The sequence below is a fragment of the Mytilus californianus genome, unplaced genomic scaffold, assembly GCF_021869535.1.
Source record: "Mytilus californianus isolate M0D057914Y unplaced genomic scaffold, xbMytCali1.0.p SCAF_3, whole genome shotgun sequence".
Lineage (NCBI taxonomy): Eukaryota > Metazoa > Mollusca > Bivalvia > Mytilida > Mytilidae > Mytilus > Mytilus californianus.
The window spans coordinates 13,325,963-13,470,141 of NW_026262679.1; the positions used below are offsets into that span (position 1 = coordinate 13,325,963).

At 32.7% G+C, this 144,179-nt stretch overlaps 4 protein-coding genes, 2 long non-coding RNA genes and 1 pseudogene across 9 annotated transcripts; 2 read left to right on the top strand and 5 right to left on the bottom strand.

Annotated features, from left to right (window-relative positions):
• The first annotated feature begins 1,361 nt into the window (after window positions 1–1,361).
• Window positions 1,362–89,688, top strand: LOC127732951 (furin-like protease kpc-1). 4 transcript variants are annotated; one of them, XM_052242174.1, is made up of 16 exons: window positions 1,362–1,839; window positions 9,629–9,727; window positions 19,491–19,598; window positions 33,338–33,466; window positions 58,591–58,667; window positions 65,990–66,014; window positions 66,090–66,153; window positions 68,269–68,441; window positions 69,097–69,309; window positions 77,101–77,201; window positions 78,040–78,143; window positions 78,485–78,602; window positions 79,089–79,390; window positions 80,734–81,255; window positions 83,703–83,840; window positions 84,607–89,688. In XM_052242174.1, exons 1-16 carry the CDS (start codon window positions 1,681–1,683, stop codon window positions 85,167–85,169), a joined length of 2,895 nt encoding a protein of 964 aa, XP_052098134.1. In that variant the 5' UTR covers window positions 1,362–1,680; the 3' UTR covers window positions 85,170–89,688. The 4 variants fall into 4 exon arrangements, with proteins under 4 accessions (XP_052098134.1, XP_052098135.1, XP_052098133.1 ...); XM_052242175.1 differs by lacking the exon at window positions 66,090–66,153 and adding an exon at window positions 66,165–66,228; XM_052242173.1 differs by lacking the exon at window positions 66,090–66,153 and having other exon boundaries at window positions 65,990–66,078.
• LOC127733004 (uncharacterized) lies at window positions 9,734–11,494 on the top strand. Its single transcript, XR_007996560.1, has 2 exons — window positions 9,734–10,618; window positions 10,747–11,494. It is a non-coding gene; the product is annotated as an uncharacterized LOC127733004 (long non-coding RNA).
• Window positions 89,689–98,730: 9,042 nt separating the features above from the next.
• Window positions 98,731–102,460, bottom strand: LOC127732949 (sacsin-like). The gene has a single exon (XM_052242169.1). It carries the CDS (start codon window positions 102,458–102,460, stop codon window positions 99,215–99,217), a length of 3,246 nt encoding a protein of 1,081 aa, XP_052098129.1. The 3' UTR covers window positions 98,731–99,214.
• Window positions 102,461–103,712: 1,252 nt separating this feature from the next.
• LOC127732975 (sacsin-like) lies at window positions 103,713–105,574 on the bottom strand (annotated as a pseudogene).
• Window positions 105,574–107,805, bottom strand: LOC127733380 (sacsin-like). Its single transcript, XM_052242751.1, has 3 exons — window positions 107,787–107,805; window positions 107,044–107,457; window positions 105,574–106,679 (listed from the first exon to the last, which is right to left on the bottom strand). The coding sequence occupies exons 1-3, from the start codon at window positions 107,803–107,805 to the stop codon at window positions 105,574–105,576; spliced, it is 1,539 nt and encodes a 512-aa protein (XP_052098711.1).
• A 130-nt stretch (window positions 107,806–107,935) lies between these two features.
• LOC127732981 (sacsin-like) lies at window positions 107,936–110,199 on the bottom strand. Its single transcript, XM_052242236.1, has 2 exons — window positions 110,147–110,199; window positions 107,936–109,247 (listed from the first exon to the last, which is right to left on the bottom strand). The coding sequence occupies exon 2, from the start codon at window positions 109,127–109,129 to the stop codon at window positions 108,104–108,106; it is 1,026 nt and encodes a 341-aa protein (XP_052098196.1). The 5' UTR covers window positions 109,130–109,247; window positions 110,147–110,199; the 3' UTR covers window positions 107,936–108,103.
• A 453-nt stretch (window positions 110,200–110,652) lies between these two features.
• Window positions 110,653–119,669, bottom strand: LOC127733007 (uncharacterized). Its single transcript, XR_007996562.1, has 3 exons — window positions 119,642–119,669; window positions 111,802–111,959; window positions 110,653–110,792 (listed from the first exon to the last, which is right to left on the bottom strand). It is a non-coding gene; the product is annotated as an uncharacterized LOC127733007 (long non-coding RNA).
• Between the last annotated feature and the right edge of the window lie 24,510 nt (window positions 119,670–144,179).

The window sequence follows — 144,179 nt, forward strand, 5'->3', positions numbered from 1 at the left end:
TGGTATTCTCTAAATAAATACATATGGATCCGCAGACATACTCTCCGTATTATAATATTACGATAAACGTGGAACTCATAAGAGGAAGTATGTAAAGATAAACTGTAAACGCAGAATTGAGTTCACATGCAGATGTGCAATCTCTTATTTAGTATAAAACTGTAACTAAGGACATATAGACCATCGCACATCGGCGAAGAACATCGCACTTCAGCATGACTATCGCATTTCAGAATTCCACTCGCACCTCCGAACCCGTTTATTTCTTGCTCTCGTTCTCAGTAGACGAATAGATTTTGATTTTCGCTTATTTTGTACCGTTCAGGCTCATTACGTAGTATTTGCATTACAAACAACTATCACGTTTTTCAGTTATTGCAATTATCACTGTTTTAAGAGTCTTTTAATGGAAATTAACCGTTGTTAGTAGCGTCTATAGCAACTTTGGTCAATTTCTGAATTATTGTATGAACGACTGCTTATTTTTGTTGAAGCTTTTAAAGCTGTGTACAAAATTAGGACTTGAAATACAAAGACTATTTATCACGACTGTTTTAAATGAAACGGGTAATGATCTCGATGATTTACTTAAAAAAACTGAAAAGCTACTTCTTAAAAAAATTGACTCGTTCATGATAACATGAAAAACAATGAAAGTATAACGTATGTACTCGTTTTCACTTCAACTTTACCATAAACGCATTTCGGCGTAGCTATCAACAAAATAACGTTACAATGCCATCGAAAAACACAAGTTCAGCGTCAAACCATCGCACTTCAGCGTGACCATAGCGGTTCGGAGTACCATCGCACTTCAGCGTGACCATAGCGGTTCGGAGTACCATCGCACTTCAGCGTGACCATAGCGGTTCGGAGTACCATCGCACTTCAGCGTGACCATAGCGGTTCGGAGTACCATCGCACTTCAGCGTGACCATAGCGGTTCGGAGTACCATCGCAGTTCAGAGTCCTACATATATCTGTATAAAATGGAAAAAAAATAATGTGATACTCTTAAAAAGCAGCTCACCGTCACGAAGTATATTTTAAATATAATATTTTTTTATCATTATTGGCCATCTTGGTCCTCTAATTTTTGAATTTTGTTAGTGGTCATTAGGGAAATTGTCTATAAGGGTTTTTCTCAAAGTTGTTATTCAAAATCACACAAGTATGATTACTTTGCTAAAGCATGTGCATTCGGTATTTAATTGAAGTAGACAATAATATTAAATTGATAAGCTAAGACATTGACGAGAAATAAAAAAATATTCGTGACCCTTTTTTTTTTAATTCTGTGTTAGTTACATTTTTGTACTTTGATACTGTTCTGATAGAAGGTCACATCCGGTACATACTTACGCCACCTGGAGGCCAAACAAACGTTCATAAGCATTATCTTGAATGCTCACAGCATCTAAGCACACGATTTCTCCAAGGAAAACATAAATTGATACTAAAAGCAGTTGATATTGAAAGATGGAATACGGTTGAATGTTCGTACAATTGACTGGAATGGGTCTGTTTACTCAGAGTCCGCTTTTGTTAACAGACAATTCATTTCTAGTGACCGGCTCATAACCATTCCAGTGATTCTTTGAAGTCTTTCAACTGTTCAACATTGATTTCCATTTTTCGATTTTTAATATTGAAGTGGCGTTACTGTTAGTCTAATCTGTCATGAAAATGCACTGCACCACATTCATTTTTGGAGTTATTTTATTTAAAGTTTCTTGCGGAATACAACATTACACAGATCAGTGGGCCATTCATTTGACAGGGGGTGAGAGAGCTGCAAAAGATCTTGCTCTAAGACATGGCTTTGCTTATGTTTCTGAGGTGAGTTAGGTTCAAATAGACTCATTATAATGAGTCTGTGAACTTGTATATTATATAAATGTGTTGTATTAAAAATGTACTGTAGATGTTTTGTGTTCTGTATTTTTTTTACATTTGCTCTTTTTATTCAGTTTACTAAAAGTTGAAATGTGTATGCTTTCAATTAATTTTGGAGTAACAAGTAAAATTTTATTACTTTTAGTAAATTATTAGAAAAGTCATCATGGTCATGATGGTTAATGGAAACTATGAGCTGTTAATAAATGTTATTTTTTTGTAACTGCTTAATTTGTTCATTTACATAATTAATTGTACAATAACAACTATGGGCAAGTACAAAAATGTAATACTCGTTTAATTTAACTATGTGCAGTCTTCACGCTGAACCACAGGCCCAGCAGCCCAGGCTTGTAAAATTCCTTTCGGGCCTGTAAAAATCATCTGCACAGGTCAACAGAGTCTAACTAAAATTTTCCAAAATTTGAGCTCCGGGCCTGTAGATTAAAAAGTTTATCGTGAAGACTGTATGTGCAAAATTTATTAAAGGATGCAGTATATTCCAAATTATTTTACCATATAATATAATTTTCAATATAAGATTTTCCATTAATAAATCAGATCTACATGTATTTTTTTATACGGCATATTTTAGAAATATGTATTTTTTCCTGTTTTTGTTCCTTTTACTTTTAGTATTTTAATTAAATATAAGAATTAATTTTCTTCATAAGAATGGATTGGATTTCTAAATTGTTCAGACTTATTGTCAATGCTTTTAGATATTTGTACAGTTGTACACACACTTTCTAATTGAATGATGTAAGAATACTACAAACATTTGTACATGTTATAAATATATACATATTACTAAATAATTTATTGTATACATTTTACTTGTATACATTGTACATAAAATGCATACATGTTTTACCTTATCATTGGAAATTATTAAAGAAATATATGCAAATGTGTGGAAAGTAAAAAAAATAATTTAATTGATATAAAACTAATAGCCAAATGGAATAAATAAAGTGAGATTTAAAAAAATAATATTTGTACATTCTTTTTATGTCATTTTTAACTGACATGCATGTGTATTGTATAAGAGATGATTACATGAATACCATCAGAAATGAACACATAAATGTTTACTCTAAGGATTTTGATGATAAAGCTGAGAATCACATTTCTATGTTTATGTTTCTATCTGAAGCAGCTTTGATCAAGAATATTGTCTGTTTGGAACCTTTCTTATTTCTATGGAAACCAATTCCAAGATAAGGAAAGATATATGTGATGCATATTTTCAAAACTTTATTAAGAATCGAAAGCTTGGAGAATTTAGTCTGAAGGAATTTTTTAATTAATCACAAGATTCATGATCAGTTTTGATGTACATTTAACAATGTGATAATATTCACAGTAAATTACATTGAACATAATGCTACATTTGTATGTGTGTATTAGTATAATACTTCCATGATAAAACCAATAAATCCTGTTCCCCTAAAATATAGAAAATACATGAGATTGAAATGTACATGTACATTGTACTTGTGGAGAACTGCAAACAATTTTGACTAAACTAATTATCATACAAATGTATATATGTTATATGAAATGAAATATGAAGATTACAAATGACTTGTATTTTTCCTCAATTATAAGAAGAACTATTTAATTTTATCAAGGTGGTTATATTATAATATATTTTAACCTCCTTGATTGGATTCACAAATTTTGGTAAATCATTACAATGTTTACATGTACTTTAATATATATTAACATTGTCTGGACAAACCACAAAATTTGCAGAAGTATATATATATACATGTGTATATGTACATGTATATTGAAAGGAAAAAAAGTATAACTTCATTAATAGTCCCTGAACATTACATTTTTGTATGTCAGTCTATTCTCTTCAGTTTATTTTCGCATTTTGCACCTCCTGTAGTCCATACCACTTCATATGCATGTCCATGTACAAAAATGTACATGCAGCTTTTGTTACCTCAACGACCTTAATCTGGAGTCTTAATGTTATTTCACATGTAACAATCTTAAACCAAAAGTTGCTTTCTATTTTGATATTTTTTACAAAAATGTATTGATGTTCAAGGGTTACAGAACTTCTGTGTGAATAAATCCTGTGTAATTCATATTAATTTCATGAAGTTTTTAGGAAGAATATGATGATTTGTGTTAGTACATGTACTATACTTAAAGTTAATTATTCACCTTTTACATTTTTATTTTGTTGTTCCTGGACTTAGAAACTTTATAGACTAAACACTTAGTTTGACAATTCATATACATGTATTAACTCAAGTTTGCTTTGAACAACCAAATCTCATGAAATTATTGCACAATTTAAACTTTGAGTACCAATAATTTGAGTTCTATTTTGTTGATTGTCCGTTTTGTCATTCTTTGTTTGGAGGAAGTTACATGTTTGTGTTTTGACTGAATCTCCTCATATGTTAAGACCTTGGTAACCCCAGCTACATGTAGGTCAAACCATTGAAATTAAAATCCTTTTTTGCTGCTTCTGAATCTATCCAAAGCACACACTGAATTTAGTTGTAAGAGCAAGGAATAGGTGGCTGGAAGTCAGAATAACGTGTTTGGATACTATAGTATGGCATGTACATTTGTATTTCTGCAGAGTGTTACATTATGAGCTAGCATGTTAAAAATTTTGACTCAGCATGTAGGCTTAGTGTATGTACACAGCAGGAATCTCATTCATACATTTATCATATCAACATTTCATTAATCATCCTGAATATACATGTACATTTTGTACATGTATATGTAATATTTGCCACAGTACATTGAGCAGCCTTCAATTAAAAAATTTCTGCACAATATTAACTTTGAAAAATTTGATTATATTCATTGTAATTACATGTATCTTTTCCACATTTATTTATAATGATAACTCAAGAATGTAAAATAAGATGTGATATGAATAATGATTGCTGATGAGGCAAATTATCCACCAGAGACCAAAGGATGTAAACACAAATTTTGCTCCATTACTATTTTAACAATGGTTAGTAAAGATGTACATGTAGTGCAAGTAATATGAAGTTATGTCTTTCAAGGAAGTTATGCGAGTCAATGTTTAGTTTGTTAAATCGCTTGAAATTATCTGAAAATCAGTTGGTTAATAGAATTCTCAGAAGTGATTTATTGTATTCTTCAACATTGTTAAGAGTATGGTACAATGAGTAATATCTGAATTTTTAATTATAGTTAATACTGTAAATTTTTTAACATTGTATTCTGTTTAAACAGAATATTTTGTTTAATGTATGTACATGTATATATATCATGTATATAATTACTCTAAATATCAGCACAACAATGTTAAATCCTCCGCAAATTTTTGTTCTTCCCTAGCCATTCGAATTCAATTCATGCTATTGGGTAATCGAGACAACACCGCCTGCACCCTGTCCAGCACTCTAGACCACTCTAGACTGAACTGAATATATATATATGGACCTTTTGAGTCTGAAATAAAGATTATCTTATCTTATCTTAGTGTTACTGTGTATATTGACATATTCCCACTTTTCCAGAGTAAGAGATAGATGTCCAATAAAACATACATGGTAGCAAGGGAAAGTACTTTGAAATCTGAACTATGGATCATTGTCAAGTTTAGGGAAATTGTTTTTATTTGCCTCCATAGATGGTAACCCAAATTTTGAAAGTGCCTTCCCTGGGTACCATGTACAAAAACATGCTTAAATGAAGCATCTTTAAGGGGAAAGGACATTTTTTTTCTTCAGTTTTATAACATAACTTGTGCATTTTTATCTATTTAGTATTACAGACCAGTGTAGTTCAAGAAAGGTTACTTTAAGCGAGTTGAAGTCTTGCTAATTTACGAATTTTAAGCACAAATTCTGCTAGCTGAGTCTAAGCTGACTGACAAACTTTGCTTTTTTGATTTCTGCAATTTTCATTGTTACGGGAGATATGATAATTTTTTCTGGCTTTATTTAGTGGACTGTGGTCTTATCTTGTCTCCATTATCTGTTACCAGTAATTATATAATGAGATGAAACTTATTTAAAATGTAGGTATTTTCACATTTACACCAAGATGTCGTTAAAAAAAATTGGATGCCTGCATTTATCATGCTTTTCAATAGCATATGGTCAAATCTCTGAAAGACCCCCTCCTAAATTATGGAAAACTGTCATTCTGCATTGACAATAATATCTTGGTGTAAATTAGATACACCCAATGGGCTAACACCCTCATAGGTGTATCTAATACTAACAAATGTATCTATAAATATGCTATTTATTTTGAAATTACCACCTCATAAAATTCACAGGTGTTAAATCCATATATACATTGTATATGCATGTGTGGTCTACAATGTAATGTATAGATGACTTGACAGTGACAAATTACTAACAAAGAAAAACTAGGAAAAAAATAGTCAACTGCTTGCACTTTCCACATTTCAAATTCTTTTAAAGAACAAAATTTAATGGTACATTTAAATGTACAAACATGTTTGTGTTTATGTAAATTATAATGTTTACCTAGGCAATACATAATACATGTATCTCATGACACAAAGGTCATACAATGTATAATAATATTATGGTCTGACATATTTTAGTATTAATCTTTGATTAGATGAACCAGGAGTATACATTTTGATATTTAATCTACATTTTTACCATGTTTACTGGGGTACATTTCATGGTCAACAGATTCTTCCAAGTAGTAGAGTTCTGCAAAGTGCACACTTCACAAACCCTTATTTGAAATTAAATAGTTTAAAATGTAACTAAGTAACTACTGAAAACCATCAACCCTGCATAAACTTATTTCTAGTAAGATCAGTTAATTTATAATTTCTTATCCATAGTTTTCTGTTTGGTGTGGTTAAAAAGGAGAGATGCCACTAAGTCTACAAGAGTGTCTCAACCCATTGATATAGTTAAATACATACATGTACATGTATATATATAAATAAATAATGAATGAAATGTATAGTTAAGAATGTTCATTCAAAGTAAATACATTTGTTTATAATTTTAATGAATATTCATGTTACTTCCATATTATGATAATGATACAACTGTTTTTGAATATGGAACATTTGTAATATGTACTTTGAATTCAGTAGTGTGTGCTGCAATTTGATTGTTGGCCAAATTGAAAATAACGAAATTGCCTTTTGCAGTTTTTTGTTCATTTATGTGTAAAATATATATATATATGTAATGCACAAATTTAAATCATGAATAAATAAAGATAAGTCTTCTGTCATTATAATACAACAATAAAATTGAGAATGGAAATGGGGAATGTGTCAAAGAGACAACAACCCGACCATAGAGCAGACAACAGCCGAAGGCCACCAATGGGTCTTCAATGCATCGAGAAACGCCCGCACCCAGAGGCGTCCTTCAGCTGGCCCCTAAACAAATATGTATACTAGTTCAGTGATAATGGACGTCATACTAAACTCCAAATTATACACAAGAAACTAAAATTAAAAATGATACAAGACTAACAAAGGCCAGAGGCTCCTGACTTGGGACAGGCGCCAAAAATGCGGCGGGGTTAAACATGTTTTTTGAGATCTCAACCCTCCCCCTATACCTCTAGCCAATGTCAAAAAAACAAACGCATAACAGTACGCACAGTAAAACTCAGTTTAAGAGAAGTCCTAGTCAGATGTCAGAATAGGAAACAAAAGAAAATAAACAAAATGACAATAATACATAAATAACAACAGACTACTAGCAGTAGTATTTAAATTTGGAGGGATCAATTAACCGTGTTATTTTTTTATGTCCCCACTGTGGCGGAGGGGGCATTAAGTTTTACCCTTGTCCGTCCGTACAAACTTATTTCCTGCTACATTTTGTATATATATGTATCTATGAATTGATCTTTATTATTTATTTTTTTAGTGGCTCTTTTGTAAATGATGGTCTCCAATTGTTTTGGATATCCATGTTATTTTTTTGTATGAAATAAATTATAATTTAACCGAAGTTACAAAACATTCTTACTAAACACTAAATATGGCTAATATATTTTATTATAATAGGAGTAATTACAAGATATAAATAAACAAATTTCTCATGTTCAGTACCAAGACAAAAAAAATAATGTTAAAAGCTTTTTGTAAGCAAGTCTGACAGTTCAATTTTTCTCTGACAAATGTTGGTCCCTTTGTCCTAAGATGAAAACATTAATACAGACACTGAACAATTGTAGCCTTCCCAGGAATCAATTTTGTTATAGCCAGATGTTGGCATATAAATTATCGATTACTCTGTTAGTCTTTGTGTAATTTGATTTGTGATATGGAAATAAGGGGAAAATATATTGGTTACAGTATTTGACAGCATTTTATACAGGATAGTTGGTACATTTATAGTATTGATTGGAGAAAATGCTGATTCTACAATTCTACACACAAATTTAAATACTCTTGGAGGAATCAATTCACCGTGTTATATTTTTATGTCCCCGCTGTGGCGGAGGGGGCATTAAGTTTTACCCTTGTCCGTCCATACGTACATACATTCGTACATCTGTCCGTACGTCCCAAAGTTAGTTTCCGTTCTCCAACTTTAATTTGCCTCAACCAAATGTTATCAAACTTATACACAATGCTTATTACCACAAAACACAGATCAAGTTTGAATTTTGGTGGCGTCATTTAAACCATTGTAGAGTTATGCCCCTTTACAAATGGAAAAATTGCTGAATTTTTCGTTTCCCTTCTGTAATTTAAGTTTGCCTCAACCAAATGTTATGAAACTTATACACAATGCTTATTACCAAAAAACACAGATCAAGTTCGAATTTTGGTGGCGTCACTTTTACTGTTCTAGAGTTATGCCCCTTTACAAATGGAAAAATTGCTAAATTATTCGTTTCCATTCTATAACTTTAGTTTACCTCAACCAAATGTTATGAAACTTATACACAATGCTTATTACCACAAAACTCAGATCAAGTTTGAATTTTGGTGGCGTCACTTTTACTGTTCTAGAGTTATGCCCCTTTACAAAAGGAAAAATTTCTGAATTTTTTGTTTCCATTCTCCAACTTTAGTTTGCTTCAACCAAATGTTATGAAACTTAAACACAATGCTTATTACCACAAAACACAGATCAAGTTTGATTTTTGTTGGTGTCACCTATACTGTTCTAGAGTTATACCCATTTATAAATGGAAAAATTGCTGGATTTTTTGTTCCCGTTCTCTAACTTAAGTTTGCCTCAACTAAATGTTATGAAACATATACACAATACTTATTACCACAAAATCAGATCAAGTACAAATTTAGGTAGCATCACTTTTACAGTTCCTGAGTTATGTCCCTTTACAGCTTTATATGCAAGCAGGGGCATCATCTGTGTCCCATGGACACATTCCCCATTTATTTATTTAAAGTATAAAGGTTCATAGGTATAGTGTAATATTACAAGAAAATAAGTGATTTTTTTTGGGATGCTGTAATTGTCTCTCCTGTTTCGATGGCATTATTGTCATCATCAACATGCTACAGTTATCTTTAATTTTCAAATACAACTTTGTTATTTGTTATACAATTGCATCAGTATCCATGCTTCCATGCATGCAATTGCGTATGAGTATTAATTTACAGGTAACAAGACTGTTAATTTTTTTGGTAAGAAAAGTTTAAAAAGATGGACTGAAGAAATTAATTTAAACATTACGAAACCTATTCTATAAATCTTAATAAATATGTTTTCTCTTTTTACAGATAATGCCAGACTACTATGTTTTCCAACACAGAAAAGTTGCCAAACGATCAGTGTATTCCAGTTCTTCCTACCATAGAACCCTAGCACAAGAATCAAATGTAAGTTCTCAGATTTGTTCTTTTTTGATGGAATAAAAGGTGGACTGTCGTCATTTTATTTCTTTATACAGATATGCATGTATTGAAGAATTAAGAAATTACCATCTTCCATCATTATCTAAACTTAAAAAAAAACCAACTCTGTATAACTGATCATGAGGTGCAAAAGTGAGTTCACCGTATATTTTTCAGTTAAGCCATTCCCAGCTGAAAATCATTTAGAAATTTTCTTGAGTGATTGAAAGACAAAAAGTAACATGTGTACCCATATGTTGGCAAGGATACTAAGAACCCAGGCTACAGTGAACATGGCAGGTCCTTCATTGTATCCTTATGTTGGCAAGGATACTAAGAACCCAGGCTACAGTGAACATGGCAGGTCCTTCATTGTATCCTTATGTTGGCAAGGATACTAAGAACCCAGGCTACAGTGAACATGGCAGGTCCTTCATTGTATCCTTATGTTGGCAAGGATACTAAGAACCCAGGCTACAGTGAACATGGCAGGTCCTTCATTGTATCCTTATGTTGGCAAGGATACTAAGAACCCAGGCTACAGTGAACATGGCAGGTCCTTCATTGTATCCTTATGTTGGCAAGGATACTAAGAACCCAGGCTACAGTGAACATGGCAGGTCCTTCATTGTATCCTTATGTTGGCAAGGATACTAAGAACCCAGGCTACAGTGAACATGGCAGGTCCTTCATTGTATCCTTATGTTGGCAAGGATACTAAGAACCCAGGCTACAGTGAACATGGCAGGTCCTTCATTGTATCCTTATGTTGGCAAGGATACTAAGAACCCAGGCTACAGTGAACATGGCAGGTCCTTCATTGTATCCTTATGTTGGCAAGGATACTAAGAACCCAGGCTACAGTGAACATGGCAGGTCCTTCATTGTATCCATATGTTGGCAAGGATACTAAGAACCCAGGCTACAGTGAACATGGCAGGTCCTTCATTGTACCCATATGTTGGCAAGGATACTAAGAACCCAGGCTACAGTGAACATGGCAGGTCCTTCATTGTATCCTTATGTTGATCTATATGATTTGTACAATTATAGGAATTCAGGCTACGGTGTACATGTATATGACAGGTCCTTCCTTTATACCCATATGTTGGCAAGGATAAAGGACCCCTTCCTACAATGTACATGTATAAGGAGGTCCTTTGTGTACACCCATATGTTCATTGTCAAAGATAGGAACCCTTGCTACAATGTACATGTATAAGGCAAGTCCTTTGTGTAAGTACACCAATATAGTGCCAAAGATAGGAACCCAAGCTACATTTTACATGTATTAGGCAGGTCCTTTGTTTATATCCATATGCTGCCCAAGATAGGATTATGAAATCAGATTATATTGTAAGTCTGTCCCTGAACTAAATACTTATTGCCAAGGAAGGAAATTCAAACTACATTTCAAAGTGATTAAAGAAGAGGTTCCTTTTACCAGTGTTTTTCCCAGTCTGCCTTTTAGCGTCATGTTAATGTCTGAAAGGATTTTCTTATAGATTGTGTAGTATGTGTGATGCTATAGTTCTAGAAGAAAGATAGATGGTATTTCAGAATTCCCTGTTTACCAAGATGCTATATTAAATTTGTGAGAAGAACACTGGTTTTACAAATTTAATGGATTTACAATTTTCAATGGATTTACACCTTTCAATGGATTTACACCTTTCAATGGATTTATGTCTATGCAACAGCAATCCTCTTAACAACACCATAGAAAATAAAAAAAAAAAAACCAAAAAAAAACATTTACAGGTTAAAAAATGGTTAAGGGGGGCTAGTATGTGGTTCATGTAAAATAACAAATAAATTGCTTGTGTAGAAAAGATGCCATGTACTACAAACATTTTGGATTTGGGAAAAATATTTATGTTTTCGACTAAGGATGGTGAATTTGAAAAATTCATGTAAATAAAACCATATGGTCAATCCGAATAGATTAAAGGCATTTAGTGTATTTGCATGGTGAAATTCAGTTCATTAATAGTTCAATAATTGTTAATCTACTCTTCAAATGTTGGCAACTAGAGTAAAAGCTGAAATAAAATATTCTATAGAAATTGTATTTGAAGTCTTTATTGGAAAATTAACTGAATCCCAATGAAAACAAATTCTGATATTAAAACAAATGTAGTTCTGCCATGCTTTTACACTTAGAAACTGCCAATCGATTGGTTGTGAACAAAGATCATGGAATTGTAACGAGAACAAAATTCATTTTGTTAATTGACTTAAAGGATGAAAGTTAGCTCAACAAATTTAAGCTTTGACATTGACGTCTGTTGATTAGCGCTGTTCTACAGAGTGTGTGTTGGTGCCAGAATCTGTCATGGATCGGCTGTAGTTTTGTGTTCCTGTTGATTATTGATGTCAGACTGTTCATAATAAAACCCTGGCCTGTAATGGTTAAACTAATTTCCTAATGTATCAATGATTAGGGCAGCTTTTGATATTTAATTTAAATTTTGTCAGAAGGGTGCATGTTTCATAATAGTATGGGTGTTAGGGTACAATTCTAAATCAGTTGAGCATGGCTGCCACACGCTAAGCTCATCCTACACTTCTAAAATTAATCTAACTCCATTGTTAAAAACCTTTACTTGTAATAAAAGTTCAGTAAATAAGAGATGATTTATTCATAGCCTTTATTATATTAATTTGTTAAGTATTGAATGAGGATGATATATTTTATAGGATTATTGGTAATTAAATATTTAAAGCATGAGAAGATCAAATAAACAGATTTATTTATATTTTCTATTGCCTGTGAGATATATTGTTCAGTTCTATATGGCATATTTAAATAAAAAAAAATATCAGATAAGAATGTGAGGGAAAATCTGTAAATAGCTTGAATGTATGGGGATACATGTATTATGCAATAATTGCTGATTTTTTTTTCACGACAAAATTTGGTTTAGTATAAAATATTTAGTCATTACTGGATCAAACAGTTTGTACTTTATGTTCCTCATGTATCATCTGATTATCCTATTTTTTCTGTTGTAAATTTTGTCCAGTGAAAAGTTACTTTTTACTGAACCAAGCACAATAGTTTGTAAGTCTAATAGTACATAATACATCATAAGATGTACATGGTAAGTCTACACCAAGTCAGGATATCTGGACCATGTTATTTTCTGTCCAATACTTTAAGTAATTCCTTTTTATGTGTAATACATTGTAACTTGAATGTATTTCTTCACAATTCATAACAGGTCTGGTGACTTTATGGTTGATGACCTCAACAAGACTAAATTGTTTATCATTATTAATATATTTAAATATAAAAAAGCAGAAAAAAATGACCCAAAGAAAATAGTTTTTTGCTACAAAAATACAGGATACATGACAAGGACATTCTTTCAAATGCTTTTTCTTTATTTTTTAGATTTGAAAGATAAACTTTGGTGTTTCCATTTCATTTTTTGTGCCTGAACTTTGGTTTCTTATAAATTTATAAGTTACTTGAATGTATTTCTATATTAAGCCATTTATTCTATCTTATGAATGATCTAAATTTTCATCAATTAATTTGTCAATGTCAGATTAATAATTAAATTAAAATTTACTTTTTATTTGAATGAAAATATCCTTAAAAATTGCTTTCTGAAATTCTCATACAGTAATAAAATACACTTGTTAAACAATTACTGTCATTTTGTATTTTAATGAATGAAATGTATGAAGCACAGATGATTTAAATTTTAATTTTATAGCATCCTACAAAGGCCAGTATTAAGTTTTAATTTTATAGCATCCAACCAAGGCCAGTAAGATTTGATTTTATAGCATCCGACCAAGGCCAGTAAGATATAATTTTATAGCATCCTACAAAGGCCAGTAAGATTTAATTTTATAGCATCTGACCAAGGCCAGTAAGATTTAATTTAATAGCATCCTACAAAGGCCAGTAAGATTTAATTTTATAGCATCCGACAAAGGCCAGTAAGTTTTAATTTTATAGCATCTTACAAAGGCCAGTAAGATTTAATTTTATAGCATCCGACCAAGGCCAGTAAGATTTAATTTTATAGCATCTGACCAAGGCCAGTTAGATTTAATTTTATAGCATCTGACCAAAGCCAGTAAGATTTAATTTTATAGCATCCTACAAACTAACAAAGGCCAGTAAGATTTAATTTTATAGCATCCTACAAAGGCCCAGTAAGATTTAATTTTATAGGAATCTTCCAAAGGCCAGTAAGATTTAATTTTATAGCATCTGACCAAGGCCAGTAAGATTTAATTTTATAGCATCCTACAAACTAACAAAGGCCAGTAAGATTTAATTTTATAGCATCCTACAAAGGCCAGTAAGTTTTAATTTTATAGCATCTGACCAAGGCCAGTAAGATTTAATTTTATAGCATCTGACCAAGGCCAGTAAGATTTAATTTTATAGCATCCTACAAACTAACAAAGGCCAGTAAGATTTAATTTTATAGCATCCTACAAGTGCCAGTAAGTTTTAATTTTATAGCATCCTACAAGTGCCAGTAAGTTTTAATTTTATAGCTTCTGACCAAGGCCAGTAAGATTTAATTTTATAGCATCTGACCAAGACCAGTAAGATTTAATTTTATAGCATCCTACAAAGGCCAGTAAGATTTAATTTTATAGCACCTGACCAAGGCCAGTAAGTTTTAATTTTATAGCATCTGACCAATGCCAGTAAGATTTAATTTTATAGCATCTGACCAAGACCAGTAAGATTTAATTTTATAGCATCCTACAAAGGCCAGTAAGATTTAATTTATAGCATCTGACCAAGGCCAGTAAGATTTAATTTTATAGCATCTGACCAAGGCTAGTAAGATTTAATTTTATTAATAAAAATTAAACGAAAAATAATGTTTTACAGTTTACAAGTTTGCAAAAGAATAAGGTGAATGCTTATGATTAATTTGTTAGTGATGGCAATATGCATGTGTTTTTTGTGTGAATATCACAATTTTTTTACCAGACTAACAGCCCTTACTAACTTAAAAAATGTGCATATGAGCCAAAATGCTCCTTAGTTAATTGGACAGTTTAAGTGAGTAGCTGTTTGGCCCAGTTCTGTGAAGAGGAAGCATAAACTAGAATTTTTGTGGTTGTTTGACAGCTGTATCATTGCTGTTAATGATTCTTTATTTTGGCACAATTAGTAGAGATGATCATTTACAAGTACATATTACATCAACCTTAGTAAAATACAAACAGAACCATCTGTTGATTGTCAACATTCTTATATAACTCAATGTTATCTTATTAATTCAGGCATTCCTTTGGCTTCCCACTGTTTATTCCCGCTGATTGAAGAAGTAATACCATTAATGCTTTCATAGAAGTTAAAGAGGAGACAAAAATAACAAATAGTAGAAAGTTAATTTGTAGCTCTCAAATTAAATTTGTACTCATATTTGGCATTTAAATCAAAGTAAAGTCTTTCAGCATTTGCTTCATTATATAATGACCTATTTAGGTTTTGTCGGGCACAAGCAAGTCCTTAAAAGGCTGCAGATGCTGCAATTTTTATGTATTACATGTTTTCATTAGATTCTGTTTGTCATCAAATTCATAGTTCACATGTAATAACTTGAGGTTTTGCTTAGAGCAATCCCATCATAATGAAATCATTGTCGATGACTTTGCATCAAAGTAATCACATTGCATCAAAGCGAATTTGGAATGCGTAGAAAAAGATATAGTTCCATGTATTTTCTACTTTATTTCCATTAAAAAGCCTACGGTCAATGAAATAAAATGAATAGCTAATCAAAGTATTCAAATGTTGAAAATGTTCAACTAGTGACTAAACAACACATAAAGTAAATAAAGAGCTGCTGAACCAACGCCTCCTATGTTTTGTGCTGGTAGAGTTCCCTTAAGTGGATACCAGATAGTATGCAGGGTTGTCAAATAGCGGTATTTAACGCTGATACATGTAATAAACTCATGTGCTACATGCATAATAATGCAGCATTTGTGAATTAATTTGTTGTTCAGTCACTCATTGAATATTTTTAGATATTTGAATTCTTCAATTAGTTATTCTATAATTCTCAGTCAGTTGCCTTGAAACTTGAAATTTCAGTCACTAAGGAAATCTTTAGGGTTAATTTTATGGTTATCTGTGCAAAAACCTGTATTTGGTTGAGTCCACGTCAGTCTACAGAATCGAGCACCTGTTTCTTTAGTTTTTCCCATGCGCTCCTAATTCTTCAAATGACTTTATCAAACAGAGTATCTTATCTTCCGTAAAACAGTATGTTTCTTATTTATACATGTACTGATGAGCCCTATGTCACAATGAACCTACAAGCATCTGTTCTCCTTCACACTTTACATGATGCCCTTGTTCCTCTTGTCAAATCTAGAAAATTGCAAGTTTTACATTGATTTATTTCTTCTTTGGACCACACTTTTCTTGTATGTAAAAAGTATGTCCAATAACAACAAAATTTCATTGCAAAGTCTTTGTGTATCTTTGTTTAACTGATAACTAGACTAAAATGAGAAAAGTTTTTTTTTCAATACTCCATTAATTTGTACCAGTAAGTCACTTCTATAATACTGTAGGTAAACAAAAATCAATTACATATTAATCTATTTCACTCTTATACAATATGTATATTTCAGAAGTAGTATCTGATACAAGCAGAACTGACTTAGATATAATTATCAATTTCCTCTTCAATCTTATCAATTCTCAAAATTATGATCATTTTATTTTCAACAGGATGCGCATCTTCAGACTTCATTAGAAAATAGGAAGCTGGAAAGTAGAGTTTTGTCTTGTGATAAGAATTTCTATAGATCTGATTCCATTTACCTAATCATGTTTATAGGTGCAATATCAAATAAAAATGAAAACAAAACAAAAAACCAAACCAAATCAAAAAGAGAAAATGCCTGATAAAATAACTTTGAATTGTAAATATACTATGTATTTGATGATTTTGTATGGTATACACCTCATGCATAATAAGAAGTCCCCCCCCCCCCCCACCAGCCCTTGTCCACTCATAAGTATGGTAGGTACATATATACCAAACTGTGTGTCTTAAAGTTTATTCTTGTTACAGTCTTCTTAGCCTAAGGTGGATACCCTTGAAAAATTATATTTTGCATATATCGTGACCTACTCATCGACTGATGGTATGGGCACATAATGGTGGGAGGTACAGTTTTTTGTGTTCTGTGCAGAGAGTATGCTATTTTACAGATTTTTTAGATCAATACTATTTTATTACAACATTATTATGTGCGTGTAGGTCTTGCTGTTCTCAGATGATATCATCTCTACATTATACTTTTATCTTGACTGTATTATTCATACTATAACATTATTGTTTGATATATAAATTGTAACACTGTTTAACACATACTTGAACATTGTTTGCAAGATTGGTAAGATATTATTCACTGTGAAATAATGTATGGTATTTTAATTTAACAGTCCATTAAGAGTTCTATTCTTGTTTTTATTTGACATGATAGTGTATAGGGAAAGTTGGTTGATTTTTGATGATCTACATTAATGGCAGAGTTTTTGTTTGAACTTGTGTGTAAATGTCAGCCATGTTTAGATAGATGATGGGGTAATCCCTCATCACACCAAGGTAATCATTTTACTATAAACTGAATACCTGGCATTTTATCTCTGTATCCCACAGAATCTATTGTTTTTTTCTTGTATAGTTACAAATGTATTAGATTAAAAGATGGGGAAAAAGAAATAAGATTCACCTGCAGGCTTCTGGAGATCAGACAATTACATGATGAGACAAAGTGGTGTTTCATGTCTTGAAGAAGTCTGTTGTATATGAATCAGAATTTCCTTTCAGTCCATTGGATATTTTTTGAAACAGGTGCTTAGGAAACTGACTTGGTGAACTTATGTTAATGTGCTCACCTTCAGTGTGGGAGGTTGTGGGTTTTATCCCCAGCCAGGTCAAACCAATTATTAAACTGCCTTAGTGGGCATGTGGCAATATGCTCAGCTCCAGTGTGGGAGGTTGTGGGTTTTATCCCCAGCCAGGTCAAACCAATCATGAAACTGCCTTAGTGGGCATGTGGCAATATGCTCAGCTCCAGTGTGGGAGGTTGTGGGTTTTATCCCCAGCCAGGTCAAACCAATCATGAAACTGCCTTAGTGGGCATGTGGCAATATGCCCAGCTCCAGTGTGGGAGGTTGTAGGTTCAATCCCTATAGCCAGGTCAAACCAATGAATAAAGTGTTTAAGGGAAATTTTCAAGCCAGTTATAATCCTTTGTTTTATATTTGTAACTAAATAAAGCACATATTTTATATTGTGATTACATCTGAACATCAGGGCTCCAAAATTTTATTTGTGCAACTTCATTTAGAACTTATTGGACTGAGTCATGGATTATGAGGAAAGCATTATGTGTAAACATATTTTGATTTTTGAAAAAAATATTTGAATCTCTCTACATGCTTACTGTAAGCAGCAGTTCTAATTAAATTATTTTGGAATTTCCTATTTATTTATAAAAGTGCTGTTGACTCTAAAAGAAATTTAAGTCTGGTATATGGTATAACCCTAACCCTAAGAAAAATTATTGTTTTTGCTTGTTGTGATGTTGTGTTGCCATCTCATTGATATTTGCAAAAAATCTCTTTCTATTCAAATAAGTAAGAAATACAAGAAATTAAAACTTGTGTCAGTCATGTCAAAGACATAAAACCTTTAAGAACATATCATTTTCTAACATGTTTTGCACATGTATGTCAGATTCTAAAATATAAATCTGAACAAATTTGATGAGGGCATGACTTTTCTATATTGTTTTTACCTATTTTAGAAAAGATTACTAAACATTAGTCATTTTATTTGATACTTTAAGTAGACCTTTTGACAGCTATTTTAGTAAGTGTATGCATTTTGTTTATCAATTTAAAAAATAATACACCCATTGTTTAAACAGTCATGAAACTTCTTCATTTTGCACTTTAAAATCAAGTTTGACTCAGTGAAAAAATTGTGCAAAATTGTCAAACAATTTCTGTACAAATTTTGCTTAAATTTTGTCATTTTGAATTGATATGAAGAAAGTTATTGTAAATTTGATTTGCAATTGTATTCTGGATTAAAGTTTTCATTCTATTATATTTGCAAATATTTAAAAGTTGTACATGCAGTAGTTTTTTTCCCGCTCAGTTCTTTTCACAAGTCCAAAATCAAATACAATTTAAACATTTATAAATTTGATTCTTTGAGAAAGTGATTATCCACACTTGGGTATATAAACACACATGGGTGTAATCCTTTGCATAAACACTTATATGTTTAATAGTTTTCTTGGTGATAAACATATAGGATGCAAACATTCCAAAACATTACACTGGCCATTGAGCAACAACAATCATTCAATAGAAAAAAAAACATACTTGTAATATAGATTAGGTGTTATTGACATAGTTAAATTTACTGGTACCTTTAACATTTAAATGGAGACCAGATCAGCTTCAATCACTTTAATACCTCATGAATCTGAATATTCCTCTTTTTCGAGATTAGCTTTCTTGAGAATGAGCTACATGAAATGTTCTCAGCTTAAACACCAAATATACTGTCTGAAAAACTTTCATGTAAAAAAATGTTGTATATTGTATATGTAGATTTATTTAGACAGCAAGTTCTATATTGTATATGTAGATTTATTTAGACAGCAAGTTATCATTGTTATGTAGAAGATATATAAAGTATGTCTGGTTTTATATTTTTTGTAGGTACATTGGTTAGAACAGCAAGTTGTAAAGAAGAGGGTAAAAAGAGACATTTATTTTCCACATAACTATGAGTTCAATGATCCAAAGTGGTCCAGAATGTGGTACTTGGTAGGTATAGTTGTTATAAACATTTTGGTTGGTTTTTGGGGGTGGAGGCTTGTATTTAAATACCAATAGTATACTTATGTTTTAGTATGATGATGTCAATCAGGCAGGCAGGCTGTTTTGAAAATTAAAAAAATGTATAACTTAAAATAGGTGGTAATTCTTCTGATTTCATTTTACAATGCACAAGTTTTTTTTAAACCTTTCCCTTGTATACCATACTAGCAAATTAGGTAATTTTGAACATTCTGCTGCTAAAAATCAAGATCAATGACATATATATACATTTTATTATAATATTTTAAAAGGCTTAATAAAACTACTTTTTGGGGAAAATATGAAGAAAAAAAAATGATCAAAGTTAGCTTAAGAGCCCAGAATTACCTTAATGGGATTGTGTTAGATGATCTTGCATCATTTGACATTTAAGTAAGTAACACACAAATTACAATTCATTGTTTGTCAATGCAATCAGTTCATTATGTTATGACAGAATAGTCAAAACCAGTAACAAATGTATTGGCCATAATTCCTGTCTTATGACACTTTCTGATTTGATCAAACCCTTGCCCTCAGAAACATGTCTTACAGGTGGTAGATTGTGTCTAAACCAAGAATGGACCTTTCAGACACACAATTTGTATCTGATAATTTCTTCTTAAACCAAGAATGACCTTTGAGACACACAGTCTATGCGTAGTTGATTATGCTGACAAGTGTAGAATAAAGCTGAGAATGGTAGACAGTTTACATCATAACATTTAGCATGTTATAGTCCTCAGTAGAGTTCATACAAAGATTAAGGTCCTAGTCAGCTATAACTGTCTCAATTATTCAGTCTTAATGAAGTTCTTTTTTCTAATTAGCAGGTTTACCATATGTTAATACATGTATTGAATAAGTTTATGGTGTCATGTGTTGATATTTATAGATTGGTACTGTCTTATCTTGTCAGTTGGTACTTAGTCAGATTTCTACTACCAGGTACTTTCTAGTACTGATAAGTATCCTTATAAATTTGGTTACAACAAGCATAAATGAACTCCACTTCATTGATGTTTAGATCTGTCACAAAAAGTCAAATTCTGGCCTTAGGCAGGCAATTAAATGGCTTTTTTCATGTTATTTTCAGAAGGATATAAATGTTTGATATGCCAATAATGATTACAGTAGCTAGATATATAGGGGAAATTTTCTTTTGGATTTTAAAAGAAACCAGCAACTTTTAATTATAGCAATTAATTCTGATTCATAATAGCAAAGAAACAAATCTGCCGTAAGAAGTGCATATCTGTGGTGTTTTCTCTATTTCATTGATAAAAGATCATTATGAAATGAACATTATTATGAAAATATTGCGTAAAACACCTGTATCTCAGCAGCTGATAGCTGATAGTTCTTTACACTCAGAACTTTATCAGAAGAGCCAATATTACTGACTCTGATAACGATTCAACTTTGAAATCATTTGAACCAGATTAAATCATTTGAACTGTGGTAATAAGAATCTGACAGCCAGGGTTCATATGGTGCCTGACGTCATAATGTTCAGTCAAATTACAACTTTTAACAAGTTAATATTTTTTATGAAGGATAATGGATAAGATAAAATATAACTTCCTTTTTATAAAGATCAATATAAAACAAATGAATCTGACCTTAGATATTCAGGTTCTAAAGACATATTTATGAAGAAACTAAAATCAAGGTTTCATCGACTTGAAAAACATCTCTGAAATGAAATTTTATTTAAGAAACATGAAGTTGAAAGCGTAAAGTACACATCTGGCTGTTAGTTAATTACATGTGTATTTTTACTGAGTTGGAGGTTAATGAACACTTAACCTGAAGCAGTATATAAACTATAGATAATTTGTATCTTATACATAGGTATTGATTAGGGAAAACAGCTCCATAGCAGCTTGACAAATTACATCTCAACAATTGTTCCCAGTCACTATTTACTATTTTCTTTGGCTTTGGTCTGGCCATGTTTTATCTACTGTTGAGATTGTAAGGTGCACATGTCCAACTGGCAGGTGTCATTTGACCTTGACCTCATTTTTATGGTTCAGTGGTTAAAGTAAAGTTTTTGTGTTTTGGTCCGTTTTTCTAATACTGTATTCAATAGGTCAACTATATTTGGTGTATGAAAATATTTATAGATGTACATGTCAGTCTGGCAAGTTTTATTTGACCTTGACCTCATTTTTACGGTTCATTGTTCAATGTTAAGTTTTTGTTTTTTGGTCTGTTTTTTTAATACTATAAGCAATAGGTCAACTATATTTGGTGTATTGAATGATTGTAAGGTGTATATGTCTGTCTGGCAATTATCATCTGACCTTGACCTCATTTTCATGGTTCATTTGTCAATCTTAAGTTTTCCTGGTGAAGTTTGTTTCTTAGATTCTATATGCAATAGGTCAACTATATTTAATTCATAGATTGACTGTAAGGTGTACATGTCTGTCTGGCATGGTTCATCTGACCTTGAACCTATTTCATATAGAATCTAAGACCATTGATAATGGTTCATTGATCAATGTCAAGTTTTCCTGATTAATTTTGTTTCTCAGATACTATGTGTAATAGGTCAACTATATTTAAAGCATATTTGGTGGATGGAATGATTGTAAGGTCTACATGTATTTGCAGTTTGGTTTATCTGACCTTGGCCTCATTTTCTTGGATCATGTTAAGTTTATGTGATAGTTGTAGTAAAGCTTTATATTTAGGATTATCAACAAAAAATCAATGGTCAGTAAAGAAGGCGAGACATTTCAGTGTGTGCACTCTTGTTGTACTCATTGATGGTTACTGGTAAATGTTGATGATTTTTCATGGTTTCTGGTTATTGTTGATGATTTCTCCTAGTTTCAGGTTATTGTTGATGATTTCTCATGTTTTGTTGGTCATTATTAATGGTTTCTGGTCATTGTTGATGATTTCTCATGGTTTTATGTTCATGTGGAAGATTTCTCATAGTTTCTGACTAATGTTGATTTCTCATGGTTTCAGGTTATGGTTGATGATTTCTCATGATTTTTGGGTCATTATTGATGGTTTCATGTCATTGTTGATGATTTCTCATGGATTGTGGTTCATGTTGATGATTCTCAAGGTTTCTGATTAACTTCTCATGGTTTCTGATTCTTGTTGATTTCTCATGGTTTCAGGTTGATGTTAATGATTTCTCATGGTTTCTTGCTAATGTTGATTTCTCATGGTTTCTTGCTAATGTTGATTTCTCATGGTTTCAGGTAAGTGTTGATGATTTCTCATGTTTTCAGGATAAAGTTGATGATTTTTCATGGTTTCAAGTTATTGTTCATGATATCTCATGGTTTCAGGTTAATGTTGATAGTTTCTGATTTATGTTGATTTCCCATGGTTTTGGGTTATGGTTGGTGATTTCTCATGTTTTCAGGTTATTGGTGATTTCTCATGGTTTATTGGTCATTATTGATGGTTTCTGGTCATTGTTGATGATGTTCATGGTTTCTGGTTTATGTTGATGATTTTTCTTGGTTTCGGGATAATGTTGATGATTTCTCATGTTTTTCTGTTCAATGTTGCTGAATTCTCCAGGTTCCTGATTACTGTTGATTTCTCATGTTTTCTTATTTATGTTTGATTTCTCATGGTTTCTAATTTATGTTGATTTTTCATGTTTTCTAGTCGTTGATGATTTCTCATGGTTTTTAGTTTATGTTGATGATTTCTCTAGGTTCTGATTAATGTTCATTTCTCATGATATTTGATTAATGTTGATTTCTCATGATTTCTGATTAATGTTGATTTCTCATGGTTTCTGATTAATGTTGATTTCCCATGGTTCCTGATTAATGTTGATTTATTATGGTTTCTAATTTATGTTTGATTTCTCTTGGTTTCTGATTTATGTAGATTTCTAATGTTTTCTAGTCATTGTTGATGATTTCTCATGCTTTCTAGTCTTTGTTGATGATTTTCATTGTTTCTTGTTCATGTTGATGTTTTCTCATGGTTTCAGGATAATTTTGATGATTTCTCATGTTTTCTGATTACTGTTGATATCTCATGTTTTCTGATCAATGTTTCTGATTTCTCCTGGTTCATGATTACTGTTGACTTCTCATGGTTTCTGATTTATGTTTGATTTCTCACTGTTTCTAAATTATGTTGATTTCTCATGTTTTCTAGTCATTGTTGATGATTTCTCATGTTTTCTAGTCTTTGTTGATGATTTTCATTGTTTCTTGCTCATGTTGATGATTTCTCATGTTTTCTGATTACTGTTGATTTCTCATGTTTTCTGATCAATGTTTCTGATTTCTCCTGGTTCATGATTACTGTTGACTTCTCATGGTTTCTGATTTATGTTAGATTTCTCACGGTTTCTGACTTATGTTGATTTCTCATGTTTTCAGTCGTTGTTGATGATTTCTCATGTTTTTTGGTTTATGTGGATGATTTCTCTAGGTTCTGATTAATGTTGATTTCTCATGGTTTATGATTAATGTTGATTTCCCATTGTTCCTGATTAATGTTGATTTCTCATGGTTTTTGATTTATGTTTGATTTCTAATGGTTTCTGATTTATGTTGATTTCTCATGTTTTCTAGTCATTGTTGATGATTTCTCATGTTTTTTAGTCTTTGCTGATGATTTCTCATGATTTCTTGTTAATGTTCATTTCTCATAGTGTCTGATTAATGTTGATTTCTCATGGTTTCTGATTGATGTGATTTCTCATGGTTTCTGATTTATGTTGATTTCTCATGGTTTCTGATTATTGTTCATTTCTCATGGTTTCTGATTAATGTCGATTTCTCATGGTTTCTGATTAATGTTGAATTCTTATGGTTTCTGATTAATGTTGATTCCTCATGGTTTCTGGTAAAATTTTATGATTTCTCAAGAGTTGCTGACAGCTTCTCATAATGTTATTCTTTGTACTGATTTTTGTCTACTTGTCAGAAATCAGTGTATAGTATTGTCAGAAAATTATGTATAATATTGTCAGAAATCAGTGTATAGTATTGTCAGAAAACTGTATAATATTGTCAGAAAACTATGCATAATATTGTCAGAAATCAGTGTATAGTATTGTCAGAAAACTATATATAATATTGTCAGAAAACTATGTATAATATTGTCAGAAATCAGTGTATAGTATTGTCAGGAAACGTTGAACTGTATTGTCTGAAAAGTTAAATAGTATTGACACTTTCCAGAAGATGAACTCTAATTGAAACAGTTTCCTTAGCAATTTGAATTATTTTATAATGTTCTCTGGCTAATAAAAATTTCATTATGTCTGTTTACAGCATAGAAAGAGAATAGAAAAAAACTAGTTTCATAGATTGTTGAAATATGTATCATTATGTTGAAAAAAAATACTAAACCATCCAGCATTTTCTAAGTAGCTTCTGATTTTTTGTGTAATTCTTGTCATTTTGAATAATCATAAAGCTTTCATTAATAGTTAATGTCTAAAATATAAAGTTTTGTAGCTAATGAATTACAATTATTAAATTTCTATATATCGGTACAAAAATATCATGAAACTGCTTTGTTTAGTTTAGTTTTGTTTCTTTTTTTTTTTTAAAGATTTTAACATTAATATTTAAATAATGACAAATAAGTTCTGTTTCATGTCAGTCAGTTCATTTCAATGTTATGTAGAGCTGTAAAAGCAATGGTTGTAAGGTATTCAATATAGATATACTTGAAAAAGTTGTCACAGACAGATTTACATAATCATATAGTTATCTGCCAGTATATATTTGCGTATTTACAGGGAAAAAAGCCATATAAAGAAGTAGTGAGATCAATATATATATAACTTTGTACAGAGTACCCTGTAGTCTGCTGGGATTACAAATCAATATTCTACTTTATATCAAACCATTGATGCTGTTAGCTTTCATACCATTTTTGTTACAGAGTCTTAGTGGACATTAAAATCATTAATGGAAAAACCCAGAATCAAAATAATTAGATAATATATGTAGACATATATAAAGTACAGGGTTAATTGAAACTTGGCATACTCTAACCCATATATTAGGCACTATACAAATGATACAGAATTAGAATGTACTTCTAACACAGCCATCATTCAATATTTGGTAAAAATAACATTTCAGACAGTAATTAATGACAATTAGACTATAATGGAGAAATGTGATACAAAAATTGTAACTTCTTTATCCTTTCTCTTGCTCTTCTTACTAAGGAACTGATAAAGTTCATCTCTTTTTTTCTTTTAAATGTCAAATATATGAATAACAATATAACTTAATAAAATTTCTGAAGAACAAGACTATTGCTTAATCTCTCTTTTCTATTTCTGATAAAAAGAATTCATTTTGATGTTGAAAATATCTACTTCTTTGAAATTTTTTAAGTCTCTTTCTACAGCGAGTATTACATGCAAATTAATATTTGAAGTTTATACCAGAGAAGTTATTGCTGTGAAGTTTCTATAAATAAACAATATTATCAGCATTCTGTCTAGCATTAGATTTTAATTTAAAAATGAAATATAGAAAATGTTTAACTTTGAGAAATATAATGTGAAAAGAATATCAGAATATATAATTATTTATATTAAACTGTTGATACAAAAAATCCTTGAAAATAATCTCTGATGTATTTAGAACTTGTTATGTATATTATATAAACTTATCTTTCAAATCAAACATTCTTACAGTTGGGATACAAGATGCAAAAACATCTTAAAAATGCACTCACTAAAACACTTTCTCATATAACTAATGATAATATCTCAGTGATACTTGTCAATTCTTTCAAATATCTCAGTGATGCTTTCAATTCTTTCAAATATTTCAGTGATGTATGTCAGTTTCTTTCAAATATCTCTTGAGAGTAATACTTGTCATTTCTTTCAAATATTCTTGTCAATTTTTTCAAATATCCCAGTGATATTTGTCTATGTTTTCAAATATCTCAGTGATGCTTGTCAGTTTTTTGACAAATTTTTCAGTGACACCTGTCCATTCTTTCAAATATCTCAGTGATGCATGTCTATTCTTTCTAACATTTCAGTGATGCTTGTTAATTCTTTCAAATATCTCAGTGACACCTGTCAATTCTTTCAAATATCTCAGTGGTACTTGTCTATTCTTTCAAATATCTCAGTGGTACTTGTCTATTCTTTCAAATATCTCAGTGATGCTTGTCTCTTCTTTCAAACATTTCAGTGATGCTTGTAAATTCTTTCAAATATCTCAGTGACACCTGTCAATTCTTTCAAATATCTCAGTGACACCTGTCAATTCTTTCAAATATCTCAGTGACACCTGTCAATTCTTTCAAATATCTCAGTGATGCTTGTCTATTCTTTCAAATATCTCAGTGATGCTTGTCTATTCTTTCAAATATCTTATAATGATGCTTGTAAATTCTTTCAAATATTTCAGTGATATTTGTCATTTCTTTCAAATATTGAGGCAAAGTTCATTGTGGTAAAAATCTCAATGGTAGTGTTTAATTTATTTAAACACCTCATTGACAATAGTCGGTTCCTGCATATATCTCAGTGATACTTAATACTTCATGTAAATATCTCATTGACAATTGTCAATTCCTGCATATATCTCAGTGATACTTAATACTTCATGCATGTAAATATCTCATTGACAATTGTCAATTCCTGCATATATCTCAGTGATACTTAATACTTCATGTAAATATCTCATTGACAATTGTCAATTCCTGCATATATCTCAGTGATACTTAATACTTCATGTAAATATCTCATTGACAATTGTCAATTCCTGCATATATCTCAGTGATACTTAATACTTCATGTAAATATCTCATTGACAATTGTCAATTCCTGCATATATCTCAGTGATACTTTTACTTCATGAAAATATCTTATTGACAATTTTCAGTTCCTGTTTTATATTTGGATGATACTTTATAATTCATTTCAATATTTCATTGACAATTGTTAGTTCCTGTTTTATATTTGGATGATACTTTATAATTCATTTCAATATTTCATTGACAATTGTTAGTTCCTGTTTTATATTTGGATGATACTTTATAATTCATTTCAATATCTCATTGACAATTGTTAGTTCCTGTTTTATATTTGGATGATACTTTATAATTCATTTCAATATCTCATTGACAATTGTTAGTTCCTGCCTATATCTCAGTGATACTTTTTATTTCATGTACACATGCACCCACATCCTTTGTTTTTCTACTATATATTTTAATGAAGTTCATTACAATAGTGAGAATTAAAATAAATTACATTTTATATGTAATGGTAATCAGTTTATTAATGCTTAAGAGATCAGTGTTATATATATGTGTTTGCTAAAGCTTTTGATTTTACAACTGTTTGGTTAAAAAGTGGCAATGATTTATATGGTTAATCAATGGCATAGATAAAACCTGAAAAGTTGTATCAAGTAACAAAATATTTTGATTGTTTTCTTGAATCCTCAGGTCATTTTTCTTCTGGTAAAACCATTCTGTTAGCTTTAACAGCTGGATAAATGATCTAACTTTTCACATGAGTTAACTCCCCTTATCTCAGTATGGTAAACACAACATATACATGTTTTTTTTTTCTTAACATCTATTCAGTTGCAGCTCTGTGATATTCCCTTGATTGTGAATGTTATGGATAATGCAGCTTTCTATATTTGCATATGATTGAAAATGTGGGAAATGGCTTATGTAAACGGAGTTATGTTGATTAAAAACAGGTTTTTTTTCAAAGGAAGATTGGTTTAAGTATAAAGCTTTCCTCGTCCCCATTTGTTGAATAAAAAGACTTATTTAAAATTTCGGTTATTTTGTTATTTTATAATTATTTCCTTTACACATGTATCTTCTTATTAATCTATATTTGAAATGTTAAAGTTCTTTATAGAAAACTTAAAACCATACCAGGCATATAATGGCTCCCATCCATTCATCTTTGTGGAGGAAGTCAGAGTGAAATCTCTGTTGCTTATTTATATACTGCAATCTTTTTCCATTTTAAAACTTTAAAATTTTGACATTTATGTTGTATGTGAAAGATTTTGAGTGAAAAACAAAACGATTTGTGTTGAGAAGATAGATGTTATAAAGATCTCCATACTGTTACCACAACACAATACTTAGAACTTCAATTTACTATATATGGGAAAAGAAAATTGATGGAAAAAGTATCAATGTTGACATTTCTATATGTTGATTTTTACATTTTCCAGACACTATTGGGTAAAAGATGTTATTCTTTAATGTTGGCAATGTGATTTCTTTTGACATGACTGACATGGAGTTCATTTTTTACCCTAATAAGTCAGGAGGCAGTGTATTATTGTAAAAAGACAATTTTCTTAAATATGAAGGGTTACCATAACAACAGCATTGATCACTTGTGAAAATAAAGATGCAGCAAAAATCATTTGTATTTAATCTTTATTCCAAGATTTATTGGTAGCTGCAGAGTTTTTAGATGAAGTTCCATTGGGAATTTCCATTTAGAATGAATTTATCTGGATAAAATACTGTCTTATATAAGCATGATGCAAGAAAGTGCATTAAAATTTCCATTTTAATTGGTTTATTTTCTATTTTAATTGGCTTATCAGAGTTTGCAAAGAAACATATGATTACTTTGGAGAAACTTAAGCACATCTTCTTTGAAATCTCTTCTGAATATAAGAGGAAATCTAATCATTTGGAAAATCCATGAAATTTAACTACTTTTTTAATATGCCAAATGTCCTAAACATTTTCATTTTTGTCAAAGTATTATTTTTGTGACCAAATGGTTAAAAAGCTGAAAGAAGTAAAACAAAATGGAGTTGAATTCAGCATGTACTGAAGTTACTAACCTTGTTGAATTCATGGATTGCCCAGACTGATTTAAGAGTATAGCAGATGTATTGCCTTTGAAACCTTATTATTTTTGTTGATGTTGTGTCTGAAGAGACAGAGGATGAATTTAAGTACCCGTACTTATATTCTGTTGGTCAGAGGAATAATTAACACCATGAAACCAGCTTAACCAAGTAGCTTTGATGCAGCACTTTTTCAAACAGCGACATTTAGAAGCCATGACAAAAGTCCATTCATAGCACATATATGTACATAAACCCAAAGAAAATAAATGTGTATTCTCTACTGTAAAGTTTCCCTCTGAATGAAGAGAGACATGGGTAGTGTCCATGTAATCATGAATCGGAGGACATGGGTTTCTACTTTTCATGTTGTTTATTAATAATTTTTTTTTAAAGTCAAAAGTTGTGTAAGTAACATATATACACAATAGTTTCCAAGAATAAAAAAGAAATGACTTGTCCTGTTTACATAAATTTTTTTAATTGAATATTGACCTAACATGCAGACATGACAGTAATGAAGTTTTATGGCTATTCATTAGACCTTTGCCAGCTTTGGGATCTGGAATAATTAAGCAGAAGTATCCAGAAAACATGGACTATAGTGTACTTATGGGTATTGTTAGTTTAACAGAGTTTATTAATCACCTATAATACCATTGAACTAATTGTTTCTTTACATGATCCTCAGTGGATCATTGAGACTTCACAGTTTACTGTATGTTAGTCCCCAGAAGTCCACCATTTCCCTCTGTAGGACTGGCATGTTATAAGGAAGTGGTGTATTGATTAGCATACAATCAACATGGGACCTTTTGAATAGGACGGTGGTTAATTCTTACATACCATGTCTTGGTCATGCACGCTTATTAGTTCTTAGATCATTTCTGTAAAAATAATTACTATAGGTTGTTCACACTTGTATCTTTATTTTGTTAAATAATGTATATGATTGTGCATCATAAAGCAACAGTTTGTGTAATTGAAGCAACTTAATGCTATAAATCCATTAGGAAAGAACTCTTATGGGTATCATTCTGTTAGTATTTTATTTAAGATTCATGACATACATTTGGCATTATAGTAAATTAGTTCTAATTAGGAATTCTGACTTTGTCAATGTTTCTGTGAGGGAATTTTTTTCTCAGTATATCAGAATTCCAAACTGCAAATGAGGTTCTAAAATAATTGGAATTTCTATCTTTAGTTTTCCCAAAGGTATTTTGATTTCTTATTAAAGCTGATACTATTAATTAGGAGATACTCTTAATTTCCATACATATATATACTTAATTATTTTATCCCTGTAATTTCATATATCTATTTTAAATCAAAGCTAAAGACTGGAAATTATACTGAAGTATTCATGACCTACTGTACAATTATTTTCTATCTGAAGTAATATTTTTTTGCGAAAAGAGTTGCAGATACTTTTATGGTAATTTTGAATTAAGAAAAAACAATTAAGTGGCTGAACTACTGCTTTTTAGCTCACCTGGCCCGAAGGGCCAAGTGAACTTTTCTCATCACTTGGCATCCGTCGTCCGTCATCGTTAACTTTTTCAAAAATCTTCTCCTCTGAAACTTAACTGGGCCAAATTTAACCACAATCATCATTGGGATATCTAGTTTAAAAATTGTGTCCGATGATCCCGCCGGCCAACCAAGATGGCCGACATGGTTAAAAATAGAACAAAGGGGTAAAATGCAAGTTTTGTCTATTATTTTGAAAACTATTGTAAATAGAGAAAATCTGACTAGAGCAGAAATGTTCAGAAGCAAAAAATAAAGAAGATAGAGAGAAACTAAACAGACTAAATGATCAGCATTACAAGATCAACAAAACAGAGATTTTTGTCATGAATTCTATTCTCATCTACAATGTTGGAGAGTCCTTTGTTGAATATGCACATAGACCAAGGTGAGCAACACTGGCACTTTAGAGCCTCTAGTTTATCAAGAAAGTCAATAAATGGTCAGTTCACAGTGCTGTGAGAGTGTCTATACTCTTTAAAATTCAATATGATATTGCATATATAGGGGAGAAGGCTTTAACTGCTGAAATTCTAGAAGAATTCAGACATAGGAAGACTTCACTCCTAATAAAACAAAATCATTGAATCCTTTGTATCAACTGACATAATTAATTGTAATTCCAAATATTGTTCTGATGATCATGAAGATGATTGAATAGAGTTTGAACTATTCAATACACATTAATATTTGCACAAGTCTTAGAATTATTAATATTTTTTAACACGTCACTGCACATTAACATGGGCACAAGCCTTAAGACCGCAGAGATGTTTGAACACTTCACTACACATTACCATAGTCACAAGTCTTAGGATCACAGAGATGTTTGAAAACATTCACTACACATTAACATAGTCACAGGTCTTAGGATCACAAAGATGTTTGAAGACATTCACTACACATTATTATAACATAGTCACAAGTCTTAGGATCACAGAGATGTTTGAACACTTCACTACACATTAGCATAGTCACTAGTCTTACTCTAAGGACCCAAGATATGTTTGAACACATCACTATACATTAACATAGTCACTAGTCTTACTCTAAGGACCCAAGCGATGTTTGAACAATTCACTACACATTAACATAGTCACAAGTCAAACTCTTAGAGTCACAGAGATGTTTGAACACTTCACTACACATTAACATAGTCACAAGTCTTAGAATTATTAATATTTTTTAACACGTCACTGCACATTAACATGGGCACAAGCCTTAAGACCGCAGAGATGTTTGAACACTTCACTACACATTACCATAGTCACAAGTCTTAGGATCACAGAGATGTTTGAAAACATTCACTACACATTAACATAGTCACAAGTCTTACTCTTAGGATCACAGAGATGTTTGAACACTTCACTACACATTAACAAAGTCACAAGTCTTAGGATCACAGATCTAGAGATGTTTGAACAATTCACTACACATTAACATAGTCACAAGTCTTACTCTTAGGATCACAGAGATGTTTGAACACTTCACTACACATTAACATAGTCACAAGTTTTAAGATCACAGAGATGTTTGAACAATTCACTACACATTAACATAGTCACAAGTCTTACTCTTAGGATCACAGAGATGTTTGAACAATTCACTACACATTAACATAGTCACAAGTTTTAAGATCACAGAGATGTTTGAACAATTGACTACACATTAACATAGTCATTAGTCTTACTCCTAGTATCACAGAGATGTTTGAACACTTCCCTACACATTAACATAGGCACAAGTTTTAAGATCACAGAGATGTTTGAACACTTCTCTACACATTAACATAGTCACAAGTTTTACTTTTAAGACCCCAGTGATGTTTGAACACTTCACTACACATTAATATAGTCACAAGTCTTAGGATCACAAAGATGTATGAAAACATTCACTACACAATAACATAGTCACAAGATTTAGGATCACAGAGATGTTTGAACACTTCACTACACATTAACATAGTCACAAGTCTTAGGATCACAGAGATGTTTGAACACTTCACTGCACATTAACATAGTCACAAGTCTTACTCTTAGGATCACAGAGAATTTTGAACACTTCACTTCACATTAGCATAGTCACTAGTCTTACTCTAAGGACCCAAGAGATGTTTGAACACTTCACTATACATTAACATAGTCACTAGTCTTACTCTAAGGACCCAAGTAATGTTTGAACACTTCACTACACATTAACATAGTCACAAGTCTTAGGTTGAACACTCCACTACATATTAACATAGTCACAAGTCTTAGGTTGAATATTTCACTAGACATTATCTATAAGATAATGCAAATGTTTGAACAGTGCTAGTACTGATAATTTTCCATTAATTTTCAGAGTCGAGGAGGAGGTTTGGACATGAATGTAAGAAGTGCTTGGGAGCAGGGTGTGACTGGTAAAGGGGTGGTGGTTACCATTCTAGATGATGGAATAGAGAAAGATCACCCAGACTTACAAACTAACTATGTAAGTTTACTTAAAGTGTATAATTAATTTGATATACATGAAGTTAAGTGATGTCAGAAATGTCAGACCAAGTATAGACAGAAATCTTGTCAGATTCTCTCGTTCTGTCAGTTTTCAAGCAGAATAATTGCTGTCAAAAATTTGGAATGGAAGTCTTGGATGCCATAGAGAAGATGTTGAGATGTACAGTTGTTTTGCTGTACAGATGTGCATGTTATTTGTCTACACCTGTTTAAATCTAAGTCATATATGAGATTTTAACAGGTGTTGGTTTGTTAACATAGACTGGGATAATAGAAAGATTCAGTGCTTAGAAGCACCAGTTTTAAGATATGCTTTATCATATTATGGTTTGTGTTTCATATTGTTTTGTAAATTTCATGTTATAATGCAGACAGACAAATCCTTTTTTATTGTTTTTTGTTGTTGTTGTAAAATTGAATTTGAGATTAGCTTACAATAGCTAGCTTACAGTAACACAAGCTTCTACAGTATACAGTCAATAAGAATGAGAAAGTATTATATTATTGTTTTCTGTTTCTGAACTGTAACAGCTAGGTCACACAAATAAGTGACTGATAAGTTCCAGGTTGAGCTGAATGATGTGCCCAAGTTATGATACAGTTGAAGTTCAATTTTCCATAGAAGGGTCATAGCTTATTTTTGTTTTCAATTTTGTCTGTCTTTTTGGCTCGTCGTCTGAAACAAAAGCTTTCCAGATAAAATCTTGAGTTTGCCTTGCTTTAGTAAAATGAAACTTGTATCAATTGAAAATAAAGGACAGGGGAAGAAGCCTATTGATTTTGGGGTCAATAGATAAATGTTCAATGTTGCTGGTACTAAAAATACAATATTTTTAGGGGAAAAAAATTTCTAAATGATAGCTCAAGTTTTCTTTGTTGGTTTACGATTGAGAAAGTTGCAGGGAAGGGTAAAAACCTTATTGAATTTTAGGTCATAGGTCAGGGTCACAGATGCTAAATTAAAGTCTAAAAAGACTGAAAATAAAGAGGTATGAGTTGCAATTTGTTGTTTCTTGGTTAATACTTGAGGTACACTTGATTTAAACTGATACAAGTGGTAGATTATAGGAAAGGGACAAAGCCTGTTTATTTTGAGGTCTTATGGTCAAAAGTTAATGTTACAGTTATATAAAACTTTCAACTATGAATTTTTATTTTTTAGTATTATCGATATACGGAATGTGTCCCCAGATTTGGTTAGTAAGCAAGGGTCAAGGAAAACCTTGCTCATATTTTTTTAAGAGGGTGCTTCTGATGGTTTTTCTGTTAAGTTTGGTTCTGGAGACGGTATAAATAACAATGTTGGTTTCTTTTTTACCATGATGTATAAATCTGAGACCATTCATTAGAGTGCAGTTCAGGGAGCATAGGTTGGTATAATACTTACATTTGATTTGTTGACAGTCAATACCCACCATTTCTTTAAGATTCCATTGAAAATATTGTTAAAAATTATTTAAAATTCAATCAAGGATGATATCATTATACTGTGGATAGAATTTCTTTATGGCTATCAATTTTTTCGTAGTTTGTCAAACAATTATTGGGTTGTGGTTTTTATACGATGGCAAAAAAATTTTTGTGGTCGTATATTGGTATGACGTTGGCGTCGTCGTCGTCGTCTGGCGTCGTCCGGCGTTGTCCGAAGACACATTGGTTTTCGCACTCTAACTTTAGTTTAAGTGAATGGATCTCTATGAAATTTTACCACAAGGTTCAATACAACAAAAGGAAGGTTGGGATTGATTTTGAGGGTTATGGTACCAACAGTAAAGGAATTAGGGGCCAAAAAGGGGCCAAAAATAAGCATTTTTGTAACTTCCAGACATAACTTGTGTGTTAGTGTATGGATCTCTCTGACATTGTACCACAAGGTTCCATATCACAAAAGGAATGCTGGGATTGATTTTGGGGGTAATTGCCTCTAATTTTAGGAATTAGGGGCCAAAAAAGGGGCAAAAAACAAGCATTTTTCTAGTTTCATGACAATAACTTGTGTGTAAGTGTATGGATCTTTCTGAAATTGTACTACAAGGTTCCATATCACAAAGGGAAAGCTGGAATTGAGTTTGGGGGTAATTGCCGAAACGTTTAGGAATTGGGGGCCAAAAAGGGGCCAAAAATAAGCATTTTTCTTGTTTCCAGACAATAACTTGTGTTCAAGTATATGGATCTCTCTGAAATTGTACTGCAAGGTACCATACCACACAGGGAAGGCTGGGATTGATGATGGGGGTAATTGCCTCAATATTTTAGGAATTAGGGGCCAAAAAGGGGCAAAAAACAAGCATTTTTCTAGTTTCAGGACAATAACTTGTGTGTAAGTGTATTGATCTTTCTGAAATTGTACTACAAGGTTCCATATCGCAAAGGGAAAGCTGGGTTTGAGTTTGGGGGTAATTGCCTTAAATGTTTAGGAATTTGGGGCCAAAAAGGGGCCAAAAAACACATTTTTCTAGTTTCCAGACAATAACTTGTGTTCAAGTGTATGGATCTCTCTGAAATTGTACTGCAAGGTACCATACCACAAAGGGAAGGCTGGGATTGAGTTTGGGGGTGATGAATCATAAGGGGGTTCAAAAAATTTGGGGGGGGATTTTTTTTTTTTCCTTTTTTTTCTTTTTTTCCTTTTTTTTTCTTGTTATTTCTGATTTATATTTAAAAGCAAATAATAATGATATGGTAGGAGATGAGATACACACCAAACAGGATGTTTAAATTATTATATAATAAGTATTGTGCAATAGCAAGAAATTTTCAATTGCACAGTATTGCACAATACCAAGAAATCTTCAATTGCACAGTATTGCGCAATAGCAAGAAATCTTCAATTGCACAGTATTGCGCAATAGCAAGAAATATCCAATAGCACAATATTGCGCAATAGCAAGAAATTGTCAATTGTACAGTATTGCGCAATAGCAAGAAATATTTAATTGCACAGTATTGTGCAAAAGAAGATACTTCATATAAATTGCTTATTTCTTGACCAATTTCAATGGGGTTTTATTCTTGAATTCTTGGGGTTCTTTAATATGCTGAATCTAACCTTGTATTTAGTTTTTTGATTTTGGGCCCCGTTTTTAAATTGGTCCACATTGAGGTCCAAAGGGTCCAAAATTAAACTTTGTTTGATTTCATCAAAAATTGAATTATTGGGGTTCTTTGATATGCCGAATCTAACCGTGTATTTAGATTCTTAATTTTTGGTTCCGTTTTCAAATTGGTCTACATTAAGGTCCAAAGGGTCCAAAATTAAACTTAGTTTGATTTTAACAAAAATTGAATTCTTAGGGTTCTTTGATATGCTGAATCTAAACATGTATTTAGATTTTTGATTATGGGCCCAGTTTTCAAGTTGGTCAAAATCGGGGTCCAAAATTAAACTTGTTTGATTTCAACAAAAATTGAATATATGGGGTTCTTTGATATGCTGAATCTAACCATGTATTTATATTTTTGATTTTTGGGCCCCGTTATCAACTTTGTCCACATTGAGGTCAAAAGGGTCCAAAATTAAACTTTGTTTGATTTCATCAAAAATTGAATTCTTGGGGTTCTTTGATATGCTGAATCTAACCATGTATTTAGATTTTGGATATTGGACCATAATAGGTGAATATCCAATTTAAAATTTTTATGTTCTTAGACCACATTCATTCTGTGTCAGAAACCTATGCTGTGTCAAATATTTAATCACAATCCAAATGCAAAGCTGTATCAAGCTTGAATGTTGTGTCCATACTTGCCCCAACTGTTCAGGGTTCGACCTCTGCGGTCGTATCAAGCTGCGCCCTGCGGAGCATTTTATTAGATTTAAGTTTTAAGATTAACAAATTCAGAGTCAGTCAATGGAAAATGTGTAGGATATTTCATTTGATATGAAATAATGTGGCTCGAAACCTGAAAATCCACTACCTCCAAAACAATATTACTTTCATAGCAGATAAAAACCAATAATCTTAGAAATGTATGTGAGTTCCTATCAGTCACATCGTAGAAAATTTTTGCTGAAATTGATTTATTGCAAACATGCCAATGATAAACCAATTTGGTATAGTTTAAGAAGTTTAGAAAAATGCATTTTTTGCTCATTCTATAGAAATATAATATCATTCAACACAACAAAAAGCAGCAACAGGATTGTTATTTCCTTATCATGGTCTACAGACACTATCTTGACACACCTTTAGAATTGTATAGATAGTAATGGTTCCTATTGATATGTTTGATGTATTTACAACTCCAGTGGATACTTACCAATTTACTGTGTTGATAAATCTTCCAATAAACCATATGGACATGTATCATTTTTAATCATTGGGGATCAAGATGGAATCTTTTAGCCTAAGTGTCTTTCTTGCCCTTTACCTGTATTAACTGAATGGAAAAGTAGAAACAGAACAGCCATTTGTTCAGATTAGATCACAAGAATTGTACTTAAACTGTTGAAATCAGGTGTTCCAGAAAGGTAAGCAGGTCCTTCTTCATATTAAGCATATATACTGAATCATGGCCCTGCACAACAATCACTGGATGTCAATTCATGGCATGCACATCAATCACTGGAGGTTTATTCATGGCACTGCACAACAATCACTGGTGCACAACAATCACTGGAGGTTGATTCATGGCACTGCACAACAATCACTGGTGCACAACAATCACTGGAGGTTGATTCATGGCACTGCACACCAATCACTGGTGCACAACAATCACTGGAGGTTGATTCATGGCACTGCACACCAATCACTGGTGCACAACAATCACTGGAGTTTGATTCATGGCACTGCACACCAATCACTGGTGCACAACAATCACTGGAGGTTGATTCATGAAACTGTACTCCAATCACTGGTGCACAACAATCACTGGAGTTTGATTCATGGCACTGCACACCAATCACTGGTGCACAACAATCACTGGAGGTTGATTCATGGCACTGCCCACCAATCACTGGTGCACAACAATCACTGGTGCACAACAATCACTGGAGGTTGATTCATGGCACTGCACAACAAATACTGGTGCACAACAATCACTGGAGGTTGATTCATGGTACTGCACACCAATCACTGGAGATTGATTCACAGCACTGCACAACAATCACTGGAGGTTGATTCATGACACTGCACAACAGTCACTGGAGGTTGATTCATGACACTGCACAACAGTCACTGGAGGTCGATTCATGACACTGCACAACAGTCACTGGAGGTTAATTCATGACACTGCACAACAATCACTGGAGGTTGATTCATGGCACTACACAACAATCACTGGAGGTTGATTCATGGCACTGCACAACAATCACTGGGGATTGATTCATGGCACTGCACAACAGTCACTGGAGGTTGATTCATGACACTGCACAACAATCACTGGAGTTTGATTCATGGCACTGCACAACAATCACTAGGGATTGATTCATGGTGCTGGACAACAATCACTGGAGGTTGAAGACCAAATAGTAATGCCATACTTAATTTTCACAGAAAATTATATACTTTAACAACCTGTAGTTTTCTGAAAAATTGTACAAAATTTAAAACCTGATATTGTGCACTCTAATGACACCATTGGAACTACAAAACTGCAAGAGGAATAGGTCAGTTATGTAGAATATGCAAATCTTCACAAGAAAGAGACAAATCTTTTAACTTTTATTGAATGCCAAGGTCAGACATAGACATTAATACACATATGATAAAACTTTTGAATGGAAGAAGATAGGTGTCTGACCTTTAAGTGCATTTCTTTCTAAAAAATCAATGCAAAAGGCTTAGAACTCTTAATATATGAATTTTACCAGTTTTGGCATTTTTTGCTAAAATTGAGAAAACTGTAGCAGTATGATGAGATAAGTTGTTATCAGAAAAAATTACCAGTAGGTCCAAATCTACAAATAAGTCAAATGGCCAAAAGTGTCAGTCAACTCCTAAAAGGAGTTATTGCCCTTTTAAGACAGTTTTTCCCATTTTTTGCATTTTCATGTAAACAGCAAAATAAGATTTACAAATAAGTCATATTGACAATAATTGTCAGTTGTTGCCTTAAAGTAGTTGTTAAAATTACTTTTTTTAATCTTTTTTTGGCATTTGGGATATAATCTTGAGAACTAAAATAGATAGAGAAACATTAACAGCAAAAATGATCAGCTATAGCAGATCTACAAATAAGTTAATATGGCCACAATCATCAGTTGACCCTTTATATGAGTTATTTCACTTCAGTGAAAATATTGACTCATTTTTAGTGTGTTTTTGGTGAAAACTATAGTAGAGACAGAGAAACTTTAAACAGCAAACAAGACCTACAAATGAGTCAAATGGTTGAAATCTTCAGTCCACTCTTTATAAGAGTTATCTCCCTTGAATGATGTTTTTTGACAAATTATAGTGCATTTACCTATTATCTTGAAAACTACAGTATTGAAACCTTTTTGGTGGGGTTTGTGGTGCTCAGTCTTTAGTTTTCTATGTTGTGTTTTGTGTACTGAATGTTTGTCTGTTTGTCTTCCTCTTTTTTAGCCATGGCGTTGTCAGTTTTATTTTTGACTTATGAGTTTGAATGTCCCTTTGGTATCTTTGCCTCACCTTTAACAGCAAAATTTACCAGCTAATCTTTTTAGTCCCTTTTGAGCATGTGGCATCTCATGTATTCCGTAAGTTATATGTCCTATGCTGTCATGTCACCTCATGTATTCCGTAAGTTATACGTCCTATGCTGTCATGTCACCTCATGTATTCCGTAAGTTATACGTCCTATGCTGTCATGTCACCTCATGTATTCCGTAAGTTATACGTCCTATGCTGTCATGTCACCTCATGTATTCCGTAAGTTATACGTCCTATGCTGTCATGTCACCTCATGTATTCCGTAAGTTATAGTCCTATGCTGTCATGTCACCTCATGTATTCCGTAAGTTATACATCCTATGCTGTCAAATTTTTGGACTTGAGCATTCGTATTGAAGGTTAATAAAGAAATGCACTGCAGACACACTTTACAAAGTTGAATTTTTATTCTTACAAGTTAACTTCTCTAAAGATAGTTCCCATGGAAAAGGTTTTATTAAGTGGAGCCCTTCATACAAATTTAAAGTGGATCTCATAAAAAATAATGGTTCTTTCCCTGCAACAAGAATTAATATGGGATGTATGTCTCCCATTGTCTCCCATTTCAGATTTTTTTGTGATTATCAACCTCATCCAAACTATTGATGAGTGGAAAAGAGAGGCTTTCTCGATACCAAAGGGATATTCAAACTCGTAAGTCAAAAACAAACTGACAATGCCATGGCAAAAAAAGAAAAACGATGAAAATACAAACAACAGTACACACAACATAACAAAAAAACAACTATAGACTGAGCAAAACTGGGGGTGATCTCAGGTGCCATCATGGCTATGGAAGGGTAACCAGAAATGTTCATACAAATTTGAAGAGGATTGGATAAAAAATGTTGGTCCTACCCCAGTGACAAGATTTAATATAAGAATTTTTCCAGGCTATTTTTAAAATATACTAGAGGTATTTACTATTGTTATATAGTTTATTTGTCCAGTTACTGTTAAAGTCGTGATTTCAATGGGTAGAATATAGTAATGTCCAGTATTAAGAACCTGACTATTTATTTGTTGAAGATAGATACCCGTTGATTTTGCTGGGTCAGGTACAGTTTATATATTGTATAAATTGTATAAATCAACTATTTACAAGGTATTATCTGATAAAATTCCAAAAATTCAAACTGTTCAAATATTTGTTTATCTGTAGGTTAGTCTCAACAGGATATTGTTAAATGTTGTTTTCTATTACTAATTATAGAAGCAGAATTGAGTAATAATCATTAATTACTTTTTTCATCAGTTTCATCAGGATTTCACTCCAGATTTTAATCACTGTTGTTGAAAGCTATTTCCATTTAGTTAAATTCATCTGCATGTTTAACTAGCATAGCCTCCTACTTTTGTAGAATCTTTTGTGAATCATTAGAATGCTTGTATCATTTACAGGTCTTTGACTTGTATTTGTAAGTGATGAATCTTGTACTGACTTGGAGATACTGTTTAACGAAAAGTTTATGTGGTAAATACAGACTCTTATGTACATACATGGAACTGTAATGACCAAGATTTCCGTCTGTGATAACACACTTGGGCTTGATATTAATGTTGAACAGGAAATAGCCCAAATGCATGTAATAAAACTTATAAAGTACTGCCTCAAGATAGAAGGATAGATGACTTAACATTGCAGAAACAGTATCTTGAGAATAAACTTTAAATTCCTCTCATTATGCTGCTACGGTACTTCGGTACTTTGAGTGATATATTGATCCATATATGATTCTATATCCGGAAAAAACTTTATCAATCATAAGAAAGAAAAAGGATATTGAAAGCATTGTTTTATAATGACCTGTTAGAATTAATTAAATCTTTAACTTTTTATCAGCTTATACATAGTGGGAAATATAAATCCATATTTTGTATCCAGTTCTACTAAACATTCTAAACATGTAAGAATGTTCTGTCCATGAATAAGATAACTTCATCAGTGACATACAAGTACCTAATGCTCTATAGCACTTACATGATAAAGTATCATTAAGATATTGGCAATGACCTTCTCTTAATGTGATGTTTAAATTTTTTATGGATTTATTTCTCAGATATGCGAATGTCAATGACATTAAAAAATGAAAACAGCACGTAATTTAGTAAACAAATAGACACAATTCCCAAAATACAGAACTGGGTTTGCACAATATATTCATCTGAAGAATGAAGATTTGAGGTTTATGCCAATGAGGCAGCATTCCAACAACACAAATAACCAAAGACACCTAAGACTTCTACATATAGTCTTTGAAAGTAGAAATGTTAGATTTGTCTAAGGTGAATACTATAGGGTTATTGCACTAAATATTGAGGAATATTGTCCTCTGCAGTATTTACTTATATGGTACTAGCTTACTCTTGACTCATCTGAGGGATATTTTAGTGCATTAACCCTTTTATAATATACTATGTACCAAATATTTCAGCAACATGGATGATACTACTTTCCAAACTAGTACTGCAGCTCTAATGCATGCAGTGTTACAGGACACAATGCCCATTTCGGCCATTTCTGTATCTCTTTTCTGCTTTCTTGCAAATGTTGTTTTACTCAGATCCTCTCTAGTGCATACCAAACTTATGGGAAAAGGTGGAATACAATACCAGTCAAGATGTACAGAAGGAACCTTACTAGAGAGAGTCCAAGGCTCTCAGCACATTTAAGAATCCTTTTAAGAACTTTTCATAGGGATTCATTTGTGGTCTGCTACAAGTGAAATTTAAGACTCTGGCCAATCTCCCAATTGATTCTCTTCATAGATAAAACCAATAGTCATATCTTTTGGGAAATTCTTAACTTAAATTCCCAAAACTGTTAATTCAAGCATGAATATGCTTAAAATATTTGTGACTGCACATTAAATATGGTTTCAACTCCCTCAGGCAAAGTTGACCTAGGATGGATTTGGCTATTATTTTTAGGCCCTTTTTTGGTCATATAACTCTTCAACTGTGTCGGTTCTTATACATTCTTGGCTTTCAAATATTTGGCTTTGAGCGTTCCAGATGAAGGTAAATCCAGAAAAGCGCCTCAGAATCAATCAACCAAATTTTCAAACACCAGGATCCATACATTGTTAAGTGTTTTCTACCTTTCTCTAAGCCTATTTTCCTTTCTAAATTGTTTCATTATTTTGTTGAAAGAAAATTTGTTTGTAGCACATGATAATCTGGTATGATAGAAGAGGTGAAAGGGGGTCCTATCTATCAACCTGTCAGATCTAATTAGCTGCAGTTTGTTTTTATATAATTACAGCAAACATCACTGCATAGTATACTTAGTGACCTCTTGCCTAACCAAAAGATACAATCACAATCTGTCATGTTAAACTACAGAAGTACATGTTCTTTGTTGGTAGCTACAGCAGCTAGAACAAATGACTGATCATTTTTGGTTTACAGGTGATGAACAAATTATTTGATATATGTATAACTTGAATCTCCCCTGAAGCAAATTAGAATTAATTTGACACGTTTAGCATTGATATATCAACAAATGGAGCTGAGTTAGGAACCTCAAAAGTTATATGTTATGTATTTTTTATCAGGTTAATAATTAAGAGGGCTTGATGACCCGTTCTGATGCACAATAATAACAATTGGCACCTATTGTATAAATAAACATTGGCTTCTGGGATTGTAATTATTACTGTTAAATCTACAAACTCTAGTGTATTCACTATGACTAGTACAGTAGATGTAAACAAATAAGTATCAATAGTTTGGTAATGAGCAGGAACACAGATCATTGCTGCTTCTATTTACAATAACAGGAATGTTACCAAATTTAAGCAAGATCTATTTTTTTTTCTTGTTAAATCACACACAAGTCACACAAGTACACATTTTTATAATGCAATGAATGTTACTGTATGTTTTATATTTATAAGCAAAATTGAAATATATATATATATATATATAAGATAATAATTTTAAAAATATTAATGGACATTTGTATTTTGTAAGTTTCTTATCTAGTGTATGGCAGAAAATTAGTTTCTTGAACCAAAACTCTGATTGATTGTCTTGCCTGTGCAGAAAGTCACAGAATGCAAGACATAGGGATGCTAATATGGCAGCTGGGGGTGATAAAGACTGCTTAAACTATTAGTATAAAACTTCATATATCAGAAGGTGACCTGGATGCTTCATACCTTATTTACAGATGCATTATGTTACTAAGTTTCTATCTGTCATATGTCCATTGTCCTTGACTTCATTTACGTGGTTCAGCAACTGCTTCTTGTCATGTTAATTTGTCACTTATTAGGAGTAACTGGGTATCTATATTTGGTATATGGGATCCTTGTAAGGTCTACATGTAAGTCAGACAGGATTCACCTAACCTCCCCCTCATTTTATGGATCAGTGATCAAGAAGTCTTCATGGTCAGGATACTTAAAGCTGTAGGTCCATATTTGGTGTATGGAATGAATGTAGGGTGTACATGTCCGTATGGTAGGTTCAGTTGAAGTTCTGTTTCTAAGATACTATAAGCAATAGGTTATTTCCTGTATGGGATGATTGCATGATGTACATGTCTATTTGACAGAGCTCATCTGACCTTACCCTCATTTACATGGATCATTGATAATGTTAATCTTATGTAGTACTACTGTATATTTGTTTTGTAAAAATGTCTATTTCAGCAGTGCTATGTTCATTAGCCGTAAAATATTCATACCACTGACGGCATGTTTTCAGTGCAAGTACTAAACTTTTTCCATTTGTTTCAAACCTAAACCAATTATTCAATGTAGCTTTGCACTTTTAACCATTTTCACCCTTTTGTAAACAGTCATTAGTTGATATTGAACTTTGAACTAGCGATTATTCTTAGATCAGTACTTTTTGTTATTTGTTTTTTTCATTGTTAGTAGCATTCTGACGAGTTGCTCATAGGACGTATCAGGTTAAAGTTTACTGTAGATACATCAAACTTAGTGCACATGTTTATTATGATTTTGACTTTTTAAAATGTATGTCAAAAAGGTTTTGACTTAGATTTTATGGTTCACTGAGTATAGAAATGTGATATATATAGTGTTAGTGGAGCATGGTGTCCAGTTGACACTTATATTCTTGTTTCTTTGTTGTTACACCACTGCATCCCTGGTGGAGGTTTGAGTGCTCACAAACATGTTTAACTCCACCTCATTCTATATGTGCCTGTTCCTTAACCCGAATAATTCAGTCGTTATATTCCACTGCTCTATGATGGCTACATTAACGCCTGAAGGCCTTGTCAATAAAAAATCGTCAAATAATCATTCGGAATTAGCTCGGGATTTACCTATCTCGATAACATTGAGCTATTAGCTGATTGGCTCTCTCTCACAGAGAGCACCAATCAAAATCCTGGATTCGTGACACGTTTTTATTGTATAAAGAATTCAGGCCCTCGCGAGTGGGAGAGTCGATCACGGGGAGGGACTGAATTATTCGGGTTACCTGTTCCTAGGTAATCCAGTAGCTGTCTTTGGTTAATATCTTTGTTCTTCTTTTATTGTTGTAGTATAAATCAGGTGATTTGTAGTCTCTTCTGAATTAAATCACTTTTGTCATCATGGTGCCCTTTATAGCTTACTATAAGGTATTGGTTTTGCTCATTGTTGAAGGCTGTTCAGTGACCTGTAATTGCTTACATATTTATGGATAATTGTCTCATTGGCAATCATACCACACATCTCCTGATTTTTATATTGAAAGGTTTATTGTTTTGTTTTTAGCATAGTTTGATAAGGACAACTTAGTGACAAAATGAAATTCTCATTCTGTAATCAATCTTTATTTGACGATATATTTGTCAACTTGGCATCTTTTGTACTTTCTTTGGAAACTATTGGTATTGATTTGATGTCCAAAGTTCAATGTTAACCTTCATTCCTCAATGTGACAGTTACAGCTGCAGGGAGTACTGTCCTATTTTTTATGTTTTATTTTTATGACCTTTTTTTCATAGTCAAGGCTGGATTCCATAATGGCTTAACAGGAAATATTGGAAAAAGATTGTAATTTTCTGTTTGATCCTGTCCTAAGCTGGGAGGAATTATTGATTTGTACTTATATAAAAGATGTTCAAAGTTTTATTTACATATAAAATCTATTTTGTATTTAATCATTTATTACCATGCGGAAAGCACTTCAAGAAGAACCATTGGTTGAGAGCTTGAGAGGTTTTATTTTCTATGTTGGCATTATATTTGCTTTATGTCTGTATATTGTTTTCTTAAGGCTTTTTGTTTCTGATATCAATGCTTTTATGTTTCATATTGAGTGTCTATCAGCATGTTGTATAATGTTAGAAGACTTTGACTGTGATTATTATTGAATACTGGTACATTTTTTATTTAAATTTGATTAATCGTCCACAGTTTTTCTGTCTCCTTTGGTACATTTAATTATAAAATTACAATACAAAACTTGCTTTTTTCATTGACCAGTATTGTTCTTGTACTATGCTTCAAATGAGGATGTAAAGCATTGTTCATTTAGATTAAAGCATATTCCCCAGTCTTGTGCTACAAATTTAATGTCAGAAGTTTAAAATAAACATTCCCATTGTTGTACAGATTGGTCTTAAATTATCAATAATTGTGAAGTACATTGAAATTAGTGTAATATGTGAATGTAAAAAAATATGTATTCATTTCTTACATGTGAAGACTTTTCTATGTTTACCTTAATCAGAACGCTCAAACCAAACAGTAGGTGAAGGTGTGAAGCAAACAAATGTTTTGTAGTGTATTGTACAGTGGAAGTTATTTCAAGGGTGGGAAACTCTTAATGACCAACTGGTCTTGCTGAAAGTGGATTCAAGGCTGGTGTTCATGCAAGTCTCACTGCCAGTTTGACTTTTTCTTTGTGAAGGAAAATGATATGAATGCCTTTTTGAAAAGGGGGAGAAGATACCAAGGACCTTCAGGGGGCAATAAGAAAACATAAGAATTAAAGACAAACAAACAACAGTCCCCAAAAGCACTAAACAGAGAATGAACCCTTCAAAAAACACAAGTGCTTGGACAGGAAAATTTCAATCCTTGCTTGTAAAAATGAAGGAGTGTCATCAAATTAAACTGTAAATTAAAACATTTGCTTTGTTTTGAAGCCATGTCAGACGATTAGGATTTAAAAACAATCGTGTACTTTTATTTGTTAGTTAATGTTAAAGAACAGTATTTTATACAAATAGCTGAGGGTGTGATACAAACAGAAGAACTGATTTGTAGATTATAATAGATGTAATGGTATTAATTAGAATCTAAAGGTGTGAACTAAACATAGCCACTTGTTGGTTGGTACAGTTGAAGTAGATGGATTTACTAAAGGTGTGAACTATAAGCATGCACACTGATGTGTTGCATGAAGACGTTTGAAGTGGATGGATTTACTGAAGGTGTGAATTATAAACATGTACACTGATGTGTTGCATGGAGACATTGAAGTAGATTGAGTTACTAAAGGTCTGAGCTATAAACATTCACACTGCTGACTGGTGTGTTGGGTACATTTGAAATAGATAGATTTACTGAAGGTGTGAACTATAAACGTTCACATTGGTGTGTTGGGGACATTTTGAGTAGATTGATTTACTTAAGGTGTGAACTATAAACATTCACACTGATGTGTTGGGAACATTTTGAATAGATTTATTTACTTAAGGTGTGAACTTTAAACATTCACACTGGTGTGTTGGGGACATTTTGAGTAGATTGATTTACTTAAGGTGTGAACTATAAACATTCACACCGGTGTTTTGGGAGACAGTTGAAAATTATTTTGATTTACTAAAGGTGTAAACAATATTTACACTGCTGTGTTGTGCACAGTTGATGCTGTGTAATTTTCAGACAATATCAATATATCAAACAATCATGGTCATATGTGAGGTACATTTGGAGAAAAAACCTAAAACTACTCATTTCTGGAAGGGAACTCTTGACAAAATAATGAGATTTCTGGAAATCTAAGCAAATATAACATTCAGAGGTATAGATAACAAAGATTTATTCCATTTGAAAGTTTTATCATGCCTTGTTGTAAAAGCAGGAGGTACATCTTCCTTAAGGAATTCTATTTATTGGATCTAAGTGGGTGATATCAGTATATCTTACTGGGTAGTATCTTTACAAGATATTCCACACAGTGATTTTAGTACCTTGACTCAAACTACTAGCTAAGTACTATGTACTTATATCTGTAAAATGATAATTCAACAGACATCTATATCATCTCTGAAAGATAAGGAATCTTTTTTATGAGCAAAGATGAGAGATAATAACAAATTTAATTGGTTTAACTAAATGGTTTGCTTTTATTGCAATTTATGTAGATTTGTGTACAGTTTTATTGTTCCAGATGCTATTCTCAGCATGACATAAATTGGAACCACCATTTAAGATTTGAAGGTTACTTTGATAGTGGGCGATTCACATACAGAGTGGTACTTGTTGGTCAGTGTGAAGCTAGACTATTTTGATATCATTTCTGTGTGGTTACTATTTCAGTTAAGCTACATAGTTGGTATTGTTTTTATCGAGAAAAACTTATTACACCTGCAATATGATATTATGCTTAATACATAAGGACACAAGTTCATACAAAACACACAGTTAACAATATGGTCTAGTGGAACACTAAAAAAAAGAAAGAAGAAATAACATCCCCCCCCCACTCAAAAAAAAAAATTAATTAGAATCCTTAAGCAAAACCCAAACCAAAGAAAATGAGATACTTTGATTGAGCTGATAGACTGGTATCAATCCTACACACCATATTAATGTATTGATAGGAAATACTTGTGTATATTTTGTTAATCTGCTTTATTCTTATCTTCATACATGGTACTTAACCCTTCTTATGAAATTTCATAGAAATCCATCTGACAGATTTTGAGGGGGTTGAACTTACAAGATTCATTAACAAATGAACAGTTGTGAGGAATACATGTATATAAAAAGATCAGTTCAATATGGTTAACCAAAATATCTGTATATATCTACTAAGCGAGCCTTCAGAAGGTGCAGTTGTACATCCTCCTATCTTTGTTCCAGATCTTTTTATTGATAGCAGTACACCATGAAATCACATTCACACTTTGGTAGGGAACAGAGCCAACATAGATAATGTCTTGTCATAACAAAATCTCCAAATTTTCTACATTTATCTTTTCACTTTTATTGTGGCTTTTATTTTGCTTTGATAATTGATAATGAATATAATATCAACTGCATAATATAGCATGTCTGCAGGTAGTATTCACAGCTTAAAGATTGATTCCTTTGTTTAAATAAGATATCCTTCCCAGAAATTGCAAAAAGTATACATGTGAAACTGTCTGGACAGATTTTAGGTCAATCTTTTCATAATCTTCTGTAAAATATTTTTAAAATTTACTTTAAAGTTTTATAATGGCAGGTGTTACAATTTAAAAACAATGATTATTCATTCAGGATGTTAAATTTTAATAATTAAGCTTCCTGATCTAATCTTTAAACCTATCTGGTCTTGTAAACAAGGCAGATATATCACTTGTTTGATCTTATAAACAAGTTACAAATATTATATAACATTGAATAAGATTATATTGATTCTGAAGATGTCCAGACTTTGGCATACATAAATTATACATATGAATATTAGTATTCATTAAAAGACCCAGACGAGGTTGATTCTTATAAGTTATAAGGAATGAAATAATTGATATTAATGAAATCAATTTAGCAATCAGTTTGAGTAAGGTCAATAAAACAATATTAGTTAGTTTGATCATGGAAGTATAATACTTCCATGGTTTGATGATCACCACCCAATGACTAGATCTATAGCATACAATTCTGAATCACACTTTTTTCTCCATCCCTTATGGAAATAAATAATATATAGATTACTGATTCTTAATGATTCAGTATTGACCATTGTCATCTTATGTTTAAGTGAATGTATCATGTTAGTGAAATGCCTTTTTGAATCAGCAATAAAGATTTTCAAGGTTAAATCAATTCCCTTACCATTAAACTCATCTTAGTAAGAGGATGATATAGTGATGTTAATAAAAAATTCTAATGGTTTTTTTTTTGGTTTTTTTTATGCTGTATTTTGTTGGGTTTTATATATCTTCTATCATAACAGAGGTTAACAGGGATCTCAGTTAATCTATAGGAAAATAGTTTTGGAGACAGATTAGATACACAATGTTGTTTTTTTCTGGATTCTATTGTTTATAATGTATTATCTTATATATATCATGATTTGATTTATTGAATAAAATATTTTTTAAACCAAAATTATTCATATGAGTGAACACAAGAGGAATTGACAATGTTTGATTCTTTGACTTCCTCAGAATACTGGGATTTATATACTTTCTCATACACTCCTATTGTGGCATTGACTTCCTCAGAATACTAGGATTTGTATACTCTCTCATACCCTCCTATTGTGGCATTGACTTCCTCAGAATACTAGGATTTGTATACTTTCTCATACCCTCCTATTGTGGCATTCACTTCCTCAGAATACTGGGATTTGTATACTTTCTCATAACCTCCTATTGTGGCATTGACTTCCTCAGAATACTGGGATTTGTATACTTTCTCATAGCCTCCTATTGTGGCATTGACTTCCTCAAAATACTAGGATTTGTATACTTTCTTATACCCTCCTATTGTGGCATTGACTTCCTCAGAATACTAGGATTTGTATACTTTCTCATACCCTCCTATTGTGGCATTGACTTCCTCAGAATACTAGGATTTGTATACTTTCTCATACCCTCCTATTGTGGCATTGACTTCCTCAGAATACTAGGATTTGTATACTTTCTCATACCCTCCTATTGTGGCATTTTTAGCAGAATCTGGTTTTCCTTCTTGAGTGATGTCTGCATAGCATGAGAGGATATAAGAGTTGATTGACCCATTCTATATTTGGAGTTTATGTACTGTGTAGAAAATATCATTTATTAAAATTATTCAGACATTTATGTTGTATATGTATAGTCCAGGAGAACTTGATAGAGAATGACTACCAATGCCATTCTTTCTAAACCTATTTTCTATTTGCCTCCTGTGTACTTGATAGAGAATAACTACCAATGCCATTCTTTCTAAACCTATTTTCTTTTTGCCTCCTGTGTACTTGATAGAGAATGACTACCAATGCCATTCTTTCTAAACCTATTTTCTATTTGCCTCCTGTGTACTTGACAGAGAATGACTACCAATGCCATTCTTTCTAAACCTATTTTCTATTTGCCTCCTGTGTACTTGATAGAGAATGACTACCAATGCCATTCTTTCTAAACCTATTTTCTTTTTGCCTCCTGTGTACTTGATAGAGAATGACTACCAATGCCATTCTTTCTAAACCTATTTTCTATTTGCCTCCTGTGTACTTGACAGAGAATGACTACCAATGCCATTCTTTCTAAACCTATTTTCTATTTGCCTCCTGTGTACTTGATAGAGAATGACTACCAATGCCATTCTTTCTAAACCTATTTTCTATTTGCCTCCTGTGTACTTGATAGAGAATGACTACCAATGCCATTCTTTCTAAACCTATTTTCTGTTTGTCTTCTCTGAACTTAACTTTCTAATTACATAAGGACCTAATGCCTACATTATTCTGTTTTATTTTATTTGACCTTTTAAGCTTTCAGTCTCCACAGGATTGATTATAAATCTGTATCTCCTCTGTCTCCAGAATCTATCTAATTGGTCATTACTTAATATTAAAATTGTCCATTACAGATTGTTTGTCTAGGAGATAAGCATCACACTTTTCCTGGAATCATTCCTGTTGTTTGTTCACCTGTGTTATCCTGACCTATTGTCATCATTCTAAAAACACATGTGAACCCAGTATAACAATAATAATGCAATATTTATGATAATTACACTGGATGACAATAGCTATTTTATTGCCCCTTGTAGACTTTGATTTTCTCATTATTGCTTTTCAAGTTGACTATGTATTTTAGTGAGTGTGATTTGTTTCGACTGACATATAGACCTCATATTTAAAATATATTCTTATGTCCTATTTTCCATTTCTATTTTGATCATATTTCACCTCAGTAAATCTACATTAATCCTTACTTAGGTTTTCCATTTTGACCTTCATTGTCCTGTGTTGCCATGGTACAGAATTGATACTTGAGAGATCAGAGATATAATGCTAGAATTAGACTTCTGTCCATGGAATTAATAATGGTAGAAATAAATTGAAAATGAAGCAAGGGTGTAGCTAGGAAATACTGATCAAGAAGACCAACCAAAATTAACAAGGCAGAATAAACATCAAAGTATCACTAACCCACTTGATTATCTGCATGAAACAAGTATGCTTTTCTTTGACTACAAGATAAACTTCATGTTAATCTGCTAGGAACAATTATCATCACACTTACTGCCAAAATCAACACAGGAGCATCATCACTGCTCAAAGTAAATGTTGAAGGACTTCTCAAGAACAGAATCTTACTATCAACATGACCTAGCAGATTATACGATTCATAGTAGTGACTTTTCTCAGACAACAAAGCAAATATTTGGCAAGCTGTTAAGAAAAATACTATCATCACTTAATATATACTATCCTGACACTTTTTTTCTGTGTAAATTTGAATTTTAAATATTAAGGGTTATTTTATATTCTCTTACAGCCAAAAAGTTACAGGACTTCTACTCTTCTCTGTGGAATAAGTTTGCAAAAAAAATATTTATTAGTATGTTCATGACCACAAAGTCAGATGGTGAAAAACTTTCACTGTTTAAACAGCAAAGATGTGTGATGTAATAATTATGTCTGTTGTTACCAACAAGTTATTCTAGTAAATATTTAGACCCCTCAAGGTCTTTTCTGTTTTAAATCATGTAAGCAGATTATACTAATATAGATTATTACTTTGATATGGAACCTTATCAGCCCAGTCAGCTAATGAAAACAGGCCAATCTTAGAAAAGTATCATCTTTAAAGTTGTCTTATCACCTTTTGACAACCTTCTCTTTTTTATATCTTAATTCAAATTTAAATTAACCTGGAGAGAAAGAACTGTCTGGATGTGAACCAAGAGTTGTTGATAGAGAATGATAAGATAAAAGGATCAGTAATACAAGTATCAGTATATTTACTTGATGGTTGTATATCTTATCCAATACATAAACAACCAAAGAACTTGTTGTATGTAATAACATGTTACATAAGCAAATATGAAAGTGTGTTTTATGTGAGGAGCTACAAAGTATTACTGTTTGTATTATCTTTTGGCTTTCTCTAGTAATTGCTATTTCAGCATTTGTAGCACAATTAAAAATTAATGATGTAAATAATTGATCATTATGTAGTCATTGGTGATAATTGCGAAAACATCTTATAACATTGGTAAGTGACGAACTCTTGGCGATATATAACCGCTTTCACGGAAATATTGCTTTGAGCTGAAAGGGAAAAAGTAGTTTCTCTCTGTATGTGGTTTTTAATGTAATTACAAAGTAATTTACCTGAAACTCTTGTTTTTCCAGTGAAAACAATGGTTGGTTAATCATAGCTTTAATAATGAAATAGATAAGTCATTACAGACTTTTTGCTTCTGGAAGTATATGAATAGTTAAAAGATACAGAAGGTAGATTTGTATAAACTATTTGAAGAGTACAAAAATATTTCAGTAAGATGAGGATGCAACTGGGGTGTTGAAACAATGCCTAGATTTTGTACTGCTCAAGAACATGTAACAGATTATGATCAATAAATTTGTTTTTGAAGAGTTGAAAAGCAGAAAGGTTATTACATATTATCTATAGATATTCTTTATTCAGTCATTACAAACAGTTTAATTATTGTTTCACTTTGAAGAGAAGAGGGACACTTAAGATTTAATATAAAGATTTTAAGATCTACAATAGAAGGCAATAATCATTTTTAAAAGATTTTTATGATTTTTTTTTTACTTCATATTGACAAGTTAATAGCTTATAAGATCTATAATTTATGATTTCAACCTTACAAAAGAATGCAATTGAATACTAAAGGTAACCTAATGTACCATATTTTTATTTTCTGTTGTGAAATTAATTTCCATTTTTAACACAATTTTAGTTATTGATCCATGGTATCTTCCAGCTTTAACCATATAATTTCTTGCCTTGGAGATGGGGCAATTTATCATGTTTGACAGAAAAATCTATAGGAGTACATCAGACATGATGGGTACAGAATATTGATGATATGTTATATGTTGGTTAAAATGTCTTCTTCATTTTCTTATAGACATGTCAGGTCTTATATAACTGAATCTTGATGGGAATATTTGATGTAGAATCATAGAAATTTTAAGGATAGAGCTAAGTGCTTGTTAATAAAAAAAAAACGCTTGGTGTAAATAGTTGAATTTGTTTTTATACGACCGCAAAAAAATGCGGTCGTATATTTGTATGACATTGGCGTTGTCGTCGTCATCGTCATCGTCCGAAGACACATTGGTTTTCGCACTCTAACTTTAGTTTAAGTGAATGGATCTCTATGAAATTTTACCATAAGGTTCAATACCACAAAAGGAAGGTTGGGGGTTATGGTTAAGGAATTAGGGGCCAAAAAGAGGCCAAAAATAAGCATTTTTGTAACTTCCAGACATAACTTGTGTGTTAGTGTATGGATCTCTCTGACATTGTACCACAAGGTTCCATATCACAAATGGAATGCTGGGATTCATTTTGGGGGTAATTGCCTCAAAATTGTAGGAATTAGGGGCCAAAAAAGGGCAAAAAAAACAAGCATTTTTCTAGTTTCATGACAATTACTTGTGTGTAAGTGTATGGATCTTTCTGAAATTGTACTACAAGGTTCCATATCACAAAGGGAAAGCTGGAATTGATTTTGGGGGTAATTGCCCAAAATGTTTAGGAATAAGGGGCCAAGAAGGGGCCAAAAATAAGCATTTTTCTAGTTTCCAGACAATAACTTGTGTTCAAGTGTATGGATCTCTCTGAAATTGTACTGCATGGTACCATACCACAAAGGGAAGGCTGGGATTAATTTTGGGGGTAATTGCCTCAAAATTTTAGGAATTAGGGGCCAAAAAGGGGCAAAAAACAGGCATTTTTCTAGTTTCAGGACAATTACTTGTGTGTAAGTGTATGGATCTTTATGAAATTGTACTACAAGGTTCCATATCACAAAGGGAAAGCTGGGATTGAGTTTGGGGGTAATTGCCCAAAACGTTTAGGAATTTGGGGCCAAAAAGGGGCAAAAAACAAGCATTTTTCTAGTTTCAGGACAATAACTTGTTTGTAAGTGTATGGATTTTTATGAAATTGTACTACAAGGTTCCATTTCACAAAGGGAAAGCTGGGTTTGAGTTTGGGGGTAATTGCCCAAAACGTTTAGGAATTAGGGGCCAAAAAGGGGCCTAAAAACAAGCATTTTTTCTAGTTTCCAGACAATAACTTGTGTTCAAGTGTATGGATCTCTCTGAAATTGTACTGCAAGGTACCATACCACAAAGGGAAGGCTGGTATTGAGTTTGGGGGTGATGAATCATAAGAGGGTTCAAAAAATTGGGGGGGGGGGGGGGGATTTTTTTTCCCTTTTTTTTCTTTAAAATTTTCCATTTAAAATTGGTTATTTCTGATTTATATATTAAAGCAAATAATAATGATATGGTTTGAATAGGTAAATTAAATTTTTTTAAGTTCTAAGACCACATTCATTCTGTGTAAGAAACCTATGCTGTGTCAAATATTTAATCACAATCCAAATTCAGTGCTGTATCAAGCTTGAATGTTGTGTCCATACTTGCCCCAACTGTTCAGGGTTTGACCTCTGCGGTCGTATTAAGCTGCACATGGGACAGGCACATATATAATGTGGCGGAATTAAACTAGTTTGCTGGCACCAAACCCTTCCCCTAACCTTGGACAGTGGTGTAAAAGTACAACATAAGAACAAACTATAAAGATCAGTTGAAAAGGGCTTAACTCAACAGATCGATACAAAGCAGAAAACATCTAACGAAAACACAGACAGAATGTGGCAGCGTATCTATACATACCACAACAAAAAAGGCACTTAGTAAAGATCTGTAAAGTACTAACAGTTACTGACAGCTAGTACTGACAGCTAAGAGTGCATTTGTTTTTAACCCGAAATTTTGTCATCGATGACTATCATTTAGTCAATGTTAAGCTGCTAGAAACAAATTCATCATTTAATGACCTTTATCAACTCCACAAAGTGAGACAGAAATAGATTCATACACACTCCGTAAACAAACAGGCAAAAGTGGGGCCAATGAATGACCAAGACTTTGCAAAAAACAACACGTGCTTGTAATTATTTCATCGACAGATGCAGAAACAAATTTATCGTTTATACGTCTCAACAATAAACGATCAACGACTATGCGACTATTGTGCATGTACATCGTTTATTTGAACGATGTCAACGTTGACCAAAAAATGTAAGAAACAAATGGATTAAATGACTATGCGCGTGATCGTTTATAGACATAGGAAGATGTGGTATGAGTGCCAAACAAATGCGCTTTAAGTTTTGTCTGAAAGAAGCAAGGAATTTTGATTTGTTTCCGCAGTTGTATACCACAAATGTACTTAGAACAGTACTATATTGTCATAGAATGAGCAGGTTTTTGAAATTTTAATGATAAGCCTTCCTTGATTAGTCTACACTTTCTGTATATATTATCAGTACTATTTTGGTACCATAGTTGACTGTTTGACCTCAGAAATCAGTAAATTAGTATCAAGTGTTATAGAGATATGACTGCACCTACCATTTGAACTCTGTTAAGATAAAACATCTTTCCTATTTTTATATTTTATTGAGTAAAGACAAACAACAGATGTTTAACCCACTCTCACCCATAGTCTAGCCTGCTTGGTTAAGTACATCAGTATTGTACACCTTTCTATTTTGATAGAAAACACATTATTGACAAGGAATCATGATTTGATATTAAGACATCATGTCTTATCTGAAGAACTGATCTCTTGTTTGTTGAAAAAAGTCTTCCTTCTGGGATCTTCTGCCAACTTTAATCAATTGAAAAAAATCAGCACAAAATCATTTTGGTCATTGACATCTAGATTTAATCCATCAGAGATAGAAGTGGTTCTATGTGATCATTTACAATCTCATCAAAAGTTACCTCTATTGATGTTGCATGAGTTGTCTTTATACTTGGAATAATGTAGTATTTCCCTGTTTGTCATTACAAGAGTTGTATTTCTTTGTGGAAAAAAAAACAATCTCATTTTCATACTGTATTACAAGAGTTATCTTTCATTGAAAAAGGTGCAATCCATATAGCGTTGTTTTCCTGTTTCAAACTTTTAAAAAGTGACCTCTATGCATACTCTTTATAATAGTTATCTTTCTTACAAGGAGCTATTGTTATTGAGCTTGCTAACTTTTTGCTTAGTGTGAGGTATTAATTGAAGGACGCATATTCCTCCAAATATCTGCACCAATTTTGGCAGACATCTAAAGTAGTGCTAAAATAAGTCATTAGTTATTTGCATGAGACCAATTCATTGCCTGTAATAATGTTCAATGTCAAAGTATTGACTTCTGCCAGATTCAATGAAATCTTGTTGAGTAACATTGGACTTATCAATTTATCAGTAGTATGCAAGAAACCCACACTGGTTGTAATTTGGTTTAGTTACTTGGCAATATTTGAAAACGGAATTATTCACTAGTACTAAATTAGAATATAGAGAGCTTAATGGGCATACTGGGAAAATTTGTTTTGATTTTGGAGATTTAAAAAAAATTGACAATCTAACATCCTGATAAACAGCTTGACCATTTAGTAGGGGACCTCTTTTATTGATTTTTTTGTAAGATCTTTTGTAAAATTGTGAATAGGCCTATAGTTATGTACATACTCATCCTTTAGTCTTTGGTGGATTGTTGTCTCGTCCTTTAGTCTTTGGTGGATTGTTGTCTCATTGGCAATAAATAATACTACATCTCCTTGTTTTTATATAAGTGACTTTTATCAGAGTTTGGTAATTTATAATAGTTCCCTTATGGGTACACAATTCATCAAGTATTCAAGTATTTATACATCCTTGAATTTCTAGTAATGGATTTGATTGTACCTGATGTAGTGATGATGGTTAATCCTGAAAAGCGATTAGGACGGGTCATTATTATAAAATGCTATGTAGTCTGGCAGCAATGTTGTCTTTTTTAAAACTTATAGAACATAAGATATAACAGGTATTGTATTGATGTATAACAGAGATTCAGCAACATCATCAAGGCTTGAATAGTTTTATTTTTTAATGAGATGCTGAATTTTCTGTTTTAATTTGTAAAGGACAGATGGAAGATTATTTTTGCCATGAGCTGCCTACAGGTAGAACATTTCTTTCCCTTTGTACTTAGGGAAAATAGTACAGTTTTCAAATGGAAACTAATTCGATAATGTATCTATATTTTTACAGGATGGACAAGCAAGTTATGATGTCAACAATCATGATCCAGATCCTCAACCAAGATATGATTACACCAATGAAAATAGGTAAGTGTTTCTTTATATTAACAGTCAATCCAGATATGATTACACCAATCGAAATAGGTAAGTGTTTCTTTATATTAACAGTCAGTCCAGATTTGATTACACCAATGAAAATAGGTAAGTGTTTCTTTATATTAACAGTCAGTCCAGATTTGATGACACCAATGAAAATCGGTAAGTGTTTCTTTATATTAACAGTCAGTCCAGATATGATTACACCAATGAAAATGGGTAAGTGTTTCTTTATGTTAACAGTCAATCCAGATTTGATTACACCAATGAAAATGGGTAAGTATTCCTATATCACAGACAACAAAAATAAGATTTCACCAATGAAAATGGGTAAGTGTTTCTATAAAACAGACAACCAAGATAGGATACAACAATGAAAATCAGTTAATGATTTTATACTTTTAACCAAGACGGGATCTCAGTTTTTCACCAATGAAAACTGGTAAAATTTCTATATAACAGTCAACAACAAAGATATCTTCTTGAAAACAAATAGGAAATGAGAAACACTGCAACTTCATGTTTCTATGAGCAAAATTCCAGGAGGCAAGGAAAATAATATGCTTGTCAGTTTGTTTCCAGAATTAGTACAAAGAGTTAACTAAGATTGATGATCATTAATGATCTGTCTGTTTGTACTAACAGTACTTTGATTGATGCATTCTTTACACAGTCAAGGTTCACTAAGCATTCCAACATTGAGGCAAAGTGAAACAAAGTATTAGACTTTTCCGTATTCTGTTTAGTTTCTGTGTAGTAGAAGTAACATGTTTGCCTTTACAGGAATTCAGCCAGTTATAGTACTATCAATTAGTACTGGCTGATACCAATCACCTTTGACATCCATAGTATTTGATTATATATACTACTATTAACACAGTACTTGTACTATCTAGCAGTGGTGGTTATTGTAGAGATTATCAATAAATTTATACACCGGTTTCCAAAATTTACGACTGTTTTCCTGAGTATGCATTAGATATTTGCTTCATGAAATTAAGTACTCAGTTAGTTAGAAGGTAAACACTTATTTGAACTACTATTTCCACCTACCCTGAGTCACGGCATATTGGTGTCCTAGTGTCACAGTACCTTCCAGTCTTGTATAGTGAATGGTTTATTTAGATGACAAATTGAAGAATGTCAAATTCAAACATCAGATTTTGTTGTATCAAAGTGCTTACAAAATTAACCTTCATGAGAACAGTTGAAGCTAAAAGTTTTGAAAGTCATAAAATATATTAAGTTTAATTATCAAAGCAATAGGCATCAAAAAAGAAAGCATATTTTGCAGTCTGCACCAAAATCTTTTCCAACTAACTATTCCGAAGACCAATATTCGGACATTGTCATTTTGGTCTCCAAGAATTTGACCACTTCTCCTTTCTCTCTCATGGAAGGAAAAGTTACTTCTCCCTCTTCAAAATCCTAGACTAGGCCCTGATGCTTGTGTGTTTATGTGTCTAAACTAAGTTTTGCAAATAAACCATTAGTAGTTTTTCAGCTCTATTTAGGTTTTAAGATTTAATGCCAACTATCATGCTAAATTAATTCTTGAAAGGATTTTAACGTACAGATAACAATTTGCTTAATGTTGGAATTTTGGAATTCCCATCAAAGTTTTGTAACATAGTAGTTAAATATTTATAGAGATGTATTGTTCTTAGTAGATAAATATTATCGTATCTGATCTATTGATAGAATGCTACAAATAGAAGGAAAAATTGCCTTTTTTATAATGACATGAAATAATTGTCTAGGTCTTTCTATTATTAACATCCTGTTCACCTTAAATAGAATAATTTGTACAAAAGCCCAGTTGATTCTTATTAGCTAGAAATAGTATAAACAAAAACTATAATGTGCTTACAAAGTAATGGACTGATTACCTTCGTCACACTTTTTATCAATACTATGAATACCATAAATAGAGTCACCATGTGAAAAAATTGTCAAAATTTCTTAATTGTTTACAAGTAATAATATTCAGCACAAACTATAGGTACAGGTATCTGTTGGAGGACTTTGATGATTTTAACATGAGAGATTGTATAATGATCAGTTGATTAAGTTGTTTGTCTTCACATCTTAAGATGAGTATGTAGATTATTACAAGAATTTGTTGCTATTTTAGAAGAGATTTGTCTAATGGTTATAGAACATCTGTTATAATGTCAGACAATAACATGTATTTCACCACTTGTGTATTTAAGGACTATTTTTGGAGTGAAGAATATCTGATGATTAAATGAAATGTTTTACAGTGCTTGTGTATTCAAGTCACTATTTGGGGATATGTTGTTCCTGTATTACAGCATACCAAAATGTGTTTTAACATTCTTACATCCCAAGGAACTTTAATGGTTATGTCTATCTGTTTTTATAGGGGTCAGTCTGGGTTGCTAATATGTTTGTTGTTCAACTTTTAAAAAAAGCTAATTTCCTTCAAATTTTGGCATTTACACATTTTCAGATGTTCATTGTCTTTTTTAACAACTAGACCATATTTCCTCCCCCCCCCCCCCCCCTCTATTTTACCCTCCCTCAGAAGACAGGTGATATTTAAAATGATATATAAGTGACAAACAGTATGTAATGTGGGTCCATAAATTAAAATGTTTTAGGTGAGGCGCCAGTTGAGCCATAAAACTATTTTCTTCATGAACTCCTTCTATTAGTGTAACAAATTTATCCCTCTGATTACTGTGGCCATGACATGTTGTAAACTTTCCGGGGAGTTGTCTTTCATAAAGATAACTTTGAACAAACTTTAGACATAAATTATAAGCAAGTCTTCAAAATCATTTCTCTTTTCCATCTCATGTATATCATTCCACCTTTGACTTTGGGGCTATACATGCAAAGCAGGAGACCCTTACCCTGTCTTACTCCTTTTAGAGTTCATGTGATTCCCTGTTTTTATTTTTTTTAGCTTGATTGTATCTTCTTTAATGACTTTATGGATTTATGAGGTTTAAACACCAGTGCCTCTATTTTATTCATATAATCTCTTCTTGACATACATGACAAGATAACAATCAACAATGAACTTTAACATTATCCCATAATAGTTAGACATAATGAGTATTTGACATGATATGTATGGCTCTTATACCATCAGTATAATACTACCCAATAAGAGGTTGCCCTCATCCAATAAAATAGAGATTTTTGTCAGAAGTGGGATGAAACTCAATGCCATTTGTCAAGCTTTTATTATCTGCCAAGTTTCTATGCAGTGTGTCAAGCTCCTACTTTTCTGACAAGTGTTTTAACCATGGACAAGCTCTAGATTGTCCAAAATGTGTCTAGTCCATATGTCAAGCTCTATATAATCTGACAAGTGTCTGTACCATGTGTCAAGCAGCTGTATTGCCTGACAAGACTTAGTGTCTAAATATTGTGTCAAGCTCTATATAGTCTAACAAGTGTCTTTACCACATGTCAAGCCCTGCATAGCCTTGCAAGTGTCCATACTATGTGTCAACCTCTATATTGTCTGACAAGTGTAAATCCCATGTGTCAACCTCTATATTGTCTGACAAGTGCCAATCCCATGTGTCAACCTCTATATTGTCTGACAAGTGTATGTCCCATGTCTCAACCTCTATATTGTCTGACAAGTGTCAATCCCATGTGTCAACCTCTATATTGTCTGACCAGTGTCTATACCATGTTTCAAGCTTTGTACAGTTTGACAACTGTCTATAACATATGTCAAGATCTTAATTGTCTAGTTTTTGTCTTGCCTGGACAAGGTCTGACTGCAGGGGCAAAGACTTGGGCAAGCTGTTTCTGGTGGCTGTGGATGCTTCATCAAATGATTAAAGTCTGTGATTAGGTCAGTTTAAAGGGGAACCATTTATGTTGTTGGCTTGTGATAATTGTTGTATACCCCAAATTTCCTCTTGTTCATCTTGTGGCAATATACTCACCTCAAGTGCCGAAGGTCAGGGGTTCGCATCCGGCCAGTGCACACTCAGAGACTTGAAAATATAGGAGTAAGAGCAAAGACTTTTTGGCTCAAAGTCATCAAACAGCTCCAACATAACTAAAGCAAGCTGCAGTCATGCTCTCTTTCTATATACTGTAATGCCTCTCATTACTTACTTGTTCCATTTGTTTATAAACCTCCTATAAAGTACATACATCTGCACCTGAGCTCTGTCCTTTGTCCTCTATTTATTTTTACCTTCACATGACATCTAAATTATACAAAAATGAGATTAATTTCAGTTAAAATGAAGAAATATATATTGCTTTTCTAATATTGATAATAAATTAGTATTTGTATTTTTCCTCTCTTGTTTTTTCTACAATAGAATTATGAAATTATAACTTTGACACAGACAAGTTACAAATATTAAGTAACCAGATGTACACAAGACAGATGTGTTTACTTAGATTGGTGTTGTTTGCTGTAAGAGCTTTGTTCATTGGTGGGATGGGGGCATTTTCTGACATGTAAATTTCATACCAATTAATGTTCCTTTTTATAAGGCTCTTCACTTTTCTTTTCTGGGAGGTCTTTTCCATTGTATTCAATCTAAGTAGACCTCCAGGCTTGCAATGAAAATTAGTTAATTTCTAATTTGAAGCTTTTTTTAATTTAATACTGTGGTTTATTTTTGACATTATAATAATGAATACATATCTCCTGTGAATTAAAATGTAAAAAGAAAAGGTTTTCTAGGTGGTATTTTAAATACATCAAAATAGAGGGTATTTTTTCATGAAATAAATTACTGTAATTACATACCCATGCAGGTAACAAGAGTACAAAGTGCCTAATTATACTTCCCAAATTACACACAATTTTATTGTCATCCAAATTGATGTCTTAATAGTTGAGAGAGATATATTTTCTCCCTTAGATAAGGATTAGGTGTCAAAAATGCAAAAGAATATGATATCTGTAAGATCCATTTATTATTTATCTATATAATCTTCATTCCAGATGGAATTTCTCAGGATTTATCTCAATCATTAAAAAAGTCATGGCAAATAAGAAGTCCGAACTATTCTCAGGTGTATTTCGTACTGTATTTATCAAGTGTCAGATTTACTGAATGAAATAAACACTGTAAAGTACAAGATTGTGGTTGCTCGTTAGACAGATGATTTGTATCTTAGTGAGTACCTTGAACTCAGACACCTTGTTTGGGATAATTGATAGTCTTGGTGACATTCTTAATTCACCTTTTCGTACCTGAGCAGGTGAGAGAAAAACATCAGCATGAGAAATGTTATATAGTGTTTTAGGACAGCCAAACATGCAGTTGCATTATATATAGATTAATCATTGTTTGTTTGTTCCTATATTGGTATTTTGCAGTTTGGTTATATTTTGCATAGAGGTTTATTTACTGAGAAACACATGGTAATATTGCATTGATGATAACAACAAAAACCTTCATTGCTGTTCATCTTGTAAACACAAATACCTTTGTTGGTGTTCATCTAGTAAACACAAATACCTTCATTGCTGTTCATCTTGTAAACACAATTACCTTTGTTGGTGTTCATCTAGTAAACACAAATATCTTCATTGGCATTCAGTTAGTAGACACAAAAACCTGAATTGGTGTTCATCTTGTAAATTCAAATACCTTTGTTGGTGTTCATCTTGTAAACACAAATACCTTTGTAAGTGTTCATATAGTAAACACAAATACCTTCATTGGCATTCATCTAGTAAACACAAAAACATTTGTTGTTGTTCATTTTGTAAACACAAATACTTTCATTAGTGTTCATCTAGTAAACACAAATACATTTGTTGGTGTTCATCTAGTAAACACAAATACCTTCATTGCTGTTCATCTTGTAAACACAATTACCTTTGTTGGTGTTCATCTAGTAAACACAAATACCTTCATTGCTGTTCATCTAGTAAACACAAATACCTTCATTGCTGTTCATCTTGTAAACACAATTACCTTTGTTGGTGTTCATCTAGTAAACACAAATACCTTCATTGCTGTTCATCTAGTAAACACAAATACCTTCATTGCTGTTCATCTTGTAAACACAAATACCTTTGTTGGTGTTCATCTAGTAAACACAAATACCTTCATTGCTGTTCATCTTGTAAACACAATTACCTTTGTTGGTGTTCATCTAGTAAACACAAATATCTTCATTGGCATTCAGTTAGTAGACACAAAAACCTGAATTGGTGTTCATCTTGTAAATTCAAATACCTTTGTTGGTGTTCATCTTGTAAACACAAATACCTTTGTAAGTGTTCATATAGTAAACACAAATACCTTCATTGGCATTCATCTAGTAAACACAAATACATTTGTTGGTGTTCATGTAGTAAACACAAATACCTTTATTGGTTTTCATTTAGTAAACACAAATATCTTCATTGGCATTCATCTAGTAAACACAAAAACCTGAATTGGTGTTCATCTTGTAAATTCAAATACCTTTGTTGGTGTTCATCTAGTAAATACAAATACCTTCATTGCTGTTTATCTTGTAAACACAAATACCTTCTTAAGTGTTCATATTGTAAACACAAATACCTTCATTGGCATTCATCTAGTAAACACAAATACATTTGTTGGTGTTCATTTTGTATAAACACAAATACTTTCATTAGTGTTCATCTAGTAAACACAAATGCATTTGTAGGTGTTCATCTAGTAAACATAAATACCTTCATTGGTCTTTTAGTAAACACAAGTACCTTCATTGGTTTTCATCTATTAAACACAAATACCTTCATTGGTGTTCATCTAGTAAACAGAAATACCTTTGTTGGTGTTCATCTTGTAAACAGAAATACCTTTGTTGGTGTTCATCTAGTTAAGACAAATATATGTGTTGGTGTTCATCTAGTAAATATAAATACCTTGAATGGTGTTTGTATGGTAAACACAAATGTTTTGTTCGTGTTCATCTAGTAATCACAGTATAGATTGTATGTTCATTAGTAACTGTAGAACCATAGTTGATCCCAGAATTAAAAGCATATTCCCATGCATAGGAAGATAAGAACAGAAGAACCATAAGGGTAGTTAATCCACAGCTAGTTCTTATATTTTCTTGAGTTATGTGTATAAAAATTAAACATAATGATTGAGCTACTTTTAGCCAGTATTTTGTTTTTTTCTGTTTACAGTTTATGAAAATCCCTGCTTGCAACAAACAGTTTTTGATCAAATAATAACATATTAGCTTGTAAAATCTTATACTGTTTACTTGTTGTCTTCAAATGATTACCTTACGTACTTGTTTTTGTTTTTGGACACAATTAGAATAGGAATGATGACACTTCAGGAGGATATTTTTTGTCTTTTCAGACATGGTACCAGGTGTGCTGGTGAGGTGGCCGCACAAGCTGATAACCATATGTGTAGTGTTGGAGTAGCATATAATGCCAAAATTGGAGGTAGGTACTAGGTGGCAGCACAAGCTGATAACCATATGTGTAGTGTTGGAGTAGCATATAATGCCAAAATTGGAGGTAGGTACTAGGTGGCAGCACAAGCTGATAACCATATGTGTAGTTTTGGAGTTGCATATAATGCCAAAATTGGAGGTAGACATGTACCAGTTGCAGCCCAAGCTAAGTACCATAGGTATAATGTTGGTGTATCAATCAGGGCCAACTACATGGCTAATTTTATTTGTAAACTTATTTACTTTGAAACTGTCAGTGTTTTGTAGATATTTTAGGTAAGATGAAATTATTTTTTTCAAAGAGTGCTTTAAATATTCTGCATTAAAGTATATTTTAATAAAAAGCGAATTTCGATTTTTATAATTTTGCGGTCGTATATTGGTATCACGTCGTCAACGTCAGCGTCGTCTGAAGACATTTAGTTTCCGGGCAATAACTTTAGTAAATGTAAACAGAAATCTTTGAAATTTAAACACAAGGTTTATAACCACAAAAGGAAGGTTGGGATTGATTTTGGGGGTAATAGTCCTAACAGTTTAGGAATTAGGAGCCAAAAAGGGCCCAAATAACCATTTTTCTAGTTTCCAGACAATAACTTGTGGAACTGTGTATGGATCTCTCTGAAATTATACCACAAGTTTCCGTACCACAAAGGGATGGTTAGGATTGACTTTGGGGGTTATGGCTCAAACCGTTTAGGAATTAGGGGCAAAAAAGGGGGATAAACAAGGGTTTCCTGGTTAATGGACAATTACTTTTAAGTACAATGTTTTATGTCTGGATTACCTCCCTTACACTGCTTTTAAATTATGTATAAAGAAATGTAGTATTTTCTTGAGGTGATTAGCTGTCAATTTATTTTTAAAAGTTACTATTTAAAAATGCTGATTAAGGAATATTAATTTTAGCCATGATTATGTAAGTCATTTTCTATTTTAAGACTTTTATGATGTATTCAAATTGGTAATTATAGTTGCAAACTCCAATGAAAATTTGAATTGAGATTATGACCATCTCTTGAGGGAAAGAATTTTTTTTTTTTGGAAAAAGGGGGGGGGGATAAACAAGGGTTTCCTGGTTAATGGACAATTACTTTTAAGTACAATGTTTTATGTCTGGATTACCTCCCTTACACTGCTTTTAAATTATGTATAAAGAAATGTAGTATTTTCTTGAGGTGATTAGCTGTCAATTTATTTTTAAAAGTTACTATTTAAAAATGCTGATTAAGGAATATTAATTTTAGCCATGATTATGTAAGTCTTTTTCTATTTTAAGACTTTTATGATGTATTCAAATTGGTAATTATAGTTGCAAACTCCAATGAAAATTTGAATTGAGATTATGACCATATCTTGAAGGACAGAATTTTTTTTTTTTTGGAAAAAGGGGGGGGGGGGGGGGGGTGTAAAAAAGAAATTGTGAGGGGGGGGGGGGGCAATTTTTTCTCTTTTTTTTTTAGGGGGGAAGGGGGGTGTCAATTCGCAACAGCATAGTGTATTGCACAAAAGCAAAAAATTGAATATAAATACAAATCATATAACCAATTCTAAGTTCTTTGACTACAGTTATTCTGTGTCAGAAACCTATTATGTGTTAATTACAATCCAAATTCAGACCTGTATCAAGCGCGTATATTGTGTCCATTTTTGCCCCAACTGTTCAGGGTTGGACATCCGCTGCGCTCGCCGAAGCAATTTATTTTATAGTGAAAAAGTAAATGATTATTTTAATGGTCCAGTAATTTGTTATTACATGACAGTTGCAGGAAATTATAAAGTTTACCAAATCCCCCAAAAAACCAGTTTCATACAGTTGCAGTCAATTAATTTTAAGGATAGATAAAGTCCTGTATTCATGCACAAGTAATACATATAAAGATAAGAAGATGTGGTATAATTCCAAAGATGTGGGTATATATTATTGAGACTGCAATTTAGAAACATGATGAAACTGAAAAGACGGCTTTACTTTCTCTTTATATTATGAAGTAGTTTGGATTTCAGGTAAGGGTGTTGTAGATTCTGTAGATACTCTTGGACTTACCTCCCTGTTTAAATATGTGGAAGTTAAGGTGTTAGGTTGAAATTTCAGATTCAGTAGAGGCATAGTCTCTGATGAATTTAAAAAGCTTAGGGATCTGTTCCTATGTTTAATTTTACTCGTTATATTTTATAGGAGTGAGGATGTTAGATGGGGATGTGACAGATTCAGTGGAAGCCACATCTCTGAGTCTTAACCAACAACACATCCAGGTCTACAGTGCAAGCTGGGGTCCAGATGATGATGGAAGGACTGTTGATGGGCCAGCCACACTTGCCAGAAAAGCGTTTTTTGATGGTATTACAAAGGTATAACTCAAACCTACTCAGTGATATGTACCAATTCAAACATGAAAGGCCAAATTAAAACGCAAATTATTCTGAAAAAATTTTCTTTTTTTAAATTGCTAACATAACTAGCAACCTGTATGAAAATGTCTTCAAACAAAGGCTTAAAAAATAATAGAAAGACAGTTATAAATGTGTAATGTTTATAAATATAAAGCAGTTTTAAGCCATTACATTATTGTTTTGAAAATGTTATTTGTAGACAATGTTTAAATGGATTTTCTCAGTAATAAAGGCCAGTCTTATAAGAACACATTTCTATTGGTGGTACAGATATATTTCTAATTTAGAGATAAGGAGGATTAGGCTCTGTTTCGATACACTTTGACAGTAGGTATTGGAGGCCAAGATGGTGACAGATTCTGTTGCAGGGACAAAGAGGTTTAGCTTCCATGTATTGCCTCTAGAGACAGAGTTAGAGATATTGATAGCTGTGACAATAAGAGTTTATTTTAGGGACAAGGATGTTTAGATGCTATTAGTTCTGCTACATTATAGCTGTTGGTAACAGCTTTAATTGTGACAGGTGCATTTCCAGGGATGAGGAGGTTTAACCTGTATGTTTGGAGTGTTGGTTAAAGTATGTTAGATTGTGACAAGTACACTTCTTTTTCAGGGAAGAGGAGGTTTAGGCTCCATATATGTTTGGGCCTCTGGAAATGGAGGTCGAGACGGGGACAGCTGTAATTGTGATGGGTATACAAACAGTATTTACACCCTGTCAATCAGTAGTGCGACAGAGTATGGAAACATTCCATGGTATTCAGAGGCATGCTCTTCCACATTAGCAACGACATATAGCAGTGGTTCAGGAGGAGAGAAACAAATAGTAGGTTTTTTAAAACAATGTCCAAAATCATTCAAAAAAAATTTATGAAGAAAAAAATAATAGAATCTAGACTCTCTTTGGAATCATTGTTTCAATATTAACTATGATTTAGAGGCCTTTTTAAAACTCCTGACACTACCATTGTTTAGGTCATTAATACTTAAAATTGACTTCAAATTAGGGAGGAGCATATTATAGTGTCAATTCTTTTAAGTAATTATGGCAGCAGTTGAGAATGTGAAAACTAAAAGTTTAGACGTGGAATAAAAACAATATATATGCATATAGATATCGATATGTTGACCTTAAAGGGTTAAAATACACAATTTTTAATTCTTGAAGATATTTCAATGGCACCTTTTGCTTTACTTGTTTATGGAAACAGTTAATATCTGATTGTATAAATTTTATTTCAGTGTGACCAAATAATATAAAAAAAGGACCCAAAAAATAAAATAAATAATAAATTTTAGTATTGAATTTACAAATAAAATGTTATTCCCTAGAAAGAAATTATGCAAATTTCAAGTTCTAATTATAATTTGATATATTTTATAGACAAAAAGGTTTATTGGTCATAAAAATGTCTTTGATGTTTTTATATCTTCCATTTGAATGCAAGCACTTTATAACTTTGTACTTGAGTGATATTTTAATCTGTGTATTGAAAATTCGGATACTATTCTGTTGAATGACAGTAAAATAAAAGTAAAAATCATAGATACAATTATGAACGAAGTGATCTATTTATAAAATTGATTTCCCTATAGGAAGCTAATGGCTGTGCAATAATTATCGACATTTATAATATAAAAAGGTTATTGATCAGTATTGTAGGGAAAAATTCATGAGAACAATATGAGTGTACCCTGGTGACTAGGATTTTAATGATTTCATATACAGATAAAAAATTTAACTAATGACCCATTTATTCTATTTACTTATTTAAGGAGTAATACCTCCATTGTTTTTCCCCTATTAGTCTTTGTTAAATTGAGACTTTTCAAAAAATTGTGCAGAATTTATCTTTGTTTCAAATAAAGAAATACTTGAAAGTTTTATCCTGTCCAGTACTACAGACAAAATTTCACATAATATTTCATTGCATATAAGATAGTAACCATCACTGGAAGTTAACCAATCAAATTTTCATCCCTTTTTTCATGTTTACAAGCTTTAGTAACTATTTAACCTCAAGCTTCCAAAATATTTTATATAAACACCAAAAAAAATAAAGAATGGTGCTTTAAAACACCCAAGATATATGTTTATGACTCAGAATTTTTTTTCTGCAATAAAATGCAAGGTTAATTTCCTACAACTGCCAACTTCAAGGGAATATTTTTTCAACCCTTTTTTGTATGAAACGTATGTGACGTACCATGTTTTGGTGGTATTACACCTTAATTATAATTTTTTGTATCATGTAACTATCAGATGAATTCAGCTGTTTAAATGAAATATGGAAGTAGGAAAAAACCAAACATTGTGTAACTTTGACCTTAAGCTGTGGCTTCAGTAACTTTCACTAAGTTTTATGGCTAGTTTTAGTTCTTGGATTCTATGTGAACTGCTAGTATTATAATAAAATAAAATATGGCAGTAAAATGATATTCTTGCTGATAAAGTCAGTATCAAAAACAAAAATGCCATTATTCTATATGTATAACATAATTGTAAGCTGAATATTAAGGATGTTAGCTACTATGTTTCAAAATAAAAAGCTTTTTAAAAGACTTATAAATTGACAGTACATATATATATAAAACAGAACTAAAAAATCAGAAAAAAAAATGCAGTTCCATGCATACTTGCCAACCTCTGACAATGAGAAATCATGTCATGACATGACATGACATGTCAAAAAGCGTGTGAAAACGCGCGACAAAGATGCGGACTTTTTTATATGAACAATGTTCATAATTTCACATTATCATGATTATACAAATTTGTTTATTCAATGTATATAATAAAAACAATATTCTAGAGTAAACTTTTATTGTATTCAACAGTGGTCTGTTTTGCTGCTTTTAAAGCAACACCCTAGGCTTAGGCACATATTCAAAACAACTGCCAGTTTGATTACATTTACTTGATAACAAGGCACACAATATATCATTGTCGAGTTCTGATCAGAATTCAGTGTAGATTTCTTTATAATTGAAAATATTCTCTCACAGTCAGAATTGATATTTGGCTAAACTTAAATAGCTTGATCAAGCTTTGAAAGAGTGTCATAACGTTTTTTGCCATCTAAAATGTCATCTGTTATCTTTGCCATTGCTCCCAACGAACTATATATGTTGCTATTGTCTCTGAGGCTATTGTCTGGTCAAAACTGGGTAGTTCATCTGGTACTATGAGAACTGATCCAACAGTTCCGTGATATTTCCATCCCCTTTGGCCTTTGGGAATCTGTTTGGCTAGATTTGAAACTGAAAAAGAAAAGTATTTTATTATTTGATTACCATTTAAGCACGTTAAATGCTTAATCAATTCGCTACATTGTAGTTCTCCTCTCACATGTATTGTTAAGATTGCAACATAGGGTGCACAATGCGTTACTCGTCTCTCGATAATTTAAACTTGAACTCCCAAATATAATTTGTAAATCTTGAAATTCATCTTCTTCTGCTTCTGCTTCTGCCTGATTATGGCCACAATCAACGAACTAATTATTATGCCATGACTTAGGTGCGCATACAGACCCCCTCCCCCCACCCCCCAATTTGATAATTTAGTTCAGCTTTGTCAGAGAGGCTTTAAAGGCCTCGACTGACGATGCTGATGCTACCCCAGGAGGGAGAGCGTTCCAATCCCTGATCGTTCTCGGGAAAAATGAGTATTTCCTGTAATCACTTCTAGATGCTGGAATTTGGAAACTTTTGTCGTGCATGTTCCTCGACAGTCGTGTTGGTTGCATAAGACGACCTTCCTTAGTTACAGCCACTTTGTTGTCTTCTTGGTACGTACACATCGTTTTCGCTTAGCAATCGGCTCTTTAGACGACGGTACAGGTCCTGAAAGCGAACTGTTTCTGTCGACATTTCCCCTAAGTGAATTTGAAAGAAAGAAAGTCACAAAATCGTAAAAACTAATCACAAACTACTTACCTTAAGGGCTTTTGCTGTTCGTCCATATAGAAAAATAAACAATGGCGACGATACAATTACTTCGAAATTTCGGTATTTTTTATCTAATAATGAAAAAACCTGAGAATCGCGATATCACCAACGACCAAAAAATCAAAACAACGAAAATGCGTGTAATTGCGTGTAAAGTGGCGAAACGCGTGTACATGCCATGTGACAAAATCCTCGCGTGTAAACCGTTGAAAAAGCGTGTATTACACACGATTATCATGTGAGTTGGCAACTATGGTTCCATGTCCTTATTTTTGAGATATAAGTCATTGAACATTTGGCGGTAAATGATTCTCTCTAGATTTTTCATTCAATTTACATTGGCACCTGTTTTCGTTTAAAAACTAGGAAAAAATAACAAGGATTTTAATAGATTTCCAAAAATGGCTTTTAAAACTATATGTAATAAAATTATCAAAAGAAAAGTAGGGGTTAGCAGGGAAAAATTTTTAATGGCACCACTTGGATAAAACCAGAGGATTCCCAATATCTGACAAATAGACTAGTGGAAATCCTTCAGAAATAAATTTGGTTGTAAATTTAGTCAATACACGCATGAATTATGTGATGCTGATTTTCTGTTGATGTGATGAAGATCCATCTCTACACCAAATTTTAAATAAAGGCCACTTGGTGTCTTAGAACTTAACTTTAATGTTATACTTAATTAGTCTTACAAAAGAATAAATGTAGGTCAGAAGGACCTACTTTTGATGGGAAGTTGTTATGCTTTCCTTTATACATCCTTACAATAAGTTATAACAGTAATTTACTTTGTATCTATGACCTAAACTTAGCCATTAAACTTAATAAAATTTATTGAGGCAACATCTATAGGTCAGAGTTATGAAATAATAAACATGTGATGGTGAAATATGGGTCAAGTTACCTTCATTTGATATCACATGATTACTCTCTTCCAAATACACCTGTACACAAAACTTTATGGTTTAGTGGGGACATTTTCTTGTCCATCACCAAACCATATATATTTGCCATGGCTAGACCTTTCAAGTTAACTTTAGGGTTTGTTGCAACTTATTTCATATATTGCTAAACATTTCCAAAATCGTTCATATTGCCACACCTAAAACACCTAATAATTTCACAACTTCCAAACACTAAAATTGCATTCAACATCCTTGAAAAGAATGTGTTGATGCCCAAAGATTATCAATTACTGAAGCCAGTTAATGTAGTATTTCTGGTATATATACATGTTTAACATGGAAGGTAGTTGATCTAGTATTTCTGTTTAAATGTTTAACTTCTTCAGAAGATAGACTTGATAACCATCAGCTTGTTAGATGTTCATTGAATTTTGATGGAATCTTTCTTAGTAATAAGTGGTATTAGATTGTAAATAGCCTGCAATCTGGTAAATCTGTTTTGAAAATGTAATGAATTCTATTGAAATGGATGTCCCTATGGCTTCTTGTCATGATTATATTACAGACCTATTGATATATTACTGGTCAGAGTTTGTCATTGAAGGACTACCATTGATTGATTATCACCCTATTACAAAACCAATTATACCAGAGACTGGTACCAGACTGGTACTAGAGTGGTCATCAAAAATTGACTGGACCATTATTCGTTCTCTCTCCCTTGTTGTTTTTCTTGTCTACTAAATTAGATTTGTAGAATACTGTGGTAGGTTATTGATCTCAAAGAACATTATGGGTATAATTTGCATGTAGATTAGTCTTCAATTGGTACAAAGCAGAAATGTATATAACTTATTGTAAGAACTAATGGATGAATAGGAACAATATTTACATATAACAATATACAATAATGAATAAGGAAATAGTTTAAGTGCTTTGTACTTTGGTTAAATTGATGATGACTTCAGCTGTATCTGACACTCTACATGAACACAACAGTCTTACAGCATACTAATAATTCAGGAAAACAGTTAATAATATGAAGGTCTGGTACAGATATTTTTCAATTCATTTTCTGGTCATTTTCAAATGTGACAGGACAAATTACAAGTTATAAATGGTAAATGTTGGATTTTCATCAAATTTCATTCATCATGTCTGACTTTGTTGTTTTAAGACAATGAGTGTTAACAACATCATAGGAACAAACAACTTCCATACCTTATACATATTCTCTTATAAACTGGTTAATTCTATAGGACTTATTAACCTGCTGATATCAAAAAACTTAACTGAAAGTATGTTACCTGAATTTCAGCTCTTCATCTTGAGCGTTTTCTATTTTAAGATTAATCAGTTCTTCAAATGACCCCTTTAACCTCATGAGTAAATATTAGCTACATACACCAGACTCCTGTATACCGATACTTGTAATGACCAGCATTAAGAATTGGTTAGTTTTTTATTGTTTATAATAGTATTTGTATATGATACCATGATGCTGGTAATTCATTTTTTGTTTGTTAATCACTATTTCCATCATTCAATAACTGTTTGCTGTGGAAAGGGGGTTGGGGGGCTGTTATCCATATTTCCCGCAAAATTAAATGTTTAACCGTGCCACATTCTGTATGTATATGCCTGTCCCAAGTCAGGAGCCTGTAATTCAGTGGTTTTCGTGTGTTACATATTTGTTTTTCATTCATTTTCTGTACATAAATTAGGCCATTAGTTTTCTTGTTTGAATTGTTTTACATTGTCATTTTGGGGCCTTTTATAGCTGACTGTGCGGTATGGGCTTTGCTCATTGTTGAAGGCCGTACGGTGACCTATAGTTGTTAATTTCTGTGTCATTTGGTCTCTTGTGGAGAGTTGTCTCATTGGCAATCATACCACATCTTTTTATATGAATCCTTTTAAGTGTAAATCCTGAATTCCCGCAATAATAAAAGCCAAATCCTGACGCCCTGAAAAAGGTACTCCCACCCCTCTTACTTATACATGAAGTTTTGTATGTTTTGCCACTTTCTATCCCAATCCCCTTGTAAAAAGATTGAGGAAACATTTTTATCATTGAAACATTAAAAGAAAGTTTTAATTCAATTAAAGAGAAAATGCTACCTAACTTGATTTTGTTTTGAAAGAAAGTATAATATAGTAGAAAATGATAATTTTTTAAGTCACAGGTTTCTGTGAAAATCTGTCATGCTAATCTAAATGATACTGTGACAGTCACCACACAGACGTTATTATCACATTAAATCTTCATTATAACATTGTCTGTTCATCCTGAAGGAATCTTTAATTGAATGAATAATTTGTGTGTTTAAACATGGACAATTTCTAAATCTGTTAAAACCACTTGCATGATTGGACAGATTTTCTGCTAAATTTGATGTATGACTTTACTTGAATTATCTTGTGAAGCAGTCATAGGTGTTTCACCAAGACAACATTTTTAGTAATACTTTGTTATTGAATCGATGTGTAGATTTTTCCCTAGTTGTACAGTTGTCTGAATGAACATGGAGAGGACCAAATTTATCATTGTAGTGATAGATATTTGTTTATGAAATTAAAAGAACACATTTTAGGGAGTCAATTAAGACGTCATATGCAGTATATTTCTGAAATTAATAAGATGTGGATAAATTGATTCTAATGAAATGAATTTTTGTATTGATTTACTATCTGCAGCCAGCAGTGAAGGATTTTGTTTATGATATCAACTGACACAATTTTTTCTTTTAGAATTTCTTTAGATAACTAAGAATAAATATTATCTTTTATTGATTAACCCAGTTATAATATTCAGATAAGTTATAACAGTACAAAGGGAAGTAATCCATGTAAAAATAAACAGGACTTTTAGGAGGAATAGTGGTACCATTACCCATTAATATAGTTGACTTAACATGTACTGTCTTTTTTAAACTGATGTTTTACACTTAAGAAATACCTAAAACTGTATTATTAAGAAAGAATGTGATTAGGGCTTTATTTTCTGTATAATTGATTCTGATTCTGAGACCTTTTTGATTGAAAATTTCAGGCTAAATGGCACAACTTTTACACTTATTATTTAGATTGGAAGAGAAAATGACATGTTAAGTCTAAACTAATTTCTCTCCTTAAGTGACATACATCCACTATCAAACATGTTGTCAAAAAGGAAGAAGTCGACAAGAAGAATAGATTTTTAAGCCCCCGCCGTAGTGGAGGGGGCATTAAGGTTTACCCTTGACCGTCAGTACGTCCTATTCTCTATTTTTAGTTTCCCTTGACCAAATATTATGAAACTTATACACAAAGCTTATTACCACAAAACACAGATCTAGTTCGAATTTGGGTGGCGTTGCTTTTACCATTTCTGACCTATGCCCCTTTATAAATGGACAAATTGCTGAATATTTCGTTTCTGTTCTCTCACTTTTGTTTGCCTCAACCAAATGTTATGAAACTTATACGCAATGCTTATTAGCATAAAACACAGATCAAGTTTGAATTTGGGTGGCGTCACTCTTACAGTTCTCTAGTTATGTCCCTTTATAACGTTTTATGCAAGCGGGGGAATCGTCTGTGTCCATGGACACATTCTCCCTTAATTTTTTTTAATTTTTCCATTTTTATAACCTAAAGAAAAAGGGGGTTTTTAATAACAGGGCCTCTTTTCAAGAAACTATATGATTAGCCATTTCATTTATATTTAAGAAATTTTAAATTTGCTATACATAATGCCAATCTCTTCTTTTCCAAAGGTCACTACTGACTTGAGAAAGACTTGCACAGAAACTCACACAGGAACATCAGCAAGTGCCCCATTAGCTGCTGGACTCGTAGCACTTGCCTTGGAAGCCAAGTAAGTAATCAAGATATTGGGAGAATGGTAGAACTTCATAACAATACATACACACTAACAATTAAATTGCTGAATAAGAATGTACAGGTCAGCATGGAAAATAGTGAAATGCTACCTCTGCATTTCAGCTTTCTGAAATGTCTGCAAAGACATTGAAGATGTGTACCTCATTTTAAAACGTCATATAGATATGGAGGATTTTTGCCAATTTTACAGACTGTGAAATATCCAACTTTAAGGAACATATTGATTAACAGTAACCAGTTGTGTAAACTTCTACAGTTTTATGTGAAGGAAATGAATCCTTTCCAGACAATCAGTTGGCGTTGGTCAGGGTATTTAAATTTTTATATAAGGTTAGCTGTCCTATTGAATAAATACACTAGCTATTGTTCTCTGCGGAGTTCATTCAATGGGAAGTTTAAATTTCTCCTAGTGATTGGAAACTGTAGTATTCCCTAATGTTGCTCATTTGTATAAATCAGTAGATATTGATGTTTCTTCTTAGCATTCAAATACTATAATCATGCATATTTACATTGGTTGTCATTTTCAAGATTTCAATGCATAAACTTTTTGTACAGGGGTTAAATTTGTGCATCGAACCATAAGTTCACCCTTCACACCAACACTGTTGCATTGTACAAACTTTTCATGCAAGGGGTATTTTCATGCATTTTATGAGAGATCACGAAAAAAGCAAAAAAAAAATTTCCTGGTTTATAGAAGATTCTCCCTGAACACTAGTGTCTACCATTTACATGGTATTTCAAATTACAAACAAGTAAATGCAACCCTGTCATTTGTGTATTTAATCAATTGTTTTTATTATTTTCAGTCCTGGATTAACATGGAGAGACATGCAACATATTGTAGTACACACTGCCAAAAAAGCCAACTTGAAAGCTGATGACTGGATTGTTAATGGCGTTAACAGAAGTGGTATGTATATAAGAGAGAGAAAGAGAGATTAAAACAAATCGAAAAATAACACAAAAGTTATTATGTGGAAGTTTATCTTATATTAAGTTTACATTAGATATTCAATCACAATAGAGAATAACATATGTTAGAATTATTTCTCTTCAGATGCCATTTGGGAAAATGAGTTTGTTAAATAACTTTTTTTTATCTGTTTTAATGCAGTTTTCACACTGCTATTCATTTAGATAATCATATTTTATCTCTAAACAATCTTGTGAAGATCAATTTGTAGTAGATAGTATTTTCAATGATATTGATAGAACAATTATTGTTACATAATGTGAATCTGTTTATTTCAGTAAGTCATTCCTTTGGTTATGGTCTTATGGATGCAGGTGGTATGGTCAGACTAGCCAGAAACTGGACAAAGGTGCCTCCACAGCACATATGTGAAATCAGATCAAGAGATGTCGATAAGTAATTACAGTTTTACAGCGATTCTTTAAAATATCTGCTAAAAATTTAGAGTGTAATAATAATTTTCTTTGACTACCAGTATATCTATGTAAAAAAAAATCACTTACCATTATTGGTTCATGCCAAAAATGACCATGGTTTACTAGGAAGCAAAATAATTAAAGAAGAATACACCGAAAAATGGAGTTCATGTACAAGTATCAAACACAGCAAACAAATATACTGCTGTTAAAACTTTTCTGTATTAACCTTTGTAAGGAACACTTACAGCTAGATAATTGGTAAACATAGATTTGATGACTTTAAAATCAAAAGTAGGATTAAAAAGAAAATTTTATGTATTATTGTTTTGTTACACAAAAAGAAATTAAGCATTTGTTGTACACAATTCATTCAGCTACTCTCATTCCTGAAAGAATTCACAAACAATTCAAATATAAATGCCCTTACTTCTGTAAATATAAGTAAAATGATATTTATTTTTAGACCTATTCCAATGAATGGAAAAATAACAGTATATCTAGACACAGATGGTTGTGAAGGGGTGTTGGACCATGTGAAATATTTAGAACATGTCCAGGCCAGGATTACATTAACTGCCTCTCGGAGAGGAGAAATACAGATCTTCCTGATCTCTCCGATGGGAACCAGATCTACACTGTTGGCCAGGCGTGCTCATGATAACTCCAGAGAAGGTTTTAACAACTGGGCTTTCATGACTACACATAGCTGGGGAGAAACGGCTAAGGGAACATGGATACTTGAGATAGAAAATGGAGCTAGTTCTTGTAAGTATTTTTGAATCTTATTATTTTATTTTTTATTAGATAGTAGAAACACTATACACGCTTATGGTTTAAATTGAAGAGTATTTTTTAAAAGAATTTTATTATTCTTATGATGAATAAATGCAAGTGTTATAGGACCTAACTCCTAGAAATAAGATTTGCATGCACAAATGGTTTTCTGTACATTTATGTTTTTTTGCTCTAGTTGATATCCACTATTTTTGCAATATCTTATTTTGACGCAATAATTGTCACTTTAGTGATATTTAGAATTTTATCTTTTCTTAATATCAAACAAACGTATAAATTATTTGTCAGACCTTCACACAAGATATATAATGCTCTTGAATTTACAATTTTCTTGGTCTTTATAAAAATACATTTGTTTCATGAATTGATTTAATTTCAATTGTTAATTCTGGTTAAGTTAATGTGCAGAGTTGGCTAAACTAAACTTACTTTCTTCATCTTTAAAGAGAATTACATTGTACAAAACAAAACTGAATAACTTAACATATTTGGTGGGTCAATGTTTTATGTATGGTTCACAGAAGATAGATATTTGGAAGCTTAGTGTATGCAGTTGTAGAATTTGAAAAGCATGGTCGTGTATATTTTTTGTAGGAAATAAATAGATTTTTCTCTGATTTGTATGCTTATTTATTCTAAAGTCAAAGTATAACTCATACTTATGACATTGTTCATATATCATTTTTATCCAGCAAAAGATTTATCTTATGTATATATAACCACATTAAATTTGTCCGAGTTTTCTTGAGACTAAGAAAAAGAATTTTTTGTTAAAAGTAAAGCACTGTAAAACAGTCTTGAGAAACTATTGGTTTTAAAAATAATGCCAAAGGGATATTTACAGTTTCTAGTTTGATACCTTTTAAGCCAATAGTTGATTATGTTTATTTAAGCTTTGATTTATTTAGCTGGCCATATTTGCATGGGAAGCTTAATGTTGAGTTTTGGTTTAGAAGTTTTTATTATGTATGTTTACCCACATTAGAAAAGCTGCTACAGATTTAAAACATGCTGCGCTAGTGCTTTATAATAGACAGATCATTTCTTTTGTGGTTTATAGTGTTTTTTTTATCCTTTTTTCAAATTAGTTGTATCAGAATTTATGTTGAGAAATTTTCAAGTGAAATAAGGCCAACCAAGAAATTTTCATAATACTTGTTTAATATTTTTTATTATGTAAATCATAATTTGAATAGGAGCATGTTACCTGTGGGCCTGCATTGTATTCCAAAAATTGTAATATTTATTCCCTATTATGTGTGTGTTTGATTCAATGCCACTAATGTTGTTTTGTGCGTCTTTTTTGTTTACAGTCCGGGGAGCTAAGTTAAAGGATTGGGTGCTTGTCTTGTATGGAACGAAGCAACATCCACAGGAGCCAACCAAATCACGAACTAAAAAAAATAATGACTACAACCCCTATACTCAGAATTACTATGATAACCCTGTTTATCCAAAATCTCAAGTACATAAACAACCTTATAATTATAATCCAGAAAGAAATTACGATCCTTATAGGACTCGTTACCAGCATAACTATCCTAATAACAATGATCCATATGATCAGCGATTTTATCAGCGAAAACCTACAACCACATCGTCAACTACTTCTACCACGACAACCACCACCACCACCACTACTGAAGCTCCATTTCTGGCCAAGTCAAGCAATATAAATAGACATGTTTATCCAAACTCGCACTACAATGATCCTTTCTTTCAAAATCATAATTTCCCAAGCAAGGACCACATGTGTATTTTTGAAACGTTGGCTAAAAAGAAAAACATGTCTGCTCAGCAATACATGAGGATGGTACGAGAAAACATGACTCCAGGCAAGAAATATCTTCATATTGGCATGAAGTTGTTGTTTGTTACTCCTTAGTTGTTTGTTGTAAAGGGACACAACTCTTTTTTAGAGTTATATCCCTTGACGTATTGAGTTATATTGTTCATTGTTGTTGAATGACCTTTTATGGAGTACTATTTGGTTAGCATGTACTGAATGTATTTTATTATGTTCTGTTTTTAGTAGTATGTTGTTTGAGATGTTTTATTTTTTGTATATTTTTAGATCTTAGTAATATATTGTTGCTATAACGATGCAATATTTTCTGTGAACCATTAACACAAGTAACAGTTTTTCCTGTCAGTAATATTATAAGTATTTTTTTTTTATTTCAAAATAATTATTTTTTGAAAAATTGCTTTTATATTTTGCTGAGAAATTTATTATAATGTTTGATCGTTTTGCTTTATTTAGTATTTTTTCTTTTCTATTATTTACTTTGCAGATGATTCTTGTAGATAATCACTGTTGTGTGTGTGTGTGCATACTTTCATGTGCCTATAATTAATTTTACACATATTTCTAGCCTTCACCACATACAATATTTCCACAGTATTTAGGATTCACATATGAGTAGAAATATAAAACACAGACTGAGCAGGAGTAGATTGTTACATAAAAATGTCATAAAGTCTTAGTAGTCAGCAAACTAGTTTAATATAACTTATAAAAATAAAGAGATGTGAAAAGAGTTTATGAGATGTGTATCACCAGAGACCAAGTGATGTAGAAGGTTAGCAACTATAGGTCACTTTACTGGCTTTAACAATGAGCAAAACCCATACTGCATAGCAAGCTATAAAAGCCTATGAAATTACAAATGTAAAACAATTCAAAAGAGTAAACTAACAGTCTGATTTATGTACAAAACTGTAAAGTAAAAACAATTATGATATACATATACAGCAACAAATGGCAAATATAGTCTTGCACAATCATGACCTTTTGATCTAGCTATATCTTATACAATTTGTTGTACCGCAGATGACATACAAAACTCAAATCTTAATAGCAGTAGATTTTGTTGTAGCTTCCTTTTCAAGTTGTAATTAGGGGCCTTGGTGGCCGAGTGATATAAATAGAAGTACTGTATTACTAGCCTGTCAACACTGAGGTTGTGAGTTCGAATCCCACACATGGCAGGTGCACTTGACTCCAATCTTAATTGACTAGGATTGTCAGTTTTCCTACCAAAGGTCATTGTAGTAAAAACTGACCGCCATGAAATAGCACAATAGTGCTGAAAGTAGCATTACACATTTAGTTGTAATTCATATTTTTACACACATATTTTTTAACTGTCTCTAAGATAAAGTTTTTATGGTAACATTGCTTCAAGGATATTGTGATGTAACATTATTGTGGGGTTAAAAGATTGTGACCTGTACACATATCACATGAGACCATGTTTGATTAAATTCAAAGCTATATATGTGACCTATAGACATCCTCAGCCTTTGGTCTCTGATAAATAGTTGTCTCATTGGCAATCATACCACATATCCATATTTTCGTATTTATCAAATGATTCTGTGATGTTCATTTCCTGACCTTACTGTATAAGTTAAAGTAATAATTAATAATTGGTAGCTAATATTTTCAGTTTGGTACATAATCATATCCACACATCTGTTAAAAAGTAAAAGATAACACTAATAGACTGATACAGGGCAGAGTAACATTAATGGTTATTACTTTGAAAAATGGACTGATACAGGGCAGAGTAACATTAATGATTATTACTTTGAAAAATCGACTGATACAGGGCAGAGTAACATTAATGATTATTACTTTGAAAAATCGACTGATACAGGGCAGGGTAACATTAATGGTTATTACTTTGAAAAATCGACTGATACAGGGCAGAGTAACATTAATGATTATTACTTTGAAAAATGGACTGATACAGGGCAGAGTAACATTAATGGTTATTACTTTGAAAAATGGACTGATACAGGGCAGAGTAACATTAATGATTATTACTTTGAAAAATCGACTGATACAGGGCAGAGTAACATTAATGATTATTACTTTGAAAAATCGACTGATACAGGGCAGGGTAACATTAATGGTTATTACTTTGAAAAATCGACTGATACAGGGCAGAGTAACATTAATGATTATTACTTTGAAAAATGGACTGATACAGGGCAGGGTAACATTAATAATTATTACTTTGAAAAATCGACTGATACAGGGCAGGGTAACATTAATGGTTATTACTTTGAAAAATTATCAATCAAATAGCTGTTATTCTGAATGTTAGATTATTTTGTAGAAGACAAGATTTCAAACCTAACTACTGAATGTGTATGATTTATTGTACAATGCTATTATCATCTGTATAGTCAAACACAGAAGTTACAAAGTAACATCCTTCAGTTTTGATTTGACAGTAAATATACAATGAACTTTTTTTTTTTCTAATTGCAGCTCAGTTAAAACAATGGAGCTTGGTAATGAGGGGAACTCTAACACATCCTCAGAAAAAGAATGATTCCACTCCATCATATATGCCAATTCAACAACCATTTAAATGTGCGGGCATCACAAATAATGGAGTGTGTATAGGTATGTATGATCTTGTACAATGTGCTTATATTACATCTATAGGTACTTTTGGGTTGCTGTCTCATGTACATTATACTCTACATCTCTCTATATTCACAAGTGTATCGTAGAACTTGAGATTACCCAGTATTTATATGACACACACGACAAAAAGAAATTAAAATCTATTACATCTTGTATATTTGCAAACCAGAGTGAGGCACACAACAAAAGAAAATGATGTGATCTTATTATTGACTTTAAAGTTTATACAATACACAAATATATGACAACAAAATAAAGAGTGACACATCAAGTGTATACAAGAAACAGACAGCAAAACAAAATTATGCAATCTTAATTATAATAAGTTTGACATATCATGTGTAAACAATTAGTTTTGGTTGCCTGTGTCTATGCTTATCCCCTCTTATTGCCTCTTGTGATTGTATGTACAATTAATTTGATTTTGGATTTTCACCTTACATACTGACGCTGTATTTAGAGGAGGTAATCATACTTATATATGATAGGAAATTATAAGCTAGGGAAGATTCTGTAGCTGTGGAAAAAGATGATTAAATTAAGTATGTAAGCAGGTATTTTACTTAATGCCATAGGTCACTGCTATTTATTCATATTACATATCTTTTTAGTGTTAGCAATAGTATAGGGCTGATATGTATAAATTATGAAATTAGATAAAGGTACACATTTCCTAAGTCTTAAGCTAGGACCTTAAATTTATAACTGAAAATTTTAATATATGAATTTGGGTTTTTTTCAGAGTGTAAGCCAGGATTTTATAGATACGGAGAAGGATGCGTACCAAACTGTCCTGACCATTATTATGGAGAAATGGAAACAGTTTTAGTAGGAAACGGTGGAAATACTTCTTCCAAGTCCTCATCATACAACAGACATGGAGTCTGTAAAAAATGTAACGCTGCCTGTAAGACATGTAAGGGGCCTTATGTGACTGACTGTTACCAGTGCAGTAATGGTTATGAAGTGAGGGACGGTCAGTGTCACAAAAAACCTTTGATGAACTTCCTTGATCCAGATATGCTGAGCTTTTTTGTCTGGGTTATAATACTATGCACCTCGTTAATATTACTGTTTGGTGTTGTATTTATAGTGTTACAGGCAAGGGACCATAGGATTCTTTGTTGGAAAGAAAAAAGACATTATGATGATTCAAAGGGAAAATATAACGGTATAACAGTTAATCTGTCAGCAGGACAGGAGAGTGATAGCGAACATATAGAACATGTTTTACAAAACAGACACACAAATAATTTAAATACGTGTAATATATATCATAATAATTATACACACCAACATGCATAGCGCATGTTCAGTGGTAGTGTTGATGATTGTCTGTGTGTGTCTGTATGTGTCAGCTCAAAAGTGTAATTATGATTATGTCAATTTAATTCATGTTGCCAGTTGTCAAAATTTGTTTATTCATTTTTGTATTTTAATTTTTGTTTATGAATGTTAAATAGATGGAAGTGAGATCCTAGTTAGGTTATGTATAAAATATAATGTAGATTGAATGTTGGTAAAAGTTGAATTTAATATTATATATAATTTGCAATTGTTCTTTGAGGAGTTGTTAATGTACAAAAAATTACTATGAACTGTCTCATTTACTTTAAATGGCATTATATATTGGGTCTAAGGTTTCATTTTCAATTCTTTTGATTTTTCCTATATTGTTTATTGCGATACAAAATTGTAGTTAAATGAAAAATGCCTGAATTTTGTGAAAAATACCTGAATTCAGTTCCATTTTTATCCTGTTAACAAAAAAATCACCAAAGCCTGGCCTCTTATATTACTGAAGGGTCACTTTAAAGGCGGGTATAAATTTTGTGCATCAATTGATCACAGTTTTTGGTTATAAGCTAAATCCAAAATGGCAGTCTAGACTTGCAAAACTTTTGATAAATCTAGGTAAAAAACCTTAATTGATCATTTGCAATTTGCAATTAAAGAATATTGTTGTGATTGAATTTTAGGATGTAATAAGATGATCTTAAATTTATAAGTCATGTTTTAGGATGTAATAAAATTATCTTAAATTTATAAGTCATGTAATCATGTTATACAAAGTAAAGCAAACCCCATCTGGTGTAGGTAACTAGAATTACACACTAACATAGTGAGACCATTTTCTGTAATTATAGATAAATATAAATGTCAAAATTCGAACATTGACATATGATCTTGTTTCCTAATTTTCTTTGTGTCACCATACTTGTTTAATAAAAGCAAAATCAGACATTACTGATAGTAACATGTCATCCTATTGATTATGAGGTTAAACATAAACAAAATAACTGCTGTCAGGAAGAAGTTTACTGAAATCATTGTAAAGTATCTTGGCTTGTATTATTGGACTTTCTGAGATACTTAGGATTCTTGTCGCTACCTTCTAAAAGGCAGTTTTTTTATGTATACATCTGTGTTTGAATAGATATACCAAAACAATACAGAAAAAAAAATGTTTTCTTAGGGTCTTCATTGTCAGAACTATTTTCATCCAAATTAATATAAACATTTTGAATTCCATTTTAACCTTTGCACTTTTTTCAGTCATACTTGGCATTAAAAGTGTATGATTTTATTTGCTTTATAAGTGTAGGTTGTACATTTCATTAGATTGATTGTAATTAAAGCTCAATAAGATGTATTATAATTGTGACTTGGGAACAAACCATTTTGTAAATATTTTTGTGATGTTTTATTGCAATGTTTCAGACAGGGATCACTTAATTCTTTATTTTGTTTTGATTTGTTATTTACTATTTATTGATATTGGTAATCCTGCTGTTTAGCTTAGAAGAAATAATCTCCTTGTGTTATAGTCATTTCTGTAAAAAGAAAGCAGGTGTAATTGTTCTACTTTTTAGAAAATTAAGAAAGAGATATCTAATGATCTTGGAAATAAAATTTTTGAAAAAATTATATGAATGTAGATATGAAAACTTTGGCATGTAAATTTTTTAGCCTGAAAATCATGTTCCTTTCAAGCACTTTAAGTTTTATGTAACTAAGAAACAGTGTCCCTATTATATTTGGTTGTGAATCTTTACTTGCTGCTGTTAGACTTGGTATTTATTACAAAGCCTTCTTAGTACTTAACAGGAGGGAAATATTCACTTGATGAAGTACTGCTTAGAACAAAATCATGTAACACTTGTTATTTGCAGAACTGTGACTAACTGACTGTATTGTTCTTCTTGCTAAAGTATTTGTATTAACGTAAGGAAATGCCATTCATCTTAGTATCAGAACACATTGGCAATTTCTACTTACAGTTCTCTTTATTATGATTTTTCAAAACTTAGTTTGGACTTCCTCTAGCTACCTGTATTGTTAATTGGAACTACACACATATAATATGATATAAAAATAAGGAGATGTGGAATGATTACCAATGAGACAACTATCCATCCAAGTTCAAATGAAGTGGATGTAAGCAATTATAGGCAACCGTACAGCCTTCAACAATGAGAAAAACCCATACCGTCTAGTCGGCATGTTATCTAGTTTTTTCAGCTTTTGCAGTTCTGCATCACAAAATTTATAAGGAATTTTAGTACAGTTATTATCAGATAATGTTTGTAGAAAATGTTAAATTTTAGCAGATGTCATTATGCCTCAAAGCTACCTCAGTTTTAATCATACTCGTATATAGCATGATATCATTAGATTGATATTACTATTTCACTCTGTAAGAAGTTTATAACCTATACAATAGTTGTAACAGTGGGCTATTCTGTCAGGATATAAACTGCCAAATGTTGTTTACAGAAAATTAAACCATTAACAATTTTAGGTTTAAGTTGTTAATTTTAAGACCACCACTTTGAGAAAAACTCTGATATATGTATGCTGTGCTTGGTTTATGAAGGCTATGCTAAAATAAAAGTGTTAGGGATAGGGAACCAATTATAAAGCTTTGAATAGCTTCAAATCATGTAATAGTGTTTATACTGTGCTTTTACCCATGTCAAATCCTTACAATGAAATGAAATGACCACAAGTGTTCACTTGTTCAAGATGACAAGCCAAAGAAAGGAGTTACATATTTTTTCTGTAATATTTATTATGTTGCTATGGTAATGTGATAATGTAAATACTTATTGCTTGCCTTGTAAATGCTGACCTTCAGAATATAAACCATTAGATACAAAGAAACAGACAATGTTTATGTCTACTAAGGATTATGTTTTTTGTATTTGTCTAATTAACATTTCCTAACTGATGACACGTTTATAGTTGATTTTTGTTCAACATTATTTGTATTACTTTTGGTGTAGAATTATTCATTGCTATGAAAATTATCAGGGAAACATTTTACCTTTCTCATAACATATTGAGTAATTCACCTTTTTAGAACTTTTAAAAGATATGGATAATTTCATTGTTTATATATTAGAAACTACTGTTACCCCATTGTTTGGTTCTGTAATGAAATCACTGTTACAAATCACCATATTTTGATGTACACTTGTGATATTTTATCCAGAATGTTATAGATTTTCTTATACTGAATTAATGAATCTTGTAATAAAGCACAAATTTATGTACTGTACAATTAACAGGGAAACATGAAAATCTTTCCTGAATGATGTCAGATTACATCTGATAAATTTTTCATGGCAATCTTACTTACAGTTTTACAATGAAATAATGAATACACTAATATAGTATATGTTTCAATAGAAAGAAAAGACAAAAGATGGCTCTATCTTGGGCAAAATCTGTCCAGGAGATGTTATTCTCACAATTTTTATGCAAGTGGAACAGTTAATAACCCCCTCACTTATATTTTCATCTTAACAGTATTATGGCAGGATAAATTGTATTGTAAACTTCAGCCACAATCCTACAATTTTAAGATAAAGCAAAAAGTTTGTTGATAGAAAATGTAATCCTGACAAATGTCTGAGGAAGGTACAATGTATCATTGTTTATGCACAGTTCAATATAGTTATCTCAGGGTTTCCATGGTAACCTGGGCACATTTTTGTTTTGTTTTGTTGCATCTAGTCATTTTCTTTACTACTTACATTCAATACATGGGGTCTCCAATGGACTTTTAGTCTGCAAATAAAATTACCAGAAAGTTAACAAAAAAAGTAAAATAGTTCTGTATTTAGTCTTTCTACAATATTATTTTTGGTAACATAACTTTTGCAGATTTTCTATGTAAATTTATCAATGAAAATTTAACAGAAATCTAATATGATAGCAAGTACATTTGAAATCATGATAATATTTGATTAATAACAAGAGTTTACTGGATCCCCATGTTTGGCTGACTTAGACAATCATTATATATATATTGTACCACCAGAACCAACCAAGCAATATTTATACTCTTATGTTATGATGCATGGTGATTTTTCAATAAGTTATAATTGTATGATGAGAATAAATGATACAAATAAAACCATTTACCACCGTTGTTTGGTGTATTAACAATACAAATAAAACCATTTACCACCGTTGTTTGGTGTATTAACAATACAAATAAAACCATTTACCACCGTTGTTTGGTGTATTAACAATACAAATAAAACCATTTACCACCGTTGTTTGGTGTATTAACAATACAAATAAAACCATTTACCACCGTTGTTTGGTGTATTAACAATACAAATAAAACCATTTACCACAGTTGTTTGGTGTATTAACAATACAAATAAAACCATTTACCACCGTTGTTTGGTGTATTAACAATACAAATAAAACCATTTACCACCGTTGTTTGGTGTATTAACAATACAAATAAAACCATTTACCACCGTTGTTTGGTGTATTAACAATACAAATAAAACCATTTACCACCGTTGTTTGGTGTATTAACATTATGATAAAGAGATGTTATATGATTGCCAGCTGTTAACCAGAGACCAAAGGACATGGAGGTTAACAATTATTGGTCACCATATGGCCTTCAACAATAAGAAAAACTGATTCTGTATGGTAAGCTATAAAAGGCCCTGATGTGACAAAATTTGAAACAATTCAGAAGAGAAATCCAATGACCTCTTTTATTCTAAAAACAATAAACAAAAAAACAAATATGTCAAATAGCTACCAATGACAACCACTGAATTGCAGGACTATATACCATTGTCTTGTTATTTATTTGTGAATTTGTTCAATAACCTGTCCTTGTTTAAAGCTAACCTGACCCAATGGGCCATGTGAGCTATTGCCATCACTTTGTTTCTCGTAGTAAACATGTTTAAAACATCTTCTTTGAAACCACTTGACCACTTTCAACCAAACTTGAACTGAATGATCCTTGGGATATCTAATGTAAATTTTGTGTTTTTGTTTCTGCCTATCAAACAACATTGCTGTCATGACTTAAAATAAAAGACAAAGATTAAATGTATTAATTGTATGAAATCTTTAAAACCATAATAGATAGGGAACATCTGACAAGGCTGAAATTTTCAATTTCAAAATCTACCTTCTTTCTTTTACAACTCAAATTATCAGGTGACTCCTTATAGGAGTTATTGCCCTTAAATGACGATTTCGACTAGGTAATTTTCAAAATTTGTCTGTTATCAAAAAACTATAATTGATAGGTAGAAATTGTAAATAATAAAATGATCATCAAAACAAGATCTTCAAAAATTCCAATATGACATATACCATTGGTTGACTCCTTTTAGGAGGTATAACCTTTAAAGGATGATATTTAACTTATTTTCTAGTTTTTATATGCCCGTCTTAGACAGGAAGTATTATGTTGTACCGTTGTTGGTCCGTCCGTGGTCAACACTTCGGACAATAACTCAAAAACGCTTTCACCAATTTTCATGAAACTTTGGTGAATTGTTTATATCCATTTCAATTTTTATAAATTTTAGATTTTACGTTTCTGAGTTAGAATAAAAATGCATTGAGCAGTTTTCCTGAAACTATGGTGACTTGTTTATATCTATTGAAATAAGCTCCCTTTTGTTGTCTCGCCTTGACGGAGTCAAAAAGCGAGACATAGGTATGCTGTTTCTTGCGTCAGCGACGACCGCGACGGCGTCAACAATGTATTAGTTTGTGATTAGGTCTAGTTCATGGTGAACCACTAGTGGTAGGTCAATGATATTTGGTATGCAGTTGTATTAGCATTGGCACATCTCATCACCATGGAGATTATTTGGCCCCGCCCCCTCAGTCAAGGTCTATTAACTTTGAAACTTTTCATAGTTAACATGTATTAGTTTGTTATTAGGTCAATTTTTGGGAACAACTAGTGGTAGGTCAATGATATCTGGTATGCAGTTGTATAGGCATGGGCATATCTCATTTCCAAGGAGATTATTTGGCTCCGCCCCCTTAGTCATGGTTTATAGACTTTGAAAATTTTGCTAAGTTTACATGTATTAGTCTGTGATTAGGTCAGTTCAAGGGGAACCATTAGTGATACACCAATGTTAATTGGTGTTCAGTTGTATAAGCATTAGCACATCTCATTTCCATGGAGAATATTTGGCCCGCCCCCTCAGTCATGGTCTATTTACTTTGAAACTTTTGCTTAGTTTACATGTATTAGTTTGTGATTAGATGAGTTTAAGATGAACTGCTAATGTTAAGTCATTGATATTTGGTATGCAAATTTATTGGCATTTGCAAGTATCCTTTCCATGGAGATTATATAGCCGCACCTCTGATCATGGTTCATTGACTTTGAAACTTTTACATAGTTTACAAGTTAATGTTTGTGTTTAGGTTTGTTTAAAGGGAACAACATATAAAAAGTCAATGGTATTTGGTATACAGTTGTATTAGCATTGGCACATCTCATTCCATGGATAGTGTCTCATAAGTCGTTTTTGGCTGGTATCCTTTTACTAAATGTTAGGTTCTTATGACTTTATGTGTATATATATAGATACTGTAATGGATGGTGACACTTTAATAAAATAAATCTAATCTTATCTTATCTAACATGTTAAAGTATTGCAATTTTAATTTCAACATTTGCGTTATCAAAATTACAAAAGGCGAGACATATCTCTGTGATAACAGTTTATTTTTTATAAATTTCTGATTTGACATTGCGGAGTTTTGGAACTTTAATTGTTAAAAAATCATCAAAACTCATGTGCTCATGGCGCGGCTCTTTATTTCTTATTATTTTGGATACTTTAAAAGGTAGGAACAAGCTTCAAACTGTAATCAGCAAAAAGTATCAGTAATACTACAGTTGAGCAATTCAGGTTCTTAGGAGCCTGTTTACGGGACGTATTATGGTATACCATTGTTAGTTCGTCCATCTGTCCATCCATCCGTCCGTCCGTCTGTCCGTCCGTCCGTCCGTCGTCTGTCCATCCGTCCGTCCGTCGTCAACATGTCAGACAATAACTCTAAAATACTTTAACCAATTTGCATGAAACTTTGGTGAACTGTTTATATCTATTGACGTTAGCTCCCTTTCGTTTTTTATAAATTTTAGATTTTACGTTTCCGAGTTATGGGGTTTTTATTCATTAAAAAAGGGGAATTTAGCCAGTTTTCAGTCAATAACTCAAAAACACTTTCACCAATTTGCAAGAAACTTTTTGGTGAAATGTTTATACCTATTGACATTTGCTCCCTTCTGATTTTTATAAATTTTAGATTTTACATTTCCGAGTTATGGGGTTTTATTCATTAAAATAAATGTGGATAGTGTCCAGATGTGGACACAGATGATGCCCCGCTTGCACATCATATAGTTATAAAGGGACATAACTGAAGAACGGTAAAAGTGACGCTACCCAAATTTGAACTTGAGTTTTGTGGTAATAAGCATTGTGTGTAAGTCTCATAACATTTGGTTGAGGCTAACTTAAGTAGAGAACAGAAACTAAAAATTCAGCAATTTTTTATACGACCGCAAAAATTATATTGGTATGACGTTGGCATTGTCGTCTTCCAAAGACACATTGGTTTTTTCGCACAATAACTTTAGTTTAAGTGAATGGATCTCTATGAAATTTTAGCATAAGGTTCAATACCACAAAAGGAAGGTTGGGATTGATTTTTGGGGTTATGGTACCAACAGTTAAGGAATAAGGGGCCAAAAATAAGCATTTTTGTAACTTCCAGACAATAACTTGTGTGTTAGTGTATGGAACCCTCTGACATTGTACCACAAGGTTCCATATCTCAAAGGGAATGCTGGGATTGATTTTGGCGGTAATTGCCTCAAAATTTTAGGAATTAGGGGCCAAAAAAGGGGCAAAAAACAAGCATTTTTGTAGTTTCATGACAATAACTTGTGTGTAAGTGTATGGATCTTTCTGAAATTGTACTACAACATCCATATCACAAAGGGAAAGCTGGAATTGAGTTTGGGGGTAATGACCAAAACGTTTAGGAATAAGGGGCCAAAAATAAGCATTTTTCTAGTTTCCAGACAATAACTTGTGTTCAAATGTATGGATCTCTCTGAAATTGTACTGCATTGTACCATACCACAAAGGGAAGGCTGGGATTGATTTTGGGGGTAATTGCCTCAAAATTTTAGGAATTAGGGGCCAAAAAGGGGCAAAAAAACAAGCATTTTTTCTAGTTTCAGGACAATCACTTGTGTGTAAGTGTATGGATCTTTCTGAAATTGTACTACAAGGTTTCATATCACAAAGGGAAAGATGGTTTGAGTTTGGGGGTAATTGCCCTAAACGTTTAGGAATTTGGGGCCAAAAAACAGACATTTTTACAGTTTCCAGACAATAACTTGTGTTCAAGTTTATGGATCTCTCTGAAATTGTACTGCAAGGTACCATACCACAAAGGGAAGGCTGGGATTGAGTTTGGGGGTGATGAATCATAAGGTTCCTTTTTTTCCTTTTTTTTTTCTTTAAAATTTTACATTTTAAGTTGGTTATTTTTGATTTATATATAAAAGCAAATAATAATGATATGGTTTGATTTCATCAAAAATTGAAATATTGGGGTTATTTGATATGCTGAATCTAACCGTGTATTTAGATTCTTAATTTTTGGTCCCGTCAAATTGGTCTACATTAAGGTCCAAAGGGTCCAAAATTAAACTTAGTTTGATTTTAACAAAAATTGAATTCTTAGGGTTCTTTGATAACCGTGTATGTATTTAGATTTTGGATATTGGACCATAATAGGTAAATTAATATTTTTTAAGTTTTTAGACCACATTTATTCTGTGTCAGAAACCTATGCTGTGTCAAATAGTTAATCACAATCCAAATTCAGAGCTGTATCAAGCTTGAGTGTTGTGTCCATACTTGCCCCAACTGTTCAGGGTTCGACCTCTGCCGTCGTATCAAGCTGCGCCCAGCGGAGCATTTTATTCTATTTGTAAACACGCATAACTCTAGAACGGTTGTGTATAAGTTTTATAACATTTGGTTGAGACAAACTAAAGTTAGAGAACGGAATTGAAAAATTCAGCAATTTTTATGTTTATAAAATAGATTAAGTTAGCACTATGGTAAATTTAAATGGGTAATTATGGTTGCAAATTCCATTGGAAATTTGAATTGGGATTATGACTATATCTTGAGGGAAAGAATTTTTTGGGAGAAAAAGGGGGGGGGGGGGGGTAAAAAGAAATTGTGGGGGGTCAATTTTTTCTCGTTTCAGATTTCAGAAATTAAAAAGAATTATTCTTCAAATATTATTTATTTTTCAAATTTCAAATATTGAAAAATTTCAAGAAGTAATCTTTAATTGCACAGTATGGCGCATTAGATTTGTAAAATCTTTGACCACATTTATTTATTTGTTATGCCAAATCTGACCGTGTATTTAGATTTTTAATTTTGGGTCCAGTTTTCAAATTGGTCTACATTAAGGTCCAAAGGGTCCAAAATTAAACTTAGTTTGATTTTAACAAAAATTGAATATATGGGGTTCTTTGATATGCTGAATCTAAACATGTATTTAGATTTTTGATTTTGGGCCCAGTTTTCAAGTTGGTCCAAATTGGGGTCCAATATTAAACTTTGTTTGATTTCAACAAAAATTGAATACATGTATATGGGGTTCTTTGATATGCTGAATCTAACCATGTACTGTAAATTCAGATATTATTGCGTGCATTTATTATTGCGATTTTTGAAGAATGGACAAAAATGCGAGATTAATTATTGCGATTGCAGGAAAATCTGTATACAGATACATGTATGAGATATCAGAATGCGAGTTCTTATTATTGCGATATTCACCCAGTCGCATTATTCGCATTAATAAAAACCTCGCAATAATTTCTGAATTTACAGTATTTAGATTTTTTATTTGTGGGCCCCGCTATCAAATTGGTTCATATTGAGGTCAAAAGGGTCCAAAATTAAACTTTGTTTTATTTCATCAAAAGTTGAATAATTGGGGTTCTTTCATATGCCAAATCTAACCGTGTATTTAGATTTTTAATTTTGGGTCCAGTTTTCAAATTGGTCTACATTAAGGTCCAAGGGGTCCAAAATTAAAATTAGTTTGATTTTAACAAAAATTGAATATATGGGGTTCTTTGATATGCTGAATCTAAACATGTGTTTAGATTTTTGATTATGGGCCCAGTTTTCAAGTTGGTCCAAGTTGGGGTCCAAAATTAATCTATGTTTGATTTCAACAAAAATTGAATATATGGGGTTCTTTGATATGCTGAATCTAACCATGTATTTTGATTTTTGGGCCCCGTTATCAAATTGGTCCACATTGAGGTCAAAAGGGTCCAAAATTAAACTTTGTTTGATTTCATCAAAAATTGAATTCTTTGGATTCTTTGATATGCTGAATCTAAACATGTATTTAGATTTTTGATTTCGGGCCCAGTTATCAAGTTGGTCCAAATTGGGGTCCAAAATTAAACTTTGTTTAATTTCATCAAAAATTGAATATATAGGGTTCTTTGATATTCTGAATCTAACCATGTATTTAGATTTTTTATTTGTGGGCCCCGCTATCAAATTGGTTCATATTGAGGTCAAAAGGGTCCAAAATTAAACTTTGTTTTATTTCATCAAAAATTGAATTATTGGGGTTCTTTGATATGCCAAATCTAACCGTGTATTTAGATTTTTAATTTTGGGTCCCGTTTTTTAAATTGGTCTACATTAAGGTCCAAAGGGTCCAAAATTAAACTTAGTTTGATTTTAACAAAAATTGAATTCTTGGGGTTCTTTGATATGCTGAATCTAAACATGTGTTTAGATTTTTGATTATGGGCCCAGTTTTCAAGTTGGTCCAAGTTGGGGTCCAAAATTAATCTTTGTTTGATTTCAACAAAAATTGAATATATGGGGTTCTTTGATATGCTGAATCTAACCATGTATTTTGATTTTTGGGCCCCGTTATCAAATTGGTCCTCATTGAGGTCAAAAGGGTCCAAAATTAAACTTTGTTTGATTTCATCAAAAATTGAATTCTTTGGATTCTTTGATATACTGAATCTAACCATGTATATAGATTTTGGATATTGGACCATAATAGGTAAATTAAAAAATTTTAAGTTCTTAGACCACATTCATTCTGTGTCAGAAACCTATGCTGTGTCAAATATTTAATCACAATCCAAATTCAGAGCTGTATCAAACTTGAATGTTGTGTCCATACTTGCCCCAACTGTTCAGGGTTCGACCTCTGCAGTCGTATCAAGCTGAGCCCAGCGTAGCATTTTATTCCATTTATAAAGGGGCATAACTCTAGAATGGTTAAAGTGATGCCACCAAAATTCAAACTTGATCTGTGTTTTGTGGTAATAAGCATTGGCAAACTCAATTTCGAGAACGGAAACCAATTTTGGGACATACGTACAGACGGACAAGGGTAAAACTTAATACGGCGGGGGCATAAAAAGGGGGATTTTCCAGTTTTCAGACAACAACTCAAAAATGCTTTGAGCAGTTTTCATGAAACTTTGGTGAATTGTTTATATCTATTGACGTAAGCTCCCTTTCGATTTTAATAAATTTTAGATTTTACATTATTAAGATAACCTCCCTTTAGTTTTTCATAAATTTCTGATATGACATTGACAAGTTATTGAATTTTGAAAAAACGACGGCGTATCATGCGCTCATGGCACAGCTGTTTATTGGCTTATATCTCAAAAACTAAAGCATTTAGAGCAAATCTGACTGAATGTTCATTAGGTCAAGTTCTATCAGCCCTGAATTTTTCAGATGAATCTAACAACCCATTGTTGGGTTGCTGCCACTAAATTGGTAATTTTAAGGAAATTTTGCAGTTTTTGATTATTATCTTGAATATTATTATAGATAAAGATAAACTGTAAACAGCAAAGATGTTCAGCAAAGTAAGATCTACAAATAAGTTTTTATATGACCAAAATTGTCAATTGACCCCTTAAGGAGTTATTTCCCTTTAAGGACAATTTTACACAATTTGTTTATAATGTTTTCTAACTTTAAAAATTCTTCTCCTCTGAAACTACTGAACCAAATTAAACAGAACTTAAAAAAAAAACTCCCCTGGACTTCCCCTATATTTCATTTGATTTGTTTTATTGTCCCATACAAGAATATATATGATTTAGGGGTAAGGATCTCGACCGTTTACAAGTTCTCAAACAGGAGGGGGGTGGGGGTGACCCAAGGGGACTCGCCTTATATTTCATTTGATTTGTTTTATTGTCCCATACGAGAAAATATATGGTTTCGGGGTGGGGTTCTTGACCGTAAACAAGTTTTAAAAAAAAAAAGGGGGTGGGAGTTTCCCCAGGGGACTTCCCCTCAATTTCATTTGATTTGTTTTATTGTCCCATTCAAGTATATATATATATATATATGGTTTAGGGGGTCGGGATCTCGACCGTTTACAAGTTATCAAAAAGAAGGGGGATGGGGGTTACCCCCATGGACTTCTTCTATATTTCATTTGATTTGATTTATTGTCCCATACAAGAATATATATGGTTTCGGGGTTGGGATCTTGACCGTTTACAAGTTCTCAAAAAGAAGGGGTGGGGGTGACCCCCATGGACTTCCCCTATATTTTCATTTGATTTGTGTTATTGTCCCATACAAGAATATATATGGTTTAGGGGTGGGGATCTCGACCGTTTACAAGTACTCAAACAGGAGGGGGTTGGGGTGATCCCAGGGGAATCGCCTTTCACTTCATTTGATTAGTTTTATTGTCCCATACAAGAATATATATGGTTTCAGGGTGGGGATCTTGACCATTTACAAGTTTTCAAAAAGAAGGGGGGATGGGGGTTACCCCAGGGGACTTCCCCTTAATTTCATTTGATTTGTTTTAATGTCCCATTCAAGAATATATATAGTTCAGGGGTGGGGATCTCGACCGTTTACAAGTTATCAAAAAGAAGGGGTGGATGTTACCCCCATGGACTTCCCCAGTATTTCATTTGATTTGTTTTATTGACCCATACAAGAATATATATGGTTCAGGGGTGGGGATCTCGACCGTTTACAAGTTATCAAAAAGAAGGGGGTGACCCCTGGACTTCCCCTATATTTCATTTGATTAGTGTTATTGTCCCATACAAGAATATATATGGTTTAGGGGTGGGGATGTCGACCGTTTACAAGTTCTCAAACAGGATGGGGTGGGGGTGACCCCAGGGGACTCGCCTTATATTTCATTTGATTTGTTTTATTGTCCCATACAAGAACATATATGGTTTCAGGGTGGGGATCTTGACCGTTTACAAGTTTTCAAAAAGAAGGGGGGTGGGGGTGGTCCCGGGTACTCCCCCAATATTTCGTTTGATTTGTTTTATTGTCCCATACAAGAATATATATGGTTTAGGGGTGGGGATCTCGACCGTTTACAAGATAAAATTTATTTCCATGAACAAAGTAACAAAACACCAAAATAATTCTCTAAAATTTGGTATGACTTAACCACTCATAAATCTCTAAAATTAGATATAATTTTATATCTATCAATTAAACACATCACTTTTCAAAACAAATAACTCAAACTTATTTCCATAAACCAGTAAAAAACCAGTAACAAAACACCAAAATAATTCTCTAAAATTAGATATGACTTAACCACTCATAAATCTCTGAAATTAGATATGATTTTATATCTATCAATTAAACACATCGCTTTTCAAAACAAATAACTCAAACTTATTTACATAAACCAATAAAAAACCAGCAAAATACTTCTCTAAAATCAGATATCATGTTATATCTATTTCCATATTATAATCAAATTTAATTAATAGTTGCTAATATTGTTTCTTATGTTCTCCTTCGCTTGCTCATCCGAACATAAAACTTTTCTGATTACTTCAAAGACAACTAAAGACTGATGTGAATTGAGAGATGCACCAAAGCAGTTCGACAAAACAAAGGTAAAAGTATAAATGTGTAGTGTGGCTATTGACATTTCATTAATAACTATAAATTCAAACCTTTGGGAACTGGCAATCTATTTTTAAGGTTTTCTTTTATGTAACCGTCTTTAGCCAAATCCGTCTTCCAACGACCATGTGATTTTAATAGTCTTTCAGGGATGCGATTATGTGCAGCTTCTGAAACCCCGCCGCTTCTTAAACTGTGAAGACCAAATTGTTCTTTTTTACAACCTACTTCTGACAATGTGCTTAATAACAGCTGTCGAGCTCGTGTGTATGACAATGGTTTGTTAGCTTTACACAAAATATGAATATTCCTGGACTTTAAAAAAGAAATAGCTCTAAAGATAAACTCATCTGAAGAAAGGGAAATATTTGCTGCTTTCAAATATCTTTTTAACATTGCAACTGGACATAAATCAGAGTTAGTTTTTGCTATCACAACTAAATTGCCTTGTCTGTAAACGTCGGTTTTGCTAGATACTATGGTGATTTCGACATGCGAATCGTAAAATCGTAAATTCGGTGCTTTCAAATGAGAAAGTTCACTGTATCTTAAAAATCCCGCATAACTCAAAAGGACTAAACAGCAAATTCTTAAGTCTGCTAAATAAGTAGATAAACCAAATTTTTGAATCATTTTGTCCTGTCTTAGGCATATTGGAAGCCCTAATATTTTGTCTTTAAAATTCTCGTCTTTCTTGCAGTATTCTATGCATGTCAGTAAACGATCTAATGTGAGAAATTGTGACTTATGCAATTCTATTTCTGTTTCACCTTTCATAATATCAACTGATTTCATAAACATGATCAAAAATGTTGGTGAAATTTTCTGGATTTTCAACCCTGAAAAACGCATGCTTTCCAAGACAAACATTGGTGTGTCAACGAGTTGTACTCCTAGACTTTTACATATATCAGCGATCGTAAATGTCTTTCTACATTTGAAAAAGGCCCCGGTTATGCTTTGTATCCGAGTTGAGAAGGGAAAACTCGCCTCATCAAATTGTAAACTCTTCCAAACGGCTTCAAATTCTTTACGGTTGTTTCTTAATGACACAAACTTAATGGTATTATCAACGCTAATAGCAAATAGTTCAACATTGGATTTGTGTATGTATTTATAAACGCAACAAATTAGATACTGCACATAATTATTTTTAGCTTTCTTTATGTTGGGGAAAATGCTGTGAAAAAACGTAAGACTGAATGTAGTTTCGTTATCTAACAGTCGACTTGTTTCAGTTGGTTTAGCTGTTTTTATTCTTTTTTGTAGAAATACCAAAGCTGAAACATAGCATGGAGCAACGATCAGATCTAATATAAGCTTGTTCCAGTTTGATCGATAGCTTTGACGATCCTCATCCCACAAATTTCGCCTGGTTTCATGATCTAACACAAAGTGTCCGTTAAAATGAATCGGAAGACAAGTGGAATTCTCTAAAGGTAAAAAACAATATGGCTTTCCTTCAAATTTTTCCTCTGCTTGTTCAGTTTTTGTAATATCAATCGCAATTCCACCTCGAGGCATCAGATTGAGTTGCATATTTTGAAGAGCGATTGTAACATCATTTTTGCCTTTTTCTACTGTAAATCCCAAACCATTCACAATTAACCAAGATTTCTCTATTCCATTGCTATCATAAACAGAAGCTTCATACATAACATCTGATGGATTTATTTGGCTGTATAAGCCAGTCTTTGATACAATGTCAGCTGCCTGGCAGACGTTTTTAAGAAATTGTTGACGTCCTTCTAAATTGGATTTGTTTATATTAACTGAGTAAATCTCCTGCAATGAATTATCCACTATTTCCGAAAAGGTAACTTTTTCTATATTGGTAACGAATAAGAGTAAGTCAGGTAGGTCGCTTACGAACAAATCTAAGATATTTCTAACATACGTTTCATCTACAACCGTGTTCTTCAGTTTTGATTGCTTCGCAAATGAAGCTGTCCTAAGGGGTAAACGAAATATTGTTTCCTTTTCTTTCAACAGTAGATCAGAATGGTAGCATTCAAACACATCCGAGTAATCCTCCCAAAGTTCCTCAAGTTGTATATATTCTATACCAGACGCTGATGGTGTTGCATCAGGAACACAAATACAGTTTGGATCAAGAACACACAAAATCCGCCCACTTTCAACTTCTGGACCTTTGGTCAGAAACGATGGAACATCAGTTAAATGATAGACAACATTAAAGCCAACACCATATTGTCCTGTTTTTGTTGGGTCCATCCGTTTACTACAGATGCCTAAATCCTGTATTCCATCCAAATCTTGCTCAGAGAAAGCACTATCGCTGTATACAAGCAAAGCAGGTCCTTGTAAAGGTTTCCATGATTCATCAAACAACTTATCGGACGGATGATTATTGAAATCTGCCACTATGTGGATTTCAGACGCCTTTGCGTCGTCCGCATTTTGTACAAGTTCTTTTAAAACACCAGAATCGCATGGATACCCGTCTAATATACTCTTTATTCTTGTGGTGAGTTCCTCTCGCTGACCAAACCTCCGTGTCCTTGAACATAGTTGAAGTTTCTTTTTTCTTTTGGATAGTATTCCTAAGGATGATGCTAATGCAGGTGATATCAGTTCATGCGTAAATCTCATTGGTCGCCTAGACTCAATGTCACTTTCTTGGACGCATAATAACTTTGTTGAGGTTAACACATTTGCATCATCAGGAACCATAATACTAGGAAGTGACTTAAGCTTTGTGTGTTCAATGTTCATAGATTGTTCAAGTTGAAACAAAAGGTTAATATAGATTTTTATGTCCCTATACGGAAGTGGGGAATTGTGGTATTTACTCTTAAACGAAACAAATGTATCTAATATTAAATTCACTCCAACTCGTTGTCTGATCCCAATACACTTAAGGAAATGCTTTAAATATTTCAAATGGGGCGCATTGTGAACGCTGTAGAAATATGGTTTACAATCATAAGCTACTTCTTCAAACACTTTCTCTGGACAAAGAAAAGTATCATGCAAAAATATGACAGAATAACGTTTCATTTCCTCTAAAGAACTGTTCAGTCTTCTCATTCCCCAAGTATCACTTTGAAGTACACCATTCAAATACATATATATTTCCATTGTCACTGTATACAAAGTTTCAACGAGCTGATCGTTAATGTCGAATTGTTTGCTTTCTTTGGCAATATTTATAAGATTTCCAAAAACGTGTTCTACATCTAGAGTGTAACGCGTTTTTATTCCAATTTCCTTCAATAAATTTGCATAATGCGCACTTATTTGTTTATCCAATACCAACATTGTAGTGCCAACAAGACAATAACAGTCATACAAATGAAGTTTATTGAAGCTTTCAAAGGGGACTGGTTCAATTATGTTGTGGTTTTGATTTCCGCATGATTACACCTCTGTGTTAAAATCATTTTCTTTATTCCCGGCCCATGACAATTTCCAGGATTTGGGTTGCTTCATACATGGAAGAAACTCTTCATTTTCTAGCAATTCAATGTGTAGATTAATGAATTTTTTATTTATGTATTCAAGGAAATTTGTACATCGCTCTATAGCACACCCTGTGCAAGTCTTTGCTTTTGCTTTCACTGTTCTTGCTCTATCAATAATTAAATTTGGAGTAAGCGTGTTTGTTATCACATCAAGTCCACTCGTTGTGAACAGTTTGCTAAATGTATATAGTTTTGATGATTGGCTAACGAAGCGTTCGTCGTCAATATCGAAAAGACCGCTAACGAACCCGTTTCTGTCAACTATTTCGTTGGCACATTTTAATTTTCCGTGTGGGTCTGTTGGGATGCATGGATAGTTGTTTAGTAGACAAATAACGTCCTTATCACACCCGTTTAACGCAAACATAATTACTCCGTCCCTTTTGCCTTCCCAGATGGTATCAGCAAAATTTGGTAGAATAACGTGTTGGTAAAAATGATAGACTGTTATCATTTTCTGTAAAATATACGAGTCACAGTCAGCATTTTTGAAGCAGATCAAGACATTCCTTGGTATTTTGATAAAAACTTCATCTTTCCAGTGTAGTTTCCTACAAGCTTCTAGTGCTACATCTCAAAAGTTCGATTCAGCAATGTCGGGGTGCAAAAAAGCACATTCATCAAGTGAAACACATCTCGAACCACCTGTTCTAAACACTCTGCATTTACTTTTACTAATGTAATTATATACCATTCTTTGGAGAATCCAAATATTATCTGTGGAGTTTTTACTCCTCAGTTTTGGCCACCGTTCGAAATATTCTTCAACCGGATTGATATTTGAATTTTGGAGATATATAAGAAACTTTATATAGGCATTGCATACTGCATCTTGCATCAATTCTTTATTCCAGATACTTTCAAAAGAAGATTTGTCATCTGTTGAGTCGGAACAGAGTCGCTGGCGATCTGCAGTAACAGCAAAAAAATCCGTTTATATGTACTGGTAGGTTGGTCTCTATTGGTAACGGAAGGAAACAAAAAACATGGCTAGTTCTGTAAAATCCCAATGGAAGTGACTCGAAGTTAATCGACCGAATTTTTCCGTCATCTACTTAAACTGGGCATGCTATTGATGCAACTGCTGAAACTCCTTTCTCTTTATACTTAACTGACATTTTCCAACTACTGGACGTCCCTCTTTCCCAAGTAATTATCCATTTAGTATTTGAATTATACTCCTTAGCTCCAAGATCTTCTTCGGCATAGGAAAAAATTGAAATGTCAAATATTGCACTAAATAATGATGGGAAAGTTTTTAGGTTTTTCGTAGACTGATGTTGAAGTTTGACTTTGGACAAGCTCTGTAATACAGTTGTGACGTTGTCAATATCCTTGCTTCCAACTGGTATATCAATTGGCCGTTTAAATTTTCGTTCAATTCTGAAAACTAGTTTAGATTCAACGGGGCTTCTTCCGTCGTCTTGTAGAAAATATAGTTCCACTGACATCACGTTTTGAGTGAACAGAAGAAAGTTGCCTCCAGATTCCATGAACATATTCAGAAGTCGTACCATTTCTTGTTTATCATAAACAGTGTGACTTATTTCACTTAGATCAGCCTGTGGTCTTGTTCTTAAAGGAAACCTAAATAAGGTTCCGTTATATGATAATTCTCTGTCCTGTGACACAGTGAGATTGCAGTCAAAAACTCCTTCATATGGTAAAAACTGGGTGCGCATAGTTTTTAACATATTTCTGTTTCTAGATATGTTGATTTTTACTCCTGGTTGATTTTTATTTTTTAAGGCTGTTCCGAGATACTTCGTGTGAGGATCGAAAATAACAATGTTGTTTCCACTTATGAAACTTGGGAGCTCAGTTAAGTTGTACACTGAACAAAACCCAAGACCAAATCTCCCGATCTTTGTTGTTCTTTTGTCGCACCATTCAACTTTGTGATGTTTTCAAGGTCTACTTGGGAAAACTGTGCATCATTGAAAGACCATAACGCTGGTCCCTGGCATTCTACCATTCCTTTATCAATCAATTTAGTGCGTGCGTTTTTGTTTTGACGTTCATCATACAGGAAACACACTTTTGTTGCACCAGCATCGTCCGCATTCTGTATAAGTTCTTTAAATACTGAAAAACCATCTTTGTACTCCTTTAGCAGGGTTTTGAGTCTTGTTGTCAGTGGTTCACATTGTCCCCATTCTTCCAGCCATTCTGTGTTCTGTAAAAGTCTGTCAGTAAGTGAAGGTACACCGAGTTTAATTGCAGTATCCATTGGTATGTCATGGTGTATATAATAAACGTCGTTCCCGTCTTCATCAGCAGAATCTTTCAACCAGTCTTCGTTGCAGTAATTGAATTTCGATGCAGGCTGTAAAACCAGTTTATTTGCCTTCTCTGTGTGTACTGGAAATAAAATTTCATCTTGCTGTATTCCGTCTTCTTCTTTCAAGATATTTAATATTTTAACGACTAGCTGTAAGTCCTCTGTAGAATCCTTTTCGCTAACTTCATTAGAATCGTGTTTTTTCTTTATCAATTTAAGGACTTCGACACATAAATCCGAGGGATTATCAGACAGGCAGAATTTTGTTTCTGTGAAAAATGTTTTGAATTTTTGAAGTTGAAATTCTCCTGGCAAGGTATACAAGTAGGGTTCAAAATTGATGACTGAATGCTTATTTTTTGAAAAATAAATCTCCTTTGATCGGACAAACTTCGAACCTACCCATATCCATTCTTTATCTTTGAATTCATCAAGCGCCTCTTTCGGATAACTGCCGTAATTATCTACTTGGAAGTGAAAGATGTCGCTTATTAATGGCAACAACTGCGGTTTGTATATATCGTCATAGCTATGAGCTATTATCAGTAATTGTGCAATAACGTTTTTCACATCTGGTGTTTTATTCCATGAACATTTTGTAGCTAAACTTGCACATGCAGAACTGCTTACTAACGGTAATACTCGAATTTGAGTCCTAATTTTCTTAAATATTTCAAATCAATATTAGTCTTCTTCACATCTGGAAAGTCTTCTTCCACAAGGATTAGTTTTAAACCTTCGTCTTCTGGATCAAAATATTCAATTGCACATTTTCGTCTCCCCTCATGGTCATATACAAATCGAATATGTTTACAAACTTCCAAAATACATCCATGTAGTTTATTTGGAAACCCTTTCAAATGCGTCAGTGCGTGCTGGAGAACATTCCTCTGATCAATTTCTGAATAACAACCAATGTCGTTTTCTAAATACTTTAAAATATTCACCACTGCACTGTTGAAATCAATTTCGTCCATCTGTAATGCAACGGCTAGATTATAATGTGGTTTGTTTCTTGCATCGATGTTTTCAACAAAGTATTGTACTGATAGATCTTCTGTATGAACTATTAGCGCCAATTCGTTTCTTGAAACAAAACGGCTTGTGAGGCGCTCGGTAAAGAGATACAGTGAAGAAAGTATTTCCGCCGCTCTGCAAGGTATCGATTCAATAACAGACATAAATGACACAAAATCATCTCTATCAGCTGCTGTGCATTCCTGATTGAAAGCTTTAATGAGTTCATCACGACAACTGTTAACACTAACAGCCTCTAAAAGTCGACATACATTATAGCCTGTCGGTTTGAAGACATATTGGTCGATAGCTGGAAGTTCTGAGATCTCTCCCCACAGCGCAGGCAGTATAACAATATCCAACAAACTGAGACATCTACATACACCATCTGGTAGCTCTTTAAAGTCTTTAGATGATTTGATGATAAACTGATTCGATAACTTACATAGTATCGTTTCTTTTGTATCATCTAGCAACAAGGTATCGTCACTGATGATTGGCACCATAAATAGATCTCTTAAGAAACCGAGGTCAAACTTTCGGTCCTTCAGGAATTTCCAAACTTTTTTCAGCCATGTTTCGTTTGTTCTTTTGTTGGTCGTTTTCCAAACAAGCCTTTCTCCTATTGTTGTTCCAATATTTTTCTGTAATGTTGTTCGTAGTAGACCAGCTATTTCTTTATCTGTTGACTTTGAGAACTCCTGCAACTGAAATAAACCTAAACAAAAAAAATATTTATTAGAACACTGAATATTGAAACAGAAGAGAAAGAACCTCTTTGTCATCAAAATTATCTTCAATTTATTTAAATGAAAGTAAAAGATTCGATGCTCTTATATACGATTAACTGTTTAATATTTTGACATAAAAATAACCTATCTGTTTTGTTTCCAATGCAAGAACAGTTGTAAGAATTCGAACTAGCAGTGTAATAAAATACTTGGCATAACAGTTAAACAACCAGCACAGCATAACTGTTTTTCTTAATTTGTGTTGACCATTAATTCGTGACGCAATTTAAGATATAACAAAACTGAAATTTCAATAATTGCATTTTCAACATTTATAATTTGATTTATTACCTATTTTGCAAATATTTAGAAGATTGTCATATATTTTCTTTTGAAGATCTTGTTTCATGAATTTTTCTTCAAGTCCAGGAAATAGTTCGATGACATTCTGACTCACATACACTATGTCGTTGGAGGTACGGTCAAATTCAGCAAAGCATTCATTGTGCAGAGGGAGCAATGGAACACCTTGTAGAATGCTCTGGTCTTCACAGGCAAGCAAAAACTGTAAAATGTTCATTTTGCCTGATTCTGGCAAACTGTTTAGGTATGGTATGTTCATGAGAGCTGCTGCAGCAACCAATTTTCCTGTTATAGTCACAATCTCTATTCCTTTACGTTCAATAGCAAACAAGATTTTCTCCTCGCTGTCAACTATGTTTTCCTTGTTCAGCAACAGAAAATCTAGAACACTTTTTCTTACTTCTATAATAAGAAGTTGTATTAAGTTTAAAATCTATGTTTACAGTTTAAGTTGACATTAAAACGTTAAGTATTCTAGTTAAAATCAACCGGCTTTATCACATTTCAAATTGATAGTAAACTCTTTGTCCACGTATAAATATTGATTTTATACTGGATTGAGCGAACCGTTTTAGCATTATACAAAAATTGTAATTATAACAAACAGCTTTGTGAAATACACAAAACAAAATTTAAAAACTCTTCTAATAGAACTCGAACTCTTAAGATGTGGAAGCTGTTCATTCCAATTTGAGTCCTTTTGTATTTAAAGGCTTTATTAGATTATTCACTAAACGTCCATAAACACATTTCCTGAAGACCTGTGAAGACGACAAACAATATTTGATGGTTAAATTCAAAATTTTAAGTTATAAAAATAAAGTGAATAACAAAGTTTATTTTATCGATGGTATCAGAGCCAAGAAAATGAAAATTTGCCGAAACTAACATATACCACAAGCCCATTTTTGCCTATGATTTAAGACAACAGTTTTTTGGGGGTAAAATTCTAAATAATAGCTATAGTAAGTCAAGACGAAAATATTAAATTAAAACTTTTAAAGACACAAAGTTGCTGACTGCTGCTAGTTTCTGTTTGAATACGAGTTTACCTATCGCTTCTTATGTTTGTTTTAATATGACTTCGCTTACCGCTGATAGTGTCTTCAAAAACATCGAATACAGCTTCTTTGATACTAATCCAACATCCTCCATTGTTTTCTGTGAACAAAAACTTGCTTTTAAAGAGTGAATCAAAAAATGGCTCTAAAATATTCTTCCAGTGTTCCGTTATCTGTCGACAATCGGGTATAATTCTTGTAACTATGGCAACCGAATCTGGCGTAATGGTGTGGTCGATTAACTCTAATATAACATTGTAGTACAATTCCGCGAGAACTTCCGTTATCAAACAGTTATTCCATCTCAATGACTTGTCCTTGTAAGTTCCTTGTCTCATCTGATCTGCAGTAGGCCATTTAACATGTCGTCTATTCTGACTTAGAGCAAAGTAACCATTCGCGTGCACAGGAAGTCCTGTCATACAATTCTCTGTTAACGGCAATGGCATAAGACAAAACACGTGACCTCTGAACTGGTCCTCTTTCATAGGAACTGCAATGCTAGTATATGGACTATAAGACAATGATTCGTCGAGAGAAAGAATTCGCAACTCTTCAGACATATTGCAACCTTTCATACAATGAAAAATGATCCATTCGTCTGTATGGACATTGCCTTTATTAAACGTTTCAACAGCCATGCTGTAATTAATGCCAAATGTTTTGACATGATTACGTCCTTCTCTCACGCTTTGAACAGACTTGTCCGAAATGTTAACACTATAGACTGGAGAATTGTCGTAGTTTTGGTCTCGTCTGTAAATCTCGTCTGTAAATCTCCAATCGATTTTTTCTAAACATTTTAGAAACAACAGTTCGACTGGAGCTTCGGCTTCAAATGCTTTAAATAAGTCCATCACTTTTATCTCATCATAAATGTTTTCTGAAAGTTCTGTTTTCACATGTCTCATTGGGAACCTAAACAGTGTACCCTGGAAATTCCCCTTTTCTATGGTCTCTGTAGAAAATCCAAACATACCTTCAAATGCTGCAAGGCAGTCAGTTACATCCATTCTCTTTTATTTTCTCATTTTCTCATTTTTAATTTCATTATTATGCATACCCGATCAGAACGTTTCTGGTGGGGATCTAAAATCAGTAACTTTTTTCCACTGATAATCATTGGGTAATCTGAAATGAAATATATTCTTGTTTCTTAGCGCCTCTGTCTTAAGATTTTACAAATATTTGGATGAAAACAGTCATGTTTGTTACCGGACTGACCTCTTATGTTGCTCGCGATCCAAATTACCGTGCAATTGCAAATCGCAAAATTATCAATTATTATACTAACTTTACTGCACCAGAATCGCATTTTGACAATAAATGCCTCTTTAAACAGTTATGCACGTTACCAATATATTTGCAAATCCAAAACTAATTCGAAAATTAAAGATCTGATAAAACAAAAAATAATAGAGTAAAAGTATAGCCAAAGCCGTTCAAAGAATCAAAATTTTGATTAAGAAGATAAATTCCTCAAGTCAAAATAATTTCAAAAAATTTATAATTTTGTTACAGCATATTTCAATAACAAAATATACATATGTTCATGCCAGTAGAGAAGTACTGGCACCTGGGCTGGAAATACCTCGTGGACTAGCAGTCCACCAGCAGAGGTATCGACCAAGTGGTAGTAATCACAATAACGGTGCCATATGTATTTGACCAGATGTGTATTTCGACAATAAATGTCTCTTTTTAAAAAGATCATCGAGATCAATATATTTGACATCCAAAAGTTATCAAAAAATTGAAGAGCTGAAAAATGTATAGCCTGAAAGCCAGGCAAATTGTCTTAAATGAGAACTCGAAGAAATCACATAAATTTCGTTTGACGTACTATTAAACTCTAGATAGTGTGTTTTTTTCAAACTCATCAATACAAAATTCCATTCAGAAAAAAACGAGCTTAGAATTTATTTTCTAGAGAAAGAAATCATTCTTGGTTTCACAAATACAACACTCCAATTCAAATAACTTTAAAGTAGTATAGATCTATCTATAGTGTATGTTGTATATAATAATACCTGTTATATGAAATACTGATTTAAATCCTAGACCAAATCGTCCAACTTTAACCATAAACCAATAAACCATAAACATGTATCACCAAGTCTAGTATAAGATTCCCCAAAAATGCATCTGACCTCAACAACTATTTATTATTGTGATACTGTGTAATGGTATTATAAAAGTCATAAACATGTATTACGATTTTTTAGACAATCTATTTCTTATTACATTATTACATACATCTCAGCATAACGCAAGCATGAGATTCAAACAATAAAAAAAATCTTATATGAGAAACTACCGTTTTCTAAATGAAACCGTCAAATGAATATGTACAAATATGCGATGAAATACACTAAAACAATTCATGCTGAATGTTTTATTAATGGTGAATACCTTAAACAATAATTCATAGGAATACAATGAAGTGCCTCAGTCATGGTGAATGCACTAAAACTATTCACTATGATTTCATACCTTGAAAAATTCAAGTTGATGACTTGAAGTAATTTGTGTTGAATATACTTTATAAATATATACCTTAAAATACTTCTTGAAATATTGTTTCTCAGTGCTGGATATATCTTGGTTGATTTTGCGTTCGTCATACAAAACTTTCATTAATGAAGCCTCGGCATCTTCGGCATTCTGGATAATTTCCTGCACATAAAAATGTTGACACTATAGCAACAAAGGCAACTAGAGGTACCAAGGACCTGAGTTGACCACCTGGTATTTATCAATACAATTGGAATCATACAGGACCCTTTATGATAATATACGTCTGCTCTATATGGCCTACATAATATACGCAAGGAGTGCAATCACTTGTCAACAATCAGATTTCGTGACTTACATCAGATTCTCAGTCACTATAAGTTTGATGTCAACTATATTTATCAATAAGAACAAACTTCCTGGACACAAAACGAGATTTCTAGAGCAAAGGTTGGTTTTATATTTACTTCCAAATCCCACCCCCATATTTTTGCAACAAGGGCATTGCAAAGGAAGGTGACATCTATGAACAGCCGATCGGACAAAATTGAACAAAATTTAAAAAAACAGACATTTAATACAAAAACAGACTTCAAAAACGAAAACAGACATGAAAAATGTGCAAACAAACGTTAAAAAAATTTAAAACAGACGTCTAAAACGAAAACAGACGTCAAGAACGAAAACAGGCAAAATTAAAACAGTTTTGTTCAATATTGCCAAAATGGCTGCCCATAGGCACCAATTGTACTTACATGAAAATTGAGAATCTTTTCCATAAAGCTTGCAGTGATCTTGATATATTTGACTTACAATCAAAACTAAAGTTAAAGTATTAGTCATTTTCATACTAGAAAGAGCTGGAGAAAACAGGCATTGGGTTTTTAAAAGAAATGCCATTGGAAAAACTGCTTTCAAATCCGATTCGTGACTTATCCCCGTTTAAATCCTGTTAGAATATAATTTACATGTAATTTGATACCCTACAATTCATAAGAAAATACAGAGACAACTTTTTTCCGCCAAAATTTCCAATTTCTAAATACTTGTTTCTTTAATTCGTCATAGTTTTGATTGATAGTACATTAACTAGTAGGTGTATTAACAAATTTTAGTTTTTATTGTCAAATTCATTATTATTAAAAAATGAAAGCATTTAATTTGTATATACCTTTAAAATCTGTCCGTCGTCTGGGTATTCATCTAAAATTTTCTTCAGCTGATTTATCAGAGGAGGCTGTAACTTCTCCGAATATTGAACTTCATCGTCTGATGATTCATCTGATTCCTCCATTTTGTTTTCAATCACTCTCAATTAATCTCTGAAATCTGAAGAAGTTTATATTATACTTAGTAGTAAACATAAATACTTTTTTCTTCAAAACTGCATGCACCTCTTACACCGTGCTAATTGGAGTCATATCTAAACCGAAAAATTCAGAATAAAACTACTGCGGCGTGAACTATATAGTAGTACAACCTAAAAAGTTTAGTTTTTTCCCCGTTGAATAGGGTGATAACTTCTGCATAATTCATTTTTATTCCTTTCCTGTTGCTCTAACTTTTCCGTTGTTTGCTCTCCAAGTTATGGCTTTTATAGTGTTTGCATAAGAAAATCAATAAGATTGTGCATAGAACGCATAAAAACGCATATAACGACACATTTTACTTAGATTTATTATACGTTCCTTCATTTTGTTGTCTAAAGACATGAATTATCCAAAACTGGATAGTAGAGGTATAAACGTTGTTTTTTTTTAAATAAATGTAGTCGGTTAACGGGATATATATCTGACCTGTAGTCAAGTCCCTATGGTCAGATAGTTTTTATCTGTAGCGGTTTTTAAGATAATAGACTTGCATTTTACCCTTTAATCAGGGGTGGATTCAGGCGGGGCGTGGCGGGCGTGCGCCCCCCTACAATTTGCCAAACATGGGTTGTCCTCAGCTTAATAAAGAATATTTCGATAATTTTACCTCAAAAATTTTTTCGACTCGCTCCGCTCGGCGATAATCTATGTTTGCGCCCCCTAACCTAAAATCCTGGGTCCGCCCCTGCTTTTGCTCAATTTTTAGCCATGTGGGCCAGGTTGGTTAGAAAGCAGAATCATTGGACATTTTCTTTGATTTAGGTGCCCCAATGATGATTATGGCAAATATGATTCCAATTGGCTTAGTAGTTTCAAAAACCTGGTAATAAATTGTTCAAATAAGGCCTTTGAAAATAGTGGAAATAATTACTTTTGGAGTGTCAAAAATTTGTTGGAAGTACTTGATAAATTGCATGCTTATATTGGTGATTTCGAATCTGTTCAAAGTTTTGATTTTTCTATCCTATATACCACGTTGCCTCATAATCTTATTAAGAAAAAAATCACACACCTGATTAAATGGGCATTTAAAAAGTCGGAATGCGAATATATATGTTCAAACTCTTTTAGGTCATTTTTTAGTAACAACAAACAAAAGAACTATGTCAATTGGACCTGCTTTGATACTATAACTGCCCTTGAATTTTTACTAGATAACATTTTTGTCGCTATGGAGATTCCGTATATCGTCAGGTTATCGGAATTCCCATGGGGACTAACTGTGCACCACTTATTGCGGATCTGTTTCTGTATTGTTATGAGTTACAATTTATGACTAAAATCAGCAAAGACCCATCGAAACAACATCTGATTCAACTTTTAGATATTTAGATGATATATTGGCTCTCAATAATGACGACTTCAGTATGTACACAAAAGAGATTTATCCTGCCGAACTAACTTTAAATAAAGCTAATACTAACAATGAACACTACCCTTTCCTGGATCTTGATACATTTATCTTTAACGGGAAGCTTAATACCAAAATTTATGATAAAAGAGATGATTTTTCATTTCCTATTGTTAATTATCCATTTTTAAATGGTGACGTTCCCTTGTCGCCATCTTATGGTGTTTATATATCTCAACTTGTTCGATTCGCTCGAGTATGTAACAACGTATTTGATTTCAACGAAAGAAATCTCTGTACTACTGAAAAATTATTACACCAGGGTTTTCGATATCACAAACTGGTCAAAACATTTACTAAATTTTATCATCGGTACAAGGACATCATTCGTAAATATAAATCAACATGCAGACATCTTATACGTTCAGGTATTTCACATCCAATATTTTATGGTAATATTCTTTACAAAGCACAAAAATGTCGGCATTCACCTCAAAAGCTTACCAAACCTTTAAACAGACTTATTCGGAAAGGATATAGTTACAATACTGTTGTCAAGTCATTAAGGATTGCATATTTTGGTATTAATATTGATTCACTCATAGGGTCTTTGCATCGGAAATAAACACATTTATTCTAAAACCAGTTGTTGGCATGATACGGGTTATGTTCCTCCCATATATTTTATGATGGTATGATACTAAACCCATAACGGGAGGGAGTGTACTTGATTTTGATATGATGTTATAATCTTTCAATAGTTTAATTGAGGTCTGGAGCTGGCATGTCAGTAACTGCTAGTAGTCCTTTGTTCATTTATGTATCATTGTCATTTTGCTTAGTTTCTTTTGTTACCTATTCTGACATCGGACTCGGACTTCTTCTAAACTGAGTTTTACTGTGCGTATTGCTATGTGTTTCTTTATTCTACATTGGCTAGAGATATAGGGGGAGGGTTGAGATCTCACAAAACATGTTTAACCCCGCCGCTTTTTAGCGCCTGTCCCAAGTCAGGAGCCTCTGACCTTTGTTAGCCTTGTATGTTTTTAAATTTTAGTTCATTTATATGTTTTGGAGTTTAGGGTGACGTCCATTTTCACTGAACTAGTACACAATTTTATTTAGGGGCCAGCTGAGGACCACCTCCGGGTGAGGGATTTTCTCGCTGCGTTGAAGACCCATTGGTGGCCTTCGGCTGTTGTGTGCTCTTTGGTCGGGTTGTTGTCTCTTTGACATATTTCCCATTTCCATTCTCAATTTTATCATCAGAGAAGAGTATTTGTAAAAGTTAACGGACGACGACAGACGCCACGTGGTGATAATAGCTCACTTGACCATTCGGGTTAGGTGAGCCAGTGGCGGATCCAGAACTTTTCATAAGGGGGGCCCGCTGACTGACCTAAAGGGGGGGGGGGGGGGGGGGCGCCCGCTCCAGTCATGCTTCAGTGATTCCCTATATAATCAACCAAATTATTCCCACAAAAGGGGGGCCCGTGCCCCTCAGCCCCCCCCCCCCCCCCCCCCTGGTTCCGCCTATGTGAGCTACAAAAATGTAAAAGGAGATGTGGTTTGATTACCAATGAGACAAAAATCCAACAGAGACCAAAGGGCACGGGTGTTAGCAACTGCAGGTCACTATATATACAGCTTTTAACAATGCGCAAAAACATACCATTCAGTAAGCGATATGCTTCTTTGGGTTTTGACGACTATGTAGACAATTCTATATTATAGTTGTATTGCTTTTTTATATATCTTACAGCAATTGATAGATACATATATATATCCCTCAGAATCAAGGAATATTTTTCCAAGGACACCACAAAAAGTACCACTGATAGTAACACAAGTGATCTCGACTCAGATGACGACCAAGAAGATGTCGATATTCCCAGATTCAGGGAAAAAAGTTCATGGATTCCTAAACCCAGTAAATGTGCTACTTTAGAACATATTATTGACAAAATTAAATCCGACGTAACACATCTGTCCACTGCCACTTCCCAAACATTCAACAATTTATCGTATGAAGAAAATGAAGCTGTGCGGCTACTTAAAAACAGAGACGACATTATAATAAAACCAGCAGATAAAGGTAGCGCTGTTGTCGTCATGGACAAATGTGACTACATTCAAGAGGCAGAACGTCAACTCTCTGATGAGAGATTTTATAAGAAATTAGACTCTGACCCCACCCCTCAATTCAACAAAGAGATCACCACAAACCTGAAAAACATGTGTGAACAGGGACATATTGATGAAAACACATTTGAATATCTAAAACCTGAAAAATCAAAGCCGGGGCGTTTCTATCTTCTGCCCAAAATACATAAAGTCAATAATCCAGGTAGACCAATTGTTTCCGCTAATGACCACCCTACAGAGAAAAAATCAGAATTTATTGACTTTCATCTGAGACCACATGTGGAAAATTTACCATCCTATATACAAGACACAACACATTATCTTAAGAAAATGGAATCTTTGAACCCTCTCCCACCTGAAACGATCCTTGTCTCGCTTGATGTTACCTCCCTCTATACTAACATCCCCCATGATGATGGTATTGAAGCCTGTAGGGAAGTCTGGAACTCTCGTAACACCTTACATCCACCGACTGAATGTCTCATCCAGCTTCTAACTTTGGTATTACAATGCAATAACTTCACATTCAATGGTGAACACTTTCTTCAAGTAAATGGAACAGCAATGGGAACAAAGATGGCCCCGTCTTATGCCAATATTTTTATGGGAAAATTAGAACAGAGAATTCTCAATTCTTCTCTTTATCAACCCCTCTCTTGGTTCCGATTTATCGATGATATTGACATGAAGTGGGATAATACTGAACAAGAACTAAATTTGTTCATTCAACATGCCAACGATGCCCATCCCTCAATAAAATTCACATATGAAATCTCTGACTCTAAGATCACATTTCTTGACACTACAACGCAAGTGAGGGATGGAAACATATTTACACATCTGTATTGCAAGCCCACAGACAAACATCAATATCTATCTCCTTTGAGTTGTCATCCTAAACATTGCACCAAGAGCATTCCCTACAGCCAGGCCATACGAATAAAAAGGATTTGCTCCACCAGCGATATTGCAAAAAAAACGACTACCTAAAACATCGGGGCTACAAAAGAAAAGACATTGATAAAGGTTTTTCTCGTGCTAACAACATCAGCCGAAATGAACTTTTACAATATAAAGTCAAAAAGGTCAACAGGAGGGTGCCTTTTGTGTTGACTTACCATCCAAAATTTGACAACTTATCTCACCTAATACGCGATAATTGGAAAGAAATAGAAAAACATCCTAAACTATCCAAGATCTTTCTCGAGCCACCTGTACTGGCTTTCCGTAGGCCCAAAAGCATTAAAGACTTGCTGGTGAGAGCTGATTTATCCTCTCAAGCAGGCTCTTCGTCTGTGGGCTCTTGCAAGGGTTGCGGAAACAAACGATGTCTGACTTGCAAACAAATACTGGTTACCCAGACTTTTAACAGTCACTCCACTGGTACAGAATACACCATATTTTGCAATGTTAATTGCAAGACTACAAATGTTGTGTATCTTCTACAGTGTAAATGTGGTAAACAGTATGTTGGCGAGTCAGAACAGCCGTTTCACAAACGAATGAACGGTCATCGTAGCGACTACCAATGCAAGCCAGACCTCCCTCTCAGTCGACATTTGAGATCCCCTGGCCACACTAAGGCAGATCTCAATCGACTGACCATTACAATCATTGACCACAACTCTGCTTGGTCTAGGGAGGATAGACTCACTCGGGAAAGATTTTGGATAAGAAAATTAACAACTTTGGCACCAAATGGGATAAATGAAAAGATGTAGTTCAACTCCATGCAGTGCTTCACATTTGGGTTATATTACTTATTATTACAGTCTCTGTTTCTATTTCTTTACTTTACTCATCTCTAAAATCTGTTGAATATACCAATTTAAATTGCTTAATTTTTTGAGGGATGTAAAAGTGCCAAGCCACGTTCAACTAGTTAACCTTAGTCAAAATTTATTATCATATTTTAACGGCCGTTTGTTTGCGATGTTTAAATACGCAGACTCTGTTGTAACTACTCTACCGTTGTCAAATTTGAAATATTTACAAATTTAGATCGTTCAGTGCTGTTTATTTGGAATTCTATTTGACGCAATCGTTCTTGTAACATCATAACTGTCGTCACCGTTAAAGCTTTGGAATTGTGCTAGTTCATATCGCACATTATTATTTTTATTTAAAGCATATATTTGAACTCTCTGCTGTAATTAGTCATATAACCTATGTCGTGTTTAACAAATATTTAGAATTCTGCAAGCGTCTTACCTGATGTTCGGTTTGACTTTTTGATTGTATAAATTTCAAGATTGTTATAGTTTAATTTAAGTAGACTGATATATGATTCATTCAACATCACAATCATATTTACTGATGAAGGATATCTGTTATCCGAAATATTTATAAATAATTACATTTATAGTTCCTTTTTTTTGTTATTGGTGTTGTTGTGTACACTTTTTAGGCGTTTATATAATTTATTTATTGTGTACATGTATCGTTACTCGTAACGATCCAGCGCCCTCGTGGGAAAAATCGTTGACTATTATTCAGACGTTATATATATATATATATATATATATATATATATATATATATATATATATATATATATATATGTGTATAATAAAGTCTAAATTGAAAACAACGTTCAAACCTATGATTGCGTTGGATAAAAACCGCAATTTTTATACGTGTGCATGTAAAACAAATTTCTTGGTAGAGGGGTCTAAATACAGCACAAACAACATTTTCCAAAAGACCAAAATAGTGAAAAAGTATATTTTAACAAAACGCATTTGACTAACAGGTCGAACAACGGATGTTCTTAAACCCTGCTGACTGCCATTGGCGATTGCCAAATAAATTCAAATTTACAGATCTAACATTGTTGGGCTGAATTTGAGATTATTTTAATAAATGATTAGATTCATATACATTAACATCATTTGATTCTTTTTCAAATAAGGGGGGTCTCTCGGCACTGCTCTTTAACTCAATCTATCAATTTCGTTTTATATACTAATTACAGATTGTGGTCTGATGTAAATCTGATTATTGTGACTCCTCTATCATTTATCTTTTATTCAGTTACAACATTTCTTTTTTAAAAGTTACCAAGTATGTGCGTATCTTATTATATTGCCTTCTTATAATGAAAAATCCTCTCTGAAACCCCCGAGTCAGTTGCATCGGAGGATTCACAAATCCCACATTATGATGAATGCATATAGTAAAAGCTACAACTTCTAAATACATATTTAATTTTCTATAAATGAAAAATATAACCTTTTTTCAACATTCTTTAATATCTGCCACTTTCTTGGATCATAACCGATGCACTGGTTTTGCGCCAATTGGCATTTCATTTGCGCAAAAAAATCTTTCATTTGCGCTACAAACCATAATTATACTTATTTGCGCAATAAAAAAACCATTTCATTTGCGTCAATTATACAGGTAAATAGTATAAGACATATATTGAAAGAAACTGGCCGTGCGAGACCCTCATGGGTAGTCAAGGTCGTTAAAAACCACACTCATCAAGAAAAAGAGACTTCTAATTACAATGTTACAAAATAACACCTGGACACAATTATCGAACCCTATGGTTGCATATGACATACAAACTTCGAAGTCCTTATTGAACAGACCAGAAGGATGAGACAAGCACAATCTTTTATGGCAGTACCTCTTAATATTTTAGAACAAAGTTTAGTGTGCACATATTTATACAGGGAACACTTCCAATGTTCCAAATAGGGAATAAAAGGATAGTTATCAGTACCAAATCAGATGTTGGGTAGACTCTCTAATTTTGGGATTGTTTTTAAGATTTATATAGAATAAGGTAAACGCGTCCATTTTGCCATTTTTTGCCAATGAGACACACACAGTGGAGACGCATATCAACCAGAGACCAAAGGACGTGGATGTTAGCAACTAAAGATCATCATGTGGCCTTTAACAATGAGCGAAAGTACATACTATATAGAAAGCTATAGGATGCATATGTCTAAGCTGCTGGTTACGGACGACCGTGTGGTCAATTATAAATATATATATATATGTGTGTGTGTTGCTTTTTGTTGCTTAGTTGCTCTATTGTAAATATGTGTTCTTTTACTGCCGTTCAAAAACTAACAAACATTGTATAGATTTATATCTTTTAAAAAACATGCGAAATGATTTATTAAACTTACCTAACATATTAACGATACTCAGAGTATGTCAAAACCTATAAGAAGGAAGGAAATGTGTGGTTTTCCTGTTTGAATTGTTTTACACTAGTCATTAAATATATCTAGCTATGTTGCAAGATGTGCATATTGTCAAATTATAAATATACAAATGGTTTAGTCTCTAAGAAAAATAGTTTTACACTAAAAGCGCTTTATTGATAACTCTTGTCCTAAAAAATGCACACACTTATGTAGCTGTTAAATTAATAATGAACTTCAATATATATTTTGGCTTTACTAGTATTTTTATTTTATTGTTTTAAATTTTATGTATTTTTTTTTGGGGGGGTGTTGTGTTAACCCATGGAATATAACGTTCAATAGTCGACATTTCTAAATCAATTAGGAAACGTTAGAAGCGGCACTTGAAAAAAGTATACACATTTACCCTATATGTAGCTCCAGCTCAGTCCGTTCCCCTGTGCCCCCCCCCCCAAAAAAAAAAAGAAAAAGAAAAGAAAAGAAATAAATATAAAATCCGCCTCTGACTTCATAAGTTAAAGCCCGGTGGTAATAGATAATGTATAAATGAAAAGCAAAGCAATCATTTGCAAATTTATAACTGTTTTCAGATGGCTCGTTCAGTATCCTCGAGCTTCGATTGAATACTAGTAATATAATGTTTAATCATCGTGTTGAGGTATTTGTGAAGAAATTGTAGAACATTTTACCTGATACAATTTATCGAAATATCGCATGAACCTTATTTTTATTTATAGAAAACTGCAATTCTTTAGAAAATAAATCCTCCAAAAATGAGGGAAAGTGCTCAAAAAGTAAAATATATCTTCGGTGATCAATATTTATACGTCCAAAACCAAATAAAGGCATGGTGTCTAGGTCGAGGAATAATTCTAAAATGCAACTTATGTTTATTGTTGTTGAAACAGCCTTATGTTGAAGGTTTTGTAGTTGCCCAAAAAACTACCATCTGCGAACATCGACCAGTTTGCTTCTCTCTGCTAAGAAAGCAAATTTATTATTGTCAATTTAAAGTTTCCATAAGTTAAGAAGTGGTTATATAAAACTCGAAAAGAAATAAACGAGCTAAATACTATGCAAACTGCTTCTTACCTACGGGGCGGACCTAGGATTTTTCAAAAGGTGTGCGTAATTCCATAAAACTGAAGAATACCGCCGAAGTTTGACATATTTTTCAATCAAAACAAGACATACATGTACGCTTTCTCCTCTCAACCTGAATCCGTCACAGGCCTTACAAATACGACATAGTTGATCAATTAACAACTTTGTACACACTTTGTCGCTTCAAAATATGAAAAAGAAAGTGTTTCTCGTTCCTTAAACTGGGAACATTTTATGATATTTTGGGGTTAAAGGTTGATAAGTGAAACTTTTTTCTGTTTATTTCGCACTATAAATTTAGGTTCATCTCTCTTCGATGAATCTTCCTCTGAGTATATTCTTAATGGAAAGAAAAGCAATAAATCTATACTCAATAATCCTTTCAGTTATGGTTTATCGAAAAAAAAAGTATATCAAACGAATCAAAAACTGTATGAGATGTGAGTTATACGTCAATAAGACAGCAATCAAACGACAAAAACAACATAAGGACATCTAGAGGGCAACATAGAGTATCCAACAATAGACAGGTGTCTGCACAATATGTCAAGTTCTAAAAGTAACGATTAATATAAAAATTGTGAATAAATTTAACAGAAATGATTACAGATCTTCCATTACAACGTAATTCTCCAAATAATATAACAATCAAATCCCAAGCCGTGCAGATTAAATGACATATACCAACTTGCATGTTCAATAACTATTACTTATTGCAGCATTGAGAAAATAGCAGTTTTACTCATGCTTTCATGGGTTTTTTTTAATCTGATTTTTTGGAAAGATAATATTTCAAACCAACTAGTTTTGTTATGCAATTTATCTACTCGACTTTTTTAAGTAGGACAATAAAGTGGAAATAATAAACTCTACAGTTAGTTTCTTTAAATAAATATGAAAATAAATTGATTGAATCGCACGAAAAAATCGCTGCAAAGTCAACTAAATCATGATTTATTGAACTACAATTTCCAATTTTCACAGCTGTCTTAAAATTATTATATAATTATTAGCCTGCGTGTGCATGCATTAACTTTCAATATGCAAATTTTAAGTCAATGCAGGACAGGTGATCTCCCGGAAGTCACCTAATGCATTTTACTAAAGCAACACTGTGGTTTTCTGAATAACTTTGATGAGAATATTATGTAGAAGCATATCTACAAAAGTATTTCAATGCAAAACCATAGCCAAGAAAAGTTGGGCTCGTAGACGTCCAAATATATATTCATATTTCATAAAAAATTTAGTTATGCAAATGTTATATATTTGTTTTTCGTTCATTATTTTGCACATAAATTATGCCGTTGGTTTTCTCATTTGAATTGTTTTACATTTGTCATTTCGGGGCCTTTTATAGCTGACAATGCAGTATGACTTTGCTCATTGTTTAAGGCCGTACAGTGACCTATAGTTGTTACGTTCTGTGTCATTTGGTCTCTTGTGAATAGTTGTCTCATTGGCAATCATACCACATCTTCTTTTTTATATTTGCTACGTGTAATTTAAGTAATCAGCAACATTTAAAGTGCTTAATTTTTTCAGAGTAGGCCTTCTATGGAAGTATACTTATAACTAGAATTAGTTTTGTAACTTGCTACATTTTTTCATACCAAATTAATGAAAATAACTTTTTTTCATTAGTTAAAACATATTTTATTTGCTTAAATATGCAAAAGGGATGAGACACAAGTTAATCAAACTTATAAAGTACGTCTTCTCCCATGAACAATTTATAACAATAGAATTTTTTACAAAGCATGCATGCAAACAATACATTATATATATTGGATATGTAAAATGATGATGTGTGATGATGTGAATGGTTGTACACAATATACATGTATACACACTTTAGTGTGCTATATTACACAATTAGAAACCTCTTTGACTCTTTGATAAATTCATATACATTCTTTAAAATTCTTTCATTTTCATAATTAGTTTATAATGACGAATCACCTGAGGTTAAGATGTTCAAATTTAGTGGAGAGTTCTCTGGTAACAAGTTCAGATTATTAGATAGTTTGATTCTTATATTCGTATAATTAGGACATTAAAAAAAAGTGATATGAATCTTCACGCTTAGCACCACAGCTACAAGACGGATCTGAAATTATATTGACTCTGTTAAGGTCATAACTCAAAAAAGAGGCTGAGCATCTAAGTTGAGTCAAAATGATGTTGAGTTTACGATTGCCAAATTCATAATGTTTTGAATTCAGCTTAAGATTTTTTAATTCGGTTTTAAATTTACCTGAAGAGTCAATGTTGCCGGTCACCACATTAAGGTTATTCCACAGTCGTATAGTTGAAGGTATGAAGGATTCTTGGGTCAATGAAAGTCTACAAAAAGGGTATATTATTATAATATAGTTGCCAACTCACATGATATTCGCGTGTAATACACGCTTTTTCGACGGTTTACACGCGAGAATTTTGTCACATGGCGTGTATGTAAGACATAATAGTGTCCTGTGAAAAAGTGTCCACCTTTACAGTTTTTCATAGAATTTTGGTATTAAATAATGTCCATTGCAATGAAATATTGTCGCTCAAGTGGACAGATTTTTACTGAAAAAGTTATGATATAGTGTCCACCCACAGGACAAGTTTTCATAGTAGTTGCTATTAAATTATGTCCTCCAAGGGAAGTAATACAAAGGTCATTAAAAAGTTTTATTATATACTTGAATTTTAATAAAATCTGAACGATTGATTAGAAATTGATTAATATACAAATGTAAACAAACAAATAACGGATGAAGGTGAATATAGAGACATTTAAGTTCTAAGAAATACCCAGCTAATGCTATAAATGACAATGAAAGAAGAAAAATAAGAAGGAAGTGTGTAAAGTATAAAATCGAATGTGAAGAACTTTACTATATTTATTATGAGGAGAAGGCAAAAGAAGAAAAGAATTTTGGTATTAAATTTGTCCATTGCCATGAAATATTGTCCCCTAAGTGGACAGCATTTTACAGCAACAGTTATAAAATATGGTCCACCTACAGGACAATTTTTCGTAGTAATTGTTATTGAATTGTGTCCTCCAAGGAAAATAATACTGAACAACATCTGTTACTTGTTTGAATTTAAATCATTATACATTTATTACTATATATATATAAAAATATTAATTTTCGCGAACCATTTAGGTCACGGAAATTCCATTTTTTGCCATCAGTAAGGAGAGTTGTACAAATAATGTGAATACACAGAACCCCGATCCAATTCATCTTTTGCTAAAAATATTTATCATTTTCTGTTTTATATCTCCTAACATCATTCCATTTTTCTCTAATTGCGATTAAAATATGCCAAAACCTGCAGTAAAAATAGATGTATGCCCCAAATAAACATTCCCCGATTGGTTGAACTAATATGGCGTCAATGTAAAGCAACGCAAGCCTCGATGTAAAGCACACGCTTCCCAAGAGTAAGGAGAGTTGTACAAATAATGTGAATTCACAGACCCCCGATCCAATTTATCTTTTGCTAAAAGTGTTCATCATTTTCTGTTTTGTATCTACCAACAAAATCTTATCTATTTGATGAAATAACTTCTTCATTATAACTGTACATGCAATATTTTTGAAGTTTTTGATAACCGTGCGCATTCCCATTGCATGTCCGCAAGATAAATGGGTTATGCATTTGTGAATTGTGCAAGTACAGTTATATTGTGTAATAAGAATAATGGCGGAGGATAAAAATTTGTGACGGTCAGTGCGTGATCACGTGACATTATTATTTGTAAACAAACGGGCTCCCCATGTAACACGTGTCGGAACTATCCATACAAGGTGCAATCAATCTTATATTTCACTATTTGATGATATTTCTGTGTCTGTTTGTAGGTTGTGCAGATCAGATGTCATAGTGTAGTTTCATAGACAAAAAAGTACCATGAATCATGATTGTTCCTGTTCAGTAGTTGTGAATTTTTTTATAGAATTAGAAGGTAAGTCTACATTAGTTATTATTTAAATTAAGTCTGAAAAAAATGACTCAACTCTCTGTGTAATTTTTCCCCAATTTTTTAAAACATGCATAATTTAAAGAGCATTTGCTTCCCTTAAACCCTCTCCCCTACAAATTGCCTAAAACTCATACTCATAGTCCGAGATTACTCTGATGTCCAACATCTGTTTTTGCGATTCCGGCATTTTAACTCTATATTTTCAAATTGAACACACTCAGCCATTCAGCTTATTTGCATCATAAATGAACGAGGTGTTAGATTATGTTTTCCTATTGAATAAGGGTCATTTTCATAAATCAGCTCTCATAATGCATTGTAAATTACTTTTTCTGTTGGTCATGTCACAATCTTTTGAGTTTTGATGTGTCAGTGTGAAAACTGTCCAAATATGAGAAAATAGCGGGTGGCAGGTCGATTAAACTTACTTAAATGAAGAGAAAAAATGAACTAATTGAGGCTCGATTTATAAAGATTATGTTTTCCTATTGAATAAGGGTCATTTGCATAAATCAGTTACCATTATGTTGGTCATGTGACATTCTTATAAAGTGAAAGTTAAAATGAGGGTGGTAATGGGGGTACCTTCATGACGAATAACGGTAAAAAATCTTGCCAAATGACGTTAACGGTAATTTTTGGTGCATGACGATAAAATGAAGACTTTCTTCAAGACGATAAAAAATCGACAGATTTTGACGAATCACGTTAATTTTTTGCCAAAAATAACGGTAACGATAATTATTTGAGACCTCTGACGAATCACGATAAGGATATGTTGACGAATCACGGTAAAATGTTAACATATTTGACGCTAACGGTAGCCGAAAATGACTGTTAGACGCCTGACGGTAAAGGGCATTCATACCCTCTAAAATGTCCGTATTGATGGCAGAGGCGGATTTAGGGGGGGGGGGGGGCCGGGTCCCCACTTTTGTGGGACAAATTTGGTTGATTATATAGGGAATCACTGAAGCATGACTGGAGCGGGCCCCCCTCTTATGAAAATTTCTGGATCCACCACTGGATGGGTCAATGTGAAAACTGTCCAAATATGAGAAGATAACGGGTGGCAGGTTGAACAAACTTACTTAAATGAAGAAAAAAATGAAAAAATTGAGGCTTGATTTATATGGATCCAGTCGCCTCCAGAAGCAACGAAGCAGCACATCCACTTTGGACGGGAAAATATCATCTATCTGATATGGGACCAGCTGAAGTCCCACTGCCCTAGCTGGTGTCGCAAAACAGTCGTTGGAGGTTAGAGTAATCTCCGACTACAAAAACTCAATTCCAATGACAAAAATGCCCTAATCTTAAATTGAAAGCATTGGAAAAGTCAACTGTAAATTATAATTTTGACAATGACCACAATTGGGGGGTCTGGGATGAAATTTGAAAAAAAGGCAGGATGAGACAATATGAAAAAAAAGGCAGGATGACAATTTATGTAAAAACAAGTCGGGATAAACTAATAGAAAAAAAGGCAGGACAAAAGGGGAGTAAAAAATAAAAAGGCAGGACAGATTACATCTCGAACTAAAAAAAAAATGCAGGACAAAATTTTTCATCCTAGCCCCCCCCCCCCCTTTTTCCCCATAAAAATGGAAAGGAAGCTCCCTTATAGTGTTTCCTTCAGAGGGTGTTGGCCTGGAATGGTACCCTGCAGTTTTCATACGCCTGTTCATGAGAAATATTATGGTATGCCTTTGTCCGTCTGTCTGCCCTGATCTGTCTGTTTCTAGCATGTTGTTCACTAACTCAGTAATATTTTCACCAATTTGCATGAAACTCTGGTGAATTGATTATATCTACTGACGTGAGCTCCCTTTTAGATTTTTAGGAATTTTATAATATACATTTTCAAAATGTGAGGTTTTATTCATTAAAAAGGGGGATTTTCATGTTAACGCCCATTAACTCTAAAAATGCTTTGTTCACTAACTCTTCAACGCTTTCACCAATTTGCATGAAACTGTTGTGAATTGATTATTTTATAAATTTTAGGTTTCCCGTTTCAGAGTTATATGGGATTATATTCATGTATTGATGTGAGCTCCCTTTAGATTGTTTTGGAATTTTAGAATTTACATTATCCAGTTACAATGTAAGGGGTTTTATTCATTCAAAAAGGGTGATTTCCATGTTTTCGGACATTAACTCGAAAATGCTTTAAGCAGTTGTCATTTGTCATGAAACTTTGGTTAATTGTTTATATATATCTCCCTTGCAAGCTCCCTTTCAATTTAATAAATTGTGGAATTTTATTCATATAAAAGGATGGCTTTCCCAGTTTGCAGATCAAATTCAAAAGTTTGTACTTGCACTTCTCTGGCATGTTTCAGTAAATGTGTAAATTATAACTGACATAACCTAACTTTGACAGTGACCACATATTTTTAAGTTCAATGTACATGAAATATACAAGGCAATGCATGTAGACTCGATACTGCTGCAAAGTTATACAGGGTTGTCAATGAAAAAAAAAAAAAATGTTTGCCAACTTAGTGTTTCCTTCAGAAGGTTTTGGTGTGGTATGACACCCTGTCATTTTTATACGCCCGTTTACGGGACGTACTATGGTATACCGTTGTCCGTCTGTCTGTCCGTCGTCAACATGTCGGACATTAACTCAAAACCGCTTTAACTAATTTGCATAAAACTTTGGTGACTTGTTTATATCTATTGACATGAGCTCCCTTTCGTTTTTTATAAATTTTAGATTTTACGTTTCTGACTAAAATTAGGTGGAGGTATGTTCTTATTTCTGACACAGGGGTACTCAACCTATATCAATTTGTGCATGAAGCGATTGATAGTTGCTAGATACTGAATAATTTTACCACAAATTTGTGAAAGTTTTAACCAGTGTATATACTTAAAATATGTTAATAAAGTTCATGTCTTTTTCAGGACTTCTGATCCAACAATGTAGTATGGCATGTTTGTGAGATATGGTTTTGACCAGTAGGATGTTCATGAAGGACCTGTAGTACAAAGTATATCACTGGATTGAGCTCATTGTCTAAGTGTATTATTAAAGTGCTTTGCTTTGAGCTCAGTTCATTGTTATGCAATTTATTCTTTGTGAAATAAAGATTTGACAGACAACTCTCATGTACAAGGAATTGTCAAAGTAGTATCCATTCTATGTACAATGTAAGTAATAGGGAGATAAAAGCATTTTATTTAGATTTGAACCAAACATTTTTTGTCCATTAGCCAAACTAAAAAAAAAAGCACAAATTCACCAAACAATGCTACTGGCGCTACTAGCAATATGATGCTAGGTTCTTTTGTTACACTTTATTTTTATGCCCCCGCCTTAGCGGAGGGGGCATTACGTACGTACGTCCCAAAATTGGTTTCCGTTCTCTAACTTTAGTTTGCCTCAACCAAATGTTATGAAACTTATACACAATGCTTATTACCACAAAACACAGATCAAGTTTGAATTTTGATAGCGTCACTTTTACCGTTCTAGAGTTATGCCCCTTTACAAATGGAAAAATTGTCGAATTTTTCGTTTCCGTTCTCTAATTTTAGTATGCCTCAACCAAATGTTATGAAACTTATACACAATGCTTATTACCACAAAACACAGATCAAGTTGAATTTTGGTGGCGTCACTTTAACCGTTCTTGAGTTATGCCCCTTTATAAATGGAAAAATTGCTAAATTTTTATTTTCTTCTACTGAATATCAAGTAATTTTAAAAATTGGAGTCATCTTCCTTTGTCCATGATTATAGCTGAATCAACTACAATCAATGCTTTATACAATGCAATGTTTCATTTTGACTTCCACTGATAAAATACAGATCAAGTTGAATTTGGGTAGGGTCACTTTAACCATTATTGAGGTATGCCCCTTTATAAATCGAAAGATTGCTAAATTTTTAGTTTCCATTCTGTAACTTAAGTTTGCCCCAACCAAACATTATGAAACCTATACACAATATTCATTACCACAAAACTAAGATCAAGTACAAATTTTTTGTTTCCGTTTTCTAACTTTAGTTTGCCACAACCAAATGTTATGAAACTTATACACAATGCTTATTACTACATAATACAGATTAGGTACGAAATTTGGTGGCGACACTTTTACCATTCTTGAGTTATGTCCCTTTATAAACATAAAAATTGCTGAATTTTTCGTTTCCGTTCTCTAACTTTAGTTTGTTTCAACCAAATGTTATAAAACTTATACACAACCGTTCTAGAGTAATGCGTGTTTACAAATAGAAAAATTGCTGAATTTTGAGTTTCTGTTCTCTACTTAAGTTAGCCTCAACCAAATGTTATGAGACTTACACACAATGCTTATTACCACAAAACTCAGATCAAGTTCAAATTTGGGTAGCGTCACTTTTACCGTTCTTCAGTTATGTTCCGTTATAACTATATGATATGCAAGCGGGGGCATCATCTGTGTCCACATGTGGACACTATCCACATTTTTTTACATCTGTACTGCCTACTGGCGACTCAGTCCTGAGTGTAAATGGTCATTCAGTATGTTAAGAAAAAGACCAAAATTTATAAGGCCTATCTGGCCTAATTGATTTCTAAAATATATTTCATTGTACATGTTCAACATTTATCATTCATTTGTTTATTTCTTAATTTGTGTGAATTAACAGTAAATGCTAATTACTACACTTTCATACCATAACAAAACTGCCTTACTGTATTGGTATCACTTATATTTGTATCCATATAACAAAAAAAACTGAAAAGAGAATACTTTTGCAATAGCTTTTTCATATTGAATACTAAAACTTTTTAGATATTTAGACATATTAAGTAGATGTTCATAATATCCACTTGACATTTTATCATATGACTTCTGTAGTTAGTTATGAGTCTTTGAAGCATGCTCACAAAGGTTTTTTTGTTGATATCATTTTCATACTGGTCAAAACTTTTTTTTGCTTTGACCAGCTTTGGAGGAGATATTTTCAAAGAATTAATAAAAAATAACACAGAAATTCACTTTCTAGCTCATCTAGCCCCAATCATCATGTCAGGCATTGTCATTACTAAAAAACATTAAATGTCTTCTAAACTGAGAAACAATTTCCACATTTAACCGAAATCTTTTACTTATGATACTGACAATCCCCCACAAAGTAATATAAGTAGAACCATACAAATAGTAAGCAAATACATGTTCTCAGATACCATCTGCCATATAAAAAAATCACATTAAGAAAAAAATGAACCTATTATGTGTTCCTCTCCTAGCTACAAAATGTATCCAAAATCAAAGATGTGGAACATATATATTCTATCATAATCATTTGGTAATTAATGCAATTAGTATCTCTTCCATGCCCGTGTTGAACATAAAAAACTAAATATTACATAAACAACACCCCTAATGCTCATGTTGGTTGTCATTGTGCAACACAGTTAATACATAGAAAACATAAAACATAGAACTCCTTTTGTCATATAAAACACTGTCAAACATCCAATCATACTATCCACACTGATCTGTGTCCACACTTGTATATATTAAAAAATATAAATAAGAAGATAAGGATGGTATGAGTGCCAATGAGACAACTCTCTGTCAAAGAAACAATGTATTAAAGTTCGCAATTATAGGTTAAAATACGTCCAGTAATAACAAGGCAATGGATATCATTTAATACTTTAATCATATCAAAAAATGTCCTGTGAAAAAATGTCCACCTGGACAGAATTATAGTATTAAATAATGTCCATGTTCATGGACACTTTTTCATACCTGACGACATATTTTCATAGGAAATTGTGTCCGGGACACATTTAAATAAGTAAATATTGTACATGGACAGTATTTACTATGAAATAATGTCCGGTGGACAGTATTTCATGGGGGACATTATTAAATCCTACATGTACACGCTTTTCGTCACTTTACACGCCATTACACGCTTTTTCGTTGTTTTGATTTTTTGGTCGTTAGTGAGATTGCGATTCACGGATGTTTTCATTAATAGACGATATTATTATCATTATTATTATAGACGAGAATTTCGAAGTAATTGTTGAGTCGCCATTGTTTATTTAGGGGGCTACCATTATGATTTTCAAATTTCACCCCCCCCCCCCATAAAAATCAAATGGTAGCTCCTTTACGATATAGTCTAACAACAAAAGCCCTTTACTTCAGGTAAGTTTGTAAGTAGGTTTTAAGATTTTGTGACTTCTTTCTCTCAAATTCACTTTGGGGAAATGTCCAGCAGAAAGAGGTATCTTTCTGGACCTGTACTGCCGTCTAAAGAGCAGAGTGCTAAGCGAAAACGATACGTGTGTACGTACCAAAAATGTTAGGAGTCCACGTTAAAATGAATCAAAAGAAAGTGATCGAGGACCGAACAATGCATTGTGCACCCTATGTTACTCTCATATATATATTGGATCATCTGCAAACATTATCAATCATTTGCAATCATAACAACATGTGTCAGAGGATGCAACTATTTGATAAAGCATTCAATGGTATTCAAATTATATAAAATATTTTTCAGTTTCAGTTTCAAATCTAGCCAACAGATTTCTACAGGCCATATGGGAAAGGAATATCACAGAACTGTTCGATCAGTTCTCAGAGTACCAGTTGTCTTCTGATGAACTACCCAGTTTTGACCAGACAATAGCAACATATATAATTTGTGGGGAGCAATGGCAGACGTAGAAAAAAAACCCATTATATATATGACATTCTTTCAAAGCTTGCTCTTTGATCGTTAAAGCTATTCTAGTTTTTCCAAATAACAATTCTGACTGTGAGAGAGCATTTTCAATTATAAAGAAATTTACACTGAATTCAGATCAGAACTCAATGATATATTGTGTGCCTTGTTGTCATGTGAATGTAACCAAACTGGCAGTTATTTTGAATATTTGCCTAGTAGTGTTGTTTTGAAAGCAGCAAAAATAGGCCACTGTTTACAGTAGAATATTGTTTTTTTTATATTAGCAAATTTGTATAATGTTCATTTTAAAAAGTCTGCATCGACATCACGCGTTTTCACACGCTTTTTGACATGTCATGTCATGTCATGACATGATTTTTCATTGTCAGAGGTTGGCAAGTATGATATTATATCATTCCCATTACGTAAGGGGTAAACAGCTGTACTTTGGATTGTTGGTGGTATTAAATTGTAAAGATAGGCTGGTGCATTATTATGTTGAATATTATTAAATAATTGTAACTTCCTCCTTTCTCTTCGTTCAGCTAGAGTTTCCCAACCAATCCCATCATAAATAATTCTACTACTAGTAAAAATAGGAAGACCTGTTACCCACACCCATATTATCCCAAACTTCACAGGCGTATTCGAGTAACGGTCTTATAAAAGTCAATTATAGCTTTTCTAAGTTATTCCTACTTAATCTGTACTTTAATTTTCTAAGTACATTCAAATGTTTCGATACATTTTTTTATGATACTTTCCACATGGGTGTTCCATTTAGCATCTCTACTAAATGTAACACCAAAGTGTTTATGAAAATCTGTAACTTTAATATTTTTACCATTGAAAATGAAATTCATTTCCGGAGTTTCAATGTATGAAAACAACATAATTTCTGTTTTTTTCTGGGTTAAAGGACATCAGCCATTTCTTAGATCAATCGCTAAGCTCACTCAGGTCGTTACTGATCACTGATTTTATTTGTGACGTGTCACGACTAGAGTAGCTGAGAGATGTGTCATCTGCTAATAATCTACATAAAGAGATCAAATTTTCAGCAATGTCATTAATATGAATAATGAATAAGAGAGGTCCCAAAACAGAACCCTGTGGGACACCAGCTGAAATACTGCAAAGCTCTGGCGATGATTGTTTAATAACAACTCTCTGTTGTCTGTTGTTCAGGTAACTTTTAAACCAATTCAATAATTTCCCGTTCACACCGTATCTATGACTTCATTTTATGTAGCAATCCTTGATGCCAAACTTTATCAAAAGCTTTAGAAAAGTCACAGAAAACAAAACAGCTAATTTCTTTATTTTCTAGTGAATTTAAAATACAGTTGTAAATTTCTAAAAGCTGGTGAACTGTTGAATATTTTGGAAGAAAACCAGACTGGTATTCATATATTAACTTATTTCTATGTAGGTGATTGAAGACATGTTTATAAACAACTCGCTCCATTATTTTTCCTACACAACTTATAAGCGATATGGGCTTATAGTTAGATGGTAACGAACTATCTCCCTTTTTAAAAAAAGCAATTACATTTGCAGTCTTCCAGCTAGTGGGAAATTTACATTGTTGTAGGGATTTATTAAATATCATTTTTAAAGGAATTGCTATTTTTTTCAGGACACATTTTCAGCATTTTATGGCTTATGACATCTGGACCAGATGCCTTATTAGGATCTAAAATTTTAATTATATCAACTATTTTTCAATTACTAAATCATTTAGAATAATATTGGTTCTTGGTTCAACTTCAGGGATGGGAACACCTTCCTCTTCTAGGGAGGAAGACTAAAATATTCATTCAACAGATTACATTTCTCGTCGTCTCCGTACACTACATCTTCCATGCTTTCATCGTGAATAATATTATTAAGTGGGGGTAAATCACAAGAACCCTTTTATTAATGCCAGAATCTTTTTTAGTTTTTAAGGCTTTTTTTGCGAAATCGGTCTCTTCTACGGATTTCTTTCCTTAGCTTGTCAAACCATGGTCTGTCATTGTTTCGTATATAAACATGTCGAGTTGGGATGCTCTGCCTTGCGATGTCAAGGATTTTTTGAGTAAATGTATTGCACATCTCGTCGAAATCCTCAATATCAGAAAAAAGTGCATCCCAACTGACAGAATCAAGTCCTGGAGAAAATTTATTTAAATCTGCTTTATCGTACAATCAAATTTCTCTTTTGAATGATTTGGATGCAAATCTCGGACATTCTAGCATCGTGATCACTTATTTCAGGCGGTAATTTAAGTACGTCGGCACTGGGAACAGTATATCTTTATATATGTCAATATATATATGTTCCTGGTCGGCAATAGAATATCTAATTTTACTATACTTCACGTCAAAATGCCAGATTTTGATTGGTTAATACGAGGGAGACAATTTACTGTATCACATGGCAAATACTCTATTACCCTTCACATAGACGATTGCTCAAGTTTGCGCTTTAATAAATACGGATGATTGTTATGTACAAGACGATATTTATTACTTTGAATTTGAAAATTAATAGACAATAATAACAGAACATTCAGTAAAATAAATTAAATAACACATATCTGAGTGGGTGATAGAGCAGATTGTTACCCCTCGAAAAGACATTGTCAACCTTGGCTTCGCCTCAGTTGACAATGCTTGCTCGGGGTAACAATCTTCTCTATCACCCTCTCAGCTATGTGTTATTTATATAGTGTCGCTGAATATTATCGGGTCTAGCAATGTGCTACTCTGTCCAGTCACCTTTGTCGGTTTATTTATTACATTTTCTAAATTAAAAAGATTCATTGTATCATATAATTTATTATTATGAATTGAAAATAAATCAGAGTTCACAATATTCTCACTTAGTTGGTAACTCAATCCCAGTGAATAAATAAGTCTTGTCCAATAGTCATTGTCCCTCCACTCAGGCCTATAAGTACAACAAAGAAGAAATGACTGGCCTTTACCTTTAATCTCTACCCATATTGTCTCATCAGTGTGGTTTTCGAGTTCACCTTTACGTAAGATGGATATATCATCCTTTATATAGATGACAATGCCTCCGCCGGCACTGTTACGATCCTTTCGGATTATATTCTTTGAAAATGAGAAAAGCTGCAAATCGTCTATGTTAACACTTGGATCCAAATGAGTTTCAGTTGTAGTTACTATATCAAATTCAGCAGTAAAATGTTGAAGAAAATTAAGCTTATTTCTTAGACTACATGTACGTATGTTTATGTTTCATATGGATAGTGAGGTTTCATTGATACTAGTAGAATCAGTTATAATATCTGTATTCGGACCTGGATTAGTCTCAACATTTCCAATAATTAGGATGGAATTTGAAACAAATAACAGAAAAACAATATCTATATTCGGAATTAAGCTCTGGATAAGTGAGAGAGAGACGACGAGTAACGAGCATCTGAAATTGGTAAGTAATATTTCTTTAAAGAGTCTAAAAGTGCATCTACATAAGTTAAATAACCCGATAGCTGCCCTATATTGTTCTATACAATTACCCATTGGGTTTTATCATAGAAATCATAATACACATAAGGCAGTAAAACGAAATATATATATACAATATTAGGTCAACGTCAGAAAAATATAAACTTTTTTGTATGAGGCTGAGAAACTGGAGAAGGGCGAGGTTTTACCGAGCCCATCCACAGTTTTGTGCCAAATACAAAAAACTTTATATTTTCATGACATTGACCTAATATTGTTTTTATACTGCAACTTAAATTATTACATTAATAGCTATTTAGATTGTAACACAAATGTCAAACTTATTTTTATCCCTTAATGAACCCCTGTTTGTGGAGAAAGTGTTCCATGATGAAATTGACATTGTAAAAAATATAGGTGTGTTACTATATTTAGGAAATAAACACAACTAGTTGCAGTATAAAAAAACACAACTAGCTGCAGTATAAAAAAAAAACACTAGTTGCAGTATAAAAATCACAACCACACACGTCATCACATATAACGGAAGGAAAAGTTCGAAAAAAACAAACAAAAGAAAAATATACAAAACAAAAGAAACAAGGTTTGAAATATGAGAGAAAGCATTTGTATTTGAAATGGGAAATGATTTACTAGTCCAGTGGTGGATCCAGAACTTTTTGTAAGGGGGGGGGGGGGGGGGGCACTGACTGGCCTAAGGAGGGGCCCGCTCCAGTCATGCTTCAGTGATTCCCTATATAATCAACCAAATTTTTCCCACAAAAGGGGGGACCCTGGCCCCCCATCCCCCCTCCCCCTGGATCCGCCTATGACTACTTGAATACTTGGAACTTTTTTTAAAAAGCATTATGCTGATATGTTACGTGTAAAATCATATGATTATAGAACTTTGCAAACTTCTTACCTAATTGCATTTAAGGATTATTGAGTTATTGAGAAGAATTTATTAGTTCTCAATAAAATATAAAAAAAAAATTAAATAAGTAAAAAAAGGAAACATCTATAAACTCAAAATTTATGCATAGAGCCACGCAAAACGAAAACAAATACTACAAGTGACATCAATACAACAAAATACATCAAATACATTACATGGTGCAGTACAGAATATAACAAAAAATAATAATAACAGCGATATAGCTACATTCATATATGTATTTGCGAATTCAAATTTCAAGAAGTCTTTTAATGTTTTAGGACTTTCTAGTCAAACGCACCCCAATTTAAATAACGATAACTTCATTCTCAATGTCAATTATCGTCAAAAGAGGCCGTAAGGGATCACAATATTAATAATTGCTTCAAATTTTTTTATAGTGAAGCAGGTTTTTTTTCATCATTAATAGTTTTGATAATAATGTTTACTTTTATATTTCAATATCATTCAAAAGTATTCAATAGTTGTTCATACTTAAGTATTTGTTATCATAAATTTGAAACAAAAACCCAAGTATACGTCAGTGAACTTCATGTTTTTGCATGGTTATAACATTTTGTTTACATAGATCTTTAAAGCTGGAGGCATCTGAAGGTTTTCAACAAAAAGAAGTCATATTACATTTATCAACACAGAAATAAATTTATCAACACAGAAGTAAACTCTATCGGGTTTACAAACAACTGTTTTATTAAATTTAGATTATTTAGCGGTTTTATTATTTATATTGATTTTATTTAGGTGAGAAAAAGGCATTAAATATGAATAAAGTTGTTATTTTTTTTATTAAAGGGTAAACATTTTCACTGTTATATCCAGTTTAAAAAAGGGGAAAAAGGGGGGGGGGGGGGGGGGGGGGGGGGTAAAGTGGGGTATCAGATATTATGTGTTTTTTCAATGTATTTAGTCACTTAGGAACTTAAACAGACATCGTCACAATACGAGTTTGGTATTACATGAATTTTCAAGCCTGGAATTATTTATATTAGTGGAAAAAAGAACATGATAAGTTACAATTGAATGTACAAGTGAACAGGGGAAAAAGTGTGTGTTGGATAAATGGTGTATCTAGCAGGTGAATACAATTATTCAGATAACTAAAACAATATAAGAAAGAAGAAAAAAAGCTTTCGTTGGATTAGACCATATGTCTGCTATTATAATACTCAAGTTAAGAAAAACGTGCTTATGGTATTTACGTGGGAAATAAGTCAATATACATTGTACTGCAATTATTTCAACAGCTCAAACTAGATAAGAAAAACAGAAACACAGTTAAGTTTTGTTCAAACAGTTTTACTCTCCATTATTATACTGTTGTGAGTTGTTAACTTCATTTGCTTCTGGACTCCTATCAGTATCTGAACGTTGTTGGTTAGGTGATGCGGTAATGCCCCGTTCGATGTCAGAGATGTCACCAAAGCTATTTATCAGTCCCTTTCGACTATTTTCAGCCCTTTTAACAAATATACGACCGTCTGAGGTCCAATAGGCGTGTATTTGGTTGTTATATTTCATCTGGGATAGTTTTTTTGTCAGGTCTTTTCTTTATGTTGGTGCGCTCGAAGCGTTTTATCTAGTTTACCTTTATAGGCCGGTGACCAAAGTCGGAATTATAAAAATTTAATCGTCAAAAATAGTACACGGCTATATCATATATATTTCAGAAATCAAGATCAAAGGTCACATGTCGTTTTCAAGGAAAAACAAAATTGAATATCTAATTCCAATTTAAATACTGTTTTAGCAGGAGAATGATTGAAATCTTGAATCTATCTTCTTCCTTATTCAATTTTTCAGAAAAAAAAAAGAGGAAACTCATCATTAAATGAGAATTCCGAGTAAACGTATGCGACTTTACAAAAAAGGGGGGTGGTTTTCAGTTTAAAAAGATGTATCTTTTTCAAATAATTAGAACAAAGGCCGTCAAAACTATACAAAATGTAAAGAAAAATATGAAAAAATATGTATTTGTTAATATATCTATCTATTATACCCCAATGAAAGTGGAAACTTGAGTTTTGGGCATATACGTTGAATTCGCTACATGCAAAACTGGCAACAAAAATTATGTCAAAACATGAAATAAAATGTATTAATAGGAATGTAAATTATTATAAAATAGACTAACAACTTTAAAGAGACATTTGTAATGATAGAACCGCCATTTATTCGTTTAAATATTGAGAAAGTTTCGGTTATTCAATCCCAAACTAAGTGACACCAGATAAGAAATGTACTTCTATGCCGGATGGTTTAACATCGCCCTAAACATAGTAACTGTAATAAGTAATTCAGACCTCAGATGACTTTTGTATTATGGGAACGCTATTACAAGGTTCTGACTTTTGGCTGGAATACATATGTTCGTACATGGAAGGTTTAGCAAATCTCGAGTATCAATATTGGTCCAAAGTGGTTAAAGAACACGACAAATTTCTTAAACCACAAATCCTATAATAATGTTGCGAACATGATGTTAAGCTTCGGACATTTAACCTGTTGTGCATTGGAATAGAGTGGTGGTCAAATGTTTTTGTACCACATGTAGCGTGCCTTTATCCAGCATCAATGGACATTTCAAAAACATTTCGTATTTGCAAAATACACTTTGGCCATATCAATCTAAAATTGGGGGACATAAAAAAACAGTAACAGTAACTCAGTGGCGTAGCTAAGCCATTTTTAAGTGTACGCCCGAACCTCGGCGAAGGGTTTGAGGGTCCCCAGCGGGTACAGGGCAAGGGACCTCCCAGCAGGGGTCCGACGGAAGCTAACGATTTATTGAGAGAGAGAGATACTACTTCTGTCATTAAAACTCATCAATAGCAACATACTTTAAAGTCTAATTTCTTGATTTTTTCATGTATAATTTATTCAGTGTGTTGATTTGGAATCTAATGGCCAATAGTTGTTACTATGAAATATGTTTAAAAGGAGATGTGGGGTAAAACAATCAATCGACCGAAGATCCAAACCTTTCGAAATATAAAAAAAGCAAGTCTACATTTTCAATGGTGTCGTTCTTTTGATTATTATGACTTAATCTAGTTTTCTCCCCTTTTATGCCCAAATTTCGTTAATGGACAAGTACATGCAATAATAAATTCTCATAGATGGTTATGTGTAATATAAACATACTCAAAGGGTTCCGTGGAATCTTGTGTTTCGCCGCCTGGGATTGCTGCTGTCGGTTAAACTATAAAAAGTGAATCCATTTATCAGTCAAATACAGGATTTAAAGAAATCAAACTTTTTCTTTTAATGTTTTTTTTATCTTGGAAGATAAGCTTCTGTTCAAGTTTCATAACAATCTATGAAAGTTTACAAATGTAGCAGGTGAAAAATATTTAATTCAAGACCGTCCGCTAATTGCCCCCCAAAAAAATGGTAAAATACTGAAAAATGAAAAAAAAAAATTTAGACTGAAATTTGCTGACTGTTGTTAAAATTTTGAAATCATTTAAAAATAAAGGAATATATCTCCTCCATGCAAAGCTCTGATTCTTTGTCCGGAATTGGCTATACTTTAGGTACGTTTTATTTTGATCAGCTCTTCCAATGTTTTTATTAGGTTTTGGATTTTCAAATATTTCGGCCTCGAGCATCACTGATGAGACATTAATTGTCGTAATGCGCATCTGGTGCAAAAAAAAAAAAAAATTCGTACAGTTGGTGTTAACATTTTTACATAAAATTCGATGAAGTTTTGACAAAGTAATTGATGCGTAACAAACAGTATCTATTTGTTAACTAATAAAAACTATGTTCTTTTCAGTAAATTGCGGAAAAATTAAAAGTAAATTTTCATAATTATGCTCTGGATACTCTTTTGATCATAAAAAAATTTCTGCCTATATTCTGTAAAATTTCATAAAGGTTTTACAAATTCATTGATGTTTTAAAAAAAATTTAACCACAGGCTGAACATAAATATTGACGACGCCAACGCCGATTACGGAATGTCTCGCAGGCTCGACAAAACTGCATATCGTATCTCAGCAGATAATGAATTGCTTTAAACTATAGGAAAGGGAGGATAATTCATTATAGTAGATTAAGATTTTGACAGAAAACGAACAAATAAATGATATGATACAATTTGATTAAAAAGTAAATTTCTTCCGACTGTTATCTTCAATTACAAGTCAGTTGAGAAAGAACTACAAGGCTCATGTGCTTTTGGCCAGATCTTTTAATTTATTTAGATTAAAATATTTTTTCTCCAAAATTCATTTGTACGCCCGGGCGTTTTGACGTAAACGTAGCTACGCGCCTGGTGATATAGGCGAAGGGAAGGACGATAAGTTTGAGTATCCCTTTGAAATCTGCGGCCATTTTTAAGCAGTTAAATGTTAGGAGTACACCCCTGTTCATTTAGTCACTGACTCAACTTGCACGTGCGTAAGACATCATTTGAGATATGTAAACACCATACGATGGCGCAAAGGATATAGTACTATTGAGACATGGGGAACTTGAATTGACAATTGGAAAGTTAAAATTGTCATCAAAAGTTTGTCATAGGTTTTGTTTGAAGTCGTCAATCTGTGTCAATATCAAAGAAAAGGTCAAGATATGAAGCAGACATTCTAGTAAGTGTAGTTTCCTTTATCACTAGCTCACTGGGGTACCGGTTACTGGGGTATATGAATTTAAGTACTGACTGACATGTGGATTATAGAGAGACAGGAAATCTTCAATATATCTGAATTTGAAATCAAAGAACTAAGCAAAATGGTTTCCTTTAGGTCTTTGAAAAGGTTCTGCATTTCCAATTGCAGTATGGACTGTAAACACTGTTATGTTATGTTGACTTGTGCATCATTAGTGTCCACTTTTATAATAAACAATTTCAAAACGAATTATCAATTCACAATCATCCCCGCACTTTCAGGCAAATTTCATCATTACACCTATCGACTATCAAAATACCGCAGTTGATTGTAAGTGAAACAAAACAATTATCCCACTTCTGCTTTTATGAAAATAGCACTATTTAAGGGATTAAACTTAATGTTTGCTTCTTTGAAATGTTAAAGCCAATTTTCAACGGACTTCCCAGTTTTGTCATCTTTGGGGATTTTGTCGGATCCCCATTTCTTAAATAAACAACCGAAAAACGCATTTTGCCTCTTATATAAATAAAACTATATCAACACAACCTCAAAAATATATTACAGACACCCAAATAAATCAACGAAACAATAAAACATCGACATAAACAAGTAATATCAAGTCCTTAATTTTGGAGGAAAACTATGTATTCAGCCCAATCAGGGACGGGGCACAACTTTCCGGAATTTTTTTTTAAAGATAATGATTGAATAGTAGAAATGTTTGAAAGTTTAAAAAATATCGTTCTAAAAAATCTTACCTTATAAAAACTTGTGATTTATGAAAAGAAAAATTGCAGTTTTGTTAATTTTTTGTAGTTACGATATAATGCATTCGTTAGTGCTTTATTGTATGATGTTGGAATACGATGCAAGACAAAATGTCCCCGTTTACAGTAATTTGTACCTTCATAATTTGTTATTAAAAGGCTTTAACGATTATCTTTTTCACATAATGAATAAAGCATTAGGTGTTTTGTTTGAAAAAATCAAAAAAAGACATATACTTGAATGCAGCCTTTGAATAAAAAGCCAAACTGTATGACACTTATGATCTGCATTTGAAGTCAAATTTGCTAGCTAAACGCTAAATAAAAAAAACTGCACCATACAACTTTTTGACGACCAATCTTTAATTCAAGTAAAATCATTTTTCTAGGACTGTGCAAATTTTTAGCCGTGTATTATGAAGTGAAATTAAACTCTTTTAATATTCGACTTTTTCCTATTCCGTCACCGCACTATAAAGGATTATAAATGTTTGAATAGGTGAGGAGCTTTATCACAAAAGGAACCAAAAATATACATCTTAGATCATCTAAGGTCAACTTCGTTTCAGGGACCTTATTCTCATATTAATTCTAGAATTTAACAACAGATAATTTAACGATTTTTACCACAGAGAATGGTAAGTTTTAAAAAGACAGTCAATGTTATTACTGCAACATGTCAATTATCATTAATAACACATTCATTTAAATTTTCATTGCAAAATCAACCCCAAATACTAGTACTATTTTTAAAACAAATTTCTGTGACTAAGCATAAAGTGATAATAAATAAGTGGGCTTTTAGGGTCTTTGCATCGGCACTAAACACATTTATTTAAAAACTAGTTGTTGGCATGACACGGGTTATGTTCTTCTCATATATGTTCAATGATGATGGTATGATACTAAACCCCTAACGGGAAGGATTGTGCCTGATATTCATATGATGAAGACATAATCTTTCAATCAGTTTAATTGAAGTCTGGAGCTGGTATGTCAGTTAACTGCTAGTAGTCTGTTGTTATTTATGTATTATTGTCATTTTGTTTATTTTCTTTGGTTACATCTTCTGACATCAGACTCGGACTTCTCTTGGACTGAATTTTAATGTGCGTATTGTTATGCGTTTACTTTTCTACATTGGCTAGAGGTATAGGGGGAGGGTTGAGATCTCATAAACATGTTTAACCCCGCCGCATTTTTGCGCCTGTCCCAAGTCAGGAGCCTCTAGCCTTTGTTAGTCTTGTATTATTTTTAATTTTAGTTTCTTGTGTACAATTTGGAGTTTAGTATGGCGTTCAATATCACTGAACTAGTATATATATTTGTTTAGGGGCCAGCTGAAGGACGCCAGTCCGGGTGCGGGAATTTCTCGCTGCATTGAAGACCTGTTAGTGACCTTCTGCTGTTGTCTGTTCTATGGTCGGGTTGTTGTCTCTTTGACACATTCCCCATTTCCATTCTCAATTTTATGATATGCATAAAGCTACTAAATAAAACAAGTTAAGATTTGTTCCAATCGGACGGATTTTTCTACATATCCTAAATAAATCAATACTAAGATTGAATATCTTCACTTAAGTGTTCTTTTGTTTGTTAGACTACACATCCAAAATGGGACTTTATGGTTTTACATCAAAGATATGACTGTTTGCCAAACCAAACAAACAAAATCTCATGCGACAAAGCGCGTGTTATATATTTTTCATAACAAGCTTCAGATAAATCAAAGTTTTATTGATTTTAGTTTTGTTCTGGTTACGTAATAAATATTTAATGATTAAAAAAGTTGTATTGTATTCCTTTGCAACTTTTAACGATATATATCAAGTACTTAAAAAAAACCTATATTACACGAATATCCATAATTTACGTCATATTCTAACGATTATGAACGGCCAATCTTGGGCTCCCGAGAAGAAAAAAATCGGATATACTGGTTCCCTATCTCAGTAAAATAAATTGTGTTTATGATAGATTTTACCAGCTATAGGGCACTAACTTTCAGTAACAATTTGCCAACTCGCGACTTTGAACTTATCAGAATAAAAGCTATTCTTGATTGCTACCTCAGATTTTAAAAAAATCAAAGGAATAATATTGACTTTTGGATAAAAAGATCATGTTTCATCTTCAGTTTGGCTTCAATCACATTGTACAAAGAATCATATTTACTGTCGGGAGGCAAACACGAGCCCAATTGTGTCTTAATGCTTTTTTTATGCCACCAAATTGTCAAACCTTGTATGGTAACTTATACTTTTTCTTCTTGTTGTCTGTTGCTATGATTATGTTCTCTAATTTACACGACGGGTGCCAGGGTCTGCTTACCCTTCCAGGGCACCTGAGATCACCCGAGGTTTTTGATGCGGTTCGTGTTGCTCAGTCCTTAGTTTTCTATGTTGTGTTTTTGTATACTATTGTTTGTCGTTTCGTCATTTTTCTTTTTTTGATATGACATTGTCAGTTTATTTTCGACTTGCGAGTTTGAGTTTCCCTTTGGTATCTTTCACCTTTGTAAATATAAAATCGAATGATACGACTGTCTCAGAAAGAGGGTTCTATTACACGCACTAACTAGCAGAGTCAGAAAGACTGAATCGTTTTTATATTAATAATATTATCGCATTAATTGCCATGTTTATATATTTATGTGCTAAAGTTTGAAGGTATTATATTGTTTTATTGCATACGTGTTTTATATCATTTAATGTCGGGTTTTAAAGCCAATAATAGCCATATGTTATTTTATCATGTATGTTACCGACTTTAAATAAGATTTTTAACTATCTTGTTTTGATTAATTTTGTTAACCGGTACTATTTGAAGTTATCAATCGTCGTTTTCGTGTAGTCTATTTAGTATGCAATTCTGTGATGGTCACAGTTTCGTTGTTTTCTTACACTCTTTTGTTTATTCTATTAGAATCATAAT

Coding starts and splice junctions, on each gene's coding strand:
- LOC127733380 (XM_052242751.1), bottom strand. Junction 106,680..107,043: donor TCTAAATATTTGCAAAATAG/GTAATAAATCAA, acceptor TTTTTTGTTTAG/GTTTATTTCAGTTGCAGGAG.
- LOC127732981 (XM_052242236.1), bottom strand. CDS start 109,129: ATGGATGTAACTGACTGCCTTGCAGCATTTGAAGGTATGTTTGGATTT.
- LOC127732949 (XM_052242169.1), bottom strand. CDS start 102,460: ATGTTGGTATTGGATAAACAAATAAGTGCGCATTATGCAAATTTATTG.
- LOC127732951 (XM_052242173.1), top strand. CDS start 1,681: ATGAAAATGCACTGCACCACATTCATTTTTGGAGTTATTTTATTTAAA. Junction 77,202..78,039: donor GCACTTGCCTTGGAAGCCAA/GTAAGTAATCAA, acceptor TATTATTTTCAG/TCCTGGATTAACATGGAGAG. Junction 83,841..84,606: donor AAATAATGGAGTGTGTATAG/GTATGTATGATC, acceptor GGTTTTTTTCAG/AGTGTAAGCCAGGATTTTAT.